The sequence below is a fragment of the Phaethon aethereus genome (genome assembly GCF_964289735.1).
Source record: "Phaethon aethereus genome assembly, chromosome: 16".
NCBI classification, from domain to species: domain Eukaryota; kingdom Metazoa; phylum Chordata; class Aves; order Phaethontiformes; family Phaethontidae; genus Phaethon; species Phaethon aethereus.
Window position 1 is genome coordinate 11,089,443 of NC_138592.1, and position 129,727 is coordinate 11,219,169.

The window sequence follows — 129,727 nt, forward strand, 5'->3', positions numbered from 1 at the left end:
TCAGTGGGGCCATTTCCCGACGGGGAGCCTGGTCCGGCAGCTCCCTCCGCACAGGGCCAGCTCTCCACACAACAGGGATTAAGTTATGGCTGATAGCAGAGTGTGGCTGCCAGAAAACATCAAATTACTTCCCTCCAACACCATAAAATTACAAGTGCTCGTCCTGCCAAGAGAATCAGGCTTCTCCCTAATAAGAAGCCAGCCCTAAACTAGCTGAGTAATTCCCTGCCCCGTCGCTCTCCTGCTGCCCGGGCAGAGCGGGTGGGCGGTGGGCTGGGAGGACGGTGCTGGCCCTGGGAGGATGCTGGCCTGGCCGGCAGCAGTAGTAGCCAGTGTTCTGGAAGCTGAAAGGGGACTTTGCCTGGATCAGTCCGTAGTGGCAGGTGACCATAGCTGCGGTGACAAGGAGAGCACTTTCACAACGGTACGTTACCACGCTACTCCTCGAATAATGTTTAATATGTATGTCCACGGTGCCCGCGGTGCCCTCAGCTCCCCGGTATCCACGTCAGGTCAGTGCACGCCGCTGCCCCAGCTTTCCTCATCCTCTCGCAACAGAAAGTGCCAAGGAGCTTGCACAAGCTGGAATTGCCCAGACTGACCCAATTTGGGAAACCGTGTGAATCCCAGCAGGAATAAAGCAATTACACTGGGCTGGAAAAGGGCAAAGCAGCAAACAGAGCACCCATTAAAGAGCAGCGGGTGAACCAGCAGCACAGCAGCGAGGGGCGACGGGGAACAGACCATTTCTCCTGCCGCCGTGTCAGCCGTGACAGCGCCCGGCCCCAGCGGAGTCTCGGCAGCCCGCACAGGAGCCGTGCCTGCGGCGAGGTGGCAGCGCTCAGGCACAGAGACGCAGCCCTCCTCCCTCGCCGCGCCAGGCACCACACGGGCTCTGGAGCAGCTTTGCTCCTCGGCAGCAACTTAGGCTAGCGGGGAGCCTGGCCACCGGCAAATGCATTTCTTCGCAGCAGAGGTTGAAGTGTTTCTGGTGCCGTGGATTTGACTTGCAAACCCCTCCGTGTGTGCTCAGTATCTTGCTCCCCATCACAGGCTGCTCCTTCCTTCCCCCAATTCCTGGCCTCCGTGGTTGATTTCATGACGTGCGATCTATAAGCCACCTTCACCTGGCATAAACATGCATTCCAGGTAGATAAAACGATGCTCACATGCTCAGGTCTGGTGATAGGAGTGAGTTATTTCCCACAGAGGCTCTCAAAGCCCTTTGCATTTGTCACCCCACTTACAGAGCTGCAGAGACAGGAACGGATTTGTTAAACATCCTCCAGCAAGATAAGCGCTGGAACCTGGGCGACTGGTGCTGCAGGGACTGCAGGGAGCTGCTGCACGGGGACGCGGGACCCAGCACTGCCTGCATCAAGCCAGGGACACTCGGTTTTGCTTCCCCAAGTGTTTTTGCAGGCAGTGTTGTTCTAATAACGTATTACCCGTCACACAGCAGAAGAGGGATGCCGTGCCGTTGCTGGGATCAACCAGCTCCATTTGGCTCTGAGCTCAGCTCCTGGTCCTGGAGTCGGCTGCCAGCTGCATAAAGCCACCTAAATCTGAGACATGGAGGGGGACAAGCGTTTGTCCTGGCTCCTGCCCTCTCCGCAACAGCAATGACGCTAACTCCAAACCAGATGCTCGTCTTGCACAGATATGCCTGTTGCGCACCAAGATGTGGCATCGGAGCATTTGGATTTCCTTGTCGGTTGGAAGATAGATATCTGCGGACCCAGCCGCGGGCGCGAGCCCCCGGCAGCCCCCGAGGCCCCCGCTCCCCGCCGGTCGCAATGCCGCCGCACGTGTCCAGCCGCGGCTGCGGCCGTCCAGGCGCAGGCGGAGCCCCGCAAAGCACATTAATGCCTGCCCGGCACCTCACAGGAGGTGCTGGGCTTTGGTCCCGTGAGCTCTAAGGTAACGAGGAGGTTGTTTCCCCGAGTGAGTGTTTCTGTGGTGCGTTAATACTGAGATCAGGTCAAAACAGGGATGCTCGGAGATGCGCTTCCCAGCGTGAGTGCAGGCGGAAAGGGAGGGTTCCCAGCGTGGGGTGCATGTATCTGCTCAGGGCTTCTTTTGGCTTTTTTTAGGAATACTGGGGAAATTAGATATTTTTTGCCTCCTTTTGGTGCTTTCTGGAAAATTGCATGCCTTAATGACATGCTTGTGTGTGAGCTTCAAGTAGTCAGGAGGCCCGATAAGGTCCAAATCCATTTGCTTCATGTTTTGCCTGCTTCAGAGAATCTGAACTATTTTTATGGATTTATGCCCATCGCAAAACCAAGCTCCTGTCCCAAAACAGCCATAATAAGCTATGGCTGAAAAACATAAAGATTTAATAAAAACTTGTGCAGTAATTTGGCTCTTAATCCCAAACACAATCTATCCCCTCAAATAACTGCAGTCCCTTCAAGATTAAATTCTCCCTTAGATATTGTTTGTAAGCCTGATATCTTCTACCAAGCTTAGCCGGGTTTTAAGTTCTTAAATCATGGCTCTGTAATTGCACATCTTATTCAGTTTGTAATGCAAAAGAGTTCCCAAGGAAGCTCTTGTAAAGATTTCTTCATATCTGACAGTACTGTGTGACACTTGTATGTATTTTGAAAGCTACACAGTGTGGGGAATGCAAGAGGTCGATGCTTTCTAAAAGCAAGAGGAGGCTGTGGCTCATGTTCTCATTTTATCACTGAGCAGCAGGTCTCAGAAAAATCAGGACATCTGCAAACTGTTCTTGAACTGGGGGCTTCATAAACAATGGGAAAGCTGTTCCTCAGGCAGAAAGGGCTTGGGGAAAGGTAGGCATAGTCACCCCCTTGCCCTGGCCTTCATTTTCTTCCAGTAATTAACAAAATCCCAATTCACAATGGATAACTGAAGAGATGTTTCAAGTGTGGGCTACAAGGAGACACAAGCAGAGATGAAAAGAGGTCTGAAACTCCGGAGACCTGGTGCAGCGCCAGACTCTCCCAGATGACCTCCGGCAAATCCTTTGATCCTTATATCCCGCCTGGAAACACTGCGAAGGAGCTGTCCTGTCCCGCGCTCTCCTCAGCCTGGACTGCAGCCCCTCAGGGTGACACGGGCTCCGGACCGGCAGGATGACGGTCCACGTCCGGCTGGAGCTGCGGAGGGAAGGGTACAGGGCTTGTGGGGTGGGATGCTCACACCGCCTCTTTTTTTATGGGCTTCCTCAGGCCGGGAACGTGCAGCGCTCCCTTCCCAAGGCTTAGTTTGCCCTGTGCAGTGAGGGTAGCTGGCAGGAGAGGGCTCAGCCTCCATCACCTCCTGCTACTTTATCCTGGTCCTCCCTCTCCGAGGTCTCATCTAGGAGCCTTTTCCTTCCTCTGAGGACTGTTTCAGGATCCTGAAGCACAGGGGCCCCAGGCAGAGGCATAGGGATGGGAAATGACTGTAGGAGAAGCCTTGTGGGCAAAGCTCAATCCTAATTCTGTTTGGAGCAGGAGGTTTTGTTTGCATCAGCGAGAGGGTGCCTGTAACGTTGGCTCTTCTTAAAGCCTCAGCTTCAAGAAAGAGAAAACACAGCCTCAGCACAGAGAAAATATCCCTCAGTTTTATTGCACTTTGCCTGGACAAAAGCAGGATCCCACAAAGGACCAGTCACTGCGAAGGACCAGCTACATTAGTTTTGTCCACCCAAAGCTCTCCAAAACATCCGCTTCCCTGGGGCTCGCTGGAGAAACGCCCTGAAAACTGTGCCGCTGCAACAGGCAGGTCCTCTCCGCGTCTCGCTCACTCAGCAAAACGTCACAGCCAGGTTATATTTAAGTCCTCAGCTTGAATATCATTGTCATAACCTCCCATGCGATCTGCCTGGGCAGTGTCAAAATTAATTGTGCCCTTGCTCAGAGTACAAGTGGAACATGTGATGGCTCAGCTAGCTATAAATCACGACAGAGTTTCCATCTGGTCCAGCATCTATTTATACCTCACCAGCCCCAATTAACTTTGAAACTTGGGGCTGGTGGTTAAGGAGAAAAATTGTTCTTGAGAAGTGTGATGGGATACGCAGTGACATGGCTGGGAAGGAGGAGATGGTGGCGGCTGTTCGCTTCCCTGCGGAGGGAACTGCATAGCCCGGCGCTCCAGAGGACACCGAAATGCAGCTCCCGAGATCGGCTTGGCCGTTGAATCAGTTCAACACCAGCTGCAAGATCCCGAGGGAGACACAGAAGGTCCGGACTGAGGGTCGGTGCCTGGATCCTAACACACGTCCCCTGATGCCAGCCGGCCGCCTGCGCCAGACTCTGCGTTCTCCCCCAGCCATGGCTCTGGTCCCACGTCTCAGCCAAAGCCAGTGGCTCCACTGGGCCAAGAGGGCTGTAGGTCAGGTCCAGGAGCACTGAGCAGAAAGAGCTCTTTGGAAAAGCATCTACAGGTGGTGGGGCCAGGCTCTGTGGGGTGAGGGTCTCCGCCGTGAAGAAGCCTGGTCCACCAGGCTGACTGCACTTCACTGTCAGCCACACCATGTCAGCCCCATGAGGCTGACGCCTGGGCATGCTTCTGTGTCCGACCCCCCCCAGCCATGTAACTGCTGCTCTTTCAAAAATCAAGCTGCTGTCAGGAGAGACTGGGGGACTGAAGCCTGGCATGGGCCAGCTAAGGGAACCCAGCAGCGTCCTGAGAAAATGGCACATCGTCATCCTGGGCGCATCCAGATTCCTTCAATATGGGCACAGAATGGAGTCAGGAGGGCTTGGCCCAGTTTGAGAAAGCTCCTCAGCAAAGACTCCAGTACGACCTCCCTCAGAAAGCACAAAGGTTTGTCTCCTGGTTTAGAGACCCGCAGTGCCGCTTCCCTGACGCACACATCAGCCCAGCATCAAGCCTGCCGCTGCCAGCTATGGAGTTAATGAGCACAGCTTGGCCTGGTGCTTGACAGCCCTGAAGAGTCTGGATAAGTCTGAATTCAGCGGGTTCCATCCAGCTCTGAGAAGGTCACAGACGCGAGGCTGAAAGCACTGTGGGTCGGTCTCTGCAAGCACGGCAGCCCTTGGCACTGTTTTCCTGATGCTGCTCCCATGACAGTGGGTTCTGGCCACCAGCTGAAGCTTACAACTCCCTGCTCTGTTCCCAGAGTATTTCATGGTGCATTGCTCCAACCCATCTACACCTTCCTCACCCGGTTCTGGGGCTGGTTTGGGCTCACGTCCTCGTGTGCCGTTCCAGCAGCGCTCAGGTGTGGCTGCAAAGATTCACCTTGGCACCGGCACGGTGTATAAAATAGCCTTGTGCAGAGGGGCCGGCGAAGCTCCTGCGGACTCTAGCAGGAGGTGCTATGGCTGGGTCACAGCGGTGAGGGATGGTACGAGGAATACCTGGGCTGTAGTATCCCCTGGGCAGGCCCCCCATCTCCGCAGAGCAGGAAGGCAGTGGGGTGGCTGGGGAAGATGGGGTGCTGAGGGCACGCTGGAGACCACCTCTCTCTCCACCCATGCTGGAGCGAAACCCCAGCGAGGGGCACAGTGCAGAGATGCTTTGCTATTGCCTTCCTAAAAAAAAAGAGTCAAATTCTGCACCTGGTTTTTTGGTACCCACCTCCCCTTTCCTGCTTTTCAGCTCTTCTGCTCTTGCAGCGGTATTACTCCCGGAGCCCTGGCTGGCTCCCAGCTCAGGTAATTACACGCTGTCGTCTGGTATTTGAACAGGATATTTGTTCTCCCTGATTTCCTGTCCCACACGCCTGGGCCGCGCTGCGTGCCGCCTGTCGCCCCAGGCGCGCGTGGTTCCCTGGCCAAGGCAGCCATCCCGCTGCCTCCAGCTCCAGCACTAAGTGGGCATTTTGTAAACACGGGATTATGTAGATGCCTTCCCCAGGGAGCCCAAGGGGCTGTAGGGCCGCCCGGGCTAGACACAGTGCCCTGCACCGCCGTGGAGCTGTGGCACTATCCCCGTCCCCACCTCAGCAGGACCCCATTCAGCCTGGATTATTAGCTGAGAAAGCCCTCAGCCTCCCAGGTCCCTCTTTAAAAGGCTGTTTGTGGCCCACACCATGTCACCTCTTCTTGTGTGTTAAAAACTTTCCTTTCTGTTTAGGCTAACTGGTTACAGAAGTGATCTCCAGCACTTACAGCACATACCTGTCAGGAGGGTAAGAGAAACGGAGTTAACATATGCCTGCCCTGCGTTAAAAACCCACCGGGAGTTCATGAACCAGCAGCATCGAGCCCTTTGCCTGCACTCCAGGAGCTCTGCTGAGCCGGAGCTGGGGATCCTCCACCTGCCCCTGGGCTTGTTTCTACCACGCTCCTGGGCACAGGTGGATCACCATGCTGCAGCTTGCTCCATGGCAATAAAAATGAGCTCTAGGGAGGAGAAAGCCCTACTTTTGAGCAGATCAGATCTGTTCTTGTGCTTTGTTGGACTCCCTGTAAGGGAACCTCGCAGAAAGTTGGCAACAATTTGCTTTTTTCTTCAGAGTTTCTAGAGCGGGGGTATCTCATTAGCTAAAGACTTGCAGCATTGCAGGGAAAAAGAAGTAAGTTCTTAGAGAAAAAGTAGAGCACAGTCCTGTTTCCTGAGAGTGGAGCGGAAAAGCCCTGGATGGTGGAACTCAATCCTACGCTGCGAGAAGCCACCTTTGCCTGTGCTACCTGCAGAGCCTGCTAAGCTCACCCTGCCCTCAGGCAGGAAGGAATAAATTTTGCCGTCCACGCTGGACTTGACATTCCAGCTCCTTCATCAGAAGAGTCCTGGGGCTCAACGCCTCGCAGAAGGTGCACGCAAAGCAATGCGATATGTTATCAGCCTCCTGCAGCTGCACTTGAGCCCCAGTTGGCGTTGGGTTGGGCAAGGGGCAACCCTAGAGCTGCCGGCTCCTTCCGCCCAGCTCCTGCTGGCCGCAGCACGGCTCCGGGCTTTGCTGAAGTTGTCACAGCGCTGTCGGGCTTCAGCTGGTTGCTGTGAAACCCTGGAGAATAAGAGCTGCATTAGAGATCCACGTTTTCCTTCCTGGGAAGGAACTCGCTAGTAAGCGTTTCATAAAATTGGCATTCTTTTTTTGCAAAGGCTCTGAATTTGAGCTGGATGGTAGGCAGGTGCCGAGCAGCTTGGGAATCAAGAGAGATGCCTGGTGCAGGTTCGCTCCGTGCGCGGCAGCGATAACCCAGAGCAGCTTCTCTCTGCCACCGGTCTCAGCCTCCCAAGCGATGGGAGTGCTCCAAGAGGATGATGAGGCTGGGCCTGCTATTTTCTCACCCTGTTCCCACGAGGCTTCCTCATCCTGATGCTTGCCGACTCCGCTGGCTCACGGCTTCCCTGTGCTCGGGACTGCTTGGAGATATTATTATCCCGAGGGCTGAGCCCCGGGGCAGGCAGAGCAGATGGCTGTCTCCAACAGCAAGGAAATTGGGAGAGGAAAGGGAGAGGGTGGGGGAGAGTAAAATCTGTGACACCCTTAGTGCTCATCAATAATTGTTTCCTCTTCAAACAGCAAATTCCTCTAGCTCCGGGTGATTTGTACTGGGCAGTGAAGAAGACAGTAGAGCATACGTGGGAGACTGGCCCTAGAGCAAACAAACACCAGCTCCAGGTGTGCCCCGTGGGAGGCATGGGCACACATTTCCCGGCCACCGGGAAGGCAGACGCCGTCCTGCAGCGTCTCACGGGCCAGGCAGGGGTGTCCGGGCCGCGGGGATGAGCAGCGTCAGCAGAGGAATCAGCGGTTTGACAGACCCCTCGCCGGCAGGAGGGTCGTGCTCCGAACCTGCTGGAGCAAACCGCGGCGCGAGGAGTCACGCGCCCGCGCGTGCTCCGCCGCACCAGCGCAGCACGGCGTTAACCGTGTTACCGTGAGCGCAGCCCCGGCAGGATGCCTTCTCTCCTTTCGGAGGTTTCTTCAAACCTCTGGCAGTGAGGAAGCCACAGAAGACGAAGCCGTTTTGCCCCACGGAGGCGGCAGTTGTGTGAGCACTGCGGGCCGGGGGCCGGGCGGGCTGCGCAGCCGCTGGCTTCAGCCGTGGGAGGCGCCGGGGCCCAGCGCTCACCGGGCGCTGCGCGGTTCGCCTGCCCCACCTCACAGACCGCGCTCGCACCCCCGCGTGGGGCGGCGTTCGTTACCAGCCTCCTCGTTGAGCTGACTTGCAGCCTTGCTTGGCAGAGCAGCTCCGCGTTCAGGCTGTGCTTGGGGACGGCTGGTGGCAGATGGTGTGCGTGTGATGGCGCAGCACGCCGCGTCACAAGCTCTCGGAGACATTTGGCCAGGCTTCCTGACAGCCGCGTCCCACCACCCAGGAGTTCAGCTTTCTGGCAAAGCCAGCTCTCCGCTTCGGCGGAGCACTCCTGTCCCTGTCACCGGGCAGAGCCGGCATCGAACGCTTCATCTTTGCCTCTCGCTCCCTCTGCATCGTCGCTCGGTGGGGCTGCCTTCTGCCCAGGACCAGAGGAACCTGCCGCCACAGCCGTGGAACCTAACAGGGAGCGATGGTCCCTGCCAGTCTGGACAACCCCCATCTGCATCCTCACACCCTAAACTGTGCGTTCCGTCTGGCGAGGAATATCTTATTCCCATGTTTTTGGATAAAACCCAGCACAAGCAAGCCATAACTGATGGTAGACATGACAGATAACGAACATGGGAATGGTGGGACATTTGGTGTTTCTTCTGATTTCTTCCGTTATCTACATATAAGTGCAGAGAAGACCACAGAGGTATGGCCATATAAAGAAGAAGTGGCCATATAAAGTAGCATCGAAGGAACATATTATGAAGGGTAGTGATACCAGTCCTCTGAAGACTAGAAGAGCGTAACAGCCCGGGCAGTCTGAGCTCACCTGCTCAAGAAACCACGCTGCGCCTCGTCTCGCTGCCTTCTGTTCATAAGATCTGTGCAGCTGCACTGTAAACTTGCCATTGCCAGGCTTTTGCGGAGCTGTTCCCAGGGCTTTGTCCTGATCTATTATATTTATTGCCCATGTTAATGCCATTAACCGTGGTGCTATAGTGCCCACGGGAGGTTCCTAGGTGCTGTGAGAGGGCTGTCAGATCATGCACAGATGGAGGCTTTGCTGCCTTCCTGCCTGCCATGGGTCTTCCCCAGGACCGAGGTGCAAAACGACAGCTTTGTCGGATGAATGTGGTTTGCTAACGCTGCAACAGGTCCTGTTTTGTGTCTCCTACGGTCACAGACAGACTGCAGCAGAGCAGGACTGCAGCCTGTCCCGCTCCTCTCCCTGCCCGCTCTTAGACGGCGTTAGAGCATCCAGCTAAAAGCCTGTGCCTGGCAGTCCGCACTACGCTGCCCGCACCTGGGGAAAAAGGCTTTATCCCTCTGTCTGTAGCTTTGGCTGCAGAAATGAGCTCCCTGTGCACTTTCATTAGACTAAATGAGAGGAACACTTGAGGCCTGGGCCCGTTTGCAGTCCAGCCTTGGAACAGCCATAGATGCAAATGACAGGATTTGGTTGAGTCCATGTCCCAGGCAGGACAGGATATGGTCCCCTGACACCGGTGTAGATTTGTCTCTCTTCTTACTCAAAGGTCATTAAATTAAGATTTCATGAGACCCCACCCTGTTATAAACGTTGCTGAACTCATTTCCCTCATTGGACAGTGATTTATCTCACAGGCTTGATAAAATGACTAAGCTAAAAAATGTCACCCTCCTCATCCAGCAGTGCAGTGAGTAGCTTACAAAAAATTATGTCCTGGATTAATTTGCCTTCCTTTCTGTCTGTGAGTAGGTTGCAGACTCCTCTACTTTCTTTGAATCTAATCAAGAATATTTTTTTTTTTCTTGAATCCTTATTCCTGGGAATGAATGCCAAAAAATTAGCTTTGTTGCTTAGTTGTGACTGATCATGAATCATATTAAATTGCTTCTGTTCCCTTATTGGACATGTTGGCTGGTTCCTGGTATGTCTTATTGAATTACTGCTCTGACAGAGAAGAAATAGCAACTGAGTGGCAAGTAAGTCCAAAAGATCCAGGAAAGAGGCAGATTTGGGTATGTCACAGGACCACAGCCTTCTTGATTCCCCTACTAATGAGAAAAAAATCAGCGTGTTTATGTGTAGGAGTGTACTTGGAGCAGGAAGCGGAGCAGTGAGCTTTTGAGGCTTTTTCCCCACGGTTTCTAAGCACCCCAAAATCCCAACCATGTGTTAGGGGTACCATTCAGAGCAATCTCCAGGTACCTGTGCAGCCTGTCTCCAAAAAGGAAGGACCTGCTGTGCTCACTCAGTGCTGACGTGCCGTGCATGTCCAGCAAAGCTGTTTTGCCTGGGTTCTATCAGATGTACCATGCAACGGCATAGCCCATGTGCAGGAAAAAATGGAGAAGAGAAATATGGGAGCCCTAACACAACACTCCAGCATAGCAGAAGGCTTCATACAAGCAGAGATATGGTCTCAAGGCATCGGTCATCACAAAGATTGTTCAGAGGACAAGAGCTAGCTAAGAATGCGAGATATAGAGGAGGTTAAACACAGGCTGGGGGAGGCCCTGTGGGTATCCAGATGATCAAAAGGTGCTTTCTTCTAAAACACTTTTGTGGGAAGGACCGTGAGCCATGCTTGAACCATTTTCTGTTTCTTTCCTCTCAGCGAGCTGTTCACAACTTTCTCCTGGGCTGCTTTGCAGAATCACAAAACCTTCTGAACATTATGGCAAAGCAATTAAATGGAGGGAGAAACAGTGGGCACAAACCAGTGTATGTGTGTACAGAAACGTTGCAGCTTGCTGAGCAAAGCCACTAAACCACAAATGAGGAACAGGAAAAGAAAAGCAACTTGACATTCCACCTATATATGACCCACCACACGCAGATCACATTAGCTTGACAGAGCAGAAATACTTCTCTTTTTTCTGCTCTTCCATATTGTTATTCTGAGGAGCTTATTAATGCTGAGATGTTGGTTTTCACATCTCGCTTTGCTTTCCTGTTGTAGCAGTAGTGTTGCTGTACCCTGGTTTAAGGTAATAATAATCATAGAATCGCAGAATGGTTTGGGCTGAAAGGGACCTTTCAAGACCATCTAGTCCAACCACCCTGCAGTGAGCAGGGACATCTTCAACCAGAGCAGGTTGCTCAGAGCCCCGTCCAACCTGATATTGAACGTTTCCAGGGATGGGGCACCTACCACCTCTCTGGGCAACCTGGGCCAGTGCTTCACCACCCTCAATGTGAAAAGTTTCTTCCTTATATCTAGTCTAAATCTACCCTCTTTCAGTTTAAAACCGTTACCCCCTGTCCTATCGCAACAGGCCCTGATAAAAAGTCTGTCTTTCTTATAAGCCCCTTTCAGCCCTGGCAGCTGCAGGAAGGTCTCCCCGGAGCCTTCTCTGCTCCAGGCTGAGCCCCCCCAGCTCTCCCAGCCTGTCCTCCCAGCAGAGCTGTTCCAGCCCTCGGAGCATTGCTGGGGCCTCCTCCGGCCCCGCTCCAGCAGGTCCATGTGCCGACTTTCCTGTGCCAAGGGCTGCAGAGCTGGATGGCTTCAGTACTCCAGCTGGGGTACTCCACCAATAAACGAAGCAAGACCAGCTTTTGGATGTAGAAGCCCTTCTTCACTTCCATCTGTCCAGATTCCTTAGCTCCTCACACCATCACTGCTACAAAACCACTAAAACTACAAGGTCTAAAGAAGGGTGTATGTGCTCAAAAGCTCATCTCGGTTTTCCAGCTTGATCAGTTAGTCTGGTAAAAGATATTCTCTCTCCTGCACCACAGAGTTTGCCTCTCCTCTGTCCCTGCAGCTGAGGGGTTGCAGGTTTCAGCACAGCTCTGGGACATCTAGTGGCTGGTAGCACCTGCAGTTCCAGGGCTCATGGCAATTTTGCAACACTTCCTGCAAGAAACCCGGCAGAAAACGGGTTTAAAACACAAAGACACACTCTGCCTCAGTTCCTGGAGCTACGACTACAGATTATTTCATTCCCTGATGCATTTAAGTTTGCAAAATGCTTAGGTGTGCGTTTATGATGGTTTTGTTACCCCTTTGCGTCTCGAACTCACCCAGCTTGGGGACCAACCTTCTGTTATTTTCATTTCATTGTTTCTTTACCACAGTTGCTTCTTTTTTAAGGGCTTTTTGTGTTCCAAGGCAGCTGGCATTAACACAGATAATTAGATACCGTTTTGGCAATCCAAGGGTAAATACATTAACACGTTCCCATATACTGTCCTGGCCCTTGGCTGATCTGGGAGTGTTTGATAAATGAATCAGGCCTAAAAGAAAGATGCTTTGCAGAACCAGGCAGATCTTTAATATGAATAGGGAAGTCTCAGCTGGGATTTTCAAGAAAGCCTCAGGCTGTTATGGTGCCCAGTCCTTATTCCTGCAGGATTCATCTTAGGCAAGAACCTAAAGGAGTCAAAAAAGAAGCAACACTCCCGGTGTGTTTTTCTGAACCTGGATAGTCTCAGATCAGCTGTGGCATCCTGGCCAGAGATTTGGTGGCTTTCTGGAAATTTGAGTGAAAATTCAGCTAGGTTTTGTCTTCAGCCTTCAATGCAGCCTATTACTTTCCATCCCCGATGATCCCTATTAACCCTGGGCAGAGGAAAGAGTGTATCTCAACCAAGGGGAATGCCAGGCTACCAGGAGAAATGACGCAGCTCCGAAAGGAGCGAAGTAACCGCTGCAATCTTTCCTGATTTCATGTTTGTGTCTGCACTGCTCTGAAAAGGCACCCTGAGGCATGGCTGAAAGCCCAGCAGACGACCCTCAGCAGACCCACCTACTCTGACCCATGCCAAAGCCGTTGGGCAGCAAACTAACGGCGTATTAAGCTCCTGGGGGTCCTGTGCTCTCCAGAGTACGCTCTCTGCTGGGTTACAATTTTTTGTCTATACAAACGGTAGGAAGAGGATCCATTTTCCCCAATTCTTACCTAGGAATCCTGTCGAGGAAACTGCCTTTTTTCTTGCTCTCCTGTTGGAAAGTGGGACTAACCCACGTTGCTGGGAGAACGGTGCTCATTAGGAGATTCATTAAAAGGTGGGTGTCAAAGATGACCCGTTCGGAGAGCTTCTCCTAGAGTCAAAGGACAGTTTAAATCGTTTCTTAAAAAGCACAAGTGAATCTGCAAAACGCTGACTTGCACAGAAGACAAACCTCAGGCCACCTCAACTGTCCACCATCGCTCGCATCAAGAGGTTGCCATGAAGAAACTTTTTGGTCACGCTGTTCTTCACTTATGCCTGGGATAGAAATACACTCGGTGCTTGGAAATCATACCCTGGTTTCCAAATGCTTGTCACTAGATAAGCCTCAAAGCTAAAGTGAATCTTGGTTTTGGATCCTCTTTCTTGTCTTACCAGAGCAGACTGTCTTACAGTTCGGGAGGGAGATGACATTTTGTTTTGTAAATACCCACAGACAGAACTTCAGATTTCCCTGAAAGGCTTTACAGCTTTCTGAAAAAGTAGATCAAATCTAGCAACATATTGAATTTGGCTACTGAAATTTCAGGAAGATCAGTGTGATAAAATGTCCTTAGTTTGCCCTTGGGAGAAATGGTACTTTCATTATAACAAAACAGCTTTTTCATATGGAAATAGCAGGTGGCAGGAGTAAAAACAGACTTTCATTTTCAGAGAAACAGAAGGAACAATTCCAAGAAAAGTGGAATAGCAGAGCTAGGTTGGAACTGTTTGCAGTTTTATTCTGCAAAAATGTTCTACTTTTGCCATGAGGAAAGTGAGAAAAGGTGTCACCCCATACTCTCTCTCTCAGTCCAATTAGCATACCTCAAATACAAAAGTCTGCTCTAAGGAGCAGAGTTTAAATATAAATTAGGAAGAAATCTAGTTCAGTTTGTTTGGGAGAGCTCTAGAAAGCCTATCCCATAGCTGCGCACTGAACTTCTGGGGAGAAAAAGCAATTAAGAGCACTGAATATATGAAATAATCCTTAGCGCCAGTATCAGGCAAAACTGAACTCACAGCTCTTGGTGCTGTGATTTATTAATCCTTTTATCAGACTTATGCCATCCTCTGAATTACTTTCCATATCTGACTGCTGGTAAGCATTTCCTTGGGAGCTGTGGACTGTTAAACTATTAATGGTCTAGTGGTAGGTGCTTATTAAGAAAAAGATATCTTGAACCACAAACCAGAATAAAGAACAGAAATCCAGTTGGAAATGTGCTACCTCAGAGCTCTCACTCTTACTTCTCTGGGAAGAATGAAGTTTTTGAGAGTCGTTTGCACAGGGAGGCAGAGGAACGGTCATCTCCTCTTCTGCAGTAGATTCATCGCAGACTGAAATCTGTGATTTGGGGCAGAAATGGAAGGAGGGAAGTTGTTGTCCTATTTAGGAGCAGATAAAACTCCACCCTATGCTGTAAATTCTTTTTTGAAAGTCGGGGTTTGCGCAGGATGAAGGCTAAATATTTCATGCATTTATTCTAATTATAAAGAAATTCTTCAGAGCTCTAGGCAGCTTGCATAGTTCTTTAAGTTTCCAATTCTCAAGCCTTCAGATAGTTTCTATTTAAAAGGAGCAAAGCAAACACCAAAAACCCAGGCTCAGCTTTGAAGTACGGCCTGAATCAGATACATATTGCCGTGAGAAAAGCTGCCTTTCCCCAGAGACATTCCCCACGACATCATGCTATGCTTTATACCAAAGAAAGAGTTCCACCACTCCGTGGATGAGGGCAAGGTCTCTCCCATATTTGCCATAAGGGGCCCAGACTTCTCTAAGCTGATCTCATCAAACGCCAAAGGGATCCATCCTCCTGCCAAATGGAGGTTTCTCCTTTGGCTGCATCCCCCCCTGGAGAAGTCCAGCTGAGCTGCACCCACTGAGGAGTGAAACATTATCAAAATTTTAACAGACCTAGCTCTGATTACAACACGGAGGTCTATTTCTTCCATAGCTACTTTTCTAGCAGAAATCACACTTGAAAGGCACCTGGAAGATAGCCGGTTGTGAGGAAGCTGGAGCTCTGCGAGCCCCAGGCAGCCAAGCCTTGGAGCTGACACTGCCTTGGAAGCTCTGCACAGCAGACTGGTATTACATACCAAGAGAGAAAAAGAATGAGAAATCAGGAAATGGAATAGTATTGGTATTTCCTAAAGACCAGAGTTTCCTATAAAATGAACGCTTGCCATGCAGTTTCGAAATAGCAAGACATTTGCCTTTCTTTAGGGCTTGTCAGAAACAGCTAATAAATAAAGATCAGAGCTTGGGAAATTACCTCTTCAAACCTCTCTTAACATGCTGCTTTGAAACTGGATTTCCTTAAGGTCGTTGAGTTGGCAGCTGTGAAGGGCTTGCTGTGTGTTCCTTGGCTTGAATTATTTGTAGGCATTTCCTTGCATGAGATGTATACGACAACTCTACAGGTCTCAACGGCTACAAAATTTACAGCAATATATTCTGTTCCATTTCTGCTTGTTTTTTTGCACTGCCACTATTTACGAGCCAAACATAAATTACCTGAGTTTAATTCATGACCCAGAGTTCAGTGCATTTCCCCAGAAATAGCATTCTCTTTTTGGGACACTACTGCCAAAATTGTGTTCCTGGAACTGAATTCCTATCCCATCCAAGACATTAGTTCTACCCATATTTCCCATCATACTATTTTATACTATTTAGGTCATTTATATTTTCATGCTCTCACAGTTACTTCTTATATGTTGTTTTGTTGTTTTGCAATTATGCTCTTAACTGTGTTCTCTGAAGTCACCTTCAGACCTTTAAACACCTTCAAATTAAAATAGCCATTTGACTTCAGTCCAAATCACATTTAATAGAAAAGCTGTACTAAACCACTTGCATTCCTTGGACAGGAGGAAGAACTGAAAGATGCCCAAACTATTATTTAGTCTAGCACTTAGCTGGCAGGGACCATGAGGAAAACCTGCTGCTCTTTGCTTTAAATGTTGCTTTAATTAAAGTTAATAATAATGCTAATATTAATTCTATCCTATGCAAGATGTTTACCCCTGATCCCAATTTGGTTGTAAATTTAATTCTAACTAACCTAATTCTAGTTTTAACTTCATCAAAGCTGTCTGTAATGTCACAAGCAGTTTACGTACAGAGAAAATACAAGACAGACGTGAAATGTAAAAATTCTTCCCTTGGGGCTTTTTTTATTTCCTGTTGCAGAAATATTAATGAAATAAATACTGATTGTTTTCCTTTTTTGTGTTCCGTGTTGCTTGCCTACAAGCCTCTTCCTTATCTCCACCACGCACCGTTCAACGCAGCACCACAACCAGCACGGACAAACAACAAAATTCTTAACATGCTGACCAGACTTCTGCTGGACATCCCAGCCGTCGGTTCCAGCAAGGAAGCCATGACAGCTGTCAAAAACCACTGTGCTAATTCCATCTGGGATCCATCAACTAATACATTATTTAGTGGGATCCAGCTCTAGAATGGCTGAAACATCCAGGCTGTAGATGCTCATATGTAGAGCAGAAGATAGAGAAGACGAGTAACAGAAGCAGCAAGAAATAAAATATACTTAGTAGGTAACGATTACATTTTGTGAGTGATTTTCCTACAGCATGAAAGTGTAACACCTTCCCTTTTCATTCAGAGAGAGACCGCTAGGTAGCCAGGGAGACATCGATTGCAGGGACAGTGATGATGCAGTGCCATCAACCGTTTGCTTCTGGTATCCACATCATCTGACACCTATTGCTTTCAACAAAAATGACCGAAAAAAATTACAAAAATTGCACAACTCATCAGGATTTGATTTCTGAGTGAAAGTTTATCAATTTAAATACAATATTTTGCTACAAATCTCAGGTTCACCTTTCTTGTGCAAGAAGCCGGAGACCTGAGGGCAGGTACCTTGCTGTTGAGAGCAGCAACTGAAGCAGCTCAAGCACTGCCTCCTCTGAAAGGTGACGCTTCAGAAGACGGGCGGCTGTGCAACATGCTTCAGAGCGGAGGTTTGGTGTCCATTCCAGCCTTCACCCTTCCGTGCCTGGAGAAACTGCAGGATGCATCGCTTGCCTCTTCCACCGCACCAGGCACACAAAGACTAGGAGGACCCCAGGGTAAGAGGAGCTCACGGAGGAATGACCTGTTATTAACACCGTTGTCTCCCAGTAGCCTCTGGCCCCACAGGGACCCAGACGCAGGAGCGGCAGCATGCTCTGTAAAAGCAGAGCGTGGTGTTTTCACCTCTGCGACTACACGGTGCTGAACGCCTCTACCTGGACAGTGCGGTGGAGAACGCACTGTCCAAAAACACCGGCCGAGGAGGAGGGCGAGCACTTCAGAGGTGATGATCGGAATTTGATCTGGGCAAATCGGAGGCGCAGCATGAGGGGAGCCGGGTGCACCTTGCGGGAAGCAGGAGGCATGGGCTGTGACACACAGAGCAGCGAGGAGCTCGAGGAGGGAGCAAGGCGAGAAGGTTGAGGGAGGTACAGCGGGCAGCTATACGGACTGGCGTCGACAGTACGCTTCTACAAACCAAGTGTTATATGGGGATATACACGAAAGGAGTGTTGAGTATAAGTAATGCTGCTGTGAATCAGCACTCCCGAGGCCTCAGCAAGAACACTGGAAACAGCCCAGACGGAAACCTGGAAAATAGGGGCTATGGGGATCATCAAAGGAAAAAACAAGTTTAGCCTAGAAAAGAAAAAAACAAGGGAAAGATGACAATAACTGATCTCACTGAATCAGTGTTTGCAGCTTAAGATAACCCTACGGATGCCAAGAAATTTTCCTCCTGACTTTCCAAAGTAATTAACCTTTGGACTGAGACTAAGCAGGAAACTAATCACAGAATCACAGAATCACAAAATCACTAGGTTGGAAAGGACCTTTAAGATCATCAAGTCCAACCATTAAACCAGCACCACCATGTCCCCTAAACCATGTCCTGAAGCGCCACATCCACACGTTTTTTGAACACTTCCAGAGATGGCGACTCCACCACCTCCCTGGGCAGCCTGTTCCAATGCCTGACCACTCTCTCAGTGAAGAAATTTTTCCTAATATCCAATCTAAACCTCCCCTGGCGCAACTTGAGGCCATTTCCTCTTGTCCTATCACTAGTTACTTGGGAGAAGAGACCAACACCCTCGTCGCCACAACCCCCTTTCAGGTAGTTGTAGAGAGCGATAAGGTCTCCTCTCAGCCTCCTCTTCTCCAGACTAAACAACCCCAGTTCCCTCAGCCGCACCTCATAAGACTTGTGCTCCAGACCCCTCACCAGCTTTGTTGCCCTTCTCTGGACACGCTCCAGCACCTCAACATCCTTCTTGTAGTGAGGGGCCCAAAACTGAACACAGGATTCGAGGTGCGGCCTCACCAGTGCCGAGTACAGGGGCACAATCACTTCCCTACTCCTGCTGGCCACACTATTCCTGATACAGGCCAGGATGCTGTTGGCCTTCTTGGCCACCTGGGCACACTGCCGGCTCATGTTCAGCCGGCTGTCAACCAGCACCCCCAAGTCCCTTTCTGCCGGGCTGCTCTCCAGCCACTCCTCCCCAAGCCTGTAGCATTGCATGGGGTTGTTGTGGCCAAAGTGCAGGACCCTGCACTTGGCCTTATTAAACCTCATACAGTTGGCCTCTGCCCATCGATCCAGCCTGTCCAGATCCCTCTGCAGAGCCCTCCTACCCTCCAGCAGATCAACACTCCCACCCAACTTGGTGTCATCTGCAAACTTACTGAGGGAGCACTCGATCCCCTCATCCAGATCATCGATAAAGATATTGAACAAGACTGGCCCCAGAACCGAGCCCTGGGGAACACTGCTTGTGACCGGATGATAATGAAGTCCTTCCATTACTGAAAAGAAATCTGACAGTGACTTTGACAGGACCAAGATTGTATCTGAAAGTGTAAGAGAAAATCAGGCCCCGGGATACTGTAATGGAGCAGACTGCCTTTCGCCCCAACGATAATGGTTTGGCAAGTGGTGCTGCAAAAACTTGAGCCCTGGGAGCGGGGGGGTTGTGTGTTCAGTCACTTCTTACCCAAAAGGCTTACATGCATTATAAAATTGAACTCTTTTCCTTGGAGAGCAAGCTAGACTTCCTCATGCCCCAAAAATGCTCGCTCTCTCCATTTCTCTAGCAAATGCCATTTATTACAGTTGTATGAGGCTTATCCAGCCGATAAGGATCTTGGTTTTTGAGTGAAAACATGCAATTCAAGTTGTAGGGAGGAGCCACTACTAACACGGTGTTTAAAGGTGATCTTGCAATTCAAAGCATTTGTGAACTTTTACTTGTATGATGGTGCGCAGAATGGCACCCGTGGCCTGTGGCCTGCGGAGATGTCCCTTATCACGCGGTTCAGCCAGAGAACAGTAGTGAGAAATGGCAAGAAAACCAAAAACCTTGTCGTCCTGTTGCTCGAGAAGTTGCTGCGCTTCCCAGCCAGAGCAGCCCTCGCCTCCTTACTGCGATGGGCATTGACCACAAAGGCACAGGGACCGCCCCACGCGTGTAAAACGAGCTCGGAGAAGACAAAGGGGTCACGGCCGAAAGGCTGCCAAGGTGTGACAGGACCAGCGGGCCCTGCGCGCTCTGGAGCGCAGGGTGGGTTCATGCAGCCGGGGGGGGCCGCCGGGCCCTCGGCCACCTCAGGCTCCTCGAGGGCGCGCCGCGCTGAGGAGAGTCGCCCTCCCTCCAGCCTGGCCAAGCTGCCTCCGCCGGGGCTTGGCCGAGGGACCCGGGCCCGGCCGGCGGCGGCGCGCGCCTGAGCGGGAGCGCGCGCAGCGGCGGGTGGGGCATGCGCACAACTCCCGCTAACGAGGCGGTTGGGCTGGGGAGCGCGGAGGGGGGGGGTGTCCACCCGCCGTCGCTATAGCAACCGAGAGCCGGCTGGCGCCCGCCGGCCCAATGAGGAGGCGGGAGGGGCGGTGGCGCCCCCTGGCGCCGGAAGGGGCGTGTCGGCGGCGCCGGAAGCGGGGCCGCAGCGCCGCAGGGTGTGTGTGCGTGCGCTGAGCGGCCGCCGCGCTCCGAGTCGCCTCGCCCGCCGGGATCCAGGCCGCCGCGCCGCCGCCCCCGCCAGGTGAGGGTCCCGGGCCCCCTCCCCGCCGGCCCCGCCCGGGTCCCCGCATCCCCCGCCGCGGGGGCTGGGCCGCTGCGGCCCCGCTGGCGCCACCGGGATCTGTGCGGGGGAGGCCTCCCCGGCCTGCCCCCCGCCTGCCGGGCCGGCGCAGCCCCGCGGCGGGGAGGGGCGTCGGAGGCCGCAGCAGGCCGCGGGGGCGCGGCAGGAGGGTCTCCGCGCGGAGCGGGGAACGGCGGGTCCCGCCTTCCTCCTCCCCGCTGCAAGTAACGGTGTGACCCTCCCTCGGCTGCCGTGCGGAGCCTGAGCGGGCGGTGCCGCCGCCTCCCCCCGAGCGCCCGGCCCCGCCCCGCCCCGGGTGAGTCGCTTGCTCCCCGCAGGGGCGAGGCCGGCCCCGCACACCTGTACCGGGCGGCCGGCGGCCATGGCGGGCTCCGCTGTCCGGCGGCCTGGGGAGGAGGGAGAGCGGGCCCCTCCGCGGCAGGGTCAGTGACGGCCGCAGCCCTCCTCTTGCCGAAGGCTCCCGCCTTCGCGGCCCAAAATGAGGGAGAGGGCCAGGGGCAGCTCCACTGAAGCAGGAGCTCTGTGCCCAGCCGAAAGGCTGAGCCCTTTCAGCCCGCGAGGGAGGTGCCGGTTTGTATGGGCCCGCTCACGTAGGACCGAAGATGATGACAGAAATGTCGTGAACGCCTTAGAAGGAAACAAAGTGATTTTATTATTATTTTCCAATTTTGATCATTTGTGTCCATTTGGGATTAGAGATGCATTTAGGGAGGACTCCAGAGGGGAAGGAGGTTGCTTCAAGCCAGCGCCAGTCTACAAAAAGACTGGGCAGTAACCCCAAACTAACAACCACAGGTTTTCTTTGAGGTTTGTATAATCAGATGTTAATTGGGATGGTCAGATGTCAGTGGGATACAGTCACTGCGTTAACGTATGGGAGCAAAAATGCATCAAATGCAGAGATCACAATATGAATCGGTTGCTTTCAGCTAAACTCCTTGTTAATAGGTAAAATAACTTTTCTGGTGGTAGGAAAACAAATTGCACATCATGCAGCACCATAGAAGCTGAATTCCTACATAAAAGTATCAAAGAATTTGAGAACATTTATAAGGTTTTGTAACTTCAGTGGCTGTAGGAATATTTGTGTCTTTAGATGTTCACTGCTGCAGGACACCTCAGAAATTTTAATACTTTATGAAAAGAAAAGCTTGCTTTTATCTTAAAATAATAATGAGACATAAACTGATCTGGAAAAGAAAACACAGATGCTAGTGCCTTTTTCACCCTTCGTATTAAGGGACTGCGAAAATATACCCTGCATCATATTTTGTTTATTAAATTGGTACCAATAAAGTGATAGACTCTCTGCACAGATGGGCCTAGTGCAGTTTTCTCAGCCTCATTCTGTCAGTACTGCATGTTCTGATCTCTGCTATTTTGATGTTGGGGTGTTGTGTTTTTTTTTCCTAAGCAGGCCTTTGCCTGTGTGCAGCTTTTTGTGCTGCATGTGAATAAACTCAGATGAGGAGGACTTAAGTAAATAATGATTTGAAAAATGAAGTAAAAAGCTAGTACTCCTAATCTGTCTGGTATCCTAATACATCCCAGTAAGACTAGGCATTATAGTCGTGTCTCTCTTATATGGCTGCACTTTTTGCCCCACCCAATAGTATAAATACTCATGGTTTATTAACAAAAGGGATTTACCTGTGATATGAATACGTTAGTTTGGCATGAACTTTATGCCTGGGGGACGATTTTTTGGGATAATTCAGTATTTCCACCTGGACTCTAGCCCAAAACAATTCTGCTAGTTGGAACAAAAAGGTGTTACCATGTAAGTGTATTGTAGTTTGGAACTGCGTGCTTGTCTCCGCCTGCAGGTCTCCTGTGCAGAGAGCCATAGGTGTGTAGCAGTGCCTGCAGTCCCTCGTTTCAGTGACATTAAGAACAAGGTTACTGTCACTAAATTTAAGTTATTTATACAATACCAGTATCCCTACACGCTGTTGGCACTTGTCATAAAAATTTCATAATTGTCTGTGGAGTTTGAAAACTGTTGAATGTAATTTTATTTTAAAAGTATATTGGTCAGTTTTAGGAAGCAGTAAGTAGTGATGGCCAGAGCAGGTTGAGGCATGGCTTTATAGAATGTTAATTTTATCTGAACAATTGCATAAAGATTTGAACTGAAGGCCAGGGCATACAGTTAATCAGTAGATGCAGAGGAGGCTGAAGTTATGTGCTGCACAAGGTCAGCAAGAATATCACAACTGTGAAGTCATTTTCCTTTTTCCCTCATTATGTTTGCAGTATATTTTACTGAACTTGTGGTTATACTCAAGCTCTCGACAGTTGTGGAAGATTTCACTGTTCAGATCTTACCAGACATGTTCTTTTTCTCATCAGTTATTTAACGATTCATGGTAGTCTTGGAGGGAACCAAAATAGAGAAACACAACTAATTAGGAATGCCTAATACTACGATAAAGCAAGGAAGGTTCCTTGCACCTCATTTAAAGAGAGTAGATTCCTTTCCTACAAAGTGTATCTCTTGGGAGTGATGTCTACTTGACAGTGAATGCCATCAACATCATGCAGATACTTGTGTCAGCGTGTGTGTACTTGAATTATGGAGAAGGATTTTCCGTTTGTTTTAGAAATAGTATGTCCAAAGCTCTTACTCTCTGTAATTATAGAACTGTAATTTGAAATACCACTTAGCTCATCTGAATGTTTAGTTTCAGAATAAATTGCCCACCCAGAAATCAAATAAGGTATGTTCCCATATCGTTGGAAGATTGAACTATAAATTCGTACCAGTCTGCTGCTTTTCCTGTTACAATTTGAATGGACTTAGAAAGTTTGTGACTGAGAAGAGCCAGATTTCACCAAATCTGGTTTCACATTCATTTCTTACAGTGAAACATGCAGGTCTGTTAACCTGCATCTCTACTTGACTCATCAGGGATCAGTATGTCAAACCAGTAACTGTGCTGCTTTCTCACCAATTTTTTTTACGAAGTGAAAGTGTTTGTCTGATAGATTCTAATGCTTGCTATAAAGAGAAAAACAGTACACAAAAATCAATGACTTAATTAACATCAGAAGAACAGATCATCAAGAGCAGCAAACTTCAGGCCAACGTAGGCTTATTAGTATTGTCTTGTCAGTTCAATATGTTATATAAGCCAGATTTTTTTCAGTGTCAGTTTTCATTTGATTTCTACAGACTTTAAACAGTTACTTCTGATCTGTTTTGGCTTTGCCTTAAACAGCTCATTGAGATTGGAAACAGTAAAGGCTGTGAAGCAGACATAGTAACTGCTGGCTAGTAAGATGTAGTTCTGAAGCTCCCGCAGTCTCCTGAAGAATGTTATCCATATGTTTTGCTCCTCAGCTGTTACTGAGATGTAAACCTCCAGTTCTGTGTGTCCGTCCACTCTTGAAAGATCTGTGGGTGTACTGACTTCAGGTGCTATTCCCAGGATGGCTGCACCATCCACTTCTTACTGCGTCTTCCACCTAAAGGAGCAAGGCAGTTACAAACTAATGTGTTTTACAGGTTCTGAGCTTTGATTCTCTACTTTTGATGCTTTGTAATATGTTTCAGAGTCTTGTCTACACAGGTATAAAGCTTTTCTGGGGTAACTTTTAGTACCTGTATACATGCTACTCTGTATTTATCAGAGAGATTGCAAGAACTTGGGCTGTATCGGGGGGGGGGGGACACCAAACAATTTTGAGTGTGGGATTTAGGGTGATTCAAATTTCTGGCAGCTGGTACAATTGGCTGCAACTGCTGGCTAGTGGTTGGCATTCCTTTTTGTAAATAGTGTCCAGCCACTTCTTTTTGGAGGGCTACTAAGTTGTGGTTTGACAGATTCTTAAGAAGATGGAGTGTTAAGAATTTGAAATGTATTAATGCATCTAATATGAGAATCTTCTGCTTAGAATGGGCAATGGTCAGGACTCCCCTGTGGCTGTGATCTGCACGTCTCTGCTCCTTTTTCCGTCTTCCCTCTTTCCCCCTTGCCGACATGGCATGGCTTCGTTAGTGCTAGAATAGATCTTTCCTGTCGGCCTCCTGCTCATCACCTTTGTGTGTTTTGCTCCTAGCTGCAGGTAACCTTTGTTAGATGCCTTCTGTTTGTGGCCTAGGTGTATTTTTAGCTGTAGTCTTTGCTTGTTTCAGACTGTGGCACAGTGATCCATTGTTAGAGCGTGGCTTTCATCTCCTCTATGGGAGGGACCAGTTATAACTGATAGTTGCTTCTTGCGTTTTCAAACATCACTCCTTTCCTTGTATCTTTTTTCCTTCTGGCAAACACTTCCCTCTTTCGGAGCTCAAGCCAGCATAGCTCTGCAAAGCTCTCTCCAAGCTTCTAACAAGGTAAGCAATGGAGAATCAAATAAGGATTTTGTGTGTTCCTTTATGCAGCACCATGTGAACGAAATAATGGAAGGCTCGCTGTCGACTGCAGATACTTTGGTGTGGGCAATGATTTTCTTACTGCATTTAAGTTCTGTTAAATCTGTGTTATTGAATAATACTTTGTGTTTCATAGCAAACTTACTAACAGTACAGATATTAAGATGAATTAACTAAACAACTCAAGCCCCTGTATACTGAATTTTTATGTCAAAACTAAACCATCGAAGTTCTCGGGAACTCCATCTTCAGTAATCGGTTTGAGTTACATTTAAGATGTGCATAAATTAGTTACATTACTGAGGAAGGTTGTTTGATGAGAAACAATGTTCCAATGCTTGGTGCTGGTGATTCGCCTGTATAATTCATATGCTAAACTGGTTTCTAGATCTCTTTTATCCACTAGGCCTTTATGCCCTTGCAGTTCCCTCAGCGATTTCCTTCATGTGTCCTTATATGAACCCATTGACTGCCGTGAACTGACTTGCATCTAAAGATAAATATGTCAGTGAGCTTGATAAAATAAACTCTGCACCATCTCTAAACTAAACTTTATAATGTTTGTAAACAGAATTCTGCACAGATGACTTGTCTACAAATTAGACCACTATTGGCAAAGTGCAGATCAAAGATAACACTGACTTTTCAATGGCAAAATGTAAACTCCATTGGAGCTGCTTGCCTCTGGACTTCAATAAGCAGACTTTTTCTACATAATAATCACGTTCCATAAGAAGAGGAGAAGATAAGATGGTTGCAATAGAAATGCTTCTAGAAGTAGTGCAGACTGAGAGGAAACTAGAACTGCTCTGAAACTATTTTGTTTAAATGTCCTTAAATGTTATTTATAGTTGGGTCTTGTAACATAAAAAGCATTCTTCAGGTGTACTTTGTACATGTTCAGATTTTAGTGAGTGGGTAGAGAAATGCCACTCACAAATTACTTCCTGCGTTAAGCACATAGTCTAAATTTAGTGCTGAGCTAAGGGAATGGTTTACAAGGTTTGATAGACTCAACAGTGAAAAGTGGGATGGGTTCTCTCCATGGTAAACGGTCTGATGATTTCCTTAGGCTTGTTATGTATGAGTGCTAAGATACACTTCGGAGTAGGAAGAAAAAAATCATGTCACAAACTCCACTTACCCCTTTCTATCCTCAGGATCTATCTTTTTGATAAGTCTGCAGAAGCCAATGACAATATAGCATATCCTGATGGTAAAAGCCTCTTGGGAAAGACAGAACCAAATTAATCGTGCCTTACAAGAACTTGTCACACTGCTACCCATAGTCAGTCTGTCCTGTTGAGGTCTTCGAGCTGAAGTCTGTGTGTCACCTTTTAACAGCTGCCAGAATCCACTAGTTTAAACTCAGTATTTGAAATGGAACTGAACCACAGCCCAGCTTTACTTACAAGTCTGCAAGAGGTCTCTTTCCAGGAGGCTAGTTTTAGCATTGCATGTCCTTACTGAGTGCCTTACATGGATGGATGCATTAGGCTAGATCGCCAAAGGATCAAACGTAAGGAAGAGTGTGACTTGCAAATATATAGCAGGTAGAACATTTGATTACTGGGTTTACTTCAAGAGCTTTCACGTGACATAACAATGTTTGACTTTGATATCTTGGGTGATTTTTTTTTTTTTTTCCTGGAGTATCTTCAGCTGGAGAGATTGAATACGCTCATCCCAGAGTAATTTTCTAGCTGGGACTCTGTCCTTGACAGTAGGAAACTCTGAAACTGCTCATACACGTGATGGGAATTTGGGTCTGCATCTCATTGTCCTGGTTGAGGATTTAGTATAGGGGCCTGGTTTCCCTGTATAATAGTGTGCTAGGTGATACTTGGGTTTAAAATACAAACTGAGCAGTGTGTGCGAGACATCTTGCATCAGGAGCCTGTCAGGCTGGGATCTTCAAAAGAGAGTGCCAGGGAAAAGGCTACAGCAATCGCTTTCAGCCTGTTGGTTCTTTCTATAATAGGGCTGTCTGATGCTTGTCTGATCAACAGAAGCCTATGAAAGACAGTTGTAAACGTACTGTTCTTGTTTGCTTTTTATTGTTCTTTTAAAAGTTGTTTTAGGCTGTTATGTCTCAGCCTGAAAACTTCTTATCTGGATAGTGAGAGTCCTGGTTGGGATTTAGGGAGTAGAACAGGAAAATTATTGCTCAGTACTGAGAAGAGTAACAGTTCTGGGTGAACTTATGCACATGGAGAAATTTTACAGATTAATCTGGGGTGCCTGGGAGTTTGTGAGGTATGCAGGTCCACTTTGAGAAAGGCAAAGAAATTTAAGTTCTGTGAACCTGGCCCTAGGTGGTTGAGTATAACACTGGTAGCTCAATGGCCGTGTTAACGCTATGTTAGCATTGTCTTGTAGAAATAAGCAACACTCAAGCTGCCTCACTGGCACATTCCTTACTAACTTCATTTTTCTTTGCTTAAGCTCTTCAGGGCCCTCATGATCATGTGATGTGTTTTTCTTGGCTTCAGTTGCTAAACTGCATTATGAGAAATGATAAACAAGTTGTTTCCATATAAGCAATTAGTTTTGCAGTAGTGACCATCACATGGGCCACGTCCCATTTGTTTTTTGTGAATGTCATGTTATTTAAAAGGTTTTGAAAACCTGAGACTGCAGCCATCCTAGCTGTGTAGAATTGTCCATTATATGTATGTTGATGCATGTATTAAAAAACCCACAGTTTTCTGGCAGAACAGAATAAATGTACTTTCCATAGTTGCCAAAAACTACAGCTTTACTAGGCATGGTTTATTTAAACCCACAGAAACATCTCCTGTAGTGTGCAAAAAATCTTCAGTGTCAGGAGGAGCTGTCCAGTGCTTCAATGCTCCTAAGTAGTTGCTGTTGTGTAATAGTGGGGAGAAAACAAACACGCACACCCCCAACCCAAACTGGTGGTTTCTGGGTTAGAACATGCAGTGTCTCCCAGGCTGAGCTGTGGCCAGTATGGGAACAGGGAGAGATTTACAAAGGGAACGTATTGACATGCTGTGCTTAATGCCAATGTGAATTTTGCTGCATTTTGAAGAATAATGCTGACATATCCTCAGGATTGTGATTATTCATTTACACATAGAAATTATACATATTTGGAGAAAGGTCAAATAAGTTTTTAAAAGGAAACCCTTAGTGTTACTTTATTAGAGTTGATAAATTTCCCACTTCTTAGTGACTGTGAGTTCTGCTTCACCCTTCAGCATTAACTTCCACAGTGCAGACAATCAAGAGACATTTTTCCCTATTTTTATGCTCCACTAATTACAGGAGAGCCATGGATAAAAGTGAGTTGGTACAGAAAGCCAAACTGGCTGAACAGGCCGAGCGTTACGATGACATGGCTGCTGCTATGAAGGCTGTCACTGAGCAAGGACATGAACTGTCCAATGAAGAAAGGAATCTACTCTCGGTTGCCTACAAGAATGTGGTTGGTGCCCGTCGCTCATCCTGGCGTGTAATTTCCAGCATTGAACAGAAAACAGAGAGGAATGAGAAGAAACAGCAGATGGGAAGAGAATATCGTGAGAAAATTGAGGCTGAATTGCAGGATATCTGCAATGATGTTCTGGTAATAATCCAACAGCAAAAATAACAGTAGTTAGTACTGCAGCATTCTTCAGAAGGGCTTAAGGAATCTTACTAGTGCTGTAGACACTGCAGCACCTTAGCAGGGGAATGATTTTGCATAGCCACATACTTGGGTCCCATTCTAGCTCCTAAGTAGTCTAGCTTGTTTCTTAGGGAATTTGTTGTAAAAGAGCATTTATTTTTTTTATAGAAAAAAGCCAACAAGGCAATGTTGAAGACCCCTAGCTGCTGGCCAGGGGTCACCATGAAAACAAATTTAATCTGGGGCACTGGTATGAGTCCTGCTAAAAGGCCTACCATTTAGATTCTTTCATTAGTGACTGCTGATGTCCTGAGGCTTGTTTAGTACTTTTTTTTTTTTGATGGAAAAGGTGTGTACCTCTTCCCCCAAACTGTTTTTGCTATTTCTTTCACTTAGACGGGAGGCATTCTTTTTATTGCTGATCAGGCAGGAGCAGTTGCTGTCAGCCTTTGCATCTCTTTCTGAATGCACGTGCTGACTGTGCCACTATTCAGCTTTGCAGCTGGCGTTGCAGATAGAATCAGTTTATTGTGGATAATTTCACTGCCCTGTAAGGAATTCAAGTTTGTGGCAGCAAAAGTGACCAGACTTGTGCTAATGTCAAGCTGCTGCTTTTCATTAGCTTGCTTGTGGACATAGGTTTGCATCAGTGTATTTCAAGGAAAATCTTTGCAGTCTTAAGCCCTGATAGCCATTAGATTCTGCAGGAGTGAATTGTGGATAGCCTCAACATAGCAAGTTTTCTGCTTTCCAAGGGTTAGGTTACAAGTAGTTTCTCTTTTTTGCTGAGTTTAGACAACAGTAAGCAAAGTGTTTCACATATGAGTATACATAAGTCATTGTTAATGTTTTAACAGTTCGTGCTTACCTTTATAACAAAGGTTCTGCTTAAGACATTATTTTTATGACTTAGGAAAAGAAAAAAAAAGATGTTTCCTTTCTCAGGAACTCCTGGATAAATACCTTATTGTCAATGCCACGCAGCCAGAAAGCAAGGTCTTCTATTTGAAAATGAAAGGCGATTACTACAGATACCTCTCAGAGGTGGCATCTGGGGACAATAAGCAAAGTAAGTAGAGATGAAATTTCTCATTCTGCTGGGGCCCGAGCAGAATAAAGTATAGAAAATACTTGTGTTCTTTCCTCTTAACATGAAATACTGATTTATTTTCACTGCTGCCTGTACTATTGAAGACCTGTGCAATGCAAGTCTCTAAAAGAGAAAGACCTCACTGAAATTAATAGAAGTGATTGACAGACATTCATCAAACCAGTCAAATTCTGCTTGCAGCCCCTGACCTCAATGACTGATTTTTAAGCACGGATTTGGCAGTAAAATCCCTTTCCTGGAAAGTGTGTTTTTTCTCATGGAAGATGCTTTGTTCCTATCATCTCTTGTTTAAACTATGAATTTAGCTCACAAGTCTTCACTGTTTGCAAGCTTTCTGCATGCAAATATGGGATATTGGGTTACTGGTTCCTAAGCCAATTAATCCTGAAGTGGTAAAGCAATGCTGAACTGTGCCTGAATTCCTGGGGAGTGTCTGATGTAGTCCATATCTTGCAAACTTAGTTTGGTGCCATTCGGGAGCTTATTGTTACCCATTAGCCAGGAAGGGGCTGTTGTCTTTCCTCTGAAATCCCAAACTGACATAAAGTTCATGATCTAGCTGCTAAATGTTTGCTTCAGTGTAAAGAGGTAGTTTAGATACCCCTTCTTCCCCATATGGTTTTGTCTGGATTTATTATTTAGACCAACTACACTAGACTGGAAGTGAGTGTTGAATCACAGTACGCTTTGACTTAGGTAGAGCTTGTGTGCACTCAGATTGGTTGGAATTTATTTTGAATAATGTCATGTTAAGTCTCTACTAAAATGTTGAACTTAATTTCTATATGTCAAAGCTTTTTCTGAACAAATGTTTCTGCCGTAATAGTTCATCCAGTGGTAGGCTTTTACATCTCAAAACATTGAAAGAAGCATCTGTGCATATGTAATTGTATGAATTTCTGGTGGCACAATAGTCTAGACTGAGAATATAATAGCTTCCCCCATGAAGTACAGTGATGTACTGTGCATTAATATGATTGTAATTACTTCTTGCAGCAACGGTAGCAAACTCTCAGCAAGCTTACCAGGAGGCATTTGAAATTAGCAAGAAAGAGATGCAGCCAACACACCCCATTCGACTCGGTTTGGCTCTAAATTTCTCTGTCTTCTACTATGAGATACTAAATTCTCCTGAAAAAGCCTGTAATCTGGCAAAGACGGTAAGCAGACTCTTCATATTACAAATTTTTGTGGAGGCTAAGGAGATAATTACATGGTTGCGGTAGCGCTTTGTAGATGATTACGCTTTTTTGTATCAAAGTCCATAAAAATCCTGTCACCTTTAAACTGTTGTCATCATAGTCTATTTTTAGGTAAGCTAGTTTAGACTAGCTTAGCTTTAAGTAAAGCTAATTGGCTAGTGCAGTCGATCCAGTGAAAGGGAATACAAAGTGCCTCTTCTTATGTCCACATAATTCTCTTAGAATGTGCTTGTGTCAAATTTGAAAATACTTGGATTAGTTTAGCACTTCTAAAGAGAAATACTTATTTGAATTTGAACACTTAGCAAATACATGGTATGGTCTTTGTGACTGTGGTTGTAGCCCTAAATATCCTTGTGTATCTGCGTGCGTGTGTGCCTCTCCAGAGACCTAGAAGAGCTTGGTGATGGGTTGTGCCAAACAAATAGTTGGTCATTTTTTTTCTTAGCCTTCTCCCTAAAACAGGATTAGAGCCTTCAGAATGGAGCTTTTTGCATCTGTGAAAATTGTCTGGTAGTAACTTGAATGGTACGGCACTAGGTGAATGTTTTTGTTCTCGATATGTGCTTCAGTAATACTGTGTAACAAGAAGTGATGTTTTGCTGTGTAAAATGTTGCTGCTGTTCCTGCTTTTTCAGTTAATATGCTTACATCTGTTTGAAATCGGAATGAAGAAATAGCACTTATTACTGGCGCTCTGCTCTCAGACTTGCAGCATGGGCTTTCATGTGTAACAGATCAATGGGAAGAATGGCTTTATATGGCCACTTTAAAAGGCTCTAGTGGAACACACCAGATTTCCTATGCTGTTTTGAAAAGAAATCCAAAACCTCCCACACCACCATCAAAAACCTCTTGTCTTCCATTTTCTTGCCTACTGACTCATGTACTGTGTATGTATCGACTTAATGGTATCTTTTTTTTTACTGCCAGTTTAGACCAGCGAGACCTGCATTTTTACTGGAAGTATTGCTTTTAAGTGTTGTTCTTAAACCTGACTTCAAGCTGTGTGAATCATTCTTCAGTATGACAGAGAGTGTGCTTGCCCCTTCAGTACTTGGTATTGGCATGGCAGTGAGGTTGTTCTGGGCTTTAATCTGGACCCCCTGAAGACTTTTGTTTTCCCCACTGGTTGTCTAGTGATCTGGTGCTCACTTTGGTTTACATTTCTTCTCTTAGTGGAAAAGAAAAATACTGGAAGCTTTTGTCACAGAATTTTTAATAGTAATGTGGCAAATTTGTAAGCTCTGTGTAAGCAGAAGTTAATTCAGAGAACAGAGTGTGAAAGTGCTGTCTTGCATGTTTTTAGGCATTTGATGAAGCGATAGCAGAGCTGGACACGCTGAATGAAGAGTCTTACAAAGACAGCACTCTGATCATGCAGCTGCTTAGGGACAACCTCACTGTAAGTATCCTGGGGCGAACTGCTGTACTGTGTGCTGTCTTAGACTGCTGGACTGCACTAAGTTGGACTCGACATCTGAAGGCTTAGGTAGTTATGTGCCATTAAAAGCCTTTTCTGAGGCATAAACTGCATGTCTTAACTGTGCTGCCTTTTGTAACCAGACCAGTTGGACTTGCTTGTTTAAACCAGAAATCACTTGTTAACCACTGTTACAAACTCAGATTTTTTTTTTTTTTAACACAAAGTGGAGTTTGTCTGTTCTCAACAGCCAGTTTTATGTTGAGCTTGCAAACTTGTGCTGGCTTTTTATTTGTTATCCTCTACTCATTTTCTAGTTCATTATTCTTTACCTTTACTGTTCAGTTCAGTTTTGTATTGCTCTTAGCTGAGAAAAGTGCACAGCTACTGCTAATTATGCTGTCTTCCCTTTCCTGACAATTGTAATTAACTGTGTGCTTTCAGCATAAATGTGTGTTTGTATTTTCTTTCAGCTATGGACGTCGGAAAATCAGGGAGATGAAGGGGATGCTGGAGAGGGAGAGAACTAATGCTGTCACGCTTCACTATATGTTCAATGTCACCCTGTATCCTACACATATATCCCTTTGTGCGACAAGCAAAAAGAATAGTACATCGACTTTCACAACCTCAACGTAGCAAAAACTGTCTGTGGGGTAAAAACGGTTGGTTGGTGTTTTGTGTACTTAAAGCGGAGGTCGGTTATTACAATGGCATTCCGAACTTTCCTATTATGAACATTTACAGTTATGATTACCGTGTTTATATTTTTAACTGAACACTGTGATTATGGGTTTTGTGATTGCAATTGACTTTACAAAACTCGTATTGGTAGAAAAGTAGACATCAATTATGTAACTCTGGCGAGCTTAATTTGGCACCAAAATAGTCGAAGTACAATTCTGTTGTAAAGTTGTACAGAAAGTTATAGAGATTCTATTGTGACACTGGGGCATGGAAGGAAAACAATCCAATGTATGGCATTCCAGTTAGTAACACTGCTATGAATTAGTTTAACAGGCACACTCTGTAGACATTTGTAACCAAGTCTGCAGCACCGCTTTCAGTCAAAAGCTCACTTTGTCAATCCTATCTTTCTGGGGATGGGGTTTGTTTTGGGGAGGAGGGTAATGGGGGAGTTAGCAGCTTGATTTCCAAACTCTTTACACTGGCAAATAACTGGGATTTGACGTCTAAAAGTGCTTTCATGCTCATACGACACGCATGACTAAGCCCCTTCCCACAGCAATAACTTACCTAGTTATACCTTAGATATTCTTCAGTAGTGAGAATTCTTGGTTCACTACCATGGACTTGCAATAGGAGAAGATTCAATTTTTTGAATGGCCTTATTAGTTCGGATGATACCATAAAGTGATCTGCCACTTTCGCATTGCTTTACTCTTAGGTGAATTGAAATCTCCATGGTATTCCCATTTTGAATTTATCCTGAAAATTTCTTAAGTAATCTGCTGAGCCATCTTTTAAGTTCACTTTACAGAAGTTTTTCTCCCATTGGACTCTGTTCATCCTTGACCTTCTTGACACCCTTGACACCTGTTTAAAATCCATTAAAGCAATTTTGGACTCCCATATACGCGTCATCCTTTCTTTGACTCTGGGTGATGTCAGGATGGTGGGTGAGACCTGAGTTTGCCAAGGACAGGTTTCTTTCTGGTATGTTTGAGAGCTGCCAGTGCTGTTTCAGTCTTCAGCTCTTGTCTGCCATTTTTTGGTAGTACCAGGATCTGGCTCAAATATTCAGGATTTCCCCTTTACTGGAATGCAGACCTACACATTTGTAATGCTTGTAACTTTTAATATTTGAGCTCCAAACATCCTCACCTAGTTATGTTTCAAACATGTCCCATTAAATAAAACCTAGTAAGAGTTGCGTGAATAATGCAGTGGAAAAGATTAGGAATAGTCACCTATCAGTCTCCCGGTATCATCCCCCTACCTTCACATTCCACTTAGGTATAGGATCCATCTGTTTGTCTGTCCATCTGTCTGCTGAAGAGAATTTCATGCACTGATTTTAAAACTCCCCTCTACTAGCTGAACAAATTGTGCAGTTAATACTTGGCGCTTGATAAATGCAGTAGTGAATGTGGAACCGAGCCTGTCTGTATATCTGGTAGCTCTTTTCGCTTTGTTTTTACTGACCAGTATTCTGCCTAAAGTTTGCTTCTGTGACGGTTATATTGCCTAGCACACACGTGGTTGTGAGAATAGTATAGCAAAAAGAAATACCTGGTTATTGATGTACTAGATTTGTGTATGTCTTTTAAACAGTTCTAGTTTCACCTTACACAAAATAATCAGGAAAGTGTAAAAGAATTCAAAAGTGAATAATAAAAAAAAATTTTATCAGTTGTTTGTGTTTGTTATCTTTGCCGTACTAGTGGCAAAAAACTTGTGGTAGTAAAATCACCACTTTTGTTAAATGCACAGGTCTTGGATTGTGTGAGTTGATTCATGGTTTCCAAATGGTACAAATATTTAATTACTCATTTGCAGAGAGGCTTCCCCCCACACCCTCCCAGATTACTAGAGAACACTGGTTCTCTTCATTTTTGTTGGGGTCATACTTAATACATTGTCATCACAGGACTTAAAAGAAATGCGATTATAAATATCTATTTAACTTGCTATGAGTCATTGCATATTTTATGGGTGAGCACACCGTACGTGAGAAAACTCTGCTGGTTACATTTAAAGGTTTTTTCCTCAGGGAATCTTTTAAATGCAGACTTGTCAACGCAGGGTTAGCTCTTCAGCTGGCTCTCTATCAATTATCTGTTTGCACACCCGGGCTGTACTAGTGAACCATAACCTGCATATGTGCCAGTGGACTCCGCTCTTCTCAGCTAGAGGTGTGCAAAAGCAACACTGGGAGTGCAAATGCACTTTTTAAGTGCAAGTGGAGGTGTCTTCCTGGAAATAGAGGGCTTGAAGAGAGAGCGAGGAGGTTGGTGGGGGCCAAAGCAAGTGTCCTTCTGGCTCTCGGAGCCTCTTGCTCCTGCAGTGAGATGACACAGAAGTGTGCTCTGTGCTCAGCTGCTTCTGACTGACCACTGCGAAGGCCTTAGGCCAAAATCTAACTAGCTGCTGATCAAGCACTAACCTGTCCTGTGCTGTGGCTGTAGACGGCCGTACCTCTGGTATATCTGTAATTATTGCTACTTTGTCATTTTCTTCAGCCTTTGTAGACATACCTGCTCTTAAATGATTTTATAGCGTACGCTCACTCCCAGTCTGACTCATGCTGATGACACTGTCAGCTCAAGAAGAAAAAATCCTGGGTCCTGCTAGCTGCTCCTGTTCGTAGAGCACTTGTCCTGCCTCAGTTCTTTCAAATGATGTCTCACATCCTTACTGTCTCTCTTGGGGGAAATTATGAGCCTAGGAGACTGGTCTGCAGCAGTGAGTATCTTAATTTTTCAAGTAATTACATATTTTTGGGGGAAAGGGCACTCCAGCTGGCCCAGCCACAGTGAGAGTCCAGATGTACTCCACGTGTTTAAACTGATCGAATTGGTGCTGCTGCGGCTTCTTATTCTGGCACTGATGCTCATCTGACCTGTGGGTGAGGCGGTTCAGTGTGGGAAACCACCAGAAGGCTTTTGGGAAGGTCAAGTTTCTCCTGATCTGCACCACAGCTGATCCTTCTGAGAGTGCGGCACGGGGTGGAGCTGAGCATCCATGCTTGCGTTGGTTTTGCCTTCATGTGTGGGACCGTGCTGCTGCACGGTGCGTGCTGCCTGGCGCAGGCCCGCGTGCCTCCTGAGCAGCGTTCAAGGACTCCGTGGCAGCAGAGGAATTGCCTTTTTTCATGAAATCCAGCAGGCGGGTTCAGCTGAAGCCAACGTGAGATGCTCGTCCTGCTGCACTAGCTTCCCTCTTACAAGCGCTGCAGCAGAGGCAGCGTGGCTGTGAGCAGCGAGCCCGGCTGAAACATGGAGGTGCCGGCGACCGGGGCGCAGCACGGCCGCTGCCCCCGGCTCCTGTGGTTCCCATCCAGCGTTTCCCATCCAGCGTTTCAGCGGCACAGCGAGTTGTTTGATGATGAATCATCCCCTTGTACACGTACGTCCAGGCCAGCTGGGGTGTGATCTCTGTGGGTGAAGGTGACCTTTAAGCAATGCTCGTGGGTCATCCTGGTGAAAGGCGGTGGCAGAGGCCGGGTTCCGCACCCCGTGGGTCTCAGTGGGGTGTTGAGGGGGTTTGTGTGTCTAGTGACAAGGGCCCTTAGACGCACCGAGCTGCTGCCTCTTCTCGGCTGCTGCCGGGATTTCTGAACTTCGGGGATTACCTCCCAGAACTGGCAGGTGATTTCCTAAAAAGCGTGGGTGGGAGGGAGCCCCAGTGCCCCACCCGCAGCACCGTTACCCTCCCGCGTTTGAGAAGACGCGCGGAAAGCCCGCAGCTGCCCTGGCTGCGTGGGCAGCAAAATTAGGAATTGCAAGGGCCGGCGCTCTGCCTAAACCCGGGAGCTCGGCGGGGCTGGGAGCGACCGCGGGGCAGCCGCCGCCCGACCCGGCCCGGCCCGCGGGGTCGCCGGCCACCGGGGCGGGGCGGGGCGGAGGAGGCGGGGGCCCGGCCCGCCCCCGGCGCCGCGGCGGGAAGAGGCGGGCGGGAGGGGCCTTGTGTTGCCCGCACAGCCCAGCCCGCCGCGGTGCTCGGCGTGAGTGCGGGGCCGGGCCGGCCAGGGCGGTCCCTTCCCGGGGCGGGGAGGGGTGTCCCCCCGTGCCCGGCCGGTGGTCCCCGCCGGCGGAGCGGGGCCGGGCAGCTCGCCCCTCCGCCCGCTCGGCCCCTGCTCCGGCGGTGCGTGGGCCTTTGACGGGCGCGGGAGCCGGAGCCCGGCGGCCGGGCTGCACCGCGCCTCGGCTGGCTCCCGCCTGGCCCTGCGCCCGGCCTCGGCTGGGCCCTGGCCGCTCCGGCTGGGCCTTCTCGTTTCTTAATTCCCTTCATCCCCGCCATCTGCGGGGAGATGCGGTGTTTGCTCCGCCAGCCTGCATTTATTTGCTGTCGGCGTTGCTGGGAGGGCTTTGGGGGGCGCATCTGGGCTGCATGAGGAGCAGGGCTGTCTCACGGAGCTGATGCGTGGCTCTTCCATCTTCTGCCCTCGGTGGTGACTTGCCTTTGGCTGAGGGATATTTTAACGCGCCTCTCCTCTGCGTTTATTTTGGATGTTCATAGGGTATCTTAGCACGTGTCTCGGGTCTTTTGAGCTGTGAGGTAAGAGCCCCAAAGATGGGCTTAGAAGCTTTTAGGGCAGAAGCTGCACTTCTGTTTTCCTGGGCAGTAACCTCGATGGTCCGAAGCAGTGACGGACATCTTCATGCACAACTTTATACCCAACTGAAAGCAGTCAGAAACAGAGCATCGCTTTTCCTGCTTCAGGGGCCTCGTCAGCAAGCTGAGGCTTGTTTTTTCTGGGAAGGGCTGGCTAAAATCCTGTGTTTGCCTTGTTGGAGATGGAGACGGTTGCTGGGAGTGCCGGCCGCAGCAGCGCGGGCTGCAGGGCTGCTCGTGGGGAGCCGCATCCCTGGCAGGGCTGGTCTGTGCATCCGAGCAAACGCATGCTCCTCGGGTTTGCTCTGGCTGAGCAGCCAGCTGGAGAGAGCTGTGGAGGAGGAATTAAAATGGAAGTCTCTGGTGGGGAAGGGCTGTTTATTTTCTGAGGAATTAAATTCCATTTTATTTCTCTTTGGGCTTTGAGTGTTTAAAGGAACAAATTGGTACGTGCAGTGTGTTGTGTTCCTCTGGCTGGTCTCCAGGTGTGTGGAGGCTGTGACATTCAGATTGCTCTAGCTTGGCTTTTGCACCAACATTGAAATGTCCCTGAAAAATTTGGGAACTGCTGCATCCTTGGGGCATTCCCTGTCCTACCACTGCTGGTGGGAAGGGCACGGCTTGCACTGGTGCCATGGGGCCAGCCCCAGTGTGGATCTGTGGTTGCTGCATGTGATCTGAAACCCACACTCTGCATCCTTGGGTCTGTATTCCTCCACAGCTGAGCTTTGTGGTTGACCATGAACGCCAGCGGCCCTGGCTACCCGTTAGCCTCCCTCTATGTGGGGGACCTCCACCCAGACGTGACTGAAGCCATGCTCTACGAGAAGTTCTCACCTGCTGGGCCCATCATGTCCATCCGAGTCTGCCGGGACGTTGCCACGCGCCGATCGCTGGGCTATGCCTACATAAACTTCCAGCAGCCTGTGGATGGTACGCTCTCTGTAACACAGCCCCGAGGAGCTCCTCACAATGGGGGCCTGGGGTGTGCTAGAGAAGGAAGGGCAGGCTGTGGAGACGGGGGGAGCAGTTGTTTGAGGGGATGTCTCAGCTGTTGTGGCTTGGCAATATTCTGCTACTCCTGGGTTTTGATTGTAACTATTCCCAATCTTCTCTCTTCTCTTCCGTGGCTGAGGAGCTGACCCCTCCCACCCCTATCTCTGCTTAGAGACTGGGAGAGGATACAGCATCTGGGCTTTGGGCTTATATGGGAGGAGGAACGTGGCTTGCAAGAGTTTCCTCCTTCCGTGAACTGATGGAGAAGGGCAGCAAAACCCATTCTGCCCTTCCCTGGGGCAGCCAGCTGGCAGACATTGCAGTGATGCAGCGCTGCATGGCGTGGTACCCGACAGGCGCTTCATGCTGGAGCAAGGCAGCAGTGATGGGAAGGTGCTGGGTTAGTTGCCCTGGAGACCAAAATCCTTACTAGGTAAATGAGTTGGGCATCTGCCAGATTGGAGCTTGCAGTGAAATGAATGATCCCGTGGGAGTCAGACATGCTTTGTAGAGGAAAAAAGAAAATTAAAAAGGAAGGAGTGTTTTGGCTGGAGGGGAGGAGAGGAGAGCAGCCCCTGCCTGGCCCTGCTGCCCTGGGAGGCAGAGCTGCTGGTCTCGTTTAGGTTAATGAGCCCCTGTCTGACAGTATCGCTGATTCCTGTGCCCATCTCAGCTGCTGTAGGATGTGAGTGGGATCTGTACGTTACCTTCCTCTCTCCCCGTGTTCACTTCTTTGCCAGCTGAGCGAGCCCTGGACACCATGAACTTCGAGGTGATCAAAGGCCGTCCCATCCGCATCATGTGGTCCCAGCGGGACCCCGGGCTCCGGAAGTCGGGGGTCGGAAACGTCTTCATCAAGAACCTGGACGACTCCATTGATAACAAAGCCCTGTACGACACTTTCTCTGCCTTTGGAAACATCCTGTCGTGCAAGGTACACGCGCCCACGGGCCCTGCAGGAAAGAGCTTGCTGCAGAGCTGCCCCATGTTCTCATCAGCGTGCTCCAGCCAGCTGAAGTTCACTTTCTTGTTCTGCTTCCTACAAAGTTTCCTCTAAATTCCCACCTGCTTTGAAGCCAAAGGACTCTACTGTGTTTCTCTTGGGAATGAGGGCTTTCCCCCATGTGCCCCTCCTTCCCAGTGCCCGCACAGGGATGTGTGCTGTCCTGTCTGAGCTCAGTGCATCAATGACACTCGGGTCTCAGTGAGCCACGAGCTGTTGGGCATCATATAAAGCACTGAGTGTCTGGTCCTGTGCTTGCCTGGCTCCCTGACCTGCTGCCAACACCCCAACGCAGCTCAGATGCAGTGGGAGTGGGATGTCATGGAGGGTAAATGCCCCTGAAAAAAAGGAAGGGTTTTCCTGTGACTTACTTGTGTGCAAGTGTGGAGAAAACCGGTGTCTGTCTGTTTTTTTTTTTTCTTCCTTGTTCTGTGTTTGTAGGTGGTTTGTGATGAAAATGGATCCCGTGGCTATGGCTTTGTTCACTTTGAGACTCATGAGGCAGCGACTCGGGCCATCGAGACCATGAATGGGATGTTGCTCAACGACCGGAAGGTGTAAGTGCCGGAGAGGAGAGTGTCTCCTCGGCTCTGCACTTGGTCCTCGGTGCATGCCCAGGAGCAAACGCCTGCCCTGCTCGGGCTGCCACCTCCTGCTGCTGTCTTTCTCCCATCTCCCCATCCGTCCCTGCTGGGCACAGCAGCTCCGCTGCTCTCCAGGGCAGTGAGTCACTCGTGGTCGATGCTGGTGGAAGTGCGATAGTGGTTTGGAGCCGTTCCTGACGGTGGGGAAGAAGCCCAACCCTGGGCTGTGTTTTATTGCTGAGGCGGTGTAACGAGTGCCCACAAAGCAGGGCTGGGCCTCGATTTCGGCTGTTGGCATCAGATAATCTGGGCAGGAAGAGCTTTTGTTGTTCTTCAGCTCTCTGCTTGCATTGCATCACCTTATTCTCTACAGTCCTCTCTCCGTAGAGGCAAGCAGCTGCCCAAGGGGCTTGGGGATACCTTCGAGGAAGAGAGTTGGCAGCATCCCTTGGGGTCTTTTGAGGTCTGTGGGGTGACACCCCCAGCATGGGGCTGCGCTCTGTGGTAGCTCTGTCCCCGTTTCAGTAGTGCCATGTGGGGTCTGGGTAGGGAAACACCTGGGTGGGACATGCTGAAGTTGCTGGATGTGAAACACATGGTGGGTTTACGGGTGAGTAAAGCACTGCCTGAGGTGACGGGGTCGCTCTTGGCCTGTACTGAGCCAGATGTGCCTGTGTCCATCTTCCCTCTGCAGAGGACACAGAGGGTTTTGTGTCCCTGTCCTTGCTTCCTGCAGGTTTGTTGGCCATTTCAAATCCCGAAAAGAGCGCGAGGCAGAGTTTGGAGCTAGGGCAATGGAGTTCACCAACGTCTACATCAAAAACTTTGGGGATGACATGGATGATGACAGACTGCGGGAAATATTCTCCCAGTTTGGTGAGTACAGTTGTTGAAGCAAAATATCCTCATGTCTGATAAACTGGAGTTGGGGCAACTGCAGAGGAAGCTGGGGGGAATGCTTGATTGGAATACTGAGCCCCTTCTCTTGATGGGGTCTGACTTGCTTAAATACCACCTCAGCAAAGGACTGCAGTGGCTTAAATCGTCAGGACATTACATGTGCTTTCCTGCACTGATGGAGGATAACTTGTATTAGGTGCTCTCCTAAAAAAAAAAAAAAAGGGGTTTTTATTTTCTTGGGTAACAAATGTGGGGTTTTTTTGTTTTGTTAGGTTTTTTATTTCATTGTATTGAAACCAGTGTGCTGTCTGGTTATAGAAGCCCTGGGAATAAGAGATGCCGAGTCTGAATTTAAAGCAAAAAAAGGCTTTTCAATTTAGTCCATTACTGGAGGATGCCTCTTACGACATGGTTTGGTGTTGTGGCAAGTCGCAGACTGTACTGTCCATGCCAGGCCAGTGTTACCACAGATAACTTGTGAATACCCTTCATACGAACCCAATATATGTGTTCATAGTAAAGGAGGTGAGAACTTCTGGCCAAAGGAACTTAGTGTGCTAGCTGGAGAAACTGAAAAGCCAAGAGAAATGAGAGCAGCATCCGGGGTGGGAGGGATCGCCCTCATGCAGCCTCCCATTCCTGCCTCACAGCGGGGATCCTGCTGTCTGTCTTCCTGTTTGGCTCTTCCACCCTGCCATGGCTGTCCAGTCTCCTCGCTGGACTGGCTTCTCATGGTAGCGCCTGAGCACCATGCTGCATGGTGGCGGCACCCCCTCAGTGGGCGCCCCTTCTTCAGTTGGATACTCTCCTTTCCTCTTGCAGGAAAGACGCTGAGTGTCAAAGTCATGATGGACAACACTGGCCGCTCGAAGGGCTTCGGGTTTGTCAACTTTGAGAAGCACGAAGAAGCCCAAAAGGCAAGAGGCTCCTCGCTGCCCATCTGCTGTCAGCCCCCAGCTTGTTGCCTGCTGATGTTTCCACCTCACCCCGGCTTTGTGCTTGCCTGGGTGCTGGCACTGGCAGGCTGCCTGGACCTGGACAGGGAAGGACCTGGCCAAGGGGAGCAGAACTGCTTCCCTGCCCTCGCCCAGGGGTGGTTTTGCTCGCTGTAGGGGTGGTGGGTGAAGAGTAGAGCTGTGGCTGTTGGCTTTCTGCAGCACTCAGAGCCCTTCTCTCCGCTGGCAGGCGGTGGCCGACATGAACGGGAAGGAGATCAATGGGCGGATGGTGTACGTGGGCCGAGCCCAGAAGCGGCTCGAGCGCCAGAGTGAGTTGAAGCGGAAATTTGATCAGATCAAGCAGGAGCGAGTGAGCAGGTACCAGGTAAGGGGAGAGTGGGATGCCCTGTCCTGCTGGGCTGCACTGGGAACATGCCCTGAACATCCAGGAACATCCTCACCTTGGGGATAGCACAGTGCTCTCCGGAGCAGATCAGTGTGCTGCGTCCCTTCTGCAATTAAAAAAAGACCCAGACAGGGGTCCAGTCACTGCCTGGAAAAGGCATACTGGAAAACGCCATATCTTTCCTGATACTGGGAGCAGTATCGGGAAAGAGGAGAAAGATCTAAACCCAGGATGATGTTGGCCGGTGAACAAACTGGTCTGCTCTTTTCTGGAAATTTAAAATATTCGTTTGGAAATGAGGTGGCTTCCTGGTGTCTTGGAGCAGCTTCATAGCAATGGTCTGGGTGCCCTCTTCACTTGGGGTGTCTTGCCTCTGAGCAGAGCACACGTGTGGTCCTGGCTCCTCTCCACTGGTCCCATGGCAGCTCTGGAGAGGATGTGTTTGGGGGATGTCCCACCCTCCATCTGAGCTGCTGGTGAAACACACATCCAGCTTGAAAAGCTGCTGTAAACTTTGGGACCCCGGAGGCCAAGCTGCTATTTTGCTTGTTTGCAGGGAGTGAACCTGTATGTGAAGAACCTGGACGATGGGATAGATGATGAGAGGCTGAGGAAGGAGTTCTCTCCCTACGGCACCATCACCAGCGCCAAGGTGAGGGACCAGGGCTGTCACTGGGGGTCCTGGGATCGGCTGGCTGGTGTGCTCAGCCCTGGGAAATGGGTCGGGATTATCATCCTGTTAAGTTGCTGTTCCCTGCTGTTGGCTTGTATCTCAAGCCAAGCGTGAAGGACATGCCACTGGTACCCCATGCTGTCCTGGGGGACAGCAAATTGATTCAGCAAATATTTTGTAGCTTTGCTGAGTTACCTCAGTCCCCGTGAGGTGCAGAGTATGGGACCGCAAAGCCACATCATTCTGAATATTGCACAGCTGCTCTGCGGTTTGGGGCCAGTGTGACACTGATACAAATGGGAATGACCAAAAGCCTCCTCCCTCTGGGGAGAGTGGGGTTTGCCTGGCTGACAGGCTGGCATTTTGCCCTTTGGAAAAACATTAGAAGTGTCAGTCTTGCCCCCAGGACTGGTGTCAAGCTTCTCCTGAAGGCTGTGCGTACGGGTGCAGAGGGATGGTCTGGCTTTAAGATTGGATACCTGTAACCTGCCAGCTGCTGGGGACAGATGCTGCCTGGCCCTCGGGCAGGGCATGGTGTCCCACTGATCCCCAGCCCTTGCTGGCTCCTGCGGCATTACGCACCGGAGCATTGCTGGTCCATGGGCCCTGTGGGGCTGAGGCACAGACCCCCTGGAAGATCACAGGCTGCAGATCTTGGGCTGTCCCAGACTCTGCTATCTTCGTTTCCCAAACCTACTGGTTTTGCCCAAGCAAAACCTCCCCTTTCCCAGAGAAACCTCTCTGTGGAGCCCCATGGGTGCAGCCCCATCTGTCCCACCCTGGACATGAGGGCTGCAATGGGGTGCCCGTGGCCAGCAGGTCCCACGTGCACACACCTCCCTCCCTGCGCCGTGCTTTGTTGGTGCTGCGGTGATCTGTGGACTTAGCTGTCTTGTTCTAATCCAATTTTAGGTGATGACAGAGGGTGGCCACAGCAAAGGGTTTGGCTTTGTATGTTTTTCCTCCCCAGAAGAGGCTACCAAGGCCGTGACAGAAATGAACGGGAGGATCGTCAGCACCAAGCCTCTCTACGTCGCGCTCGCTCAAAGGAAAGAGGAGCGGAAAGCAATCCTCACCAACCAGTACATGCAGAGATTAGCTACCATGAGGGCCCTGCCCGGCCCTCTTCTGGGCTCCTTCCAGCCCCCCCCAGGGTACTTCCTACCCCCTATCCCCCAGGTGAGTCCCCGCTCCCCAGTGGGAACCTCGCACGGGGACCCAAATGTACTCTGGGCTGGAGGAGGGGGCGGTAGCAGTCAGGCTGAGGAGCTTATGTACCTCCAGTTTGCGCAGACCTGAGCACACACTGGTGTGGGATCAGCGCTGGGCTTCTGCTTAAGTGGCAGGGCTTGCCAAAACACTGGTGGGGTGCAGGTGCTCCTGGCAAGTAGCCACCAACTGTTCCCCAGAGGAGAGAACCAAGGAGGACTTTGGTGGGAGGATATGAGCATGGAGAACAAGCTCCTTGATGAAAGGAGGGGAGAGAGAAGGGTTGTAGAGGCGCAAAAGTTCACGGGGAGGAGATAAGTGGAGCTGCTGGAGGCTGCAGAGGCTGCAGGACTGGAGGTCAATCTTTAAAGTGCTCTGACACACTGCAGAGCGTGGTTTTGGCTTGCTTGTTCCGCATGCAGCGGCCGCTGAGATGCTCCAGGTTAGATCTGGCTCGGCTCAGCTCCCAAGTCATCTTGGATAACGTGTTCTTCTTTCCTAGCCGCAAACCAGAGCTACCTTCTACAGCCCCAGCCCAGCTGTCCCAGTCCGTCCTGCCACTCGCTGGAGTGCGCAGCCCTCCCGGCCTCCCCGTGAGTCAGCCTGCCTCTGCCCGGGGGCTCAAGGCACAAGCTGGTCTTGGTTGGGGACTGAGGGTCTCTAAAAGCAGCACAAACCACAGCAGGGCTGTTGTCTGGAGAAGTGTGTGGGATTTTGCTACAGGGTTGATGGTGATGGGCACTGGGGGATGAGACATTGGGGTTGATGCCAGAGGTGAGGTGCTCCTGAGCTTCCCCAACCCCGGTCACTCCCCTCCATGTCTCCTTCCATGCCTTTGCTATCAAGAAGCTTTATTAATTATGCTTTGTCTCTACAGCAGCATATCCCACAGCTACCCCAGTCCTGAGGGCTGCCGCGCCGCCCCGGCGCCTGCTGTCCAATGTCAGCACCATGAGACAGGCCTCCACCCAAGTGCCCCGCGTGGCCCCCCAGGCCCAGAGAGTGGGTGAGTGGGGGAAGGACCCGCCTCGGACGTCACCGTAGCAGTCGCACATTGGCAAGGCTGCTGGCTGCGAGCTTGGGTCTGCCTCCAAAGGTGGATTGGTTTGTGGGATAGCTCGTGGAGGAGTCTGGATGGTGCCCTTGGATGTGATGGGACTGGAGCAGTGTCTGTAGTAAATTAGTGTGTAACTTTTGGGGAAAGTTGTGGTCTTTCAGGTAATGGGACAGGTCTCTGATATGCAGATTGGTCTTGCCGGCTGTTGCTCTTTGTATATGTTCATTAAAGATTATGATGATGCAGCCACGGCACCCTAGGCTTAGTGCTCACACCAAGGTGGAGGTTGGGAAGGACCTCTTGGGCAGAAGCAGAGGTTCTCACCAGCTCTAGCTGAACTGCTGCCAAGGCCAAGCTCCCAGTAAAACACTCTTGTGTCAGAGGTGTTTGGAGCTGTGGCCCAAGAACAGGACCTTGCTGTCATCCCCAGCGCCTGGCTGTGCTGAGGCTGTCCCTGTGTGCCAGGGTGTCCCCTCTGCCTTGCCAGCGTGACACATCTGTGCTCCTGCAGGGCTGGTGACCGAGCTGCTGTCCCGCATGCGGTGCCCAGAGCATTCCTTACCCTGAGAGTGCTCCAACCTCATGTCTGTCCCATCACCCCTCTGCCTTTCGTGTGAGTGAGGAAGAGGAGGATGCTTGCCGAGGCTCGCAGTGTTGCCCTCTCCTCCATAGACAGGCTCTGAGGAGAGGCAGAAGTAATCCAGGGTGGAAGGTGCCCACCTGGTGAGCTGGTAAAGGTCTGAGGTCCCCTTAAACATGGGACTGTCTGGTGGGGCAGTGTTTACCTACAACCCTCAGGGCTTTGTGTGATTTACCCAAGGTGGTCTTTGGTGTTGAGTCTCTTATCACTGAAACGAGAAGGGGGACCAGGAGGGCTGTCTTTGGTTTGTCCCCTCTACTTTTGCCCTTGTCCTCTCATTCCTCTGCCCCTGCCTCCCTGCAGGAAGGGAGCCAGGGTGAGCTGGGGGCACTTGCTCTTGCAGCCCACCCGCCTCGGTGCTGTCCCCGTCCTCCGGTTGCTGACACAGATGGGTGTTTCTGGAGGACAGACAATGAGGCATAGGTGCCTTCACCAGCTCTCCTGCCCTCTGCACAAAACTGGGCAACCCCAGCCCGGTGGGCAGGATAGCAGTGCCCTGCCTGTCCTGGGGAAACTGCCTTTGACCTGGGGACTGCTTTGAGCCCATGGGCGGATTTTTCAGGCCCTCGGGCTGAGCACACTGCCCTTGTGGGTTCAGCCTCCTCAGCAGAAGCGTGCGTTTAACGGGGTCCTCCTCTCAAACATTCCTGCCCCCATTGCAGCCAACATCGGGACGCAGACGGTCAGCACTCGGGTGCCCTCCTCGCCCACCCTGCCGCGGGGCACCCCGCAGTACAAGTACTCCTCGGCCGTCAGGAACGTCCAGTCGATGGGGCACATGCCAACGGTGGTGGCCCCGCAGGTAACTGCTCTGTGGGCTCCTGGCTTCGGCATGGCCACTGCAATATGCATCAGTCCTGGGTTAATGCGGCCACTGGCTCCAAGCAGCCCATGGCTCTGTTTATGATTGGTGCTATGGGGACCTTTCCTTTGGGGCTGCTGGGGTAACTGGGGCTGTGGATCCAGTAGCCATGCCTGGCTCTGGCTTTCCTGGAAGCCGGCATTTGGATACAAGCAGGCAATGCCAGAGACTGCATCAGCGTCTGGGAAAGGTGAAATGCCCTGCTGCATTCGGGGTCCAGCACCGTTCCTGCAAGCCAGGTAACTCGCACATCGCTTCCAGCCTTTGACTGCTGCTCTTCTTTTTTTTTCTTTTTTTTTTTTTTTTTCTCCAGGTGGGAGAACCTGCTGTGCATGTCCAGGGGCAGGAGCCGCTGACGGCATCCGTGCTTGCAGCAGCCCCTCCTCAGGAGCAGAAGCAAATGATAGGTGGGTGTCACGGCTGCCCTGCTGAAGTAGGTCTGGCTGTGCGTGCATGCGAGGGCATGCAGCCTTGCATGCACTGGGGAAAATGTAGCTGCTAGGAGAAGCTGTAAGCCTTTGTGGGATTGCTCTGATATTATGCTACTTTAAAAAAAAAAAAAGTAATCCAGGCTGTGTTGGAAGGGTATGGAAGCAACAAAACCACTCCCTGTCCATATTAGCTGCCTGGCAGTGAGACAGCATCTGGCGAAGCGCTGCAGGAGAAGCAGAACTCCATCCTGCTCGTGCTGCCAGGCTGCACCAGGGCATTTGCGATTCTCCTGAACTCTGAGCTGTCCTGCATCACCGCTCTCGGGCGCTGATGAAGAGCTTGGTGGCCATGGGAGTTCAAGTCAGCTCTGCCCAAGGGAGGGCTGGGAGCAGACTAATTTGGGGAGGGAAGAGGGAGGTGTATGCACAGGGCTGAGGCACCCTTGCAAAACTGCGGTGGGGAATCTGGCAGTGAAATAATCTGCATGCTGGAGGATGGGATGGCAGGGGGAGGGCGATCAGCGTTGTCTCTGGCCAGTCAAAGGTGGCTTTCCTCCTCCACGCCTGGTTCCTCATATGGCTTTCCTTCCTGGGAAGCAGCCTGGTAGGTAGGGCTAATTCTCCCCGTTGTGTGGGGGTGCTGCAGTGGGACAGGGAGCATTTTGCCTGCAAACACTGCTGCAGTGACATGCTGGAGTAGGTTTGCTTGTGAGCAGTGGTTGTTGGGGGGTTTTTTTATTACTCTTTCCCACCATCACCACCCTTGTATCCTTTTCAGTTGAAAGGACAGAGCAGGGAGGGCAGGAGGTTTGCGCTGGGTTTGAAAATGCTGGAGGTCTTGCATAGTGGTGATGTCCTCCCTGGTGTTTGGAGCAGGTGAGCGCCTCTACCCTCTGATCCACGCGATGCATCCCTCACTGGCCGGCAAGATCACGGGGATGCTGCTGGAGATAGACAACTCTGAGCTGCTGCTGCTCCTGGAGTCTCCTGACTCCCTGCACTCCAAGGTAGGAGGCACTTGATGCCCAAACAAATCACATCTCAAAGGGCTAGCTACCCGCTGCTGCAGGGAAGGGTGATTGTGGCCCAGAAGATGGGCCAAGGATGTTGATAGCTGTGGGAAAAGCAAGTAGATGCTTTTTGTTTGTGGCTTGGTTTTTTTTTGAAGTGAAAAATAAGCAGAAGGGGCCCTGGGTTGATGGCACTGCACCCAGCACCTGAACGCCTGCCTGCCTTCAGCAAAAAGGGCCAAGTGGTTTGGTGGTGGCTGGGAAGTGAGAGGGGAAATGCAGGGTGGATGTTGCTCCCCGGAAGAAGAGGGGGAAATGCTCTTTCTTGAGAATAGAAACCAGATAAACGCTGCCTCTCTGAAGCATGTCTTCAGTTTCCTCCTTAATCCCAGTGAACATTTAACTTTGGTTCCATGAAAGCGGTTGCAGTGAATTGACTGCATCTCCTTGTTGCTCCTTGGAGGCAGGATTTGCTTTCACCCTTTCACTGACATATTTCTGAAGGAACACGGGCTCTGCCACGCAGTGTCAGGTAGCTCCACCTATGGAGAAGTTTGATTTCTCTCTGGACAGTTCTGACTCCTATAGAAAAGGAGATGCACCAGCATTTTCCTAGGGAAGAGGCCTGTGAGCCGATTAGTCTCCTGCAGAAGCAGCAGAGTTGGATTTTATAATTATTAAAGTCCTTTACCTCTTGGAAGTGGGTCTGTGTGGAGGACAGGACCTGGAACATTGCATTTCTTGTGCAGTGTGCTCCGATGTTGGAGCAACACAACTTCTCCCCCACTTTGTGCTCTCTGTTGCAAGATCGAGGAAGCAGTTGCTGTTCTCCAAGCGCACCAGGCTACCGAGACTTCCCACAAGAGCAGCGCCGCGGCTTTCCTGCAGTGACTCCGGGTAGGTGCAGGGAGCTGCTGCAAGCGTTGGCACGTGCGTGTTGTGCTCAGGGTCTCTGGTTTCTGACTCTGAAACTGGGGATTTGGTTTCTTGTCCAGACCAAGTATGGCTGGGTGAGCAATGTAAGTGTCTTTGACTGTAACATTCCACTTCTTAAATCACATCCCCCATTTTCCATACTTAATTGTACTGCAGAGACGTGGTTCTGTGTGGCTTTTCTATGTTCACAAGGGCAATGACTGTGCAACCAGGGAGGAGAATGGGAAAGGACCTTGCTTTTCTGTAGGTCGAGTGGGGACTGGCACAATCTTTCCTGGGATTTCCCAGTGGCTTTTGCAGAACTTTGTCAGTAGACCGCCCTATAAAATGCTGGCGGTCCTGTGTGGGCTTGAGCAGGAGAGCTGGCCCTGCTGTTGCAGGTGGGAGAGACCCATTAACAAGCAATTCAGACTCTCACGTACCCCTTTGAAGATAATATTTTCTTGACTTGTGATTGCAAGGAAACTGTGTGTCAATTCAAGTTCAGGTGAATTCTCATCTGGATTAAATTGTTCCCTTAGCAGTTGAAAATTGTATATGTGAGCTCTTTGGGTTTTCTTGTAGACTTCAGGACTGGGAGCAAGCTCTGACAACATTGCCTTTGAAGAACAGCAGCAGCAAGCCCACTGTGCTTTTGGAATCATGCCTGTACAGTGACCCTGGCTTGTCTTCAACATCCCATCCTATTTTTTTTTTTTTTGGTGTGTGTGTGTTGTGAACCTTGCAGAATTGCTTCTTCCTGCACCTGTAAAAAAATCCCCATGTTAATTATCTTCTTGCTACTGAAAGCATCTTGTGAAATGTAGTGTGGAACCCAGCCTGGTTCAGTTGCCCAGGAAACTACAAGTGCTGATGAATCACCATTTTTAGTGAATTTATTTGGCTCTGTAGTTTTATTTGTTCCTGTAGCTGACATGAATAAAGAACTGATGCTTTCACCCCCAAAGCATGGGTTAGTTCCCTTTGCAGAAAGACAAAAAATACTTATTCTCTGTTTCATGCAGGTGGAGGGATGGACTTTGGTCAGGCTGCTGTAATTAGTGTTTGAAGCTTGTGATGCTGGTGGGGTGGCAGTCCTGAGAGGTGGCAGGAAGGGACATATAGGATTAAATGAACAAATTGCCAACCAACAGGCTCTCCTTCTCCTTTCTGACTCTCTAGGAGGATGGCTTTAAGCAAACTTTATACCATCTACCTGGATTTTATCCTCTCTAGTTAGCTGTTTTTAACTTCCTTTCAAAAGGAATCAGCTGCCTATGGTTCTTCTTTTGTAATGGACCTTGTATGTCTGCAGGGGTAGTGGCTCCAAGTGTCTTCTGCTGGTCACCACACTGTGTCTGGTGCGCAAGACCTAGATTTTGAAGTATTGTGGAGTAGCTGTAAATCAGAAGCTGCTTCTCTGTGTTCCTGACCAGTGGTTTCAAGGAGTCACTGATGGGCCTGAAAACATTCATAACCACATCGTGTCCCACTGGGATACTCCCTGCTTGCAGGAGTAGCTGGGACCCATTATGAATGTGTTCTGCTCTGTGGGCCTCTCCCAGTGCACGTTGCTGTTGTCATCCTGGCCTTAATGCTCTGCTCTTCCTATTTAGGAGAGGAATTTCAGTCCCTAGAGGCTCCTTGGTTCTTGCGACTGGTGAAGTATTCACCTTACTTGACTGCTGGCAGGAGCACACCTTCACCACCTCCACCTACCTTTCTGTCTAACTTGTGTGCTGGTGTTGCTGTCTCAATCTTCCTTCTGTGTTGTATCATACTCCAGCTCGCTGCTAAGTCATCCCTCCTACCTCTTTTCCTTCCAGCATTTTAATAGAATCACTTTCACATTTGTTTCTGTGTGGTATCTGTTCTCTCAGCTGGGACTCTGCCCTGGGGCTTTTCATCATTGCTTTTTCTTAATATTTTTTTTTGCCAATTCTTCCTCTGACCTCCTTAAATATTTCTCTTCCTCATAGTGGATGCCTGAACTGTGTGCTATTTAGATATCTCCTTCTCAGTGAGATGCTTATAAAGGATTTCAATCTACTTAATATACAGGGCCTTCATTTAAATTGCTATTTCTCCCAAAGGGCTACTGGCTGGAAGCTTTTTGTGCTTAGTCTCTAGAGGAAAAAATGTGTATTTGCATGAGTGTAAGGTATATAAGAAGCTGGAACGGAACTGTACAGGTAAACTTCACTCTGCTGTTGGCTACCTTGTCTGCAACCTCTTTTCAGGTGTAACAGGCCAGTTCAGATGTGCCTGTGCCTCCACCTACAATGCCAGATGGCTTGGCTTGAGAAGACCGCTGTAAAGCTAGAGGGAATGCAAAGCAGGGCCAAGGAACACAGGGACATCAGAACAGCCTAAAAAAGGATATGAATGAGGACCAGGGTCTTTTAAATGTTTATCAGAAAAGGCGAAGTTGGAGTTTGGCTCCCCATGTATACTGGAAAGCTTTCAGAGTAGCTCCCTGGCTGAACTCCTCAGGGAAGTCTGAGGCTCTACGGAATTGAGGCAGGAGCAGCAATGCAAATGTGAATCTGGAGTCTCTACTTTGGAAAAGTTGCTGTGGCTTTTGAAAGGGGTGGATGAAGGTGTGCCTCTGACAAGCACTCCCCAGCTGCCCCTGGGGACAGCACTACCTTTACATGCCTGGGAGGGGTCCTGCACAGACAGCAGCCCCCTTGCTGGAACAGAAGAGGAGATAGGAGCAGAAGGGACCCTGGGCTTGAAGTACTGTGTCTTGGTGCTGTGCTGGATCTTTGTTTACCTGGTGGTATTGCTGGGGAAAGTCTTAGAGATAAGGCCCAAAAAGGCATTGCTGTTGCTGAGAGGGGACAGAGATGGTAAATGCTGCGGCTTAGAGGTGTTATGATGAATTGTAGTTGAACAGTGCAGGTTCAACTTCATCCACCACTCCAGGTAACACCAGCGCTCCAGATAACAGGATAGTTCTTACCAAGCAAGGCCAGTCTTCCTCCTGCATTCTGTGACCTTCCTCTGCTTATCTGTATACTGCTGGCCTGCGTTTCTCCACCCTTACTTGCTAAAAGCTCTGGCAAGTGCTGGTTGTAGGATCAAGGGAGCTGTGGTGCTTAGAAGTGGGAGGGGAGTGAATGGAGCAATTTGTGCCCTGCAGGGAAGAGTTGTTTCAAGGCATGGCCCATTACAGCTGATGGAATACAGCCCTGGGACCTGTAACAACTACTTAGCGTTAGGCTAAGATAAGGAGCCTTTGTCTTTAATAGCATTAAAGTGATGTCTGCTTCCATTCAGTTCAGTGGGGTACCTGCTTGAAACCCTGACTGCTGGGAGAAGTGAGTAAGGTGGGAAACAGACATAGGGCCTAGCTTCTATCTCTTGCTCTGTACTGTAAACACTTGGCTCAGGTCTAGTGTTGTCCAGCAGCTTGACTTCCCAGTTTAAAGCACTCTACCCCCACACACAGTGTGTAAGGCTGACCAGTGAGCTGGCTTCCAAAGCAAGGCATTAGACAGCAGTGTGTGAATTCCTCTGACCAAAAGCAGGGACCATATGAAGTAAAGCAGTTTAAAAAGTCTTCCAGTTCCCCTATACCATCCATCACACAAACACAGTTCTAAAGTGAAAATAAACATGGCTTTAATGAGAACTGGTTTTAACAGTTCATAGAATAACTCCAAATACCTCTTTACCTACCCTTTAAATCAGTGCCATCACTACCAGATAAGGAGATCAAAAAGTAAAAACATGCATTGAAGTAGTAAGCCAGACCTCAGCTGGGATGTTACTGCATATCCTCCCTGTAACATCCTATAGCAACTGCTCCAAAAGGCACAGAGGAGCTAAAGTGGTTTTTAAAAAAACAAACAAAAAACCACAAAACAATTGTAAGATCCCCAAGCACCCAGAATCTGAAAGAAGTGCACAGTGTAACAAGGCAGGCTTAACTTGCTCCTGTTTTCTTAAATGTGCAGAATAATTACAAAAAATAAAAGCAAGCTGTTCTTGTAAACATCTGCCCTGCCACACTAAGCAGCAGAAACTCAGCTGAGGGCCAGCAGGCATCAAGTGGGAGAGGGAACAAGCTCAGCCCTGTGCAAGTAACTCTGCCTCTTACAAGAATGGTACATGGTGCTAGGGCAACAGCAGCAGTTCCTGCAGCAACCTTATTTAAGTAATAGCAGCACAAATGCAGCAAAACTGTCACCTGAACAAGGACAAAAGAGACCTCTGTAGCTCTTCAGAAAGAGAAGAGCCACTTCACATGCATCTTAGCCAACATGGAAAGAGTCCCTGAGGCCAGTAGTTACAGGCAAGTTGACTTCAACCAGGGAAGTTAACCTATATGCCTCTCAAGGAGGGGCATTAAAACTTTGAATGATCTTAGAGCCAGGTGCGTCTTAGGATTCATTGTGCTGGCACAGAACCTGTTACCTCTCAGCAGCAGTGGAAGATAGATTTCAATACAGATCTTCCATTAAGATTGGTCCCTGTAACAACATCAGAAGGGAAAGAGCTTTTCCTGTTGCTTGGTTACCCTAGGCTCTTCAGTTCTTGCAGTAATCTCAGGGCAGCTGTGTTCTTTGGTTCAGTTTTCAACAAGCTCTTGATATCAGCAATACTTGATTTGTAATCCTAGAAGGAGAATTTTTTTTTAAGTGTTAGTACATTGAAAATGCAGTCTAAGGCTCTCGCTTCAGAATTACTAACCTGCAACACAACTGAGTCTGTGACTCCCTCTGTGTAATTGGTTAAAGCACTGGCATTAATGTAACTGTTCTAAAACACGTTTAAACTCGGGCTGAGAAGACAATTTCACCGCTCAAGTGGGTTCTGACTCCAACAGCGATGCAATAAGTCTTCCAGTACTGCCTAGAGAATCTCTCCCCAGACATGAAAAGATAAAGCTCAACACAACATGTAGCTCCTTCCAGGATCTCCAGAAACAGGACCTAGTGCTGAGAAACTCATGATATCCAACCAGCAAATAATGATGTGAAAGAAACCCCCCCCTCAGTCCATACAGGTCTCAGCTATCTGATAGCAGAATTTGTCTAGCACAGAAATGAGTTCTAAATGGCATCTCTTGCCCTGATCATGCATGAACAGGCTTCTAGTCCTAGCTTAAAACCATTCAAAAACTCCTGACTGACTTACCTTCAGTTCTTTAAGTGCTTGAGCACGTCTGTAGAGTGCCTTAACATTGTTAGGATCTAACCTCAGAGCTTCTGTGCAGTCCTGTACTGCTTCCTTGTATTGCTTCAGAGTCAAGTAACAGAGGGCTCTGCAATACAGTTACCTACAATTAGACCTTTGGCTAACAGCAGCATCTACTGCTGCAACATACATAGCAGATCTCAGCCACCCCCTGCACAGCACAAAGCTTGACTCCAGAACAGTCTTTAGCTTCATGTTATGTACTCTTACTTCCTGAGCTCAAGTTTGTTTTGGTTAAAAGGGGGGGAAAGAAACAGATTTTCAGTCTGAAAAACCACCCCAGGATTTTTGGAGTAGCCTGCTCTGAAGCCAAGAACCCTCAAGGTTCCTACCTACACCAGTCCATAATATGCTCTGCTTGCTGCAGTTGCCTTAGGAGTCTTTAAGTATAGCAGTCTGCAATGTGCAGTTCATGGGGCAGCAGACACTACTCAAAATAACAGAGTCCTGGCAGACAAGCATTAAAGGGAAAAACCCCTTAGCAGCCCTAAGGTGAGTGTCTCCAAGGGTTTTTTGCAGTACCCGATCGAAGAATGTTATACAAACTACAGGGAAGACTGCACTTGGGGCAAACATGTGTGGGTGTTTTTGTTTTATTCATTTGTTTGGGAGCAAACATTAGACAGCTCTGTCAGAAGTACCATGGTGGGTTTTATAAAGGGCCAAGAAGTACTTGGGCATAGAGCTAAGTAGTACCTGTTGGTGTAAGTTGTGCATTCCTGATTGAGCTTTAAACTCTCACTGTACTTCTCAACTGCTTTTTTATGGTTTCCTTTCTTTACAAGTTCATTTCCTTCTTCCTTCAGAGTTCGAGCTCTCTCTGTGCCAGCAGCAGTCTGGTCTGGAAACAGCATGAAACAATACAGAATGCTGTAAAACTGACAAGATCAGTGCAGCCTCTCAGAAAGCAAACATCCCCATACCAGAGGTAAGACACAGAGACATCAAAGGATCCAGAATCAACCAAAGAGGCTGTGGCAGAACCAGGCCCAGGTTTCTTCAGGCCTCAGCCCCAGCTGCAGACACGCCAAGCAGGTGTGGCAGCTGCCTTGTTCATCACCCTTCTGAGCTACAGGGCTCTGTGCCTGGCCCAAGGGTACACTCTTACCTGGTTCTCCCCGTGGTGCAGTTGCAGGAGGAGTGTTTGCCCCAGGGGCTCCGGTAGAAGGAACGCTCCACCTCGTCTGGGCAGAAACAGGGACTGTGGGGATTGGCGGGAGCTTCTGGCGCCAGTTCACACCATCCTTCTCCAGCAGGGCTTTAGTCATCCTGGAAGAGACGGCTGGCAGTCGCCCCATCTTTGGCTGGACGGGCCATGCAGTAACCAGTAGGGTCACTTTTTAACCTGGCTTGTGTATTGAGGACAGCATCTCTCCACTAACCCCTTTACATGCATCTAAACTAAGCTCCTTCTACAGACAGGACATTAATGAAAGGAGGTTCCTCATGTCAGCAGGGCTAAAAGTAACACAGGACGAGAGCTGGAACTGTCAGTGCTCAGCCAAGCAAGACATGTGTGGGTCACTCCTCAGCCTGACAAGCAATGAAGTGAAGCAGACAGCTCCAGGAAGAGAAAAGGACTATGGTAGCCTGTAAACCCAGTCAGCACCAGGAGGCTTACTGGATAGGGCACTGGAGCCTGTAGTTTCTTATTTGTTTTAAAATAGGCACTGAGCAAAGCAGAAAGAGTCCCAGGGAATTCATTCCCAGCCCTCAACCAGCATCATGATGGTGATGCTAGCATCAAGGGTGCTAGCAGACAAAGGGAGCTCAGCTAGGCCTGTGCCTTGTACGAAGCCTCGGGCACTTCATCCGTGTGCCCAGGACCCCAGCTCGCTCCTGACACGGCTGCAGAAACAACACAGACAGGCAGAGTGGCTAACCAAGCTGCCGTATTCCCAAGCCTTTCGGTACTGTAGAGAGCAGCATGTAGCGTTACCTGTTGACGCCATCGTGTGCCGCCTGTATGGAGCAGTCCACCTGCAGCACGGTCTTGTAGTCCACGTAGGCCAGCTGGTACCTCTCCAGGGCCTCGTAGGCTGCCGCCCGCCGGAGCAGGGGTTTGATCCCGAAAGGGACCAGGTCGAGGGCGCTGCGACAGAGGGGAGAGAGTCGCCGGGGCGGCTTCAGCCCGGGGCAGGAGGGCGGGCGGCCGCAGAGCCCTTTCACGGCCCGGCCTCGGGCACGGCCAGGCCGGGCTGGCGTTGCTCCGGGGCTATGACCGGCCCTGCCTCGCCTCCCGCCCTAGCCTAACGGTGGAGGAGCAAGTGAACGAGTCCTCCGGCCCCGCCGCCGCTCACCTGCTGCAGTCGGCGACGCAGAGGCTGCAGGCACCGTCCTTGAGGTGGCAGGCGGCGCGGTTGGCGAGCAGCACGCTCCGCTCCTCGGCAGCGGCCTCCCCTACGCCGGGACACAAGCGGGAGAAGCGTTCAGCGGCCGTTGGTCCACCCGCCCCCCCAGCCCGGCCCGGGACGCGCCGTACCTGCGGCCTCCAGCAGCGCTAGAGCGCGGGTGTAGAGCTGGGCGGCCGGCCCGTACTGCCCGCGGCGGAACTCCTCGTTGCCGGCCCGACGCAGAGCGCTGGCGCTAGTGCTGGGCGACGCCGCCATCACACCACCAGCGCCGGGCCGGGGCCGGCGGAAGTCACACCCCTTCTGCCGGCGGGGCGGGGCCTGGATGGACCACGCCCCTCTCTGCCGGGGCGGGCGCGGGCGCACCCGCTGGCTTCCGGCGGCGGGCGGAAGCGGCGGCGCGGCGCGGCGGGCTGCCATGGAGGAGTGAGGGAGTGACTGGCGAGCTAACCGACTGACCACCGCCCCGCAGCGCCATGGAGACTGTGCAGCTGCGGAACCCGCGCCGGTAAGCAGGGGCGTGTATCCCCGCGGGGACCTGAGGCGCTGCGCTCCGGCTGGCCCGTGTGGGGACCGCGGCCTTCCTGTCGCCGGCGCCTCCCGGGCCTGAGGGGTGTCAGTGTGGAGCCTGGTGGGAGCGGGGCAGCCGTCCGCCCTGAGCTCTTGCCCCTTGACCGCCCCGGGGCCTTGCGGGCGCACGTCGTCCCGAGCTGGCGGGCAGCGGCTGGAGGAGTGCCGGGGCCGTTGGCGGTAGTCGCTTCGCACCGGAACGGACCGGGCAGCGCCGGTGGGTCCGTGCTCTGACAGCACCGAGCTCAAGTGGTGGAGAAATGGCTTAAGCTGAGACACCGGGGCCTGCGGAGCCGGCTCTGGGCGCGGCGGCGGCAGCTCACAGCGGGGGTGCGCTGAGCCGTGCCGGCGCAGTGGTGGAGCCCCCAAGAACCCCCCCTTTCCTCTCGCCTCTCTTTGGGTGAGTCCTGGGCAGGGTTGTTAGCCTCCCGCCGCCCTGCTGGGCCCAGTCGCGCCGGCGAGGTGCGAGGCCGGCTCCTGGAGGGCTTTCGGGGCAACCTCCCAACGAAACCATCAGCCGCCGAGCTCTGAGCGCCGGGCTGCAGCGGGGCTGGAGACCAGCAGCGGTTTGAACGAAGTGTCGGTCTGTCAAAATGCTATCAGTGGTTTGCAGCTGGGTCCCAGGCAATGCTTTCAGCGGCAAACAAAGGAAGCCGCCAGCTCTCGTCTTCAGTGACCCAGGCTTTTTTTGTTGTTGTTAAAACGACAAAACAGCAATGTATATTCTATTAAAAAAAAAAAAGTCTGGTTTTATTCTATAATTGTTTATGCCAGTGTTTAACTGGAAGGTGATTCAGATTAGATCTGAATAACGACTCAGACAAGACTGGTTTTGTGTTGCTGTTCTGTGTTGTATCAACACACCATAAAAAAGCAGAGTGTGTCTTTGACAGCAGCAAGTGCGCTGGATAGACGGGACAGCGCAAAGTAATTGCGCTCCCGGACTATAGCAGAAATGTAGTTTGATGCAAGCACAGTAATTGTCTGGTTATTGTGTTTGGGTATGTGAAAAGCCTTTTTTTTTTATTAGTAGAATTTAGGCCTCATCTTAACTTCAGCAAGAAGGATCTTGCATCACCGCTTCTTGGGCTCCTTGGAAATGGTGGCTTGTGTGGTTAATGATACTTTTTCTTTTTCCTCTTTTCTCCTCTTCCCAAACCCTCCTCCCTCCCCATTTTCACAAAGACAAGTAACATTCTCTTGGTTGGTGCTTATCTTTGCAGGGAAGCTAGTGACTACTTTCAATATTTCACCACTTCCTGAGTCTGCTTCTTTATAATGTTTCCTTTGCTTCAGGAAGCCATTGTATGTACTCCATGTATGAGCTGCTTCTCCTGTACGGCTTTTGTGCATAAACATAATAGCCGGGGATCAATGAGTAGTTTCTCACTCCGTTTGGGAAGAAATTGGGGAAAAAATTATATATTTAGTATAAAAATTATCTTGCCTGTGGCTGGAGTCGTGATCTTTAAGAGCAGCAGTAAGAGCTTTCAGTAGTAATTTGCAGTTGCAAGTGACCACGCATATTTGATTTTAAACACTGCTTGCTATGAGACCAGTAAGTTCTGAAAACTCTGCCACTAGTAAGTCTCTGTGTTTCAGAAACTTGTGTGAGCTGGTTTGGGGAATTTGGAGTTTTTTTGTTTGGGTAGTTTTTGTGTTGTTTTTTGTTGTTTCAGATTTATTTTCTCTAGTTCATGTGAAAATGAAAGAGCACTTGTTTGTGGGCTATTGGATGCTGTTTATTCAGCAGTAAAGTACTTTGTTGCTAGAACTTTTTTTATGTAGTTCTTAGATATTTCAGGAGGTTTCTCAGTGAACACATCTCTGGTGTGGTAGAGGTGGACCAAAACAAATGTGGTTGATCTTCTGGTTGCTTTGTGCATGGAATCTCCCTGAAAGTTGTACTGGGGGTGAGGGGGGCTAAATGAAGGATCGCAGTACGTAGGATGGGTTTTTTTCCTAGGAAGTGTTTCAGCTGACTCTTATTAGCAATGCATTTGAGAAGGATGAGCCAAGCAGCATTAAGATCCTGAGAGAGTCAGATACCAGTTTCCTTTCCCTTTTTTTTTTTTTCCCCCCCCGATAGAATTTTCCTAGTATATGTCCAGGCCCGCAAAGTTAAGATCTGTTAAAAATGTACAGGTGAGATCAGTGTTGCCTCCTTCCTCGCAACAGATGTATTCCCCGCGTACTCTAAGGCATCAGGGGAGATGATAGTTCCTTTTGCATGGCCTTAGTACATATCCTTCTATTCAAGATATTGAACTTCAGCAGATATGTTCAATAGCTGCAATACTCTGCAGTGCTGTGTTGCGATTTGATTACCAGCATATAGATCTTGAGATGCATTTACACCAAGAGGAACAGTAGATATGTGTACCTGATCAAATTCTGTTCTCAGTAATTCCCAGTCCTCTTTTGCTATTGGATGCTCATAACATTCAGTCTGCTGGTCAAGTGAAATAAACTTACTTCATAATCAATTTAGTTCGTGCTAAGTAATCAATTTTACCTCATGCTACATCCTTGCGTATGTTTAAGCAGTGCTATTTATTCTTCTGTTTCAACAAAGTCCAAACTGCTGTATAATTAAATGTAATAATTTCTTTATTCTTACATATACAGGCAGCTGAAGAAGTTAGATGAAGACAGTTTAACCAAGCAACCTGAAGAAGTATTTGATGTATTGGAGAAGCTTGGAGAAGGGTATGTGTTCTATTCCAATGTGCCCAATGTACGTTTCTCTAAGAACAAATCTGTGTAATGGGTATGTGTTCAGTGGTCTCTGATTTTTCACTTTTGTCATGATCCTATTACTGCAAGGTATGTACTAGCGTAGTGACAGTGTTTGGTTAGGAACAGAATAAATAATTTGTTTCCCTAGAGTAAGATACCTTAATCCAAACAGTAGTTTACGGCTCAGCAGTAGAGAGTTAAAACATTGTTGAAAAATACCAATCTGGAGCTGATAGGGCTCTGTAGGAACTCAAGAGGTTTTGTAGATCATCCCTGGTACCTCCTGTGGAAGATATTCCTGGTGGAAACGAACTTCTGTTGCATTGTGCCTCTTGGTAAGGCAGACCAGCATGGGAACGCTCTGCGAGTGACATGTTTGCTTTCTTAAGCAGTTCATTTGAAAAAACCGATTTGTAAATCTACCTGGCTGCTGTAAGTAAAGAAGCTGGAAATAAGACAGATAATATCTGACAACAACGAGCAAACCTCTCTGACCAGAGCTGTAGTTCTTACTGATGCTCAGCTGGTACTGTATGCTGGAAAAGTGAAAATGATATTTGTTGGATTAGTGTAAAAGGCCACTCCAAAGCCTCAAGCAGTTTTAATGATGGTTGACTCTTTTCTGACCTTCTCAGTGTGCTGTAACTTATTTGTATTATTAGAGTGTTTAGAAGCTAGTGGGCTGATTATTACATTAAAATATAACAAAATATTTTTAGCAGAAGGATAATTAATTTTTTACCTGATGGCTGCACTTGCAAAAAGCAAAACTATAACATTTGCATTTTTAAAATGTTGCATTCAGTATTTGTTTAATATTTTGTTTCATAGTTCCTATGGCAGTGTGTTCAAAGCCATTCATAAAGAAACGGGTCAAATTGTTGCAATTAAACAAGTTCCTGTGGAATCTGACCTGCAAGAGATTATAAAGGAAATATCCATAATGCAGCAATGCGACAGGTAAATGTATACTACAAACCCCATTATCGGTATGCAAAGAAACGTATTGTCTATGATCTGATATTTAATCAAATAAAAGCCATGATGTTGCCTTAAATGTTTTTTAAAAGGCTGGACTTGTACGATCAAGTTACCTCGTATCAACTGAGTCATGTTAACTGACCATTTGGGTAGTGTTAATCCAAGCAAAGGTAAGACAACAAAAATTTAGCTTGCAACAAAGAGAGCATTAAGCTAAGTTGAATAACCTTGCACTTGCTGCCAGCAAAGAGCCAAGCGTGTGAGCAGTTACTGCGGTTCTCCCGATGCGCCATCGCTTGTTGAACAGTGGTAACTTGATTGCGTGCTAGAACAGCAGTTCCCATGTCCAGAGGGGTAATGACCTCTAAACAAGTTTTGGTATGGATGTAGAAAACTGTTAGAAGAGGGTTTTTTTGTTTGTCTTTAAGGGGCATGTGGATGAGAGCCACTAATGCATGACTGCTCTTGCATGTGCATAATCTACATGCTGTCATCTGCTTGGGTGGCAGAGTTGTCCTTCCTGGCCATTTGCTGCCTGTGCAGGTTCTAGTGTGGTACAAGCTGTCTGCTGATCTGAGCATCCCTGGAATAGCTTGCTGGCAGCTCTGTAGGCTGATGGCTGGCTCTCTGGGTTGTCTCTGCATGTTTCTTAAGGGAAAAGATGTACTAACTTAGCTAATGAAGAGCTCATGGGTGCAGAAGACCTCCTCTCAAAGTGTGTCCTAGGCTGAAAGTTTAAAATACACTAATGTCTTCTGGTGTTATGAATCTAGCCTTAAGAAACACTACTTTGATGGACTTCAGGCGTGGAAAACCATTTAAAATATGCTACAACATCAAATATATAGAACTGGTCCCGGTCACTTAACTCTATTGCACTTCACTCACTGTCTTTAAATGAAGGTAACTGGTGGCAGACAACAAACTACAACTTTAAAACAATTTGTTCATGAAAAGTCTTACTGTGTAACTTGGAAAGCATTACTAGGTGTCTCTTTCTTAAAAGAAATTAACTATTAACACTGTAAGGCTTAAAATGTCACCTCACATTTATGAACAGCAGAGGGAGTGAATCACTGGAGCATCATGTTTTCTGTGCAAGCATTAAGGGACACGGTGCCCTGTGACTGACTTGCTAGTTTTACAGTTTTTCGTTAGAAAATATTCAGCAGAGAATAGATTAAGTGCACTTTTGTTCCTAAGCTCCATTCCCACAAAATTAGGAACTCTGTCTGTGAGTTTTCTGCTTTACCTTTGCTGGAGGACAGATGGTTATTCTGACCAATATCCTAGGTTGCTTGCTTTTTGGGCAGCCAGATAGCTGACTGTGAGAGACAGTCTTTGGTTATACTGGATTCCTAACATATATCCTGGACTAAATTGTAGAAAGAAGTAGGTGGTAGTGGAGGAACATTCCTCTTAATGAACATGATAGCTATTTTCCAGCAAACTTTGGACCTTATTTAACATGTCCATTTGGTTGCAAATGCTCTGCAGCAACTTTACCAAGGACTGCCATGGTCTATTTCTCATTCCCTTGTCCTGCTTTCTTGCTTGCCACAGCACTGACCTTGTTGTAATCCGGTTCAGGGAGCTAAACCAGATTGAAGGCTAATTGCTCCTTCTTTCGATAGGATTTATTTTCAGACAGTTTAGCTCTCTGAACTGACTTACTGGCAGGTCAGGTGAGCACTGCTGTGGGGAAGAGGCTTGGCAGGACTGCAGTAGCCCTGTGCAAGTTCAGCTTGTTTTGGAATGCTTTTGATCAGAGTTTCAGTGGCACTTCATCTCTGAATACTTAGGGACTCTGCAGTGTATTTTGGTTATTCAGTGATGTTGGTTACTCGTATTTGACCCTTTGTTTTCTTCTCCCTTTTTCATATTTCATAGTCCTCATGTGGTGAAATATTATGGCAGCTATTTTAAGAATACAGACCTGTGGATAGTCATGGAATACTGCGGCGCTGGATCTGTGTCTGATATTATTCGATTACGAAATAAAACTGTACGTCCTTTCTCCTTTGAATGTATGAATGGGAAATACGGGTGTCCAACAGCTCCAGGAAGCAGAGTAGTGTGTGCACTGGCATTTAGGCATAATTCTCACGGTGTTTGATGCCTGACACAGCCATTGGCCATAACTTGAATGCAGGTCCTTTGTTCCTCGGAAAATGGGAAAGCTGATTACACTGATGGACTTTTGTACTTGGTGAAGCAGTTTTTGGTTTGTTGGCTTTCCTGAAAACCCAAACCAATTCTGAATAACAGACTCTACTTTGCCTTACTTTGGTTATTGCAGCGTAAGAATTACTGCTTGAGAAAGGGTTATGTTATGCGAAATACAGTACGCGTGTATATGTATACTGGTTGTAGTCTAATTCTACTACATAATGCTGTAAGTCGCTAACTAATTTCCCATTAGTATGGCAACCTTTAGCAAAGGCAATTAAATGACAATTAGTGAATCTCAGGAAAACATAGACTGAAACACAATAGTATTATGTCTCGGCAACTGATAAGTTGGCAGTAACTCTTCTTTTTCTTTAGCTCACAGAGGAGGAAATTGCTACAATAGTGCAATCAACACTGAAAGGACTAGAGTACCTGCATTTTATGAGGAAAATACACAGGGACATCAAGGCTGGAAATATATTGCTAAATACAGAGGGACATGCTAAACTTGCAGATTTTGGAGTGGCGGGACAACTTACAGTAAGTAAAGCCAAGATGGTTGTGTACACTTCAGTTTATCTTTTTAACCTGCATGTGAGTATGACATGCTTGTGAAGACTTTGGGAAATTGTTGTGAACTGTTTTTTAGCACTTTACATCAACATATGACATGCTAAACCAGCAAGAGATTAGAGCAGAGCTTCCTCTGTGGAAGCTGCTATACCTAAGCAATGGTTTGCAATAGCATTTGCTGTTTCTTCAGGATAGTTGTAACTTCTGTCGGCACATTCCAATTCCTCTTTGCAGCCCTCCGTATCCCAGTCTTGCGGAGTCTAATAATGTGCATGCACGCAAGTGGAAGATAATTAGGGTGATAATTTGTTAATGAATGTTTGTGGCTAATACAATTGCCATTGTCTGGATCTTTATTGTGCTCTCTTCTCAGGATACCATGGCAAAGCGGAACACAGTTATAGGGACCCCGTTTTGGATGGCTCCAGAAGTGATTCAAGAAATTGGATATAATTGTGTTGCAGACATCTGGTCGCTGGGAATCACTGCAATAGAAATGGCTGAAGGCAAGCCACCATATGCAGATATTCATCCTATGAGGGTAAGGACTGTGGCCTTTTCAAATGTATTGCTGCGTGGAAAGGATGTCTGGAAATGATTTGCTATTATAGTTGGCTGAATAACATATCAACATGCCACCTTGCTTTTAATTTAGCGCAAATGATTTGTTTTCTGTCAGTCTGTCAGTTCTTTGTACTGTTGATTAAATGAAAAACAGGTCTTTGAAAATGAGAATCTGCATGGGAAGGACAATCACGACCCTCTTCTGTTACGAGGTAGCTGAAACTCCCTATCTTGGGTGTGAAGAAATATTTTTTCAGCTGTATTATCCAAAATGAAATTTTTTGCATGCAAGCACAAATCTTTAAGACTTAAAAATGGCAGATGGACACCTTTTGGGGCATATAATGGCTCACAGAAGTGTAAGCACCTGGTGAGAAAAGTCTGATTTCTTGCTACGTGATCCCTCTGAGGAAATTTGTGTGTACTAATCGGTACAAACTCTTCAGAAGCAGCAAACTTGAAATGTCTATCATTCTTTGGTACCAGTATATGTTTGTGTCTATTTATGTTGTATTGTTGCAAAGATTTAAACTTTGTTTGGAAATCTGGAATATTCTTCTGTTTTCAGGCAATTTTCATGATTCCTACCAATCCACCTCCAACATTCCGGAAACCAGAGCTCTGGTCAGACAATTTTACAGACTTTGTAAAACAGTGTCTTGTTAAGAGCCCGGAGCAGCGTGCCACTGCAACGCAACTGCTGCAGGTCTGCCTTTTCTTGCAAGAACATAAGCTCTAGAGAAGGCTTTCTAGGGTAGGCAGTGCTGCGTATCTGAGATGTTGGTTTCATTTCTTACTGCTTCTGCTCACTACAGATTTTACTTCTTAGTACCTGATTTTTAAAATCTTACACTCAACTTCAGCTTTTCAGTTCTTCTCTAAGAATCAGTTTGACTTCAACTTCCTATCTTTGTCTTATCTGGGTTGGTTTTTTATTTGTTTGGCTTTTGGAGTTTGTTTTTTTTTTTTACTTCCAAATTCTCACCAGGACTGCCAAGAAACTGCTTCTTAAAACACTAAATAGGAGACGCTAAATGAAAGTGATTGCTCAGAGTGGTCTAGGCATGGTGATGATCTGTGTAATTGGTTCTTGACAGCTAAGCTGCTAAGGAAAGAAAGAAAGAGAGTTGTGGGTGGGGAATGAGCCCAAGGTCTCACAGCAGTAGTGCCTTTGGAGCACGATCTTGTTTGGAGGGTAGGAGGTCTCCCTCCTGTGCCAAACAGAAGTATTGGATTTTTATTTTTGGAATGTATTGAGTTAAACCTTAATTTAGATTGGAAGTAGGCCATAGTAACAGTGTTTTACTGTTGTATCTTAGTTCGGATGCGATACTTATTTGTTTTTAAAATACTTCTCAGCATCCATTTGTTAAAAGTGCCAAAGGAGTGTCAATTCTGCGCGACTTGATTAATGAAGCAATGGATATCAAGCTGAAACGTCAAGAGGCGCAACAGCGTGAATTAGATCAAGATGATGAAGAAAATTCAGTGAGTATTTAATAGCAACAGTGTACGAAGTCCAAACTCTTGCTCCTTTCATAAGGCTTAGCTGTTTGGTTTTTGTTTTTGCGATATTTTGTCTAATTGCCTATGGATTTGACTTAGTTCTTGAGTTTTCTACTTTATGACTGCTTAACCTGATACTTGGTCCCTGCTCAGTCTTTGTATTTGAGTGGGATAACCAGCATGTATGGCTCACTGTTTACCTTAGAGTGTAGTTAGAGACCTCTGATTGAAAAGGTCTACGAAGTAGTGTATGCAAAAGACTTGATACATTTTCCCAGTTGTTTATATTATTTATAAAGTAATGAAAATTTTTCATTGTAGATTCAGGTCTTAGAATGCTCTGCTGGTATAAAATAATAATATCATCTGTGATGCACTACGATATAAGTATGTTATGTTGTTTTACTATTGTTGTGCTTTAGAATCCCCCTTATAGAAACTTTCTACTACACAAGAGCAACCGACAGAAACCCGAGGTGAGGGCATGACAAGTGTTCAGAGGATTGCTGTGAATTTAAGTTCGGGCTCCTTGTTTCAGTGGTTACAGCATGTGAATATAGAAAGCATGTTGAAAGCTGTTTTTCGAGCCTCTGCCTGCTTCAACCTGAATAAATGAAATGGGCAACAAAAGGCATTGTATGCCAGTCCCTTTCAGAGGTTAGACTTGTATAGCATGGTCCACAGTATCTATGCTGAAGGTACTGTTCATCTAGTTTTCCAGTTTAGGACTGCCTGTTTATTCAGTGTGGAATTAACTTTATTGGTCATGTTGCCATGATGTTGACTCTAAGAGTATTGTCCTTACCATCTCTCCTTCATTTCTGACTGATCTGGAGTCATGTTGCTGAGAGATGGTGTCATGCAGTGGAGCGGAGTGGTTTCCGTTGGTGTGTGTGTTTTCCTGAAGCTTCTCTACTCCCTGTCTGCTAACTGAAAAGTTCTCAGGCACTTCCCAAGTGCTGTGGAAATTTCTGCTGTAGTCCTTTGTTAAATGATGTGTAGCTAACAAATTTATTACTTTCTCTCACCCACTCATCTCCACATAAAATTACTTTTCCTCCATTAACATCTCTTGTAGTTTTCTCCTCCTCTTGCTACTGGTTTTGAGGTTGGGAAGTAAATTATATGGACACCCTTGACAGAACAGATAAAATACATGGAACACCAGAATGTGGAGGGGTGTACTACCTTCTTTCAAAGACATTGAGATGGAGTATTACAGCTTGATGTGCGAGACCTGTGTTTTCCCTCTAATACAGATCAGTAAGCCTAGGGTCACACACACAGAGTTATGAACTTTATCCTTATAACAAAACATGACGATCTCATCCAAGGTGAGATGCCTATAAACTCTACTGTAAAACTAGGAAGTGACTTCTGTTGTTGCAGCTGCATACCTGGTCCACATTTCCAAGAAACTAAATAGATTGTGGCAATTTTGACCTTGTTCTTCTTGAAATCCTAGTCACAATATATACTTAATGAAGCGCACACCACCTAAGGAAACTAGTACCTCTGGCTAACATAACTGTCTGCCAGGAAGTTGTCTTACCAGAATTTGTTTCAGGACCTTGTATCTTCCTGCAGAGTTAGTCTCTTGAGCCTTGACAGCAATAATTCAAATTTCTGTAATATTAGTACCTCTTAACAAATGAAAATATAAGAAATAATTTTCATCTGAAAAAAATGACTAGACTTTGGTAATTTCGTTCCTCTTCAAAGATTTGCAAATTCAGTTGATTTTTCTTCAGTGCTTCTGAAGTTTATAGCAAGTAAAACTACCTAAATGTTAAAGACAGATCCCTTAAAAATAGGGTGATCATTTTTCTTCAGTGTGCCATATGCACTCCAGACTTAGACCTGTTGCTGTCTAATAACTAATGACTCCTCAGTGAACTGCACCACTTGAGATAAGGGGTTTAGGTCAACTGTTAAAACTGTCAACATGAATAGAAACACTAGTGACTGAATGAGTATTGTAATCTACTCTTACAGACAGGTCACCAGGTCAGAAATGACATACAACTTGCATTGAGAAGCTTCTGCTGATTATTTATTTCTTCTTATATTTTATCATGGTGGCAGAAAAGTATGAAGACTTTTCATTACCTGTTTGGAGATGACAGGGAGAGAACGAAGTGCATAAAACAAAATGTCGCTTCTATGTGTATTTGTAAAAATCTCTGAATTAGGAAGACTTGCCAGTGTCCTTGAATACAGACATTCTTCATGGGACTTCACCACCACCACCACCAGTAAAAATGTATTTGTGGCATCCTTGTACAGGAAGAAGATGAAACTGATTCAGGTACCATGGTGAGGGCGAGCGGAGATGAAACTGGTACCATAAGAGCGGTCAGCACGATGGGTGATGGAGCCAACACAATGATAGAACATGATGGCACCTTGGAATCACAGCTGGGTACAATGGTCATAAACACAGAAGAGGAAGAGGAGGAGGGCACCATGAAAAGTAAGAAACATCTTTAACTCTTAGAAAGTTAATTAGGACCTAATGTGGGCTGTGATGTGTGTTCCCAACCTGCTTTGATATTTTTGGTAGCTTACTGTCATGCCTTTTGGTTGCAGGAAGCTAAAACTCTTAGGCCACTGCCCTCTGGCAGTAGAGAAGAGAGATCCTTTCTAGGTCCAAGTCTCAAGCCATTTTTTTTAGTCTTGCATTTGGTACAACTGATGAGTTGTGCACAATTTCCACAAGTTTCTGTGCTGATCAAATGGGATCTGATTCTAGCTAGTATGGGGGGTTTTGCTGGTTGGTTTTTGTCTGTTTTGTCTTTTTCACAGAATGTAGAGGAGGGAGATGCTAGCAAAGGATTAATCCAAAATTTTTTGATGCTTTAGGAGGTGATCTGGCTGTAACCTGGCATCTTGAAACAGCAAGTCTGTTTCAGAACTGATGCATCAAATAAAAGGTTACATTTATGAAGTTACAAATGTCCTGCACCTTTCAAGCACAGCAAGGCACACGGTGGCAGGAGCTAGCATCGCTCCAGACTTGTCTGTTTCTTTAATGTTACTTTAATCAGTGAAGACAACTGAATAAATGGTGTGTTGTGTTCTGACACATTCAAGCTGAAATCTGTTCTGCCGTAAAATAGAAAAGCTTACTAAAACTACAAGCCCTGTCATAGGATGTAAGATTTAAAATGATATGGCTTTGATCCCTGATAGTCTGTTGGAAACCTCACAGCTTGAGCTGGAAAAGGGTTAAAAATCTTTCTTTGATTAAATAGATGGCAAGGAGACCCTCCTTGGAAAAGTATGACTAGAAGAAGAAGAATCCTCTAGTTATGGGTTCTCATAGAAATCTGTTTCTGCTGCTTGGGTAGTCTCAACAGTACTGAGGCAGAGGTGGTCACAGATGACTCAGCTGGCCAGCATGGGTGTTTGCTCAAGGACAGAGAAAAGTGCTGACTGAAGCTCAGCAGTAGTGAAACATGACCATCATAGGCAAGGCTCGTTCTCTTGGCTCTTGCAGTGCTTCCAAAGACTTCCTTGGCCATCTGACTTTGAGCCTTTATCTGATGTGTGAGAGAAAAAAATTCTCAATAGGAGTTTGGAAAAAATCCTTTTCTTAGGAATTTCTGTGTTGAAAGCTTCCTCCATGTGGGGGCTCTCTAGAGCTTGTGGAAAGATACTGTTTTCAGGAGTGAAATTTCAGCAGAACCCATTCAGCAAACACTGCTTCAGCACGTTAAAAACCAGAGATGTCAGCCCATGTAGCAGCTTGTGGCAACAAAGACGGTGGAGTAATGCCATCGGGTTTTGTGGAAGAAGGTAGCTTTAGCAAGGAGACAGATAGATGCTTAGAGTAGCTAAAAGGTCACCCAAATAGTGGGACATGTTAACAGCCTTAAATAAGTCAAGCAAAGTTGCGGTTTCTTTACAAACAGACCACACGTAATTTCTCGTCACTAGTGTGTACTCTTCCATTTCATGATTCACGATCGCAGAGGCTTTACTGTCTGTGGTGCTCCTACACTAGCTACCAAAGGTGTGTAAGTACCTCTTCAGTTTATCTTCCCATGTTTAACGTGTACTTATCTTCTCACCATCTTTTTAACATTGCAGCACTTGTAACTCAAAAGCATCTAATGCTCTCTACGAAGCAGTGTACAGAGGTTTGAGGAGATGCCTTTGGTAATACCTCTTTTGCAGGGACATACTTTCATTTTCAGTAGAATCAGTTATGAGGATATTGCAATGTCTTTAATACAGTGTAGTATCTAACCTCAAGAGGGAGCTCCAGAACAAGCTCTAACAGCTTCAGAGCTCTGTGACTAGAAAGTCGAGTTTTTCTTTTAAACCCCTCTTAGACTTCAGACTTTTTAAAAAGACTCTGTTCTTCAGCTGCTGCTGTGTAAGTGTGTTCAAAGCTGAGTGTGTTGCAGAAGTCCTTGAGCAGCTCTGCCTTCTGGAGGAAGCATTTTGAGGTCCTGGGTGCACTGGTACCGCTTTCATGTCGATGGATTTCACACAGAGGTATCTCGTGAAACCCAGCTGCACTTGGTGCTCTCTCAGCGGCAGGTTGTGCTGCATTTTAATAACTTGTACCTTGATTCCAAGGTACAAATCTGATGTTAATGAAAATGATTGCTCCAGACTAAAACTTAACTTTTCCTTAACACCTTATTCTCCTCCTTCCCCAGCAGCATAATGCTGAAATTCTTGCTTCCGCACAGAGCAGTTCTGTGTTTGTTTCTCAGATGCGCTGCAAGGCAGTGTCTTTGAGCAGCTTGCCCTTTATGTGAATTGCCTATAGCTCCATTTTTCAGCTTGCCATTTCCATATTCATGTTCTCTTAACATTCAGTTAAATTGATTTAACTGTAAAGCTCATCAGCCTGCTGCACAACTCTCTGGAGCAAGTTCTTTTTGTAATCTTAAATATAAGTGTAATAATGCTGTTTGGAAACCACTGAGTTTGACGAGGCTTCGTTGTTTCATATTTTTTAAAGTCATCTGTTTTTCACTTGGCAGCTTGTGATATGACTCACAATAAAACCTGTTTTAACTCAATAAAAGAAGATCTGATTTTTCTTGCATGTCCTTAGTAGGGGAATTTAGCTTTCCTAGGTGTCTGGGGCTTTTTAACTGCAAGCTTCTGATCTTGTGTTCTAGCCCTTCCTCTTAATCTAAAAAAAAAAATCTGTCTCGCCATCATTTTTTTGTTTGGTTTTATTTCTTTTTAATGTAGAAAGTGTTAATAGAACATTGAAATATGATGCTTTAGACAGGATTGTCTTAGAAATCTCTAGCAAAAAACTTCCAATAGCCTTGAAAGTGATTCTTGCATAAATCAATTCATGACTTTTCATGCTCAAGGGAAAAGCATTTTTAGATTCTACTGTTTTATGTTTTAGGGGAAGTTTTGTTTTGTAGCCAGTTGAGCTGTAATTCTGTTTGCTTAAATTCTTTCATTTGCTTGGATTTTTTTCTGGGCACTCAATATAAATATTCAGGTAGCATTAAAAATGTCACTATGACATTCTGTTACGCATTTTGAAAGCACTCAAGTGATTGCCTGAAACTGCAGATAGTAAATTGCACTGCGACACATTTTACTTATAAATCGATTGCTAACAGATTACTTATGGATTGCAGTTAAACTATTCCAGGAAAACTTTGGAAGTAGCTGAAGAACTATAGATGAACAATCATTTAATGTAATAACATGTTTCCATTGTGCTTGAGAGTTGGAATAACTTTTGAACTGTGAATATGTCTGAAATAATATTTTTTTATTTTTTCTATGAGGGAATCTATAGTGCTAGTAAATAGCACAGCATTTTTTACTCTCTTTTTTTTTTTTTTTTTGCTTTTTCTGCTTTATTTGCTGCAGGTTTTTAGGCAGTGGGAACTTGGCATGAGTTTCTCCTCAATTTAGAGTGGAACATAATTTTATAATAAACCAGATAAACATATTGCCTTCCTTGGAGTCTGCAATACGATCTGATCCAAGTGAAATAGGATCTAGTTTGTCCGGTACTATAATCTGTTCTATATTCTATGTTGAACTGCCTCTTGCTTGTTTAAGCACCAAATAAAATGACACTGGAGAATGTAGAACTGCCAACAGTGGTGTGAGTGCTGGAGCGTGTCCAGAGAAGGGCAACGAAGCTGGTGAGGGGTCTGGAGCACAGGTCTTATGAGGAGCGGCTGAGGGAACTGGGGGTGTTCAGTCTGGAGAAGAGGAGGCTGAGAGGAGACTTTATCGCTCTCTACAACTACCTGAAAGGGGGTTGTGGCAACGAGGGTGTTGGTCTCTTCTCCCAAGTAACTAGTGATAGGACAAGAGGAAATGGCCTCAAGTTGCGCCAGGGGAGGTTTAGATTGGATATTAGGAAAAATTTCTTCACTGAGAGAGTGGTCAGGCATTGGAACAGGCTGCCCAGGGAGGTGGTGGAGTCGCCATCTCTGGAAGTGTTCAAAAAACGTGTGGATGTGGCGCTTCAGGACAGGGTTTAGGGGACATGGTGGCGCTGCATTAATGGTTGGACTTGATGATCTTGAAGGTCCTTTCCAACCTAGTGATTCTGTGATTCTGAGTGGGGCTGTCTGGTTTGTGGGTTGAGGTGAACGAGGAATTTGGAGAGGGTGGGAGATTTGTGGGTGTGGGGTTTTGTTAACATACATGCATTCACTAGAGCCTCTGGTGCAGAGGTACACCAGAAGTCTAATAACACTGTTGCCTCTCTACCTTGATAACGTAATGTGCAGGTAAAAATTCTTAATAGTTTGTGAATGTTTAAAATAAAAAATTCTAGGCTTAATTCTTAAAATAAAGTAAGGGGTGGTTTGGGTTTTGTTATGCTTTTAACATGCCTGTGCAGTTAAGCATGGTTGTGTCCTTTTAAAAAGATATTTCCCCTTTTGAGGGGAGATTGCATCTTAGCTCATTTAATTTGCTAATGAAACCCAAACTTGGCAACTTCCTATTAGAAAAATGATTCAGAGTAAGCTTGTTCATCTTGGTGGCTTTGCGAGACAGCCAGTGGGTGGCACTTAAACCTAAACCAGAGAGGTGTTACTGCCAAGAGCCAGGAAACTTTTTGTCTCCACTAATTAACCTGTAATTTTTCACATAATGCAATGACTATAAAAGCTGTAATGTGAGTAGCAGAATGAATATGGATGGCAGAAGGTTTATGTGATTGCATTAATATAGTAAATGAACAAACTATGACTGGTATGTAGCTGAGGTAGCTATAGGTGGTGTAATATCAGTAGTCGTCCAAAAATGTGCAGATGTGTGTTATCCAAATAAGCTGATGCGGGTACTGTAGAGAATAGCTCCGCATTTTGTCAGGATTTACATCATGTCTATGTCAAAGATACTGGCAGTGTTTTGCCTCTGTTTTTCTCCACAGACAATAGCTCTTTGTAGCAGCTTCCCACTACTTAATGTTACTATGTCCAGTGGTACAGTTCTGTGTTTAAAATAAATTGGTCCATTTAGGCATAATTGGACTATAAAACACTCTTAGTGTTATGCATTTAAATAACACACTGTTTATAGAAACACCTACCTGAATAAATTCTTCTCGAACTGTAAGAAGCATTGTACTGCCATTCTCGAGGTGTGGTGAATACAAGTCTTTACAGATGAGTCTTCTAGCTGTGTTACTTCTTGTCTTTTATCTTAATAGCAGCCTTGCTGGCAAATTTGACATAACAGCCAGCCCAGTGTAAGAATATCAAATTGTGTGGCCGTGCAGCCAGTATCTTTGAGCGATGGGAGGAGCTGCGTATGTATATGCTGTCATTTTGTTGTAGGGTTTTCGCTGTGGCTTTTGGTTTTTCTGTTTGTATAGTGGTAGGCGACTGGACTTCTGTGCAGTGTGTTAGCAATTGAAATAGTGGTTCTGTGCAGACTGAAGCATGAAGAAAAGTTAAGTCTGGGGTCTAAGTTGGATGCTTGTCCATCTTTGGTTGTCCTGAATGTTTGACAAAGCTTTATTGCTAAGACAAAGTTAATCATCTGTTAATATTTCTATTTTCAGAGACACTGAAATTGGAGAAAGACATGTATGTGTTTAACACAGCTATTTTTTCTGTTCCTAACACGTTATTATTAAGCACCCTGCATTTTTGGTGGTAGGGGATATAAAGTAGGGGGATTTTTTTTTTTCCTGGACAGAAACACTGTCGTGAGTAAAATGGAAAGTATGACCAATAGTCATACAGGAGGCAATATGTTTCAGGAGACTCAATCAAGAGACAGAGTAGTAGTAAATCACTTAATATACCTCTGTCCCATACACGTGCATATATTTGCACGTACAGGGAAACTGTAACCTACCTGTCTCTCCTAAGAATAAACTCATTTCCTACTGTAGGATCAAAATAAACCCTGGAGAAAGCTTTCCTTCTGAGCAGGACTGAGGAAAACTATAAACTCTTAAAATCCTGAATTGCAGAAGTTTAAAACCCAATTCATTTTCACCAGCAGATTTTCAAGCTTCCAGAAAAAAAATGTTTATTGCCATGTTGTTTTCTGTTCTCTTTAGATAAGCAAATGAGTTTCTGGGTTATGAATAGAAAGGGTGTTAGCAAATACTTGGTTGTATGCCATGTGGGGAGCCTGAGCTGTTACCCACAGTGTGCTGGACCTGAAGACTGCATCCCTGTCAAGGCTGTTTCGTGTTAAGATTCATCAGAACCCAAGCCAGATGATGCAGGTTATGAAATGTTCACTTTTTTTTTTTTCCCAATGCACCTTCACATGTCGTTGCCTGTGTCACGTACTGTAGTTGTTGGACTAAATTAGCAATTCACCCGAATGAGGTGAAAGACATAGGTGTCCACTGAAAATTTGTGATGGACGAAGAAAGCTGATATATATTTATAATCTTTTCTGAGTTTTTATGTTAAAGAGATTCAAAAGGAGGTAACCTGGTCTTAAACAGCTTTCATTACACATCAGTCTGTGAGGATTTCCTCCTCTTTCAGAAAGTCCTCAGTTACATACACCACAGCTTTGGATCAATGTTGGTACTCTTTTACTTAGGTGACTTTGGTGTCTTATATTCATTAAAAGAGATTAGTTAGCATACCTCGCGTTGATTTTTATGGTCATTTAGGAGCTCCTTCTTAATAGCAGGACCTGTCAGGTATGTTCTGCTTTGATTTAGTTTGAGGTAGGCTATAATTGTGGGAAGACTTGTCCTTATAAGCTTCAGTAGATATGAAGAGTTATGTGGTCTGCTTTTAATGTGAGGAAATCTCAGCTTGTGTTGCCATGGGGTGGATTCATTAATGATGGAGCACTTTTTGCTCTGGATGAATACATTGGCATCTCTCTGCTCTGCTGCATAAAATGACTCAGTCCTGTTCATACTGTACAAATTATGCTGTCCAGCTGCTAAAGTTCATCTGTGATCTCTAAGAAATAGCCTGAAGCAAATAAATCTGCAATTCCATTTGAAATTTAATATTAATGAAGTGTTGCTTGCACGTAATCGTCAGGCACTGTTTTGTGCATCTCAAATACGTGTGCATCTTAAGCCTTAAAGTTACGTAATTCAATCTAAAGCAGACAGAAGCTTACTGAGACTTCTGGGGACGAAGCCTGTTCCGTGGTAAGTCGGTGAAAGATCTATGCTTATTTAGACTACTAAAATGAAAGATGACATTGGATATGAGAACTCTTTAAAAAATAAAAATAAAATTTAAAAAGGGCAAGGAGGGAAGGTGAACACTCTAGAGGATGGTGGTTTGAATGACGAAGAGCTGAGGCTCGCTCAAGAACAAGCACATATGCACTGGCTACCCATAAACTTCAGACTGGAAATGAGAAGGTTTGTAACTCCAGGAGAACAGCAAGCCTGTCAACAGCAAGGACAAAGCAAACCAATTGCTTTACAATAGATCTTGATCCCTCTGTGAAAGGGCCTATAGAATTTTGTATATGATAGGAGAAGACTGTGCTGCTTGTCCCTGGGTATCCTTCCTGGCATTACGTCTGACTAAAGGCAGTGATAGCTCTGCTTTCTTTAAAGTTAAGTTAGCATGACTGCCCTTCACTGCATCTCTGCAGAGCTGCTCTGAGCTCCTGCTTGCAGGGGTGCAACTTCCAGGGTTTGTGATACTTTCCTAGCACAAGTCAACTTAAAAGTTTTTGGCTTTGTTGCTCCTCATGCCTCATTCATGTAAACACAAGTGTTCCCCAGAGCCGAGGCCAGTTGTTTTTCTAAAGATTGCAGCCTCCTGAAGTCTTGACAAATACATATATGTGTACCAAGTATCACATTTTAATTTGATATTGCTCATGTAGTAATTGATCACTTCATTGTTGTTGGTTTACATTACCTTCTTTGTAGATTAATTTGTAGCATGATCTCCTGACTGTTCCCAGCTATAACTCTAGCTCCAATTTTGTAATATAAGGGAGGAAGTCTCTCACTGTGGCTTCAAGAATAAGTATTTTTAAGTATTAACCACATCAACCTAAGTGCACGCAAAATGTGTTCCTGAGGTTATCTTTCTCTCTCTAGAATTCTCTAGGATTCACCCTAGACAGATAATAGCAATCTCTTTCAAGAGGAAAGAACAACAAAACAAGGATTCTTCTGCTGTCAAGTTTGAGTAGAGAAGAATAATTTTAGAGAAAAGCAGAAATTCTAGTTTCATTACTCAGCAAGCTTGTTTAGCTAGATAGAAGGACTTTGTAAATCCCACTTTCTTTTTGAAGGTGTCCTTTGAAGCTCATGAGCTTCTGAAAATTTTCAATTGTGAGAGCTAAATTGACGAAATCAACAAAATGAGTGCTTTGATTTCTGGGACTCGATGATACTGAATGATCTGGTTTCACAGATATTCTTTACTGCTGAAAAACAAAAGTAAATCTCCTACTGGTTTAATTGACTGTGCTGTTTCTTCTTTATCGTTCTACTTTCTCTGCAGCATCAGATGGAAATAGAAATGTCTTGAAGGCTCTCCACACCTTCTTTGTCTTCTTTTGCTTGGTGTAAGGAAGTCTGTGTGCTGCAGTCAGCCACTAAGACTGATCTCTTCTATTCCCCCAAGTATTTGGACAGGTGACATTTTTTGGGAGGGAGCACTTTGTCGTTTTCAGTTTTTTTCCTTAAAACTTGCCATTCCTGTAGCCTAGAAGAGGAGAGGATCCAGTATGCCGAGGCCACTGACTGTTGCTGCTGTTGCCTCGCTGGCTTCTTGCAGTGCCCTGCCTGTAACCACTAGTCATCTTTTGACTTGTCTGGGCTGTTTGTGCTTTGGGTAGGGACTATCGCAGCATGCGTGGTACCACGTGCAGTTGGACTTTGCTTTCCAGAGCTGAAAGAGTAGTAAACTCCGTTAAAAATCACAACCTAAGGGGATATTTGTTTTTCACAATTTACAGCATTCTCTATCTTTGGACCCACCAATTTCACATCTTTTTCTGTTCTCACACACAACAATACTGATGTTCTAATACTTTTCTAAACATGACTTTATACCAGGCAGCACTGTCAGTTTTCCGCAGAGGGCTTCTGCTCCTCACCGCGTGGCGGGCTGAACGAGGAGCGGTCTTCCCAGCGCCTGTGGCTCTGTGCACCGAGCCCAAACCTGCAATTCTGCAGTCAGCTGGACCGGCTCCAGCAGCGCCGTGGTGTTCCATTTGCGTAATTAATACAGCTCCTAACAAGATGACTGCGTATCTAAATGGTAGACCGGTACTGGCTCCAGGGAGCTCTCGCGGCTCATCCTTATAAAGCAACTCTTTAGGTTCCAAAATAAATGCATGGTGAAGCCTTTCTTGTCACCGCAGTGTGACCTTCTCATAAATGGCTCTTCTGGGCCACACTTGTGATCTCACTTTCTGTCAAATGTTCATATTTCAGTCTAACCCTATAAAACTAGGAAGTTAAATGCTTTTTGGCACAGACACGTTTAGCGCGGTGTCGTCTTTTCAGCAGCATCTGCTTCTGCAAATAGCAGTGATCGATTTTTGTCTTCAGCTGCCTGTTATCAAAATCTTAAAGATATAGCAGTGTGATTCTTGTGTTGAATTAATAGCAGGTCATCTTTGGAAAGATGACACTGTTGTTAAGTGCCAAGATTGACAAAAAGAAATCAAGTTGTGCGGGGATGATAACTGATTAGGTGTAATGTCTTTCTGTCTCCGGCAGCGTTTCTGTCGGTCTTGCTGCATGCTCACCCCTATTGAGATCATAGCACCAACTAAAATTTCAGACATTTTACATCTGTATTCTGGATTTTTTTCATTGATACTAACTTTTTTCCCGTTCTTTGTTTGTCAGTTAGCAATCTCTATTTTAATCAGTTAAAAAACAAAACAACATTAAATAAAGGTGCAGTGCTACATTGACGTGTAGAAATGCGCTAAAATTGGTGGCTAAATGTTGCATGCATTTGGAAGGCCTGAGGTGACTGCAAGGTTAGAGGTGTCTGGCAGTGGGTGTGAGGAGCGTGAGTCGCAGAAGAGCTTGGCTTGGCTGGAAGTCATCGGTCCGGTTCCCGGGGTGATGGCCGCGACCAAGTGCAGCGTCAGATCCGGTTGCTCAGGGCCTTGCACAGTCGCTCCAGCCCTGCTCTGTTGCACAACCATCCCTGTTGTGAAAGCTTTCTTCCTTACATTCAGCCGAGTTGCCCCTGCTGCAGTTCAGACCGTTCCTCTCGCCCTTCCGCTGCGAGGCTCTGATGGCCTGTTGGGGTGGGCAACAGCAGCGAGAGCCTCTCCTGCCCTCCCCAGGCTGAACAAACCCCCTTCCCTCCCGCCCTCTCAGCGTGGCAGAGACCCCTTCGGTGTCCCGGCAGCCTTCTGCTGCAGCCCCCCAGCTTTTCAGTCACTTGTTTGTACTGGTGTGGCTGAAAATCCAGTTGTACTCTTCAGGATAATAAACTACCACCACCACTTCAGGTGCTTCCTTCTTTGTTTCATTTCTGCATGAAAACAGAAGGTTTATTAAATAAAGCTTGGGTTTGGATATGCCTTTCAATAATTCAGTGATGCTACAATAGGTTGTTCAGTAGATGTAACTAGTCGTTTACAAATATTGCAGTTCCTGGTAAAATACAAGATGTGGGGAAATAAGCATGATTATTTTAAGTGGCACTCTGAATTAAGCTCTGGTGTGAACAAACAGTCTTTTTTAAAAAAATGAGTAAATAAGAAAAAAATTAATAAGCCAATGTAACTGGAGTGAAACACATGCTTTCAGAGTCTCCTGTGCAGCAAACAATTGTTTTGAAAACATACAGTACAAGCCTGATTTAAATTTTCTCTCTCTTTTTTTTTCCTAGGAAGCCTGAATTACTGAGACCTAGGCTGGCTGTCAGTAGGCTGTGTATAGATTAGCCTAGGTAGTTACGAATTCCTCTATTTCTACAAAATTTGTTTGTTTTAAACATTGCCACGATTGGCCATAACAACTTACCGCCTGCTTCAAACAGGCTGGACTGCAGCAGAATACAAGGAGTGTATTTACTTCATTCTAAATAAATGTTTTATCACTTAGCAGTAATTGGATTGCTATTGTATTTCAGTAATTATTCCCTGTTCTCCACTTCTCAGGCGTGTTCCTTGACTGACCTTCACACATCCTGTCTGAAGGTGTCTTTTTTGATTTAATGCTGTACGATGAGTTTTTTGGTTTTGTTTTTTAAAAAAAGGGAACTACTGCCAAGGGTAGAATAATTTGTCTTTGCTCCAGTTGTCACGGTGCAAAAGTATAAGCACTTCGGTTCATGCTTGAGCTTTTAGCTGACCCTGGAGAGGCAGTACGATGCAGTGCTTTTTCAAAATGCATCATGACATTTCAGGCTGTGTAGGACCACGCTTCTCAGTATCACAACGCAAATATCTGGCCAAGAGTTCTCATACTTTGCGGAAATTTGTTCTGTATTTAATATGTCTGTAGACAAATAACTTCCTAAAGTATCTCATAGCTGACTGAGGAATTGATACACTTGTCTGAGGATCAGAGAGAATCTGCCAGGAAAGTTCTGCATCACTGGATGGCAATTTTATGTGCAAGAATAATATTTGGTGATTAAACCTTAATGGGTTTCCAGAGTAGCTAATATTTTTTCAGGAGGAAAGCACTGCTGAATGTCCTTAGTGAGGACTGTCTTGTGATAGCCTGCCTTCTGTACAAGCTCTTGTAGGAGAGCCTCTGCGTTATGCGGACCCGACAAACCCATCGAAGGATGGCTCCATCCCCTGTGTGCTCTAAACTTTTGATTGATTGCCTGCCTAACAGATTATATTTATTTCAAATCTATGGCATTTGACAGTGAGTTTACTTCCAGTCTGGAATTAGGCTATTCTGATGCCATTTTCTGTTAACTCTAGTCCTAATCCAGCTTTCTGAAAATGATGGTTTCTGCATTGCCTAAAACATACATTTCAAGTATGAGTAACCTACTCCAGTGTCTAGAGAACCATATTTTATCAGAAGAAAAACATTTTACTAGGTGTTGTTAAAGTGCTTCCATTATGCTCACAGGTTTTTGTGAGGCATTTTATCATAAAGAGCAGCACAATGGCATTAAGCTGCGAGTAGTCTTTAGCTGTGTTTGCAGCTGTCCTGGTCTTGTGGTGCAGCCCTTTTAAAGCATGTTTGCTCTGCAAGCCTGCCCCTTCATTTGGATTGAGTCTTTTTACAAGATAGTAGCTGCACTGTAACTCACAGGACAGGCTGGTGTTAAGTGTGAGTAGTCTGGACAGTCTCTGGTGCTCTCGTAAAGAAATCTTCCTTTGGAGCTACTGAAAGTCTTTCGGTCTTGACTTGTTGTGAAGTTAAAGTTTGTGTTTTCTTCCTGTATTGCTTTTTATGCTGTCTGTGCTAGGAGTCAGTATTTTCATCACTTCCTTCCCCGATGCGCTGTCGTCACCCTACAGCTGAAGCTGCCTTCATTCATGGAGCCCACCTCTCCTCTCTCCAAACAGCGCTGGGGTTCTGCTTTGATTTGGGACCTTGTGACCTTGCATTTCTTCCTTCAGTGGTGGAAACCTGTTTGCTGCATGGGTTGATAGATTTATTTGTATGTAACAGTAGTTAAATCACGTGAGCAAGGATTCGGATGGTGTGATGGCTGAAGGAAGAAGGGATGCATTAGTGCTTGTACCTCTAATCCTACCAACTACCCAACATACCCGGGCACCCTATGAGAATGTAGTTTTACTAGCTCGTTGCTCTTCATGGATCAGCAGCGTTCTTCATTTTCTTTTAACTTCTGCTCGTTCTAAAGAATAATTTAGACAAATGAGAATAGTATAAACCTAGTTGTGCTAAAGCTCTGTGCTCTTGGCTATATCCTTTCTTCTCCCACCAGTACGGGTGAACTCTTTGTTACTGAGAATGGTGCGTTGTAGGCTTGTGAGACCTGCTCTTAAAAACCAAAGTATTCATATTTAGGGGGTTATTTTCACTCCTCTGTCTCTCTTTGTACCCTTGCCTGTTTCTTACTAGCCCAAGTTACTTAAATGCAGTCTAGAATTGAATGGTTAGTAGAGACACATATGGCTTATTCAAGTAATCCACTAAGGAAGTGTGTTCAGTGGAATTAACTTACAAAAAGAAAACTAGGGCAGTAAACTTGAAAACTAACTGACTGCTTATAAAAAGGTGAAAAGAAGCTTTGCAAACTAATTAATCTTTTCTACCCAAGAAATGTAGAACTTGACTACTTCTACCCAAGGCAAATTACGTGATATTTGTATGGTAGACATGGTCTTTGAAAGCCTCACTTTTGGAGTGAGGCTGGATGGAACCTACTGTTCCGTTCATAAATAAAAAGATAAGTTTCTGCTTGTAAAACAATGCTGTTTAGTTTTGGAACTTGGCTTATTTTGCAGTGCATGCAACCTGGCTGGGATGAAAAAACTCAACTTCTCTAGCAGGTAGCAGTTGAGTTCTAGCATTCGGTGCATGAAGCTCGGTTACCTGGTAATGTGCTTTGATGGGAGATTGCAGGTCTAGAGGCCAAGGCCTCCAGCATTGCAATCATTTGTGTGGTGGGCTTTAAGCTTCCCTTCTCCAGTTTTCTCACTGTACAGTCAGTTTTATATTTGAAAAGCTGCTGAAAAACCAGAACTTTAGCAGTACTATGTGATTTAGTGTGTGCTAAAAAAAATAAAATCACTTTTGGGCATGATGTAAGGCAATATGACTGAGAATATATTTTTCCAAACAATTTTTTAATTTTTATTTTTCATGTTTCCAGGGAGGGATGAAACGATGCAGCCAGCCAAACCATCATTCCTTGAATATTTTGAGCAGAAGGAGAAGGAGAATCAAATCAATAGCTTTGGGAAGAATGTGTCTGGCCAGACAAAAAATTCATCTGATTGGAAAGTACCACAGGATGGAGACTACGAATTTGTAAGCCTATACTTTGAAATTCAATCAATGTGACAATCTTTAAGAGTTTTAGTCGGAGCTGCTGTAAGATTATTTCTTGTTTTGACAGACTAATGGAAACTTGAGGAGATTCTAATTGCTAATGCATTTGGATGGAGCATTTTGAAAAACTCATTTTCTTTAGGTATTTCTCAGTAATCATAACCAGTCGTCATCTGTATACTTTCCTTGTTTAAAAACAAACAAAAAAGCCTGAGGACATGAAGATACAAGCTATCTTGCTTTACTTCCCCATTATGCATTTAAAATTAAAAAACAGAATTCCAGATGGCAGCTGGAAAATGCAAATCCTGAATGCATAGTTTTAGAACCATTGAATTTCCTTGTTTTTCTCAAGCTTTGGCACTGGGTTTTGTTTTATTATATAAACATCGAGCTTGTCTTCGCTTTTCTTTCAAATCCTCAATTTTAGTCTTCCTAACTAAGGTTCACATGCTCAGAATTTTCAGGAACTTTTCAGAGGTCCAAAGGAGGAGCTATTATTCATTAGTTTTATTATTTAATTCTTTTTGTGAGGATGGAGGATTTCTGGTTTGAGTTCAGAATGCCAGAAGATGCATGCTCTGCTGAACACTGTTCCCTCCGCTACATTTTCTTTCAGTGATACTTCAGCGCAAGCACTTTTTGCTTTACGTGCATTGTGCGCCCTTACGATGTCTGTTCGTGTTGCCCGTGATTCAGGTTGTCACTCTGCGTTCCATAGTTGGTGAGATTCACTCCACCTTCACAAAGCAGCGTGGAAAGCAAAATCCCTCTGCTAGTCACGACTCGAGGAGATGCTTTACTTTAAGGCAGGAATAATAGCTGGAGCTTTTCATTCTGTTTGTACAGATTGTATAGACGACTGCTGTGACACGTATTTTGTTGTCGTTGCTGCTGCATCTCAAATTTTCCTATTTAAACTGAAAAGGATGGCTAGCTGAGGGGACCTGCTGCATTCTCTCTCATAGCCCTCTGTACTACATTATGTTTTGCCTGAAGGTTTAAAGTCAATGCATAAACATATTTTGCAAAAAATAACCTGCAAGCTGACTTGTCAGCCTGTGTATCACAGGGTCTGGGCCAAACACACGATTCCGGTTGAGTCAGATACTCTGTTTATCTCATTCACTTTACACACTGTAACTTCATTTTATGATAAACAATTATTTTTCAATGTGTGGTATTTCCCAGGGAAAGACAGAATGGTTTGGAGTATATTAGTCTTTTGTAGTCTGCAGAATATGGCCCAAGGGGAAATTTGCTGTAATTATTTTACTTTGTAATTTGGTTGATAACAACTTCAGCAATTACCCTTATTTCCACTGAGTAGGATGTATTCCACCCTGCGTGCCGTGAGGTGCAGACTACACCCAGAGAGCGGCACAGGCAGTGCGGATGACACAAGGAAAGGTCGGTGCCATTCTAGCAAACAGGACCTACAAGTATTTTTAGAATGTGGAAAGCAACTGTTTGACACGCGTGTGACCTTGTTTACTGATTTCCATTAGTACTGAAGTATTGCCATGTGCATAGATTACCAGTGCGCTGGAAGCAATAAAAGCAAGCAATAAAAGCTAGCAATAAATCGGGCTTTGGGTCACCTTCATATAGTAATTTGTAGAAATTTTGCTTCCCAGCTGTATGTATTTCTCTAGTTCAACTGTGTATGAATATACTGGCGTGTCTTGCATGCAGATTTTCTAAAAGAGCTACTTTCTTTTCTGTAGGATAAGAAAAATGCTTGAAAGCAACCTTAAGAAATACATGTAGGTATTTGTATATTACTTACCTGAGGGGTTAGTAGCAGTAACCTCAGGCTGTGTAATGTATTGAAAGACTTAAGACTGGGTGTTTTTCCTGTTCGGCTAAAAATGAGATCAATTTGGCTAGCTATGGGTAAAAGTCATGTTTATTAATGGTTTATTAATGGAAAGCATCAATGCAACAAGCGTTGTGGAATGAGAAAATGTACATTCACTAATAGGTCTATCAAGTACATCTGTCCTAGACTTGCCTGCAGCTATAGCTTAGTTCTGCATTGTCAAAGTAGGCAGGTTTGAGCAGACTTTGTCTATAGAGTTTGCAGGATTCCAAGTAAAGATGAGATCAGTGAGATACTGGGTGAATACTAGTTCCTCCTGGGCCTTAAGAAATGATTGAAATATTATTGCTTTGTGCTACTGCAGACTAGATAAATATGCCTTGTCTTCTTTTCTGTATTTCTCTCCCTCCTATGTGAGTAGCACCTGGAGTCTCCTGTCTTCAAAAAAAAAGGGGGGGGGGGAGCCAATATTAAATTACAAAAGATTTTTGCTCTTTTTCCCTGTAGCAAAACCATTTGACCTTTTCTTGACTAACATTGTTCCTCCAAAGCAGGCAAATAAGACACTATTTGTATTAGAAAGGCAATGTCATGATAGATAAGGATTAGATCGAGTCAGCCCCATCCACTGCAGAGCGGAAAACCCAGAGATCCTGTTCTAAAAGGTGATGAACTGCATTATTCCCAAACGTGGTGCTCTGGCTATGTCCTGGTTGTGATCTGAGATGGCATAAACCCCATGTATTTCCAGCAGTGTATTTCCAGCCTTGGATTTCTGAGGGAGAAGTTATTATTAACTTATTAGTCAATGCCCGATGGTGTTAATGTTTATCCCCACTCATGTTTGAACAAGGATCTCTAAAGATTTAAGCCCTGCTTGATTATGAAAAATGTTCTCAAGAACATTATGATTTATTTAACATAGGGGAAAAAATACTAACTATGGGCAAAATTTCTTGCTATTAGGAAGAATATAACAAACTCTAATATGAAAATGCTGCAGGGGTAGGCTGTTAATGGGCAGGCTGCATTGTATGTAGAATTCCTAATTGCCATAATCACATCTCAAAATTTTTTTAGTTGAATTTAATTTTGCCAGTGAACATTAGTCACATGCTGTTGCACAGACATAAATGAATAATGCTAGAAGATTTGTTTAGACAATGTCATACATTTTCTCACTTTAATCTTTCAGTAGTACTGTAACATACAGCAAAATTAATTGTGCAGTGTGTCCTGCCTTAGACACAGCAAACGCTTTGTTTATTCCTATTTTAAAAGCCTTTTAACTGCTCTGAGCACGCCAGTATTCCAGTATCACTTGTGGCTAAAGTGGGATCACTGTTTCTTTATTCTGGCCCTGCTTGAAAGGCCTTCAGTCTTGCCAAACCTATTGTATCAGGTACTTGTGGATCATCCAGTCATGAACGTTGTGTATCATTTTACTGAAAACGTATCGTTTTACTGAAAACCTATTTTGTTAGCAAATGAGCAGATTCCAGCCATTCCTGGCTTATGGTAGCTATGACAGTATCAAACCTTTTCCATTTTATTTCATGCATGTGGTTTCCCTGGGGAAAATGATAGAGCCCCTGTCAATCTTGAATTTTGCCATCATGGTGCAACTGATGGTTTTTTAATGCTTGTGATGTTGAGCTTAAGTTTTGCTGTAACTCTTATTCATAGTTTTTCATGTATCAGTGAGTCTATGCTAATTAAGTATCCTAGGGCCTTGTTTTGGATGCGGAGTCAAATAGGGCTTGAACTTTTAACAGACACTAGAGCAAGAGTACTGCAGGACGTCAAGTCTTTCAGCAGGCTGTACGCAAGGAGTTGTAGGCGTTTGCTCCAAGGCTTTTTTGATTCCAGCACCTGTATATCTGCCAACCATTCCTAGGCTGTGTAAGGCAGCCTGTGAAGAACTGTATGGACACTTTTACATTGTCTTTTGCTGCTCTTGCTGTCTGTGCTTCACTGGAAGAACACCAGGTGATCGCTGAGTTTTTGGAGGAAGGCATTGCCATTCACCTGCAGGACCTCAGTGGAGGACTGCAACCATCAGCAGTCCTTTTCTGCACTGGCGATCTCAGACCTGCTGCCGCAGCTCTGGGAAGAAAGCTGACATTCAGAAACAAGGTTTATGTCTCTCTCCTAAGAGGTATCCTGCTTCCTTTGGGAAGACCTTGATTTGTTTGGGTCTGCTAAGTCTTGGTGCATCAGACCTTTTGTCTTCCTACAATTATTGGCAACCTCTTTGGGTCTTTCCTTTTCAGTCCTTGGCTCAATGAAGATCTGCCTTCACATGTTTTCTCATTGAAGCAGAAAAACTTTGGAACAGAACTTTTTTCCTTACAAAAATAAAATTAACTTATATCCTTGAGAGTGTCAAGGTTTGCAGAAGTGGAAGGAGTAGACATGGCAAATCTCCCAGCTTTCTGTGGAAGATAACTCTTGTCATGGCCTTCATTCACAGGCTTACCACGCTTCAGTCTGCTATGAGCAAACCTGTGTTTCAGGTCTTGCGTTTCCATCCTGTGAGTGCTATTCTCTGCGCTAGCTCATCTTTTTATCTCCCTTTGAGGAGTGTCTTGTTGGCTGCTGATAGGAATTTCTTTGGACAGGAAAGATGGGCGTGATGCCCCCCAGTTCCAAAACAGACTTTATCACTTCTCAGTGTACACTGTCATCTGTTTCTGTACTGCTGGGGAGGACTGTCCTGCAAGCAGTAGAACTGTTGCTTCTGAAATTTTTGAAGGGCAAAAGAAAGAAGGCTGAGCGGGAGTTGTTAATTGCCTCTAATTGGGGAAAAGAATGCTGGTCAGCTGCCACTTTTGTCAGGGCTGCACAGTCAGGATCCTCATGCACAAGCAACAGTTCTTGTTTCCACCTCACCATCTGCTAGACAGAGATGGGCAGAGAAGGGACTTTGCTGAGTTACAGGAGTTGGAGGAAGGGCTGGAGTTTATCCCACAGCTACAGCTCTCTTTCCAGTAACCAGTTGTCAAACCTGTTGCTTCCAAAGTGCTTGGGCCACAGCTTGCTGCCAATACCTGACTTCTCTGTGGATTGTGCTCCTTAAAATTCATTAATTTTGAAATTAGGCTTCTTTGTTTCAAAAGTGTCTGTAGACCGCTTACTGTGGTCTTTGGTTTTGTTCAGAAGCTCTTGCTGTAGGCAGTGTTCCTCTTCCTTACACTGGGTCCTCCAGGGGCTCCTTGGCGCAGGAAGCTGGAGGAGCTGGATGGTTGTGCTGGTTTTGGCTGGGATAGAGTTAATTTTCTTCATAGAAGCTAGTATGGGGCTGTGTTTTGGATTTGTGCTGAAAGCAGTGTTGATAATCCAGAGATGTTTTCGTTATTGCTGAGCAGTGCTTACACACAGTCAAGGCCTTTTCTGCTTCTCACCCCACCCCACCAGCGAGCAGGCTGGGGGTGCACGAGGAGCTGGGAGGGGACAAAGCCAGGACAGCTGACCCCAACTGCCCAAAGGACATTCCATACCCTGTGACTTCATGCTCAGCATATGAAGCTGGGGGAAGAAGGAGGAAGGGGGAACGTTTGGAGTGATGGTTTGTCTTCCCAAGTCACCGTTACGTGTGCTGGAGCCCTGCTCTCCTGGAGATGGCTGAACCCCTGCCTGCCGACGGGCAGTGGTGAACGAGTTCCTTGGTTTGCTTTGCTTGCGCGCACGACTTTTGCTTTCCCTGTTAAACTGGCTTTATCTCAACCCACGAGTTTCTTCACTTTTATGTTTCCAATTTTTTCCCCTATGCCACCAGGGAGAGGAGTGAGCGGCTGCATGGGGCTTAGTTGCTGGCTGGGGTTAAACCACAACAGGTTTTTGGGGTTTTTTTGTTGGTTGGTTGGTTGGTTTTGGTTTTGGGGGGTGTGTGTGGTTTTTTTTTAGTTCACCACCAAGCCAGTGGGATGAAGGAGTTAACAATAGACACGTTTCACGCTTGCAATTGGAATTTGTTCAGATCAGAGACAAAGCAGTAGTCTGGCAAACTGTTGAAGTAAAAAACATTAAGAAAACACTGAATAAAGTCCTGTTTCTAAAAGTATATTCCCATCTTTTGGAGTTCTTGAATTACCTGTAGTGCAAGAGTTGGTATCGCAACTGCTGCCTCCTTTGAATAACTGTATGTCCATTTATACCTATTTGATAGGAAACCGTGATATTTTTTGTGTGTGTTTGTCTGTAAGCAGCTTCTAGCCAGAGCTTTTAACAGCTACTGCTTAGATCTTTCTTTTTTGCAAGTGTAGCATAAATGAAAGCGAGCCTTCCTCTTGCCTGAGTGGAGGTATAATTCTTTTTCTTGAAGTAGTAAAGAAAAATATAATTTTCTGTTTACTGAGACAATGTTTCATTATGCTGCTCTCACCTGGGATATACTGTTTTTTCTTAACATCCTTGTTTCTGTGGTTTTACTTAGTAGTTTGAAACATTACATTGGAAACAAAGGGTTTTAAAATAAATACGTAATTAAATCCACTTCTGGTATCTTTACTTGCAGAAGAGGAAAGCGTGTGAGTCTAACGGTGTCTTTAGCTTGTTCAGTTGGACAATGGCTGTTGGTTTGTGGTGAAATCATGAATGGGAATCCTTTTCCTTCTAGTTAGACAAATGAGGTATCGGTGGGATAGCAAGAGGTTGAAGTTCCTGCTGAAAAGTTTACAGAAAGCTTAATTCTTTCAAAGCAAGTCAAATCGCATTAGGATCGTATTGTCTTTTTGGCTCTGGTGGTGGCTGCGCACGCCCGTCGGGTGGTCCAGCGCCAGGCGCGCGGGGTTCCCGCGGGCTCAGCCCGCAGCGCGGCGCCCGACGCGCGCTGCGGCTCTGCAGGCTGCCCAGCCCTGGCACGAGCCGCGCAAGTTGCGGCTGGTGCCTCCCGGCATGCAGCGTCACGTCCCTAGCCCTGCTGCTTGCCCCTCACTGCCGTAGAACGGCCCCGGTTAAAAATGGAGATCGCTCAGCTCACTGTACTTCTCCCAGCTCAGGGCTGCGGTGGAGAATGGCTGTGTACTGGAACCGTCTGTTTCTTGCATTGGAAGTGATTTATAGGGAGGAACTGTTAGAGGGCAGGTGATTTATTGCTTATCAATAACAGTAAACACGTTCTGCTTTACAATGACCAGAGTCTCTAATTTATTGTATTCTGTCTGCGAAGGTGTCATTTGTCTTGTGAACAGCTAGTTGTCTACCAGTACCTGGAACATTCGGTGTCTTTGGTTTCTCTTGAACGTTCATTTGGATAGCATTCATTAGCAGTCTAATATTGATGCTTTATAGCTTTACTACCTTTGTCCTTCTCAAAGTTCAATCGATTAAAAACTTGGGAGTATTTTCTGTACAGTTGCAGGCTTTGAAAATGATGGCAGGCTAAATAATTGGCTCTCATTTTGTTGGAACTGGTCTTTGGGTCTTTTTAGCAGTAGGAAGGAGGCATGCTGAGGATAAGGCAGACACTAGAAGAAAACTACTTGCATTATATGGGTAAGCTGCTGTTGTGTGACTACTTATAGTTTATCATTTTATAGTGTTTTCTGACTCTACTGTGATCCTTTGAGCTTTATCTTCTTTTTACTTCCATCTTTTAAGCAGCTTGGTAAAGGTGTCAGATGCAAGCCTCTAAACTAATTTTTCTGTTCCTCCTTTCTCTCATCCAAATTACTCAAGTGGATAATCCGAGCTGGTTACTAAGACTCCAGAAAGTCTATCCGCTTGGACAGGAGCAAAAAAAGCTTCTTTAGAGTGTGCACATTTGCAGGTCATTGAAATGGGATTCTTTCAAATAATCTCGAGATTTCTATTGAATTATTACGAAACTTGCAATACATTCTTTTTTTTATAAGAGAGCAAGTTTCTCTCGCCCTTGTGTGATGTGTGAAGATTGATTGTTCCAAAAATTAATTTGAATATGTATAGTTTTGCATAGTAGGGAAAAAAAATTGTTTGGTTAAAGTAGAGCTTTTTTCAACAACATTTTTTCCAAGACTAAGCCAAACACTATGAGTTGAATCTTCAGAGATTTCTCTGTCCAAAAGTTTCTTCCCTTCATCTATCATGAACTCTCCTTTTTCCCAGTGGTGGCTGGAATAAAAATTATTTCTCAGGCAATGATTTCTTCCAGTAGTCTTACTCTGATCATAAAGTGAACTTATTTGCTCGGGCATTCATCAGTTTGAGAGATAAAGCCAGATCTGGGATGGCTGAATATCCCTGTCTAGGTCCTATGGAACTAGGGCAGGTTCCTAGTTGGGAAACAAAGGAACTTGAGATACTTGCTTGTGCTGAGCTGAATTAAAATAAATCTTTCTTTCAGTGGGAGAGCATTATGACCATAATTGGGGGGGGGGAACAATACAGACTCAAATAAAAAGAATATTTTTTTTTACTGACAGCAGAAAGCAATCCAGAATTGAACGCTATTAATTTCCAAACCTGAAAACATACCCCCATGGTATCTCTTGCTAATTGAGGGACATCTTGAAGTAAAGTGTAGTACCTAGATGTAATTTCCACTGTGAAGTATGATTTATAAAAAGAGACAGGTTTTTGTGATGTTTTATTCATTGGTTTTAAATGTCACCTGCCTTGATTCATAACATTGATGTCCCTTAGATGGATTTCCTTTTTCTTTTTTTGTTCAGCCATCTGCCAAGAATTTTTAAAGCTCTGCTAATTGTTTGTGTTTCTTTTAAGCATTATCTTTTCAGCATATTTAGTATGTTCTTCCCAGCAAATATGTTTAACTTGTGACATCTTTATTAAGGAAAAGTGGTTCATTTTGTCACCTTGTAATCAAACATACAGTCATTTTAAAAATAAGCCCAGAAACAGCTTGCTTATCTCTTTTATTGTTTAAGCGGTCTTGAATCGTCTGTAACATTTGCCTGAGGAAGACAGTCGGAACCTTACTGCAAACCTCATCAAATTCATGGCTGCTTCAAACCACCAATGTGATTTACAGCAAGCTCCATGTATGTAGGTGTTATAAACCTTTCTAAATTCCCTTTATAACAACAACAACCACATAAGATACTACATTTGGTTTTAAAATTTGTTAGTGGTATTTGAAATTGAAAAAGGTAGTTCAGTGGCTTGACTTCTACCTGCTGTGGAAGAGAATAGATTTCTGCTCTCTTCCATTTGGTAACGGGGTCATTGCTCACCACCTGCTTTCACTTTGGTGCATGCTGACATTGATTGCAAAGCACTTACTGCTACAACTTGCTGTCAAAATTTCATTTTTTGCTATATTTTTGTATCTAGCAGGCCTTCTTTGACATAAGGCTTTTAAATGAAACTTGTGGTGAGTGGGAAGTAAAACGAGTTGCTGTTGTTTTGTGTTGAATTGCTTAGGTCATAGCCCTTAATGGAGACTGAAATAATGTCACCTGAAATCAACTTTATGTGAGAGTATTCGGACTTGTAAATTCAACATCCTGGACTATCTTTGAGGACCCTTTCCTCCGGTAGTATTTAATCAGCTGAGACATTGACTGAAAGTTTTGTGGATGACCTAAGTAACTAACAGAACTTCATCCAGCATCTTTGATCATGGGATTTGTTCCACTACTGCTGTATGTTTAAGGTCAGGCTGCAACGTGCATTTCTGCTTTGGGAGAAAGGGAAGAGGAGTTAATAATTGAAGGTGTGATGTTGGAGAAATCTGTGAGCATACTCAATTCTTCAGAAAACCTGTCAGAGCCTCGTTATGCCTTGAGATCTGTTTTCAAGGCTGGGTGTGTTCTTGGCACAGCATCTCCCTTAAAGAAGAACACTGCTGCTCAAATGGGATCTATTTGAAATGCTTCTAAAATCTTCTTGCAACTCATCTGTCAGTACAAATGTTTGTAAAGGGTAATGTAGCTTAAGAAGACAAGCTTATCCAGGTTTTTCTCATCTGTAGCAAAAAGAGCTCCTTTTGAGGACTCTCTGCATCAGGAGCCTAATATAGCTGCTCTGGATTGCCTCTTGGAGGATGGAGTCTCTGGACCGTAAGGGAAAAGCCTGGGGATAAAGTCTCCATCAAGCCTCTGTGAATACTTTCCAAGGGGCCGGGTCTCATCTGGACAAGTGTCTGTCCATTTCAGGAACTTCAAATAATGTACTGTGGCTGAGCAAAGTTATCTCAGCTCTGACCTCGGGACCTGGTGCATCCACCTTTGTGCACCCTCTTCTTGTATTACTATAAAACCTGCAGAACAATCTAGATGTTGCTTATTGCCAGTGTTATTTGGTGCGTGTAATCACTGGGTGTCTCCCTGCTTACATCAGCAGGAGACTTTGCAAGGGGCAGTTTCATCGTGTGTGGGGCATGTTTGAGGTTTTGCTCGTACAGAGAAGGTACTGGAGTTTGCAGTTGGCCATGGCTGCTTCCAGTGGCCAGGGTATCCTGGGAGGTTTGCCTTAGCTTTTATTTCAATAACCTCAGTGACCAGATGGCTTCAAAACCTGAGATTTAACCTTCAAGAAAAAGAGAGAGAGAGTAGCCTAGTACACAAAGACTCATATAGTCTGAAAGGAATATTATTCTGAAATGGTGTGCTTAGTTCCTTCTTCTTTTGTGACTTGCCATCCTACAGGATCATTATAAATAGGTGCCCAAGTAATAGTGAACGCTTGGGAAAACCTTGTATGCGAGGCATGCAGGTTCATGTGATATGGATTTTACGGAGATGGTTCGCTGGGGGATTGTTCAAAAAAAATATTTGTCTCTGAGATATTAAACATATGCCCCTGGTTTTAAAGACGACGACAGCCTCTCCCATGGTCATGCAGCTGTTCATTTTTTAAAATGCCTTGGAAATCTCTGTATTCCAGTCTTTCCTCAGAAAGCTTTTAATTCTCTCTCCTGTCTTCCTTGCCTTGAAATGGCAGCTATTGCTTCCTTTCCCTTAGCGAAGGAGGGGAGGCAGAGCAGCGTCACACCGGGGTTTTGTGACGAGCCTCACTTGTGGGTATGTGAGTTAGGGAGTTGGTGTGGTCCTCCTGGAAACAAACCCCCTTCAGCAGCTCTCTTGGAGTCAGAAATAAACTGGGAGACTAAAACTCAAATTAAAAACATTTGTTGAATAAAGGTTAATACTCTCAAGTGTTAAGATAGTTTTAAACAACTTTGGCCTATCTATAATGCCTGCTTACCATGGATGATATAGTCTTAAGCCTTTGAAACAAGAGACTTTGAGACAAGAGGAAATGGCCTTAAGTTGCACCAGGGGAGGTTTAGATTGGATATTAGGAAAAATTTCTTCACTGAGAGGGTGGTCAGGCATTGGAACAGGCTGCCCAGGGAGGTGGTGGAGTCGCCATCTCTGGAAGTGTTCAAAAAACGTGTGGATGTGGCACTTCAGGACATGGTTTAGGGACCATGGTGGTGCTGGATTAATGGTTGGACTTGATGATCTTGAAGGTCCTTTCCAACCTAGTGATTCTGTGATTCTGTGAAACTGAAACTGCATGTCTTAAGCCTTCATTGTGCATTGCACATTTAAGTGTGTGAAGTCTTCAGATGAGTTGACGATGCTAATAAACCAGTAGCAAACTTCTCACTCTACATTATTAACAGAAGGCTGTATTCACATACTAATTTAGTGTTAACTGATTGGTTACCACTTCAGTTGCATTTGTGTTTCATGGTAATAGTACACGAAGCGATATTGTATGAAGGAATCACTCTTACTTGAGGTATTCCTACTTTTACTTCTTCAGGAGTTCTGCTTTATTCAGCATAAGTGGTGCCGAATAAATAAATTAATTGTTAATCCTGAGGTGAGTAGAGCCCTTAGGAGGAAAGGCTATGTTGGATTGGAAGGACATTCCATTACAGGCCCACATACCCTTCCTAGCAGAACTTAAAACTCAGATTTGTAGAAAATTTAATTTGGTTTAAAGGAATCATAATTTTCTGACAGATTGCTTTTCTTAAAAAAAGAGGGGGAAAAAAACCCAACAGGTTGGTCAGCTGTGTACTTTACAGTTGATTTGTGCAGCTAGCCAGATCTTCAAAGCCCAAAGGCATGATTTATTTTAGTATGTCCAGAGGTATTTTGGTACTCTTACTTAAGAAAATCAAAGCATAACCACTTAGAGAACCTCTGCTGTGTTTTTCCTTAATCAAATCTCTGGCAAGCAACCGGTTTTTATAAGCAAGTGATGCTTCTTTTTTGATCTTTTTTTTTTCCTTGCTTGTCCAGACAGGCTGACCTTTTAGCTTGGTTTCTAATTCAGTTACTGGGGGGGAGGGGGAAAAACAGAAAAAACAGTGAGATAACTTGTCTTGGTGGTTACAGGATTAGTCGGCCACTTTCTAAGTCCCTAAAGGTTTTTAAGGTTTGGACTTCTCAAAGTTCAGTGCTGCAGAATAACACTGACACAATTTGTAATTTCCTTTGCTCAGATTAAGTGTGGATCGTATTTGGGATGATTTTGGAAATGAATACGGTTATTCACACTCGTAATTGATACTAAGGCTAAAAAAGGAAATTTAATCTTGGAGCTCAGAAGATTAAAATGCATTGCTGTTTTTAAAAAAACCTTTTTTTTAAGACCACTTATATCAATGAGTAGAACTTTGGGTGGGTTTTCTTCCTTAATATAACTTCTGTACAATGCTGAGGGTAATAACGGTGTGCAGAGGTTATATGGGTGTGCTGGCTGTAACACCAAACTTTCTTGAGCCTTTTGGGGATTACAGTAAGGATTGATAAACTGCAATTCTTGGCTAAGAGCAACTCGGGGATGCCAGCGTTATCGATGCAGGCTACGGTGTTCCCGCAGTTGTGCAATCTTCTCTGCTCTGTGGGTAACCGCTCTGCATAATCGCTGCGTAGTTATGTCTGGGTAGCCAGAGTATCCAGGGAGATCCGGATGTTTGCTATAATTCTCTGAAATTGGTTTCTTCATTGGGAATTTTCTGATATCTTGCCAACTGCAAAGCTCATACAGGCTTTCGAGAAATGGGGGAAAACTTCCGAACTGTGGGGAGGGTGAGAAAGCAAAGCAAAGATGCCTCTTAGCTGGTGGAGGAGCAGTTGTGTGTCTAAAGCATGTGGTTATGTCTCTTCCATAGCGGCCACAGGAACTAGCTACTGAAAATACGCTTGAGGACGGTCCTTGCTGAACCAGCAGGATCAAATGATACGGGTGTAAATATACCGTCAAATAAGAGATAGTCGAGGAATAATACTGTGGCGGTTCTCGCTATGGAAGAGCCAAATCCTGAGCATGGAGTGGGACTTGGCACACACACACATACTTTCATATAGACCCTTTAGATCCCCTGAAATCAGAAAATCAAGTATCAGCGTATGTTTGAGGAATGAGGGGTGACTGAGGAAGCATGTAAGTAATTTCCCTGCGAGGAGATCTCGGCTGTTACGTGGCTCTTAGGTTGGCAAGACAAGGCACAGCAGAAGCCCAGAGCTGCGCGTAGGTCAGCCTGGCCAGCTGGGTGGGTGGTGGTCGGGCTGCCTGGCCCCAAGGCTACAGCAGAGTTTTCGTTCAGGCCGACCCGAGTTGGGGCTCAACTTGGACCCATGTTACAGCATTACGCGGCTGCCATCCAGGTGACAGCCGGAAGGCTGGCAGTGACGAAGCCTGGGCTCTTTTACTTGTCTCGTGCTGAAGGCAGCCTTTTGCTTCGGCAGCCGCGCGCGAGCGAGACTCCATCGGTGAAGTGGTGCTGATGCTGCGAGCAGCAGTGCTCGAGGCGAGGGGCAGCTTTCCGAGAAGCCCCTCCGGCTCTGATCGTGTGGCGGCTTGAGAGGAGCCTTGCTAAGCCGAAAAGAGAGGTCTTGGCAGTAGTCCTTCCTGCAGATGCAGGACAGAGGGAAGTTTCCCGTGTAGATGTCGTCTCCACAGCATGTCTGGCAGGGAGCAGGGCAGGAAAGAGAATGGCATGTATTGCCTTCCAGTAATTCTCTAGGAATGGTACAGGTACAGTGGTCTGGTATCTCACACCTTTATTTTAATCAAATAAGCAGACCTACATAGAAGATAACTAGGATCCTTACTGGCATTGTAGCAGTAAGATGTCTCACTTTCAGTAGCCATAAAACTCCACATCTGTGAAAGTAAGGTAGCGCTAGCCCAAACACGTCATCTGAGAAGGCCTGGGTCTCCTCCGATACAATCCTCCTTGATTAAAATACTTTTTTCCAGTTCAGCTAGGGATCAAATTCTGAGTGGGTGTTAGTGTCTGTCTTTCCTCCACAAAAAGTCATGCTGTGATTGTACTCATTTAACTGTTTCGGCTGCTTGACTTGCACTGACTTAAGTTGACTTGGCCTCTAGAGCATATGCTGATCCAGTTGAAAGCTGAGTGTTATTTCTTTGTGGGAAGTCATGTGCGGTCCAGATGAGGTGGCCTGAAACAACTGTCTCCAGATGTGCACTGATCACAGATCCTGTTCACTTTCTTTGGGAAGTTGTAGCTGCAGTGCTGTTTTGGCTTGTGCTGGATGCTGCAGCCCATGATGTGTTTTGCTAGCACATTGCCTAAATAATTAAGATGCATTAAAAGCAGAAACTTGTGCTGCTGAGACTTATTTTTCAAATCCTTTGAAAGATTAATACCTGCATTTTTAATCTTGCATGAAATCCCACGGTGAGTGCATTTCATCCACTGCTTTCATAACAGTGAGAAACTTCCCTGACATGCTAATGCTAAATGGGGTGGGGGGGGGGAATCAAGATAATTAATATTTGTGTAGGCACTGGGGTTTGTTCTCATTTTCTGTAGGCCCTCTGTAGCATGGCTTCTTGACAGATTTGTGAAGTTGTAGGGACCTGACAATCATGGATAAAAAGTGGGCGGTAAGTGCCTGTAGGTTCTTAGATTCTTGTGTCCCTTGCATTGGACAACCTAAAGTGAATAAATAGTTAACGCCTGCTCATATATTACATCGAGGCCTCCTTATGCTAGATACATAAATGAGAACAAGGCACTTAATTTTTAGATCAGTGATTGAAAGTATGCCAAATGGTATTGAGCCAGCATTTCAGGAAAAATGCTAAGGAAAAAAAATGGCATGCTATTCCAACACCGATATATATTACCGTTTTCAAGACCTAAAGTCTGGAGCACTGCTTAGCATGAGAAATCACCCTCTACATTTAATTTTGGCCAGGGAAATTGAATGCTTTTTTCTGCTGGTTTAAAAAAAGTGCATAGTACTATTCAGTAATCTGTTCCTTCAGAGTATATTTGATACGAGCATTTAATTGATACTGTGTGTAACCAGTCTTTCAAGTTGCAGAAAGCTAATTCCAGAATAATTTCAGTTCTTAACGCTTGTCAGAGCTCACATTTATGCTCCTTGAGATTTGATACCTCTCCCTATCTCGTGGTCTTCTATAGCACCCATGCACTCTTGCATGCTACAGGCTGAGTTACACTCTGAGGTGGTTGCTACAAATAATCGCAGCAATGGGTATCCAACGGGTGATCGCCTCCTAAAAATAATACACTGCTTGAGGAGGTGATAGAAGAAGAGTTCAGAAGTTGAGGTGGATATGCATCGAACTGATCGGCAGGATCCTGGAGAGGGAGTACAAGTGTGCCCTTGGATGTCCCTTCCCGTGAAGGGAAGCATCTTTATAGCATTGCTGATAGTCAAGGTCAAGTGAAGCAAGAGTTTAATTAGTCTCTTCCGTGAAGAGCCTCCCTTCGCAAAGGACGTCTGAACACTTACAGACTATTTGTAGGAATTCTTTTCTATTTATGTCTGGTATGTAGCCGCTTCTGATGTCGAGTGTGATAATCAATAGCCTCCTGTGAAGGGCCCTGATGTTTTGTTTTTCCAAAGTAGCTTATTGCTCCTGTATTACAGTGGTAGTATTTTTCATTATCACTAGCAGCAAATTCCTAGTTGGCATTTAATGTTTAGCGTAGCTTAGATAACTTGGTTTGGATAAAAATCCATCTCAAGCCATGTTTAGATTTTGCCTGTCTAACTACACACAAGTAAATGAAGAGCTGTGCTCCTTACAAATGAGTTTCTTTAGGGGGGGCTTTGGTCACTGGGCATGCAGTCAAGAACTGTTAGATTGCAGTGTAAAACTAGGCAGAAAAGGAAGATACAACAATAAAAGCTATGCTAAATAGACAATTAATTTGTTTTTTCTTTAGTTCCCATCTAGCTCATATCTTTTCCACTAAGAATTTATTTCCCTGTGTAGCGTGGGAAGCTGCAATTTTATTACTTCTGTATTTTAGTCTTCAAACTCCCACTGCCCCTTATGAAGTGATAATTGCTAAAGCCAGTTTTTCTAAAGGCTATTTAAAACTTAAAAGTTTGCCATCAAGTTATGCTGAGCAGTAAATGCCACCTGGAATATTTGGGTGAAAGGCAGACTGGTTGCTGCAGCTGGGTGTTTCCTTTTTAAAAAGCCATAGGCTGTTTGTGGTAAAGGAGGGAGGATATTCAGAAAATACTCTGTGTAAGCATGTGGAAGAAGTGTTCAAACTCACAGAAATTATGGTAAGGGGTCTGACTATAGGGCTAAGAAGGAGAGAACAGTTTTCTAATTTTATTTGTAGGATTTGCTGTAGTATCAAAACTTGAAAACATCCTCCTTCTGCAAAACTGTTCAAAGACTTTCACCATGAGGAAAATAACCCATCTCACCAATGTCATACATGTTCAGATTTTGTTAGAGTCCATCTGCATGTTTGAAAGATGATGATTATGATGATAGAAAATTGCATCCCGTCCCTGGAGATGGAGGGTTTGTGTTTGGCACAAACTTCAGGACTTTTAAGACAGTGTTTAAAAACAAAGCCCTGATAGCATGAAACATTGCAAAGATGCAAAGAAAAGGCTTTGTGCTAAATCTAGGGATCAGATCCAGTGTCAGCAAGTAAAAAGAAAGTTGCAGGAGGAACATGTTTTTCACTTGCCCCAAGATAATATGTGTTGATTCCTGTGTAGCCGGTGAGTTAGTGCTCTGTGTTGGGAGAAAAAGTGTGAAAGCTGCTGGGAAATAGCTCATTTCTATTTGATGCTCTTAATTCATACAGCAAGAGTATTTTGCTGGCGGTGTTTTTGGTAGAGGAGCAAATAAGAATGATAGCTGAAGTGACTCAGGGATTACTGGACAACATCGTATTTATGTCAGTAGTGCAGACTGGTCCGAGTCAGCGGTGACCTTGTGCTGCTGCAGGGCCGTTGAGGGACCAGAGGAGTACACTAGGTCCCAAACTGGTCAAGCTACAGACCCTGCTGTAAGAAAATGAGGCATGGCTGCCCTTCAGGGTAAGGACTATGGGTACCAAGAGAACTGTAGTACATCGTTTGCATCAGCTTCTAATTCAGAAAGTTTTTGCTGTTTGGGTTTTTGTTTGTTTTTCTTGGGGACAGGGAAGGGGCTGAGCTAATTCTCTAGGCTTTGTGTTTTACAGCAAATCTTGTGTGAAACAGAAATCTGGCATGGTCTGTTTAAAAATGCTGTGGCAGGTTTTTAGACTGCCTCTTGCTCAGGACAGAACTGCATATGTATAAATGTCAGGCCATGGTACCCTTGAATACTGAACCTGTGGCGATATCTAACATGTCTGCAGAGAGCCTTCATTCTCCTCTTGCTGCTTAGGTTCATTGACATTCAGTCGAAGATCATGTTGCAGTAACACTTTACCTGACTGTAACAAATGCAAGTGTTTGGAGGTTTTTTCCCTATTTTTAAAATGCTGATTTGAAAGGACAGCAACTCAGAGGCAGCTTGCTGAGGCGAACGTTGTTCAGCGGAGTAGTTATCCGCAAGTGTGTCTGAAATGCTGGCAAAGGGATGTCATGAATAGCTTACAAATCTTCTCCTTTATCAAACAATCTGTTCCTGATTTGTCCGTCATTACTGCCTATGCATGAAAAGGCCGTAGGTCATGTCCTTCTGAAGGATGTAATTATATATGTCCTTCTGAATTATATAGTAGAAACCATCAGCGTATTAAAACAAGATGTTGCTGTCAGCGGTGTCCGCAGCCTGAAGAGCAGCGAACAGCATGCAAGGCCGTGGGTGAGAGGCTTTCAGGTGAACACTTGCCCCTCTGACGTTTGTCTTCAGTTGAGCATTTTTATAGAGTTAAGATCGTTCTCAAAATCTTGAGTAAAAATACAACTGTTAATCAAATGGTTAAAAATTTGCTTTCTGCGCATACGACCTTGCTTGAACGGTTTCACTGCGCTGCCACCTCTCCCTGTTAATAGATGTGTTTGACCAACCTTAGAACAAGTATTTTATATCAGTCTTTACATTTGAAATGAGATTCCTTCCTTTAAAAGTTTGTCTTAGCTATTTGATCACTGTGGACAAAAATAAATAGCTTTTACAAAGACGCTTAGATTTCTTAAAACAGAAGAATTGCTGAGGAGAAGTGAGGAGAGGAATGGGACTGAGCCCATGGCTAAAACCAGCTCTAATTGCAGCTGTTCAGCACTGAGACTTTACCCTGAGTAACCGTCTGTCATGAGATGCTCTGTCCTTGTCCTTCTTTTCTTATTTTGCTTCTGGCATTTCTCCAAGAGAATAATGTCAGTATCCCAGGAGCCTACTACTGCAGAGACAGATATGCTAGAGTTTAAAAACTTCATTTCTGGGAGAAAGTCTGTCTGTGGCATTGGCTTAGAGCGAAATGCCACGCAGCAAAGTGAAATGGAGGCCATTAGGTTTTAAGCAGTTCTTTTTTTTTTTTTTTTTTTTTTCTTTTTTCGTCTTTTTTTTTTTTTTTCTCTCCTTGTAAAGCTGTGTGTGGAAGTGGAGGGACAAGCTGAGCAATAGCCCGTCCCAGGGCTCGTGTTGTCGTGGGCCTGAAGCACAGTGGGAGCAGAGGGCTGGATGTCCTCTGCAACTGTGTGGGTGCTCGGCCCTCAGTAGTAATTGGACGCCTGTCAGGCTCTTATCGGCTCATCTGTGGTGAACAGTCACGTTCTGGACCTTTTACTGGCGTTGCCCTTTGGCTTCTCTGCCTCTTTTAGAAGTGGCATGGCATTCACCGCCACGCTGATGTTATTCCGGATGAAAACGCTGTGATTAGTTCATCCTCATCAACACACAGCGTTGCGCACAAGATGCGTTTCTGTGCTCTTAGATTTTTGCACTGCATCGATTTGCCTCACTTCCTTCTCCCACCATCCCCGTTCTGTTTAACCCCTGAGCAGCCTCCTTAAGTAGCTTCTTCCTTCTCCCACCATCCCCGTTCTGTTTAACCCCTGAGCAGCCTCCTTAAGTAGCTTTGTTCTGCAGCACGCGTCTGCGCAGGTAACCCGCTTCCCAACTTGTTCATTTAATATGTGTCTGTAGGCTTTTGCCCACTCCAGACTTAGCTGTACTTTAAGCGTTTTCCATACCGTTAGCCATCTGTCCTGAGAAACACACAGTCCCAGGCATTGTCCAAGCCACCGCGTCCCTTGGCAAGCAGTTCTTTACAGAACGACTTTGCGTGTCGGTATCCACAGGGGATATCCCATGATGCTAGATCATGTTCAAGAACATTAATAGGGCAGTTTTTTCTTCTTACTGCCATGTTCTCAGGATCTGGAGAGACCATCGCTGTAAATCTGTTCTGCCCTCTGATCCGCCAACTCTGGCAATTTGATTCTGGCTGGAAGCAGCACCCAACGCTTCGGGAGGATGGTGGAGAAGGCTCAAAGGGCATCCATGGAAGATTGCAGCCCTAGGATAATTGTTGACTTCTAATAGTTGGCTTAAACTATGAGCGAGGTGTTTTAGATCTCTTCCAAAACTCTCTCTTAGTAGTCTAGCAGAGCTGACAGCCATTTGCTCTGATATAGCTGCTTAGTGTATGTGTTCAGTACTTGAATTAATGTTTTCTTCTCCTTTGCATTTTTATTTGACTGTTCAGTTCCCTGGGCTGTGAGGAACGGGAATGTTGAATAATTACCTGTTCCATAATAAATTAGTGTGAAAAGGCAACTGGTGCCATGGATCAACTTAAACTGCTGTCTGGTAAAGTTGCATTAATGTGTATAAATAATGTATATCTTTGTGGAGGAAGTGCTTTGTCTTTTTAATGAACAGTTGCCTGATTGGAGAGGCCGAAAGACTGTATACCCTTGCTAAAATGGTTTTGTTTCACTTGTGCCTAGATTATTAAAGTGGATTCATGATCCTGTAACTGCAATTGGGAAATATCTTATTTACCAGAATATGCTGAAGAATTTCAAAAGACCGTGTGAGAAATCAGCTAGCAGATAACTTTGTGGTTTGGGAACTGGTGTGTCTTCCACCTCAGGAAGAAGGATCAGAATTTCCTTATTTTAGTATTTACATACATTTTAAGGACTGATGCAAACTGCCATTAAACAGCCAGTAATTCAGTTGTTGCCTTATAATAAGCAGCAAGTGTTTCACGGTGTGTTTTGATTCAGAAATGGCTTGAAGAATAACCACGATAGCCATCTAATTAACAGCTAAACCAGGACAGCACACCACTTGCATTTAACTGAAGTAAAAATAAGTCACTCAATTACGACATTCGCTGAAAGTCTAAAAATTGACGCTTCTTTGTTCACAAAAAAAAACCCCAAACCCAAATTATTTTGCATGTTCTTGGTTTCCAGCGCAGGTGGTCGCTGAAAGCAGGTGGTGCAAATAGTCGTTGCCATCCGGCTGCAGTGGCTGTAAAACTGTGTCTCCCATGTGTTTCTGGGGGGTCACTTGGTCTTGGATGGGAAAAGGACTGGTGCTCAGGTGAATATTTGAAGCTTATCTAGTGGCCATATTTTTTTACCATAATCCTAAAATCCTATCAGTTCTGCAGGTTATAATATAATATTATGTAAAGGGTGTAGTTATGGACAATCTAAACTGTCCCAGGCCACACTTGGCATCCCTTAATCACAGAATAAAACTTTTCTGTGCCAGTTCTCAGCAAATTGGCATGCACAAGGGAGCCAATTAAACAAAGGGCAGGCAGATAGGGAATTCAGTGAAGAGAAGCTTGTCCAGACTAGCCTGACATCTTCACATATACAGTAAAATACAAATTGTACTTGCTTATTATATCAGTATAAGGCTGACCCAAAGTGACCTGTTGTGTGTTCTGGGACTTCTAGCTTAGAGGAGTCCAAGTTCCTCACCATGATTGAGGTTCAGCCTGATTGTACATAAATGCTTTTCTTTTTTTCTTTCAAATGCAACTTTTCTCAATTATTTTTTTTAATTCCTATTCCCTTCTGTCTCCTTTTGTCAGTTAGCAGAAGGAAGGTTGGTTGCAAGCAAAGGAGAGGGGGAGAAAACTTTGCTTCTGTTCCATCTCAATACAGTATTTCTGTTCTAAGCCCACAAAATGAAGCATTGGAAAAACAACTCAATGGGGGAAACGTTTTACTGGTTGTTTTATACACTCATGCTGTCACTAAGCAGAGCATGTAATGTATCTGTAAAATGAGCAAAAGCAGCCCAATATCCTGAGGCTCATGCCGGTCTCATTGAGAGCAGCAGTCTGGAGCAGAGTTCTTCTGCTCAGAGTTCACCTTCTCCTACTGGAAGATGCATTGTGGCCGTCAGATGTCAGCAAAATCTCTGTAGATGTGTGGATGGTGGCTGTACTGATGCCGATGTCTGTTTTTTCTTTTGTCTCCCTGCTAGCTAAAGACTTGGAGTGTCGATGAACTTCAGAGGAGGCTCTCAGCCCTGGACCCCATGATGGAGCAGGAGATTGAAGAAATCCGCCAGAAGTACCAGTCAAAGCGGCAGCCGATCCTTGATGCCATTGAAGCCAAGAAGCGGCGACAGCAGAACTTCTGAGCCACTGGTAGAATACTCTTCCATCCTCAAACAATCAGCTCCTTGCTTTTACGACTACTAAACAGATTGATTTCTATTGAAATACATTAGCAAAATAGAGGGCAATACTTCTGCTCATTTATTTTTCCATAGCACCTTTGTGAACTCAGGAATGCCATTAAGTGGAAAATCCTGATGGTATGTTTTAATGTTAGACATATATTTAAAACATTTTTCCGAAGGAGTTTTGTTACTGTTCTTAGAGGGGTTGTTTTTAAATCAGAGGAACAGATAGAAATAGGCTAATGAAAGTTGGCTCGCGCTCTTTTCAACTGAACTTTCAGTAGTCCGTTTTGTTGTAAGTTAATATGGATTGTGGTATTTAACGGCTGCATCTTTTGTGGTTTTTGTTTTTGTTGTTTTTTGTGAATGCACAGACCCAATTTCAAGCTCTTAACTGTATCTTTCTACTGTTAAGGTACTGATAAGTTTTAGGTCACTGAAGAGAGCAGGTGAGAACATGTACAAATTGTTCCAGCCTTTTGAAAAAAACTTAAATCTCATTTTTTTAAAAGCCTGTAATAAACCCCATGCCTTACACTGTGTGCTTTAAGCAAGTATGGTTTCTTCAAGACCTCAGTTTTGTCTTCTTTTTGTGTACTTTACAAATTAATACGAGTAGATAAAGCATGTTGTGCCTCCATCAGAAATTACATTCTGCAGTTGAAAATCCACACGGACTTAAACCCAAAAGCCAGTTGGTGATCCTGCTGCCCTTTGTCTCTCTCTTTGGAAATGTCCTTCAGGGAGACCCTGCTGATGGTGGAGTGCTGGGAAAAGGAAACAGTATTCGAGTGGGTGGAAGTTGTGTGAACCTCTCTCAGGAATTAGGTACTTCTGCTGTGTCTGAGAGGACTTAAAAAATCTCCACTGTTTGTGAAATACTTTATAGGCTTCATTTCAGATTTACATCTTTAGATGCTTGAATAAAAACTTAATTTCACAATCCCGCACATTTCTGCAAGGTTTAGCACATCAGAAAAGTTGAACTGAAAGTAAAGACTTTGTTGAATTCACAGAGACATGCATTTATGGTGGTGGAGTGATGGCTGAGTTGATCTGGTTGAGAAGACAATTACTGATGCTCTTCTGGAAGAGATTAAGTCTCTTCTCTTCCAGTTCCTCTGGATGCTCTTGTGTTCTTTCTTTAAATCTCCCTGCCATTCCTACCCAGTATAGCTCAATCAACAAAAATGCCCCAGCATGTACAATCGCTGTGAGGATGGTGCAATGAACTCACACTGGTAGAGTGGAGAGTAAACAGAAGCAGCAAAGAAGCGAGCCTCGTTTGCAGGGCAGAGACCAAAGTGATGCCTCTGCCTCATGGGCTGTAACAGCAGAGTTACGTGGTTTTAGGTTTATCTAGCATGTGATGAAATACTTGGACAGACCAAGTATTTCTACCAATTTATTTTTCTTTTGCTCTGATAAAGGGAACAGTTTCCATGTCATTCTTCTGAAATAGGCCTTGGTACATCCCCTCGATAATTAAACTAAATAGCAGTGTCTCCTGAATCAAATGCTGCTAGAGAGGCGAGGTGTTCGTTTCATGCCTCCGTAGGCTCTTTTTACCCCTTGGAGAGACTCTTGGCTACTGTTAACAGGTATGCTCCATTGCTGTGAAAGGAACCAAGCCATTTTTACCCCCTTTGCAGATCTGGTTGCATCGGTTTGTCTCAGTTTGATACGCGGTGCGAACACGGCTGTTCCAGAGATCAGCAAAGCAGCTGTCCCAGAGGGAGAAGGGAAGCAGGAGGCAGTGTGTCTAGGGTGCTGAAGAAGGGATACATCCGGGGGTGACCAGCTATTTGATAGCCTCAAGTATTAGGAAAGTTTCGAATTGGGAAAGCCAGGTAATTAGAAGCTTCATTGTTGTTAATGGATTAAAGTCCCTTGGTCTGGACTCTCTGATGAGGTCTAGTGAAGCACTGTGTGAACATCAGGGCTCATACAGTGCTCGTCTGAAATCTGTGCAATACGTTTTGCCCTGAGCATGTGTTTATTACGAGCAATATTCGTGAGCACCCTTTGCATCAGAGAAACTCCCACAACTTAGGAGGGCTTTCTCTGGTCAGGCGTTGATATTGTCGCTTGGATGGATCTGGCCCAACACCTCCAGTGTGATAGACACAGGGATATGTGACGTGCTAAATGGTGCACTGCTTGCGTGTGGCATGGATCAAGCAGATTCTGCTGGGAGTAGTTTTACCTCTGCACTGTGTAGGTAACTTTCTAGTGATCGGAGGGCATTAGAAAAACCAAGTTTTAAGTGAAACACCACAGGGTGGTGTCTATTTACAGAATATGCAACCGGTGACTGCTGTAACTGAATGTAAGCACTCTTGAAATACTCTGCTGATGTGATTGTCTTAAAATACAGCAAATGAACCAAAATAAATAAAACTGGTCCAATGGCTTAATTGTCTTTGAACCTTTCTTAAATGCTTGCGGTGGCTGAGACTTGATGATGTTTCTTGCACTTGGAGCTCTAATGCAGAGGAATTATTTTCTCCTTCACTGATTTTTCAATCTGTTAGAGAAAATAATTCCCTTTTTGGTCCTTTTGTAGAGTGTCTGGGAGCATAGTACCTACTCACTTCTCAGAGTCCTCCAGGCTAAGACCAAGGCTCGTACCATAAGGGAAAGCTGTTCCAACAAAGTTTTTAAGCAAAAAGCTTGCTTTATTGTAAATCTGCATTCATGTGTTCCTTGGGGCCATCTGCATTGCTGAAAGTGTTCTGGACAAACCGTTATCTTTGCTTCTAAAGCCCAGAGATACTGATGATGTTGGTCATGTGAGACTTAAAAATGTGAAGTTTGTAGCTTTAACTTTTTTGTAACAAAGAAATTAGCAACACTGGCATAAAGTGCTGACTTGAAATGCTATTTTGTAAAATCTGGCTGTTTGTATATAATAGTGTTGGGTCATTAGTTTGTATATGTATGAAATAGTAACTTTTATTGCATTCCTCTGAGTTTGATACAGGAGATTTTGTTTGATCTTTCTCAAATATCTTGCCTTATTTGTTCAAAGGGGCAAATAAACTGTCCTTACCTGAAAGAATCAGTGTTGTGACTCATTTATGCATTAAAATACTCTGATGTATTACTGCTTATCAGGACAAGTTTTAACATGATGTGCCTCTAGTCAACCAGTACTATGTAAAATTCTGGAGGAGCATGTGCGCTTTAATAAACACAAGCAGTAAACATGTCAGACACACATTTTTGAACAGGCAGTTCTTTAGCCTTAAAACGTTACTAATTCTGCACCTCAAGGAGAGATTTGCTTCCGTTCGGGGGCAGGTCCGCGTGCTGCCGGCTCGGTGGCTGGTCGGAAGGACGCGCGGTGGAAGTTCAGGCCGTTTCCCGCAGCGAGCGGCGTTGGCAGCCCTTCCCGCAGCTGCCATCGTGTAGGAGGTCGGTTTGCCCCGGCAGACGGGGACGGTGAACTCTGCTGTAGATACTTGCCATGTCTGCTCTCTCACTTCACACTGCAGCAGCTTTCCTGAGCCTGCAGTCAGGTTTGGGACTAGGGACGTATCGATTTCCCCACCTTCCTACACAAGGGTGAGGCCAGAGGCTCGCTCGCCTAATTCGGGCTGACTTGCTGCACTTTCAGCTTGCTAGCTCAGAAAAAGATGAAGCTGACAGTGAGTGGGTGCTGCCTTCCAACGGTGAACTGTTGGCTTCTACGTGGTTTCCCCGAACAGTTACTAAATCTGTCCTCAAGGGATGACTAACTGAAGCAGAGACAGAACTCATTCAGGAGTCAGCCGTGGTTAGCAATCCCGGAAGAAACAAAATAGATCTGAGCTTTTAAATGTTAGGAAGGAGAGTGGAAATCAAAGGCAGGGAGGCTGCGGGCATTTCTAGTAACTGGGAAAGCCTGGAGCTCTTGCATGTTCTCAGCAACGCTACCAGGAGGGTATTGCGGAGCCCCAGCACGGAGGGCTGCGCTCCCAGTGCAGCAGCAGCCGTGCCGGGGGAGCGTGCACGTGCTCTCCCTTCGTGCTGGAGCAGCGCACCTGCTGCACTAACACTAATTGCATATAACTGACGAAACCAGCACTGACAAGTAGCCATGAGCTGGGGCTGATGTTCAGCCAAGTTTTTCTCCCCTGTGGCGGGGAAAAGTCAAACTTTCCATGAAGCCAGTAGCACCAGCAGTTTTTCTCCTCCTCCCATAATAAGCAGTACTAAGGTACAGGTGTTGCTGTGTCAGTGTCCTGTATGCCCAGCTACTCTTTCCTACACCCTCATTTTGTCCCATTTCCTCCTGTCCACAGGCCAAAAGAGCCTGAGCCATGTGCTTAGATAAATGCTTCGGGGGTTGGCTGACAGCCCTGACTTGAGAGTTGACAATTTTTCGTTGCGTTAATCACTCTGGCAAAATTTTAAAGAGTCAAACCAGGAAACACCCATTAGCTCTTTCCATACTAAAAGTGATTTAATTGCCCTTTAATTTAAGAGTCCAGGAAGAGAGCCAACTTGTTTAAAAACTTTAAAACAATTCAATTCCATCTACAAAGCACAATCTGTTCTGCTCCCCTCTAGGTTGTCTCTATTAAAATCAATACAGCACTGGAAGCAGAGGCAGCCCAGAGTCCCTGGATCCCATCCGGAGTAGTCACAGCAGCAGAAGAGCCTCTTGCAGACCTGCCGCTGCACCACCAAGGGATCGCTGAGCTGTAGGGCGGCCTCTCCTCATCCCTGAGAAGCTCACAAGCTCTGGACCATCGCTCGTTGACCGTAGAGGGGATGATCTTGAAACAAGGGCCCAGAGCAGTTTTCCCCCTCTGCTGCTCTCGCCAGCTTCAAGGTCTGGTTGTGAGCGTGCATCGCTGGTGCGGCACTTCCCTGCACGCCTGACCTGTGTTTCTCCTTTCCTGAAGTTGTGTGACCTGTCTAGACTTACCTGGTTAACTTAATTCCATCCCTTCAAGGCTATTCATTGGGCTATCTCAAACAGTTAGAACAAAAGCCTTGAGTTTATGTGTTTCTGACAACTGAGTTAATAGCTATGGTTCAGATAAAGGCTGAAGTGAACCCACGAGTATATGCAGACCTTGGGGCTTTCCTACTACCAGGAGAAAGTTTTAGCATAATTTTGTAAAAAAAAAAGTTGAATTACAGTACTGTGTGTCTTTACTGGTGTCTACACATAGTTCAGCAAATACAGGAATTGCAAGTAACGCTGATTGACACATACATGCTCAGGCAGTCAGCTCTGATTTCTGACTCCCTGGACTCTGCTGAGATCAGCAGGGCTGTAGGAGCCTATGAGCAGGACAGATCCCAGAAACGCTGCTGTTGAGGAGACTTTCCTTCCTACAGATCAAGCCCTGTAAAATCTCCCGGTTTTCCAATAACCAGCCAAGTGCACAGGCCGTGCTCAGGGTCATCGCGGATCTGGAAGTTGGCAAAGAAGTTTTAAACAAAAGTAATGACATTTAGTTTGTCTCTTTGAGCAGAGCTGTCTAATTCTCAGCTGCATAAAATAGCTTAATAAGGTCACTCCTTAATCACCATTCCCTGGAGGCAAAAGAGTCACTCCGTCATCAATCATTTCGGGAGCGTGGAGAGCAGCTTTTGTAGAAATAACCTGATAAAGTGTTTAATTGATTTACCCACTGTACCAAATGAAAACACAGTCGCGCTCAGGAAAACTGATTAGGGATTAGCAAAAGAACATGAATTTCCTACTTGCCTTAGAAATAGTAAGTCAGACCAGTCCTGGCAACCCATCGCTGCACAGAAGCGTCTCGCTAACGCGAATGTGGGCTGTGATCACCCACTCCTCTGGTGCTGGGCACCTTCCAGCACCCCGTTCTTCCCTGTTCTGCAGAACTCGAGCTCTGCTAGATCTGCCTGCGCAGCAGTGGGAGGATTTTCCTAGTGCGGTTACTCATAGCCATACAGATCCTAATGTCTTCCCAGAGAGCAGGAGGCTAAAAAAAGAAAACATTTTTCCTGGCTTTCCCAAACCCGAGCTTGCCCTCTCCGGGAGCAGCTGCCGTTTGCAGCACAGCAGAGGGGTTCGCCGGAGGTCCTGCCTTGCTTTTAACCCCCAAGTTAGGGAAGCTTTTGCCTTGGAAAGATTAGCAGCATGTGGAATATTTTTTTTTATGCAAAAACTCTTAAAGGAATAAAGATTAAACTCTATTTTTAATCCTCCCCTCCTACCACAGGAATGCACTTGACGCAGGGGGAGCAGCAGTTGGGGAGACCCCTCCCCAGCCAGCCCCCGGCAGACAAGCAGCCCAGAGACACCCCCTCATTTCAGAGCATCAGAGGCCGCTCGCAGCGCCCGCAACGAGCTCAGCCTTCCGTGCTGCCGTCAGGATAAAGGAGGGCAGAGCCCAAACAGCACCAGGGCACAAACTACAGCCCCTGAAACACAGGCGAGCCAGCTCCTGGGGAGCAGCCACCCCTTCGGAGCAGCCGGCCATGCTGGTGGAGCATCTCCTCTCTGGAGAGAAAATTGGTGCTGGGCTTGCTCGGGGATGCTGCTCCTTGTGCGCTCAGCCGCTGCTTGGGCGCTTAAAACCCTCTGCAAGTGCAAAGGTATTTCCTTAGGCAGCCTGGTGCTGCGTGGTGCTATCCTTAGGGCTCTTCTAACCCTCCCAAGGGGCTACTGAACTTTTCCAAGTCCACAAGCAGTGCTGGCCAGAGGCAGCCTGTGATAATGTAGCTTAATTAGTGATAGCTCTCATCTGCTGATGACCACAGTCCCTATCACGGGCAATTTGCTGGCCGGGTGCTGGAAGCCGGTCTGAGCTTTGCCTTTGCAGCAAGGAAAGCAGCGGAGGCTGGATGCGGTTAGGGCCAAGGGGACATTTTCCATGCCAGGAGATGGGATTTAAAGAGAGCTGTGGTGTTTGAGCAGCTGCACAAGCTAGCCCAAATTTGTCCGAGTGGTCTTCAAGCCCTCCTGGCTTTAATACTTGGAGCAAATGAAAGCAGCAGGGACGAAGAGGGGGATGAAGCGGCTCCTCTCAGGTCTCTGGAGCTGCAGGGTGCTGTATCCCCTCCTCACCCTGGGCACCCATCCCCTGCGCTTGCTAACAGCCGCAGCTGCGAGCGGAAGGGCTGGGCAGCCGCCAGGAACGTGCACACACGTCCTCCAGCCTTCGGCGGGCAAAGGTGTGCCTAAAATGTTGCTTAACCAAGTTAAGCAACAAACACTTTCTACTTGAACTATGTTTTCCTTTAAAATTGAGCCTTGTCTCCTTTTAGTCCAAAACATGTCCCACAAACCTGGGGTTGAAATTAATTTCTTAGAGCAAGCGGGGCTGTTAGGGGAAATACCATCCGGCTGCTGCTCCTCGGCTCCCAGCGCTGGGTTTGCTCACGCCGGCGGCTCAGCTCTCGCATCCCTTCGTGTGTGCGTTTCTGCAAATTTCTGCTCCTCCCCGCCTGCTTCCCAGATTTCATGGGTGTGTAGCAAATGGGATGGAGGAACAAACCACACTCGGATGGGACAAGCTCTTTGCTTTGGGAATCATTCTGCATTTTTAATGTTAATTGCGACCCTTTCCTCTCCCTCCAAAAGCCGCTCTGTGCTTCCCTCCCTCCCAGCCGAAACGCCCGGCTCCCTGCGCAGCTCTTCCCGGCACCCTGCGGCTCCGACCCATTCCCTCGCTCCCCGGGGACGCCCGGTTCATCGGGCCTCCTGCGAGACGGGTTATCCGAAATGCTCCCGCTGGGATGACACCAGCGGTCCAGGCACGAGGACCGTCGGGGCAGGGGTGAGGTGGGACTGTCCGGGTGGGAGCTGCGCTGTACTCCGAGGCGGAGCTGGAGCTGGCTGACGGGGACCTGCGGTCGCTCCGGGAGCAGCCTGGCTGCTCCCGCTGCCCGGGGGCCGCTTGCGCCGACCCACTGACCCGGCCCAGCTCAGCCGACGCGCTGCACGAGCGCAGGCGCGCCGAGCTGCCGTGGAACAGAAAACCAGCCTCCAAAGTGGGTCGTTTAGGTCTTTAATAAAATATACAGTATGCATCCCATGCATAGATAGAAAATTAATTTACATGCTCTTTTAATTATTTGCATAATGTTTTTTAATTAATACATGTCATTTAGTCTTCACATTTTAATACATTTTGCTACTGGAATATTTATGGAGAGACGAGGAAAACCCTTCCTTTATTCAAGTAACAGTGCAGCGGGAGCTGGTCGGAGCAGATGATGGAGCTCGCTGGTCCCAGCTTGCAGTAAGAATGAGCGCAGAGCGGACCACAAACCGTCAGTACTGGAAGACTCGATGACACGAGGAGTGTGAGCCCCGCACTGCTGTTCCCTGGGGACCCCTCCCCAAGTCCCACCGGGGTTCAGAAAGGCTGGACCCACGCTGGCGTTGCTTTGTCTTTTCTTCCCCACGATCAGCAGATCCTACAGGCAGAGCCAGTGCTGGCAACTGCGGCTGTGCCGAAAGCCAGCCAGGACAACCGGTGGCAAACACCATGATCCGGGTGCCTGGGGCCATCCTGCTGCCGTTAAGGTATTTTCTCGCTGATTCAGTAATTGCAGGGTACGCATTTCTCCTGCTCGGATCGGGCATTGCTGCGTGTATTCCTCTGTGCGCAAAGGAGCTGCACGATTTCCAAACAGAGAACCGGGGAACAAGGAAAAACTCTGTAGGGAATTAATGCTGTGCTGGGAGCAGCCCCAAACGTGCTCAGCCGGGCCGGGGATGCGGGCAGGAAGGGGCCCAGCGCTCCGGGCGGACCTCCCTGCCCGGCTGTGAGGCGCCCAGAGGCCGCGGTGACGAGGAGCGGTGCAAGGTCCCCTCCGCCGCGGCTCTCCCGTGGACACGGGGTGCTCCCTCCCCGCAGAGCGGAGGTGCGTGCATTGGCACCCGGGGATCTCGGCTCCCTGTGGGGACAGCCGTGATGCCGGGGCAGCGTGATCCCCCTTCTACAGCGCTCCTGCCCCCAGGGCTGGGAGGGACGAGGCAGCAGAGCGAAGCCGTGCTGGGGGTTGTGGTGAGGGGGATCGAGGCAGGTGCCGAATCCGGCTGGCTTCGGTCATCTCCTCCACCCCATGACCAACTGCTGCAACCCCCGGGCTCCCTGGCAGCTCTTCCCACAGTAGAAATCACGAGCGTACGGCAACGGCAGAGGCAGCTTCTCCGTGCCCAGGAGTGTCTGCCCCCACGTCGGCTCCCCGACAGCCCTTTCCAGGCACTCTGCCTCCCCTCTCCCTGCGGGCTGGGTGCCAGCAGCCACAGAGAGCAGCCGCTCCTCTGAATCAATGCCCGGCGGCGTGGGAGCCCCACGGGGCAAAGGGCTTAGGGGGAGAGCCTCACTGGGGGTGGCCACTTGGTTCCTCCAGCTTGATCCGCTCCAGCAGCCCTTTTGCCCGGTCATCTCCTGCACCGGCAGTGCCGCGCTCCCAGCGCAGCCCCCAGACCCAGATCCCTGGGGGCTCGCAGCGCTGGCAGTGCAGGAGAGCGGTTAGATCCCACCTGCGGTGGAAGGAAGGTGAGGTCCCGTCGGTCCCACTGCAGGGGCTGGGGGCAGTGGGGCTCACCCTGAGCTGGACACCACATCTCCTCCCATACGGACTCATTTCCAACCCTCTTTCCCCCGTGGCTGGTGGGGCAGCTGAGCCTTTCGAGGCTGTTTCCAGCCGGGGGTAGGACGAGTTTGGGGCTGGAGTCGATGCCAAACTGGCACAGGACCTGCAAGGGCAGTCAGCCTGGTCGGGGGCTGCCTCACCCTCCAGCTATTTCACCTCACCCTGGACAACGCAAAACCTCAGGGCGGAGGACAATCCCCGTTCACGCAGCCGGAGCAGTGCCTGATCAGGGGTCACCTGTATTTCTTTTTTTCTCATTCCCTTTCTGGCAGAGGTATGTCCAGCGCCGCAGCCTCCATTTGCAGCCACGGGAGAGCAGGGTTGTCGCTGGCTAAAGGCTGAGACACGTCCAGGCAGACCCAGCCGCTGCGTCCTGGGGGCTGGAAGCAGCCGGCACCCACCGGGCATCTCCTCCAAGCCCTCCCGTCCATCGCAGGGTCAGGGTGACGCCAGGCGCGGTGCGCGACGGGGAGAGCCTGGCTCCTCCGCCGTGTCCTGGTGCAACAGCCGTGCTGCGCTCGTGGTGAGCAAGCGGGTCCCGCGCGCACCCCGGTGCCGCAGCGCAGTGGGGTCAGGGGGTGGGGTGGGCGCCGGGGGTCAGACCGCGGCGGTCGGGGCTGCCTCTGCCCAGGGAGGTCTCGCTCAGAGCCTCTGAGTCTCGGTCACGGCTGGAGATGCTCTCCACATCCTCGGCGTCTTTCTTCCCGCTGTTCCTCACGGCCGCCTCCAGCGCCTTCTGCTTGCGGTAGAAGTGGGAGAACTTGTTGAAGATGATGGTGATGGGCAGCGCCACGACCAGGATCCCCCCCAGGATGCAGCCCGAGGCGGCCAGCTTGCCCGCCACAGTGACGGGCACCACGTCACCATAGCCCACGGTGGTCATGCTGACCGTGCCCCACCACCAGCACGCCGGGATGGTGTCGAAGCCGACATCTTCCTCCTTCTCGGCGGTATAGGCCACACCAGAGAAGACAGAGACCCCCACGGCCAGGTAGAGCAGAAGGATCCCCACCTCCCGGTAGCTGTGCTGGAAGGCAAAGCAGAGCGGTGGTCAGCGGGGCCACCGCACCCGTCACGGCCAGGACAGCGGCGTCCCCCAGCCCAAATACAGCCCCGCGCCCAGGCTCCCTGCACCGAGGCCGCCGTCGGGGATCTTGGTGCCTCCGTCCGTCTCTGCCGTGGGATGTCCCGCTGCGGGGCCGGGCTGAGATGGGTCAAGGGGTGCGTGGGTGATCCACACCTGGAGCCAGTGGGGCAGCCAGGAAATCAGCCCCGTCCCCCACAGCCGCCCCTCTGCCCCCCACCAGCCTGCGAGGGGGAGGCGGTACCGGGAGGGAGAGGGGACCCATGCTCCCCAGCCAGGCAGAGGCTGCTCCCCTGCCTCCAGCGCTCGCTCCGGCCCGATCCCGGCTAACAGTATTTAGACACATTTTCCTTTTCTCTTGGCGAGTCCCCAGAAACCACCTAGCAGGCAGCCTCTAACTGAAGCGATCTGTGTTCTCCCGAGACGCTGGCGATGCGCTCGCAGGGAGGACGTGCGCGTCTGCCGCGGGCTCCGCTCTCCAGCCCCGGGCTCCCCAGCTGCCGGGAGACCCCATAACCACAGCCCAGGGAGTCAGCTGCTCCCCCCCACTACCCCAACACCATCCACAGTCTCAGGGTCCGTTTAACCCTCGTTACACACCTGGGTAGGAGGGATCGGGGTGCTCCAGCTAGCAGTGTTCAGGAGGCTTTTGTTCTTACATGCCGGGGTGGGATATTGCGCTCGTGGGACACAGCTCCAGGGGAGGCAGAAACCATCCCCTGCCCCAGTTTTTGTCCCCCGTGGTCCCATTCTTCGAGGCGCTTGAGCCCTGAGGTTCTAGATGGCTTTAACCTGTGGTTGAGCTGGCTATAGGACACCAACAACCCTAAAGCAGCATAAGGCAGCCCCGGGCTGGGCTCGCTGCGGCACGGCTGCTGCTGCTGCTCTGCTGCTCAGTCGGGCTGGGCAGCAACTCCGGAGGCCCTGCAGCACCCCACAGCAGGGTCAGCCTCCCATCCCTCCCCCAGCACCCATGGGTGCAGGAGCCGGATGTGATGGTGGGGGTCTCTGCACTGCCTTCTTGCAGAAAGAAACCTGGGTGGAGGCAGCCAGCCCCCCTCCTCTGTTCCGGCCACCAAAGGAAGCGAGGTTTCATGGCTACTAGAGGCAAAACTCCGGCTGATCTGACTTGGGAGGCACCAGCCCAGCGACAAATTCCTCCTGGCTCGGCACCCCAGCCCCGGGACTGGGTGACAGCTTAGGGGTGGGCTGTTGGTACCTGCACAGCACCCGGTGAGCCTGGCCAGGGGTCTCCGGTGGTGTCTGCGGGACAGCCCGAGGGCGGAGGGCTTGTTCCAGGGGAAGAGTTTTCTTGCAGAAACTACTGTTTCTGAGATAATCACATTTCCCTTCAGGTTTTGCTGCTCCTCCATGGGACACTCAACGTGAACCTGTGAGCTGACATGAATCCAAGCAGCCCTGGTCATCAGGTCAACCTCCCAACCTCCCAGGTGGGCACGGGGGACCTGGGGGGACAGATGGACGGCAGAGGTGTGCAACACTCCTTGAAGAAGCCATTGTTCCTCTGGTTTCGAACTAACACACTGGTGTTGCAATCTTTCTTTGGATATTCTTAATTTTTGAGCAAAATAAAAAAACGCGTCAAAAACCTGTGATGGGAAGAGGCAGCGGGCAGTTAGGGGACAAGGCAGCAAGTGATGCCGGGAAGGGGACTGCCAGAGGACAGGCTGGGACCAGGCGAGCTGCCATGGGCCAGCGCTGGGCCAAATCCAGCACCCGGCTCCCGCCCGGGCCCGCGGCTGGCGAGGTGCGAGCCGAGAGCCCTGCACGCAGCGGGGATGGGGACCCCCAGGCCAGCCTGCTCCTAAAGCCTCGCAGACCGGGAGGGGACCGCAGAGCCCCCGTTTTCTGGCAGGGCCGGGCTACCCCCCCCGCCAGCGTCAAAGCCAGCCCCGTCCTCACAGCATGGCTAGTCCACTCGCCTCGTGATTGTCACACGCGAATTTCTTGGATGTTTCTGCCCGCTGATCTGCCACCCTGCTCTTCAGCTTTCGGGGAAAGGAAAGCGGAACTCTGCTCGGGGGGGTCCAGCCTCCTAACAGGCAGAGAGTGCTTTACTGGAGACCACATCATGACTAATCGAAACAACATTTGAGCAAAGCAAACAGCAGAAGATGCGGGAAAAGAGCTTCCACGGTCAAGACGAGACATAAAGGAGATGGATTCGCGGCAGGGAGCGAGAAGACTTTGCTTAGACTGCTGGCAAAAGCTGCTCAGCTAATGCCAGCAATACCGAGGGGAAATAGTCTCCTCCTCCTCCGCCATCGCCTGTGGCTGCAAATGCCCTATAGCAGCTCCGGGGGAAGCTCCCTGGGAAGGACAAACAGCTCAGAGCCACCGAGTTTCAAGGATATATGGCTTGGCCATGAAAGACTTGCTCCTGGCTGGAGCTTAACAGCACGTCCGAACGTCCCAGCTGGGGAGCAGCAGAGCCGAATAACCTTATACATTTTTAAAGAGTATCAGTTATGGCCCTGGGATGTGTTGGAGGGTGAAGGCAAGGGCGAAGTCAGGCAGCTCGATGGCTCCTACTGCTTTAATCTACAAGGAGGGTTAGGGCTCAAGGCACAGGCCAGGTTCCAGGAATCTCCCAGCTGATCCTCAGGCACTGGCTACCACCTATTTGCAGCCTTTTATCCTCAAAATGTGTGGTTGGCTCATTGATCCAGGGGCAGGCAGCCGCAGCTGGGGTCAGGGTGGGGATGCAGGCTTAGCCCGGATCCGGGTGGGATGCAGGCTTAGCAAGCAGCCGGCCGTCGGAGAGGCGATGCTGGGTAATAAAAGGCTCCAGCAAAAGAGCCGCTCCAACAGCAGTCTCTTTGGGCTCCTGCCTCGGCAGGAGGTCTGCCTGCTTTTGGGACAGCTGTGAGCCATGTGTGGGCTCCTTCCTCGGCCGAATGCACGTCTTTCCTCCAGTACAGCAAAAGACAAATGAAATGGAAGAGCCTGGTTGGAGCCTGGCTGGAGATATCAGCGTGGGGACAGCCGGGTGATGCATCTGCTGCCTGGGGACTTGCATCTCTGGCTCTTCCAATCTATTTGTGTATTTAGGCCCCTAAGGGGACAGACAGCAACTCCTGTAGCTCCCTGCAAATGCCTAAATTACTCGGTGCCCAACACCTATTGACTGCTGGTGGGAGACGGGCACCAAACCCGCACCCGGGAAGCCGCAATAGCGGTAAAGGATGTCGCGCGTGGCAGGGAGGAAGAGCAGAGGCGTGTGGGAAGCCTCTCCTCAAATTAAATAGACCCTGGATCAGGCCCCAGGCAATCTGAAGACCGTTCAGAGTTTATGATGCACAAATGGCAGAAATCCCTCTGCTAGCACTTTTGCGGCAGGGGAACAATTACTTGGCTTGCCAGAGCCATCGCTCCCGCTTCCTGGCTGTTAACAGCCTTTACTCCTCTGCTGCTGCTTTATGCTCTTGCGATAGGAAGTAAATTATGATTAACAAGACGTTGTAATTTATGTGCCCAGTAAATCACAACGCCAAGCTGCTGCGTCAGATTTGTGTCTTCGCTCATCCCCGTTTACGGCTGGCTCCGGAGTCCCCGGGAAGCGGCACTTTCCAGCACGTCACTCAGTGAATCAGCGGCTCGGCAGAGGCTGGAGCCGGGATGCTGCCGGCTCCCTGCATCTCATCTGCTGCTTAATAACACGCAGATGAGCCCATCAGTCCCTGCTCTGCTGCAATGTGTTGTTCAGGCTTAAATGGAGCCCAGAAAGGGTTTAGGGAGCCCTTCCCACGCATACAATTTTATTTAAATTCTGCAAGCAGTGTTACACGGGTCTGTCACTTGCTAATTGTTCTCTCAAGGTGAGTGTTCAGAAGTAAGTATGATGCAGGTAGGACTTTAGGCATCTTCATTTCAAATAATCCTCCCTGGACCCCATTTGCAGCATGCTTTGAGCATGCCGGGAACTTCCCCCCAACACACTTACGCTGATGCTCTGTGGGATTTGCAGGATTTGGGCTGGGCTGTTCCTGCTTCACAGCAGAAGTTAGCAGAAGGCTTTTCCTCCTGCCCTTCTCTTCATCTTCTCCTCCTCGTCCCCAGCCACACTTGAGGGTTGCTTTTCTCCATGGCTCAGCCACGGGAACGGGTCCAACCCTGGCAGGCAAGTCCTGCTGACGCCAGGACACCCCACGCCGGCCCCGCCGCCGCTGCAGCAGCGAGAAGCGGGGTGTCCCCAGGGTGCCCGATTCCTCCCTGCCATGGCCCTTCCGTGGGAGCAGCACCAGGAGCTGCGGCTCTGGCCCCTGCCAGGCGCTGAGTGGGAGGAGAGCATCTCTTCGGTTGAATTTCAAGCTCCTTTATGAAGATTGCTTTCCTTGGTCATTTGTTTGGCACACCGTTTGTTTGGAGGGGAGAAAAAGCACAGGGGCATTTGCATGAGCAGTGCTTGGAAAACCTGTCTTCTGGTTTGAACGTGGGGACCAGAGGCAGTCCCACAAGGAGAGGAGATGTTTGTCCTGCCGGCCTCCTCCCCGTGCCCGGCACAAGCACGTGGTGGAGCATCGAGAGCATGTGTCGCTCTGCGTCTTGGCAGGCTTGAGCATCGGCTTTAGGATTTCTCTTGATGTGATCACCAAGAATCAGAGGCAATTAAAGGCTGAGTTTAATTGGCCTCTGCAGCAAGGTTTTTCTGCGTAAGCACAGGAGGTGAGGGGACAGTTTCACCCTCCCCAGATTCAGGCACGTGGCTCTCAGCATGAGGGGGATGGAGGAGTGAGAGACGGTGGGGGAGAGCACCATGGCTGGTCTGTGCTGCACGGCTGAGCTGCAGCGATGGAGGTCTGGGCTGCAGCACCAGCATGGTGAGGATTTCATCAGGGCTTCGTGCTTTGACTCTTGTCAGAGCTGCTCCTCTTGGCCTGTCTAAGGAGGCTGGGGGTGCTGCCGAGGGGGTCTGCAGGGGTGCTACCTCTCAGCGTGCCTGGACCCTGGTCCTTCACTGTCTCAGCATCTCCTCATCCAGCCCTTCCTCCTAAGGACAGCGTGGTCCTGGAGCCAGCTTCCCCCAGCCCTGCGTGCCATGCTTCCCCTAAGCTTTTTCAGCACGCTGAGGCGCAGCTGCTGGTAGCCCAGGCTCTGTTGGGGGCATGGACCCTGCCTTGGGCTGGTTGTCCCAGGCCCTGCAGCTAACCCTTTGCTTTTCTGTTCCTGCTCTCTGCCACCCATGGCTAACCATGTGCCACTCCCAACCTCATGATACCCTGGAGCATCCAAGCGTCAGCTCTGCTGGACCGGGATCTCTATGTCTCCCTAGACGGGCAGACACCAAGGGTTGGATGCTGGCCTCCAGCCAGCTGGCAGCAAGTCCTTAGGAGGCTCCTTCTTCTCCCAGACTGGGGACAGGAGCAGCTCCGAGCCACACATGCTGGTGCTGGCATACCCAGCAGCTGCTGGCTGGCCCGGTCCCTGCTCAGCAAGTCACTCGCAGCCCAGCTTGCATTGACCCGCTTCTGGTGGGACATCACCATCCACCCATGTGTGGCTGAGTCCATCCCAAGACTGTGCTTGCACACTGTGGTGGGGAAGGGGTGGCTGAGTCCTTGGAAGCACCAGTTCTGCGTGAAGCAAAGTCTACAAGCAGCGGGGTGAACTCCTGTCTGCTCTGAGTGTGTGTACAAAGAGCTCTCAGGTAGTGCTCCTCACACTTGGCTGCTTTAGCAGACACACAAACCAACAACCCAGCCCACCGCCCCAAGCACTCTCGCCAGACACCAGGCAGAGCTGGCAGCTCACGGGGAGTGGGAATGTCCACATCCCCTGGCTGTACCAGAGGTTGTCTTCTTACCCAGAGACTAAGAGTAGGTAAGGAGATAGAGAGCCAGTTTACCTTCAAGGTGGCCCCCAGCGACCTCAGTCCAGTGGAGTGCCGAGCCAGCTTCAGCACCCGGAATATCCTCATGAGCCGAAACACCTGCACGACCTTGCCCAGGTTGCCCAGCTCCGAGTCACTGCCCATGGTCACATCCACCAAGAGGGTGAAGTAGAAGGGCAACACTGAGACAATGTCAATCAGGTTCAGCGGGTGCTTGAAGAACTTCCTGGGGCTGGGGGAGAGCAGGAGGCGGGAAGACACTTCGAAGGTGAACCAGGAGATGCAGAAATACTCCAGCTTGTGCAGGATGGGTTCATCGAGCACGTTGCCATTCTCATCCACCTCCTGGTACTCGGGCATGCTGTGGATGCACATGGTGGCTATGGAAACCAGCACCACGCTGATGGACACGAAGCTGAAGAGTTTGCTGGGGATGGAGTAGCCGGGGTTCTCCATGGTGAGCCAGAGGCGTTTGCGCACGTTGCCGCAGCGCAGCGTGCTGTAGTGCAGCAGGTCATGGTTGATGTCAGAGATCTCATCAGGGGACGTGTCCACGCTGCTGACCTCGCTCTCCTCATCCCAGTTGTGGTGCCGGCTCTCCAGCTTGCGTTCATGGTAGCGGTAGCTGCAGCAGGAGTCCAGGAAGAACTCATTGATGCCCCAGTACTCAATCTCCTGGCAGAAGGAGAAGACGCACAGCTCCTCCATGACGTGCAGCTTCCCTGTCTGGTAGAAGTGGAGCACGTAGAGGAAGAAGCCGGGGTTTCGGTCGAAGTAGAACTCCCTGGCACTCACATCATAGTCATCGCAGAGCTGCAGGATGGACTCCTCTGAGTCGCAAGACAGCAGGCGTCCCAGGCGGGTGTCGGGAAACTTGGAGAGGGCACTGGAGCTGAGCCGCCTTCTCAGACCCCCCACGTTGATGTTGATAACGTCCTCCTCAAAACCGGGACCCCAGTAATTTAAGGTCTTGTTGACCATGATCAGCAGAGCGGGAGCTGGTTCCACCTGTAGGCAAGACACAGTGGGGCTGGAGGGGACGCAAGGCTCCCCTGACTCCGGGTGCTCCGGAGGGGGAGAGGGCCCAAAGCACCCTGGGGAGTCAGGAGGGAGGTTTGCATTTTGAAAAGTGAGGACCAGGGAGCGGGGAGGGGAGAGCAACAACTTCGGGCAGCTGTTCTTCGGTGGTATGGAGCGGGGAGGCGGAAAAAAGCCAATTATTTTTCCAGGTCAAACTTTTCCTTGCTTTTTTTTACCTCTTAAAGTTTCTCCCTTTGCTAATGGCCTAAGGAAGGCAGTTTGCTGCACCTCCAGCACCTCGTCCATGGGGTTTTCCTTGTTCAAACAGGTAATTAGTCACTGAAGAGAGGATTTATCCCCCAAAGAGCCTCCCTCATGGAAAAAACAGATCTTGTCAAATCACTGCCGCAGTGAATCTGCCAGAGAGCTTTGTAGCCCAACTGCCTACGTTGCTAATTAGACCTGGTCAAAAAGTCTTTAGATGGTGCTATCTACCCAGCAGCAAAGGCAGTTTTGCCAAAATCAAAGTGTTTTCACAGAAGGTGTCAGTTTTAGGAAGAATTTCAGTGGAAGAAGTGTCAAAACAATTCATCTGCCTGGTTTGTTTCCTCTTGTGTGTTCTGTCATGTAAAATATTAAAATTATTTTTATAATGTTGAAACATAACAAAAACATGATTCAGAATCATTGATGACTCTGAATTAAAAACCTGTAGTTGGTAGGGAAATAAAAAACAAAGTTTTTATTTCTGTTGTGGTTTAGGATTTTAAAAGTTTCAGGGAGCTGGGCTTTTCTGTCTAGCAGAAATTCCATTTTCTAATGAGCAGCACTTAAAACAACTAACAAAGAGAAGCATTCCCACACCTTCAAAAGCATTTACCTGTCTTGATCAGAAGATTAGAATAAAAAAGCCAAATAAAAAGGTCTGTGATCTTCTTGCATCACCTTGAAATCAGTCTCCACATACCTTATTCATCAAAACGCTTGGGGACACGCGGAGCAGCCCCGTACCCACGGCTCCTGGTACCCACAGCTCCTGGCACGGGTGTTGGGTGTCCCCAGGAGGGACATTGCATTTGCTCTCTAGGTTGGGGAATTACATTTTTCCGCACACATTGGCTACTTTGGAAGAATCCCACTCTTAGGCATGACTTGCTCCTGAGCTCTGCTCACACTTCCAGGGTCACTGCTGGTACTGACACGACTTCTGCAGCTGCTTTTGCTGCAGCGGTCTCCGAGATATTTGTGACCTGCAGACTGGCCTTTCCCCCATCCCAGAGGCTTCCCCCCCTGGTTTTAATCAGCTGGTGTAGAAACTAGGTATGGAGTTACGTATGAACTAGAAAAATCCCTCACTTTCTCTGTCTCGTGTCGCCCACTGGAGTTTTCAGACTTTCAGGTGATGCAGGGACAGAGGCCACAGACAGGCAGCAGGAGCCGAGGGAAAAGGCTGCAGCAGCCCCCGCGGCGATGCCGAGGTGCCACCAGACCCCGCGTGGGACAGTCTGGTCCAACAGCAGCCACCGAGGGCCAAGGCCAGGTCAGTGACACGCGGCGGGTCCCCCCCATTGCACCCCAGCCCCGCGCTGCTCAGCGGACATCTCCTGGGGTTTCTGGGGAAAACACTAAAGCAGGGGAAGGGCTCTGCATGTTTTCCAGTGTCTGAGAAACACAATGTAAAAGGTTCATCAGACCAGGAGCGACCCGGGGGACATTTTCACATCTGAATCTGGAGGCCAGAGCAGAGCCGGAGAGGGGCAGGTAACGGAGCAACGGTTAGAAATAACCCCCCGAGGTATGCTTTCAAGCTGAGCAGGGCTGTGCGTGCAGCAAATGCCAGATTTGTGTGAAATATCCTGGCAAAGGCATCTGCTAACTCCACTGCATCTCCCAGCCAGGGCTCCTTAAAGACACAGGCTTTGCACCACAAAGCCAGCACTTCCCATTACACTATGTCTGAAGGAGGCAACTGGCTTGCGATAAGCCTCAGAGCTTAATGGACTCATTCTCTTGCCTTTCAAAGGGGAGGGGAAAAAAAAGAAGTATCAAGTTTTTCAATGCTTAAGACAAAAGCAAAGGAGAAGAAGGGTTGTAAACGCTCCTTTTCAGGGATAAATTGGAATTTCTGTGAAAGATTAGTTTTTCCAGGGAAGACATCACATAGCCCATCTGTGGGGTGGGGATGACTAATCCAGGTTCCTTCCAGAAGGATGCTCATGCATTCAGGCTACACACACACACACACATAGACACGGCTGTGGGAGTGGGTCTGTGGGGTCCAGCTTATCCCACACCTGTCCTCAGCCTCTCTCTGTACCCTCCCCATACAGCAGCCGCTCTGAGAGGCCAGGCCGAATGTCACCGAAATCAATGGAAAGGTGGTTTTGGGGCTGGGCTGGGCCACGGGGCAGCCCGGGGGGCTGCGCTGGGAAGGCAGGACAAGCCTAAAGCGATGCTCCAGCTCAGCAGGACCATCCCCAGCGCATGGCTGTGCTGTGCGGCTGCGGCTCTGGGCGAGACGTGCCAAACCCCAAGAGCCAGGAGGGTGCCGGCTCCCACCTCTCACGCAGCTCAAAAAAAATGGGGTGTCAGGACCCTGCAAGCCTTTGTACCCCAGGGAAACCCCTCCAGCCCTCCCTCCCACGCAGGAAGCAGAGCGAGGAGAAGGGTCGCGAACTGTCTGAGATGCTCCTTCCTGAGGTTCGCTTCTGAATAGAGCAAATTATTTCTGCCCACATGCAGCTTTCATCTAGGAATCTAAAGCAGCAATTAATAGTTTTATAACTCTTCTCCCTACTCGTTTCATGACTAGCTAAGATCAGCTTTAGAACAAAACTGAGGTTTGAACTAAGACCTGGCGTGATCTCCCCTGTTAGATCATCAAAGGATGCGCATTTGCAGGGTTATCTGCTGGGAAACAGGAGCTTACTTTAGGAAGGTTGGGTGTTTTTTTATTTTAAAGCACAATGGACAGAGAATACAAATGTGTCTGTCTGGAATAAAGTGAATTTGCAACATTTTCCTGTAGCTAACCCAAAATTTCCATGAATGATTGGAAAAATAGAACAGGTAAGGCCAGTCTCTTTCTGATAAATCTTGAAATATATCGTAGGCTATTTTAAGGAGACAACCGTCAGAATTACACAAGCCCAGTGTGAACTGGGTGTTGGGTGTTCAAATGAATATGTATCTTGTGGAGAAAGAAATCTGTGATATATGCATTTATGACGGTAAAAAATATAAAAACAGATCAAGCATATCTGTAAGAAATGCTAGAAGAGTTTCCCTTGACAACGTATTTTTTTCTTAAAGGCTTTCAAATGGAAGTTATGTATATTTATTCTAACTGGCAGAGGGGACCAAAGGGAGTGGGAAGGAAGATGCTAATAGACATTCAAGTGAGGATGCAGCAAGCGCAGGGAGTATGGCACGCAGGGGCTTTTCCAACGAGGTACAATAGCTTCAGATTCCCATTCCAAATAAAAAGCCCTGTACTTACAGCTCAGCGAGGCTTCCCAGTGGGGAATCGTGTGGCTTTTCTCAAAGGAGCCATTAGAAATGCGGAAAGGAGGAAGCCCTTCATCCTTTGCCTGTAGCCCAGTCCTAAAGGCCCTGTCACCCTGGGCTTGCAACCCTGCACGTCCCAGGCGTGCAGGGGTGGTGGCTGCAAACCGCTGGAAGAAGTCCTGTGTGGGATGCCCGTGGGGCTGGAGTGGGGCTGGACCTCCCGGCTTCTGCAGGATGGTGTCCCCATAAGCCATGGGCCGGGGCAAGACTGGGGAGACGCCTGCTTTCTGGTCATCCAAAAGTGCCCCTGCAGAGTCCCGTCCCCATGGCTGAGCCTCCCTGTCCCCATCGGCCTGAAGATGCTCAGGACCAAGCCATTCCTTTGGCGGGTGCCTTCGCCTGGCAGGTAGCGGGGAGCATGGTAGGAGGGTTCCAACTGCTGGCTGCTCCCTGCAGGCAGAGCATCAGCTGCTGCTGTACGCCGAGAGGCCACCAAAACGCCCAGGGCTGGGGATGCAGGTGACGGGGACACACACCCGCCCCTGCTCGCTTCGGGGTGCAGGAGGGGCTGATTGCCAAGAGCTCGGGTTTCTACTGCGGGCGGGCAGCCCGGCGCCGGCTGCAGCTGATGCCCTGCCCTGGGCCAGCCTCGGCTCCCAGGTCCCACGCAGTGGGTGCACAGCTCGCCGGAGGGGACCCCCGCGCCCTGCCCTGACCCCTGGGGCGGAGGAGGAGGTGCAGCCCCCGGGGGATGAAGGCTTCGGGGACACGGACTCTCCTACACCTGCCCGCGGAGAGACGGGGAGGAGTATCTCTGTGCCCCGGCTCCCAGCAGCGTCCCGGGGTGCGGGTGCTGGCACGGTGGCTCCTGCTCATCCCGGGATGCCGGTGCCTCTCTTCCCCGCTCATCCCGGTGCGCCGCCGCCCCCGTCCCTGCTCACCCCCGCACGCCGGTGCTGCGGTTGCCCTCTCACCCCGGGATGGCGGTGCCCCGGGTGCTGATCCCTGCAATGCCCGGAGATGTCGGTGCCCCAGTCCCTGCTGTTCCCTGGGTTGCCGATCTCACGGTCCTCGCCGCGCCCCGGGATGCCGGTCCCTGCCGCGCCCCGGGATGCCGGAGCCCCAGGTCCCCGGGATGCCGGTCCCTGCAGCAACCCGGGATGCCGGAGCCCGGGATCTCCGGGATGCCGGTCCCTGCAGCACCGGGGTGCCGGTGCCTGCCGCGCCCCGGGTGCCGGAGCCCCGGGTCCCCCCGCCGCCGCTCACCTGCCTCGGCGCCGCCCCCGCCGCAGCGTGCGCGCCCGGCGCGGAGCCGCGGAGCCCTGCGGGGCCGGCGGCGGCGGCGGCAGAAGCTCCGAGGGGCCGGGAGGGGGGGTCCCGCCCGCCGCCCCTCCCGCGGTGCCGCCCTCCGGTCCGCCCGGAGCCGGGGGGGGCGGGAGTCGCGTTCGGTCCCCGGTGGCTGCGAGCGCGGCTGCCTCTGCCGCGGGCGCCTGGGCGGCGCGGTGGGGCTGGGGCAGCGCGGTCTCGCGTGTGTGTGTGGGGCGGCCCCTGTGCCCTGTGCAGGGGAGAGGGCTGGGGGAGCCCGGGGTTGCCGCGGGGGGGAGCCCGGGGGCGGAGCCCACCCCGTCCCCCAGGGCAGCCCACCGGGACAGCAACACGGGGCGACGGGATTGTGGCAGCACCGGCTGGCGGACCAGCGCAGCTCCGGTGCGAGGCGGGCGGCTTACCCGGCCAAGGCAGCGCTGTGGCGGCCGTGGGGGCCGAGCCGGGACTGGCAGCCAGACGGGGGACCTGGGACAGGCGTGGGTACAGCTGCCCCGACCGCCTTACCTGCTGGAAGCGCCCGTAGCACCGGGAGAGCCTGCGGGAGCTGGGGGAGCCGCAGTGGGTGTACGGGCCTCCTCTGGCCCTGGCCTACCCCGGCTCTTTGCAAAGCCGCCCAAGTGGCGAGCGCTGCCCTTGGGGGGCTGAGCCCCCAGAGCGACGCGGGGTGCTGCCCCGTGCCGCGGGTGTTCAGGCCGAGCAGGGTCGCAGCGGCCGTGCCGCACTGCGCCGGGCATATGATGCGCCTCTGCCCTCGCAGCCGCCCTCCGTGCGTTCCAGCTCCATCTTCCTCCTTGGGACAGGGGGTGCATAGAGCACCGGGGCAGCCCCCCGGGGAAGACCCCCCCACTCGCTGAGCTTCCCACTGTCTCTTTAAAGGCTCCTTGGGAGGTGGGTGAAGGCAGAGAGTCCCAGGCATGGCACACGCTGTATTTCAGGTCAGCGAGCTGCCGCCGCCACCCGGGGCCATCCCCACGTGGCCCGGGGACCGCTGCAAGCACACCAACTCCCCCAGAAGTCAGCTGCCGGAGCAGAGGGATGGGAAAGACAGGATGGGAGACCTTCCTGGGGTGGCAGCCGGGGCTGCATGTCCACGCAGCGATGCCTCATTGCTCCGGCAGCCGGCACAGAGCAGCTGTGCCAGACGGGCCGCTCACGCGGGGCGAGATTTTCACACCACCTTCTGCATCAGATCCGTCGGCTTGCTGATTCCAGCCCGAGGGGCTGGAGCCCGCGGGCGCTCACCCTTCTCTGGGCTTGCATGTGGCCGGCTGAGAGCTCTTTTTGGTGGCGAGCATCCTCCCCGCTGCCCGCGCGCCCGCCTGCCGCGGCCGCGAGTGCTGCCAGCCCCGTCCCCGCGCCAGGCAGCGCTCGCCGCTGCGGGGCCACCAGCGCGTTTCCATGCGTGTGATGTGTCAGGCTGTGTGCGCCGTGTGCTTGTTTACATGGGAAGGAGGCAGCGGAGGGAGGGGGAAGGGATGACTTTGAGGGAGGCCTCAGAAAAGAAAAAAAGCCAAACGGAGGAGAAAAAAAAAACCTAACAAACTGAGGGAAATTCCTCTGTTCTGTGATATGAAGCAAAAAGCATTTATTTTTATGGCAATTGGGGGTGTCTGAGCATCCCTGGAAACTGCAAGATAAACGTGCCCAGCTTTGTCTGCTCTGGGCACTTGCAAGCCCAGCTCACAGTGGGTGCTGAGCCCCAGCAGGGTGCAGCCCACAGGGTAGGAGGAGGGCTGGCTCCTGCCATGGGGTTTTCTCTGCCTGTCACTGACATACGGTGATCAAGTGAATTTTCTTTTCCCTTCTGAAAATATTTCTCAGCCAGACATTTTTCAGGGAAAGAGCCATGCTTCATGCTGTGAGGACGCCCACTCTGTCCGGCACTTTGTCTCTTCACCAAAGCCTCATTTATGCACTGCCACAGGGCAAATCTGAGCCCTGTCCCCCCAAAAAACAGCTCTCCCAGCACCGGGAGGTTTGCTGAGTGTTCCCTGGGCCGTGTGGAGGAGCTGAAGCGGGAGCAGGAGGCGAGGCAGGGAACTGTCGGGGCTCTGCCCGTAAAGCCCCAGGCTGGAGGGGTCACCCTGGGAAGGGGCTGGGGAGACAGGGATGGGAGACACCTCCATGCCTCCTGCTGCAGCTCAAACCCCTGGCTGGAAGCGGCTGCAGGAGAGCAAAGTTCACCTTGGGCACTGTGATGTGCTGGCATCACAGCATCCTTCAGAGGGGACTTGGCTGCACAAAGGCCTGATTCTCTCATCAGCTGACCAGAGCTTGCTAGCCTGACTTCGCACTGGCAAGCCCTGGCGGGAAAGGGAGACTCCCATTTTAAGGCTCTTTCCCAGCAAATTGAGGTACAAAGGCCCCGCTCAGCGCAGCCGGGTTTGCAGCCACGCTGGGAGGGTGCAGCTCCCCACGGCACGGGCCAGCCCCATGCGTCTGCCCCGGCTCCTGAACTAACTGGCCCGGCTCCTGAACTAACTGGCAGTGATGTGCAGATGGGAAGGGGCAGAAAATCAGGTCAGCTGGAAACGCCTCGCCATCTCTTCCTTTCATGTCTCCCCCCATCTTCCTCTCTTGGAGAAGGCAGGTCTCCTCCTGCTGAAGCCCGGGGGGGGATTATGTCGATAACCACATGGCAAATCCTCCACGTGGGGATGGGGATGGGGGGCGAAACCTCTTGCCATGGTCCCTTCTGCAGTCTGGAAGAAAATTGCAGAAGCAGGGTGAGTCTGAAGCCAGCAGCCATTTCAGCACTGCAGTGAGTCATCCCGAAAGGCACTCAGCTTGTGGCAGCTCCACTCCTTTCTTCTTTCTGCCTTTTTTTTTTTTTAATAGCTGATGTAGCAATAAATTAAAAAATAGGGTGAAATGTATGTGAATATAACATGTCTGCAGAGATCCTTCAATTAAAAGAAAAATCTTCAAGCGCTTTTCAGCCCCTTGGACAACTGTTGTGAGAGGCCAGAGCCGCTGGGTGTCTGCCACGTGGGAGGGTGGGACAGAGCGGAGCGAGCATTAGCGTACCTGCGGGCGCAGGGTGATTCGCAGAGCCAGCGGCCGACGGGGGCTGATTACTGCTGGGGATGCGAACACAAAGCATTTAACAAATAGTCCTTTCCAGAGGGAAAGAGCTAAATTAAGGCAGATGCAAAAGCCTGCTCTTCCATTTCTTGGTGGCAAAGCTGTTTGGGCTTTCCTTAATGTTCTTTTTTCCTGGTGGTTTCTGTGCTTGCTGCTGTGTTCATTCCCCTCCGACCTCCCGCAAGCTGTGGAAGGGGATAGCTCTGGCTGGAGGGGTTTGGGCTTCTCCTTCCCGTGCCATCGGCTGTCCCTGTGCAGCCTTGCCTCTCCCCAGCAGGGAAAGCCAAGCCGTGATGGCAGCATCCTCTGAGCAGAAGGAGGAGACTGGGGACCACCAGCTCTGGGAGTCCCATCCCCATGACCCTCACCTTCCTCCCAGAGCCACAGGGTGTCTGTAGGCGCTGCTGATGGGGGGATCTCAGCTTGCTCCATGCCAGAAGATTATTTAACCAACCTCCTTCACATTTGAGCCTTCCCCAGGGCTGCGCTGGAGCCCTTGGATGCACCCACAGCATCCAGCCTCCTGCAGTAAGGTGACTGCGTTGCCATCCATCTGCGGCAGGCATGGGACCGGTGTATTGCTTGGCCACAGCCCATGGCTCTGACAGCCTGAAACTTTTTTGGCTTGGAGTTTTACTGAGCCCACTGGGTGCCTAAGCCAGGAAAGACTGATGAATATTCGCTGAACTTGCTGGAGACCTTGCCTTGCGGTTGGACTCAGAAGCTGTAACCAGAAACATGAGAAAATTTGGAGTCTTAATGCAACAGTGGCTATTTTTTACATAGATGGGGAACCTCTGGAGAGGGAGCAGGGAGATACTGCAGTGTAAGGTCAGGCACTTCAGGGCAATGATTTACTGTCTGGAGGGCTTCCACGTGCCCCAAG

The 129,727-nt window shown here is 47.8% G+C and overlaps 5 protein-coding genes across 7 annotated transcripts; 3 read left to right on the plus strand and 2 right to left on the minus strand.

The window, feature by feature from the left end:
• Window positions 1–27,708: 27,708 nt before the first annotated feature.
• YWHAB (tyrosine 3-monooxygenase/tryptophan 5-monooxygenase activation protein beta) lies at window positions 27,709–32,420 on the plus strand (the record flags this gene model as incomplete). Of its 2 annotated transcripts, XM_082007243.1 has the most annotated exons (5): window positions 27,709–28,002; window positions 28,990–29,113; window positions 30,152–30,315; window positions 31,667–31,762; window positions 32,254–32,420. In XM_082007243.1, 5 exons carry the CDS (start codon window positions 27,709–27,711, stop codon window positions 32,308–32,310), a joined length of 735 nt encoding a protein of 244 aa, XP_081863369.1. In that variant the 3' UTR covers window positions 32,311–32,420. The 2 variants fall into 2 exon arrangements, with proteins under 2 accessions (XP_081863369.1, XP_081863368.1); XM_082007242.1 differs by having other exon boundaries at window positions 31,667–32,349.
• Window positions 32,421–37,818: 5,398 nt separating this feature from the next.
• Window positions 37,819–48,678, plus strand: PABPC1L (poly(A) binding protein cytoplasmic 1 like; the record flags this gene model as incomplete). Of its 2 annotated transcripts, none has more annotated exons than XM_082007419.1 (14): window positions 37,819–38,011; window positions 38,815–39,008; window positions 39,519–39,634; window positions 40,398–40,537; window positions 41,384–41,478; window positions 41,747–41,884; window positions 42,462–42,557; window positions 43,491–43,757; window positions 44,290–44,380; window positions 44,665–44,793; window positions 46,147–46,286; window positions 46,660–46,753; window positions 47,654–47,784; window positions 48,595–48,678. In XM_082007419.1, the coding sequence occupies 14 exons, from the start codon at window positions 37,819–37,821 to the stop codon at window positions 48,676–48,678; spliced, it is 1,908 nt and encodes a 635-aa protein (XP_081863545.1). The 2 variants fall into 2 exon arrangements, with proteins under 2 accessions (XP_081863545.1, XP_081863546.1); XM_082007420.1 differs by having other exon boundaries at window positions 44,668–44,793.
• Window positions 48,679–53,223: 4,545 nt separating this feature from the next.
• TOMM34 (translocase of outer mitochondrial membrane 34) lies at window positions 53,224–56,516 on the minus strand (the record flags this gene model as incomplete). The annotated part of the gene is made up of 7 exons (XM_082007169.1): window positions 53,224–53,325; window positions 53,848–53,974; window positions 54,604–54,748; window positions 55,016–55,176; window positions 55,847–55,999; window positions 56,208–56,307; window positions 56,390–56,516. The coding sequence occupies 7 exons, from the start codon at window positions 56,514–56,516 to the stop codon at window positions 53,224–53,226; spliced, it is 915 nt and encodes a 304-aa protein (XP_081863295.1).
• Window positions 56,517–56,734: 218 nt separating this feature from the next.
• Window positions 56,735–103,348, plus strand: STK4 (serine/threonine kinase 4; the record flags this gene model as incomplete). The annotated part of the gene is made up of 11 exons (XM_082007213.1): window positions 56,735–56,766; window positions 59,457–59,537; window positions 60,399–60,527; window positions 62,439–62,553; window positions 63,096–63,260; window positions 63,667–63,834; window positions 64,426–64,563; window positions 65,217–65,345; window positions 67,650–67,836; window positions 81,575–81,732; window positions 103,190–103,348. The coding sequence occupies 11 exons, from the start codon at window positions 56,735–56,737 to the stop codon at window positions 103,346–103,348; spliced, it is 1,461 nt and encodes a 486-aa protein (XP_081863339.1).
• Window positions 103,349–113,473: 10,125 nt separating this feature from the next.
• On the minus strand, window positions 113,474–125,340 carry KCNS1 (potassium voltage-gated channel modifier subfamily S member 1; the record flags this gene model as incomplete). Its single annotated transcript, XM_082007421.1, has 3 exons — window positions 113,474–113,996; window positions 119,920–120,912; window positions 125,308–125,340. The coding sequence occupies 3 exons, from the start codon at window positions 125,338–125,340 to the stop codon at window positions 113,541–113,543; spliced, it is 1,482 nt and encodes a 493-aa protein (XP_081863547.1). The 3' UTR covers window positions 113,474–113,540.
• Window positions 125,341–129,727: the final 4,387 nt, after the last annotated feature.